Raw genomic sequence first — 138,701 nt, forward strand, 5'->3', positions numbered from 1 at the left:
ATATCAGAAGATGGAAAGTATCCAGTGAGATCAACCTTTAAAGCTTTCATTAAGTTTTGAGAAATAAGATGACAATAATAGCTAAACTATGTGTCTTCTTTCCGTCAGGATGTTTCTTTGCTAAAGAGATATGAAAGATTGATAAATAGATATGAAAGTTAATAGCATTCAATGTTGACATAGATGAAACTTTAATGGTTGGATACAGTAGCTTAGGGCAGGTTTGTTTCAACTGGTTTCACACTATCTGATATGATGCTACTTCAATCCCCTGAGTGCTCCTTGGCATTTTTTCCTCTTACATTGAATAGTTAGCATGCAGAGTGTAGCATAGGGAGCAGTCCTATCAGCACTTCACAACCAGAATTGATCTAAAATAAATAGGAGTTCAATGCATCGATCAACTTGCATACATTTGAACAGTTGCCAGAGTTGGGAATTAGCAACTTCATTATCTCTCCTTTTGTATTCTTAATAGGGAGTTAACTGGATGTATGTCAAAAGCATAACTCTAGGATGTAGACGGTTTGCATCATGATGAGCGCAGTGAATATAATTTCAAAAAATGGTGAGGGAGAAAGATTGCCATTTGATTCAATTAAATACTTTAGAGTAGATCATGAAGCATTCACCTCTAATATAATATTTAACTGGATTAATATAAAACAAGTTGATGCAGGCTGTCTTGATCTTAAAATGGATAACTTGTGCAGCACTAATTTTTCTGTCTCCAAATTTTGAAAGAAGCTGTATGCATTTCCAGATTGGATTTGGTGTTTTATTCTTCAAGGGCGCAGGAATTGCAAATGCAAACCTAACATAGCTAGATAGCTGCCTTTTGGGGTTTGAGGGCAGATGGGCGGTGGGGTTTTTGGAGGAGAAAAGCAGGGCCAAGGCCTGTTGAACTGAGTGGTTTACAGCTGTTCACACATACTTGTCTCTAACCGGAGTGCTACAGTTTCAGCAAACTGTTTTGCCTGTAGGCAAATCTTCACAGTTCACATTTTCTCAGCATGCCTGGGGGTTTAACTCGAGGTGAAACTCGGGCTGTTTATATTTACATTTGAACTTTCACTTGTCAATATGAGTCTAGGGATCAGTATCAGGGTTCCACCTTCTTTACTCAGGATTTTGTCTATTTTAGTTATGTGTGAAATTGGCAGAGTGCAAATCAATGTGCTATGCTTAAAAGTGTTAAAGCAAACAACAGTCTGCTGATCACCAGCTACTGCTGCAGTTACTAGTTTTCTACTCCATAGCTAGACCTTAGCGCACCAAGTCCTTGTAGCACAGACACTTGAGAATTGCAGTTGGAGTCTTGAACTGTAATAGCAAATACCACTCACGCATTTATTGCCTGAGGTTTTGTGTATGTCTTCCAAGAATAAATATATAACCTGTAAGCTTATAAAGTCTGCTTCACCCACTATTTTGATGAAACAGAAACAGCAACAGAAGGAAGCCCTCAAGCATAGATCAGGTTATCTTATTCAGTAGCAGGCATGGAGCATGACAAACCAGAGTCAGCAGCGTGGCAGTGTCATAGGAGACACTGGGTAAAACTTCCACTGACATCTTTTATGTCCAGAGATTGGATCCGTGTTCCTGAGATCACAAGACTGTATCTTCCCTGAAACCTTATTAAACCGCTACACCAGGACGCTCCATATGCCAATGAGCCCTTTGAAATGCCTCTCTGTGGTTTTGCTATTTTAACTTCATAACACATATCGGAGAGGCCAAAGTTCCCCTTTTTAATTTTACCACCTCTTAATAGAAGCAAGATGCAGTAGACTGGATGGCAGTTCAGGGTAAGTGGAATTCAATGTAATAACTCAGTGTACTTGTTAATCGCTCGACACAAAGGCCTCAGCTCTTCCCTGGCTTTGCTTTTTTTTGAAGAGGGGTAATCTCTATTTCATCTCTACTACAAGCTGTGCTTTTGGCCTATTTATAACTGCAGCTGCCTGGAGAAAGCCTAAAGGAGATGTGATCAAACCAGACTGTACAGCAAAGCACATTACATAAACATGCAATTTGTACCAAAGAATAATTTGAAGTATGAGGGGAAAATGTCAAGCATGATGTCTGAAAACCAATTTGGCTTAAAATTCACCGCATTATGTATATGTGGCATTTGCCAGCATCCCATTTATCCTTGCAGGGAAGTCAGACATCAATCATACCTGCATGTCAACTACTGTCAACAATGCTAAACTTTTTCAGTGTATTTTCTCCTCTGGCACACATTAATTTAGAATATATTAATGTAAGAACTCATGCAGTGATTTTTCTTCATAGGCAGACAAAAATTATTTCTCCTCAGATGCATGCTATGAAACTAAAGAATATCTGTAAGTCACTACTGATACAAGTTTGCTTCCATTCAAATGTTGCTGCATATTAGGAATGACTTTTTCTTTCTATTTTTAGAACTATTTGAAAAGTTGAGCCTAGAATGGACCTCAAAAGACAAACTTACTTGCTTACGTGTACTGAAACAAATGTACCAAAAGCATCCCTGACAGGTGTATTTGAAATACTGGGGTTAAAAATCAGGTTTTCTAATGTCTAAACTAAGGATTTTTTCTCACCTCCCAAATATGTAATAACTCCTTTCTTCCCCAGTAGAGATCTATTACTATCAGTTTAGAGCAAATCTTATGTATTTGGGAATCTGTTGTCATGTGACTTGGCATTACAACTTTTTTCCAAGGTTAGTAAATGGATTTCTTCTGCCTTCCTGCTTGGATCAGGTTTTGGAGGCCTTATTCCTATCAGTACTCTCTAAGCTTCTTTTAATTAGTCTTTACTCATTAAATTGTTGTGCTCAATGCTAGATGCAACATTTTGGCTGAGGTTTGTTGGGTCTAAGTATTCAGTAGGTGGAGTCTTGTGCATAGTAGTATCTTGACCTGTTTTCATTATTTTCATGCATTTCATTTCTTCATGTACATTGCTTGATGATGCTATTAACTAATACTGTTATTAATCACCACCAGTTGTATCACATCTGCGCTCTGTGGTGAGGATGGGGCTCTATAATTAGGATCACTGCGGGGTGAGTACAGAGCATGAGGCAGGCTCTGCAGCCCCGACCAGACCTGCTGCATCAGGGACCTGCCATGCCATCCATCACCCCTTTCTGCTTGCAGGCCTGGTCTCCTCCTGAAGTCATCCAGGTAAGTGAAAACTGCTTATGCAGGTTTCATCCAAGCCTGATGTTAAACAGGGAATGGGGTTTGCATGTGAACACACCTTGCAGGGCAGACCCTGCCATTCTTGCTCTACCGAGGTTTAACATGTAGCACTTGCTTTAGTGTGAGAGAACAGGATAATACTCTATATAATGTATGAAACATACAGATGCATCTATGGTATGTATCTGTGATCTTAAGTGGACATTTAAGTGGATGTTAAGTAGATTTGGTACTTACTCATTTTTGACTTACAGAATCATAGAATGGTCTGGGTTGGAAAGGACCTTAAGATCATCTAGTTTCAACCCCCTGCTACGGGCAGGGATGCCTCACACTAGACCATGTCACCCAAGGCTCTGTCCAACCTGACCTTGAACACTGCCAGGGATGGAGCGTTACCACTTCTTTTGGCAACCTGGTCCAGTATCTTAACAGCCTCACAGTAAAGAACTTCCTCCTTATATCTAACCTAAACATCCCCTGGCTAAACCATGTTTAGTCAGGCTTGGAGCAGACTTTAAAAAAATGAAAATATAACAGTTTAAATTTCTTTAGCCACATAAGTACTGCCTATTGAGACTTCATGTGCTCTATTTAAGTACTTTTAAAAAATACATAATCTCTTGTAATAGCCCATACTGTAAATTCTGTATTCTGGAGGTGCTGCATCCTCTGGTATTTTGTCAAAGGTGTAGTATAAATGTTTGCAAAATCTTCTGTACCTATGGAAACTCTGAGGGGTAATCCTGCTCAAAAAAGAGCATCAGAACTTGGGCAGCTGTGTAAAAAAGAAACAAAGTTTTGCAACTTTTGTTCTTCTAAAGGCAGTATTTGATGTTTCTTTTATTTTTTTTGGCTGGACCTGAAGTCTCCTTCTTTTATTTAACAGTAGTCTATTACATTCCTCTGGAGCTAGCTCGCTTCCTGTGGCATTCCATCATCATGTCAATGTAGTGCTTCACAATATTTTTCACATTTTCTGCCTCATACATCAAACTATAGAATGCTATCCATAAGGTACAGCTGTCATTCTGTAAAATTTTTAGCAATGCTCTCATTTTTATCTGACATCTAGAAATACCTAAAGTAATAAAAAATCATTTCTACCTCATATTTGCTTTGGTGCTCATTCTGTCCCTGTCAGTGTCTATACGTTATAGCAGGCAAGATTTATACATCCCCTTGTTTAGCATTCTGTAAGGGCCATGCACAGAACCCAAGACTGTGAAATTATTCCTGGATTTGGGGTGGGGGGAATCAACTTGCAAAAACTTCCATTGAATGTATAATATATGCTCTTTTTGACCATAAATCAACACTTCATTGAACGGTTTCTGTTCTCCATATGCTTTTTTTCTGTGCAGATTCTCACATTATCCTGTTTCTACGGTTCTGAAGATCATTAACTTTTGCTGTATTTTTTACATAGAATGATTTTATTCAGGAGAGGACAAGATGCCTGAATCTGCCCTTTATTTACTATTCAGTTGAATTAAGTGTCACTGATCTGCAAATTCAATCCTCTAAGTACTTCAAATCATCATGGAGAGAATATAAAATAAATCTGTCATATTTAAAGTAATGATTTGCATTATAATCAAGATAAATTGTCATAATCTCATACGTCTGGAAAAAAAAAAAGCCTGAAATCAGAGTTCAAGAGCTCTGAACAGTTAACTCTGTTCAATGTTACTTTCATGCAGCTGATACCCTTCTCTGATCAGGAAAATGTCATGTTTCCAGGGTCATCTGTTTAATGCCTCACTACATTCTTCATGAGCTGCAGGTTAACTTCAAAGAATGAAAAGGATTTAAATCTCTGTTGGCCTGAGTCTGTAACTCATTTGTTAAAACATGTATGAAACATGAGTCGTATGATTGAAACAGAGTTATTCAGTTGTGGTGTCATTAATAGAATTCCGATAGTACTATATGGTAACTACAGCAGTTTCATAAACATGTTGACTTCTGCATATCATCGACTCGCAAATATTGGCACAGATTGCTAAAAAAAGCTTTGGAAAAGTTAATGCAAATATTGGTAGGTTAGCCCAGTGTCTTTTAGTCTGCAAAGGTATACAGATTTAAATTTATTGTTGTATAGAGGTACTCTGTCCAATATTAGCAATTCAAATAAAGAGCTGTGCTTTATACCATAGTACAAGAACTGTCAAGGTTTCTAAGTTAATTAGGCTAAACAGACAATTAATTACATCTTATTAAAATGTAAAGGACCTGTGACAAATTGCACTAATTGCATGTTCGCATATATCTGAAGAGGTCAGGCTACTTAAAAAAAGTGTGTTGTTAATGGAAGACAAATGTAGTTTTATATGCTCAATAGGAATATTATAAACTGCATTATTTATGACTCTGGTAGAACACTTAGAACACTTAATAATTTTAAGTTCTAAATCAAACTGTTCATTAAGGGATGGAGTCAGAACACAGCCCTGAAAGTAGTCTGTAAAAACCTGCTGCCAGTGTAATATTAATTTGAAGGTCTATTGGTTCCCCCATTCCACTCCCACCCCACTCCCTTCTCCTCCTTGGCAATACAAAGATACTGTTATTGTAAAGCATGTAAACCCTAAGGAAGTTTGAGCTCTTTGAAGTTTTCCTTTACTCTCCCAATCAGATAGCACAAAAACATCTTATAGTATTAATTTTTTCCAAAATTATGTTAAATCAACCTCTCTCAGGTCTAAACTATTGCCATTCTATGTAATAATTACCAGTAAAACGAGCAACGATATAGTGAATGATTGGACGAAGACTACAGAAGAAAGTTGAGGAAACCTCCTAAAGACTTAGTAGCTTTTGCTGTAAAATGTATGGTCAGTACTGGATATTTTAGTGGATATGTTATATTATTTTAAGTACTGATTATCTTCAGTTTAAATGAGTAAGTGTAAAGTTGCTGCATTTATGCATTGTAAATGGGCCAAGCTAAGACTAGCGCAAGAGAGAAGGTTTGCCATGATAGAACAAAAGGGAGATGCCATTTCAAATCACAGCTAACACAGAAGAGCACAGAATCACATTTACAAACCCTTTTGTCACAGGCTTGGAAGTGCCTTATTTCTTAGACTGCTCAGTTAGGATAAAAATCAGTGCTAAGAAATGTATCTGGAGTGGAAGTCATGGGCACTCTAGTAATGTTAAATCTAAAATGCTTGCACAGGGAGGTAACCAGACTTACTAAAACTGACATTCAAAATCACAAAAACTTCTTTAGACACTTCCATACCAGAGAACATGGAAGACAGTGTTAGAAATTTTGTGGTACTCTGGGAGCATTACAGATGACAATCTGCAAGAGTAACTTTAAATTCAGGTAGTGTGAAGAACTGGAATATCCATATGTTTCAGAATTTTGAGGGGGAAAGATGTTGTTTTGATTATATAGTCTTGAATTAAAAAAAGATTTTGGATTCAATGGATATTTCTTCCTAAATTCATTGGCTCTGGTATTGCTGGAATGAAATTCTTGTAATGTGTCTAACAGACAGGATCATTTGTCTGTGTTTTCCCTGGCTTTGCACCAGTGGTCATGTTTCTGCAATATACTTTTCTTCGTTAAGCACAGAGGTTAGGATCATCTTTTTGATTAGCTCAAATGGATAAGAGTAATGTCCTAATGTTATTTAAAAAATGAATCTATAGATATATTTCCTAATGGCTTGGTTGTATCAGAAGATAAATTATGGCTATTAATAGTGACTACAGTAATATAGAAGAATAAGAGTAGAAATTATTAAATACAAATGGATATATTTTGATTACTGCTGGAATAGTTGAAGTGCTTTGAACCATGTACCTACATAACTCTTAATCAATCAACACAGGGTACAAAATGCCTTACTTTAGCAGATATTTAAACATAAATCTGAGATTAACTATGTGATTTTATAGCCTCTGGGCTTAAAAAAGACTATTCAAAGTGAAGATTTTATTCTTCTAACCAGGGAGAGCAGGATGTCAGTGTGGTTTGACACTCCCCTTATTTTCTAAGCTTCATGACTGGTTTATCTAGTATTTTGCTATGCTTGTTTAAGTGTTCAGTGTGTGTACGATGCTATGTCACAGTTGTTCTCATAACAAGGGGTACATCAGAAAAAAATTGTTTTTCCACTGCTATTGCTTTTGTCCCTGAGGGCTGTGGTTTAATTGCCCTATGAACAACTTCACACTCAGCAATGTCTGACAAATCTTGCTGCTACAGCGTAGTGACACAGAACCAGATGCTCCAAGCTTCACTCTTGCCATCAACAGTATTTGAGCTGCGTGCCCTGATGTTAATGGTTTTTCACATGAATATCACCTTTGCTGGCCTATGGCACTTACTATTGGTACTGAGCTTACAGTTGCTTCTAGTTAATGAGCTATCATGCAGTATTGTTATTGTTAATTATTCTGATTTTAACCACATGTGAAATCCATACACACTCTGCTTTAATACAAATTTATGATAAATTTTGTTTTGCTATGAGACTATTTCTCCTTAATTAAACTATGCAGTAGCAAAGAGAAATTAGTTGTCTTAGAAACAGTTATGTGTGCATAGTCTTCATACACTATTGGTAGGAGCCCCTTTTATTATTTCACGTTTTCTCCAAAAATGGTCTGTAGCAGAAATCTAAACTGAAAATGTTGGCATACCCTGCACAGAAACTGTATAAAAGTGACACCTTGGTAGATTGAAACTGAAGTCGTTGATAGAATGAAATCTTCCTCTGAAATGATCAGGTTATACTCTCCAGTATGGATTGCTTATAGATAGCTGCCAAAATAAATCCACTTGGAGAGGAAGGAGGAAATTGTTCTTTGAATGACAGCCTCCGGCCACATTCCCCAGAGAAGTCAAGACCAATGATGATGAGTTTCAGGGTCTGACAAGGATAATAAATTGATCCAAAATAACGCAAACCTGGGGAACCCTTGGGTGTTCTGCACAACGCGTGTGTCTGGCAGGATTTCTGCATATACCTGTCACAACCAGGGAGGGAGACAAAGGGCTGCCTGGCCTCACCTGTGTGAAGGAGCATTATAATGTAGCTGGGGCTGCAGTGTGTTGTGCTTACCCTGGTCGCATGCTGCGACTGTGACCTGGGGGTTGAAAAGGAAAAATGTCTTAACAGAAGGTTAAGAAGGGAGAAGAGGATGAGCATACACTTCTTACAACACACTGGGCAAAATGCTGAGGGTGTGAAGGTAAGGCACAACAGGGAGGAGGCTGTTTTAAGCCAAAGGAGTAGAGTGTGTTAGTGATTTCTCCATTTAAACGCACAATGCATACATGAGTTATTGAATGAATTACTGACATACTTATCTGGGACAATCTGAGGGAAAACTTGCATCTGACTCTTTCCCTTATCCATTCTGCTGTTGCATTCCCAGGACATTCCAATAGATACTTGCCAATATAGTAAAGATTACTCTGCCACATAGTTTTGAGATCTATCCTTTTAACAAAGTGTGTCTTTAATACTATCTATTATATTTTTATCACTGCAAAAGTAAACCTGAGTGTGATGATAGTACACCAGTCTTAATTTCGTATTTAGTAGTAACTGATAAGGCAAATGAAAGCATTACATTGTATAGTGGAAGTACGTGGTACATGTATTTGTGTGTATATGTCTATACAGTATTTATACACAGTTTACTACAAAGGGGAGTAGAGTTATTCAGACAGATTTACACAATGCCAGTCTTTCCTTTCCAGATATACTCTCAAAAAACATTGCTTCTACACATGGACAGGCAGGGCTAGATCCTTAAGTTTGTTGCAAATCAGTTTGCAACCAGGTGGATCAATTTACTAATTCATAGGTAAATTATTTTTTATGTGGCATCTAACTGTTCTCTTCAGAGATCACTGTTTCCTCCTTCACAGTATTTGGCTTTACCACAGTATTGCAAATTTGTAACGAAATTCATAGACTTATGTAGGATTTCCTGTGATGGTCTCTAGAGTATCAATGATGTTCAACTAGACAGTGAAAAGACAAGTAGTCAGATATACATTTCTCTTATTACCTAAGTCTATACCCTGCAGAATGTATTCAGAAAGTCAAAGACTTATTCTGTGTTTAACTTTGTCTTTTCTTATTCACACAAATTCAAACTCTTCAGTTTCTATACAGCACAAAACACTTCCTAACTTCCTCTTCTATTATATTAAGCCTTAATCCAAAATCATAGATAAATTTGGAAATAACATTGGTTTGCTGTTTATACTTTTTGTCATGGGAGAGGTTAAAAGTTATGGTACCATTTCAAATAACTGGATGAACGCAATCCAACCAGTAATCTTTAGAATATTGTAACAATCTGCATGCATTGCTTAACTTGGAGAGAAGTAGTTTTTTCCTTATTTGTAGCAACTTTAAAGACACTTATTCTCTATGGCCTTAAACCAAATGTATAGTTCAATTTAGTGGCCTCATTTCTGCATCTGGAAAAATGGTCACTTGACTAATACACAGCACAGGTTGCACTGGGATGCTCTGTCTGGGTGCTGTGACCTAAGTACTGCGGTAGTTATTTGTCATTGTAAGGGATAAAATGTTTCTTTGTGCTGCACATATTAAAAATTTAACTACATGAGATTTTCAGTGTCAGGAGAAAGCCCAAGTGTCATTTGGTAAATAGTGTGAATTCAGATATGGAGCATTTGATTCATCCTTCAATTTATTTGTGTACAAGCCCTCTTATTTTCATCTTGGATTCTTTTCTCCCTTCCTAAGTAAAGGTTTTAATGATAGTCTGAAATTGTTTCCTTAAGCCTGGAAGATATTTGTAGCAGCAACATGCTGAAATTATAATCGAAATGTGGAGCTGTGATCATCCTTATCATCTGCATATGTCCCCACATGGTGAGCATTAATTTATTCTGGTTTGCTATCTTTGCATGTTAAAACTGATTCATAGTTTGTAAATATAATCAAAGACAACAGCTGCCCCCTTCTGTATCTGTAATAAAATGGAATCTTCCCAGCAATCTTTTTGTCTGGAAAAATTACTATTTTATTCCAAGACTAAATCTCTTCAGTGTCAGTTTGATGAGTGGAATAAAGCATTCGAGTCCAGCACCAAAATGCTTCTATTATAGAGGCATCACGAGGGGCGCCACAATTTAAAATTGCATTTTGATTTCCAATAAAAGCAGGACTAAAATCTCTTCATCTGATACTTTAATATTTGAATTTAATCTCTAAATTTGGCACAATAGCTCTTCAAGGGACAAGTGAAATTTCTATCTATTCTTCTAATAAAATATTTATAATGTTCTTCATTAGAAATATTTCAAAAGGATCTTCTTAGAAATGCTACTTTAGTTCTCATCTTTCTTGCCTTCCCATAGCTAAGTGAATGGCAATTCTCTCAAATTTCCAGCTGATGACATTCTGATAGCTTTTTGGGCATGGGCCTTTTCAGAAAAGTTGAGCCTCTAGTTCTTTGGTTTGGGATAGCATAACTGAGACTGGTGAAGATTAACCAATAAAACTTTTTCTGTCCATAATCATAGAATCATAGAATAGTTAAGGTTGGAAAGGACCTTAAGATCATCAAGTTCCAACCCCTGTGCCATGGGCAGGGATACCTCACACTAAACTGTCATCCAAGACTCCATCCAACCTGGCTTTGAACACTGCCAGTGATGGAGCATTCACAACTTCCTTGGGTAGCCCATTCCAGTGCCTCACCACTCTCACAGTAAATAATTTCTTCCTTATATCTAACCTAAATTTCCCTGTTTAAGTTTAAACCCATTACCCCTTGTCCTATCACTACAGTGCCTAATGAAGAGGCCCTCCCCAGCATCCTTGTAAGCCCCCTACAGATACTGGAAGGCTGCTATGAGGTTTCCATGCAGCCTTCTCTCCTCTAGGCTGAACAGCCCCAAGTTTCTCAGCCTGTCTTCATATGGGAGGTGCTCCACCCTCTTTTATCATCCTCATGTCCCTCTTCTGGACTTGCTCCATGTCGTTTTTATGCTGGGGACACCAGTACTGTACACAGTACTCCAAGTGAGGTCTCAAGCACAGTAATCTTAAGGCAAGAAGGTCACAGGGAATTTCATGTGTACCTATGTCCCAGCACAAAATTTCACAAATCTTACCTAGTAAAGGGGCTCTCCCTAGTAAGTATAAAGGGAATTAGCTGTAAAATGAAAGTGAAGGCTCCATATAGACTTAAGTATACAGGCTGAAGTTGGCAGATTGCATAAAGACCACAAAATTTGCTTTATCTGTGGTTTCTGGGTTTTTCTTAAGTCCTTTCCAATCTGTATGTTTTATTACATGCCTCTTCTTACTGCCCTGCATCTGATGTTATGTGACTAAAATATCTTATCTGTTGAAGCCAATAGTACGTAGAATTAGTGAACCCATATATTGCCTCTCATTTCATGGAATACCTCCCTTGTAGCTACTAATTTAAAATCATTATTGTATTTCTTTTAGTTTATTTTTATGTATTTGGAAATTAGTGTCAGTCAGCCCTGACTGCTTCTTATAATCTGAAGACAAAAAGCCTGATTTCTACAGGAACAAAACTGGTCTCTGAGCAAGAGAGCACACATCTATGTCTATTGATGTATATTGAACATTTTCAAAACAATGCAATGATACCGTAAGCTTTGCAAGATGGACAGATGCTATAAAACTGTCAGGCTTCTACAGAGACTGTGAAATTGTCTAGCTCTATCAAAATTATTTGTCAATGTCTCAGAAAACAGAATCTGCACTTTTAACTGAAGTGAGCAGTTTTTTATCTTGGAAATGTGTAGGAAAGTGTTTGGTGCAGAAAACTGACCACCTGTCTAGAACATACATTTTAGATGGCTTTTATGGTAGCTTTTCTCCAACCCTATTAACATGCCCTGCATTATTATCAGTAGGCTAATACCTGCTGGCCTTTTTTTTCCTGGCATGTACTACTATAACTTAGTGAAAGGAGGAGAAGTAATGTTACACCTCTGAGTTCAGCAAGATCCAAGATATGGGAAAGGCTTGCTCCTGCAAAATCCTCACTCTAGGAATGGGAGAAGATGGCTCCTGCTGAGTGAGAAGCTCAGTAATGCTTAGGAGTTTGGTACTGCTGCCTCTTAAATTAGAGTTGAGATGAGTGCCTTTCCCTACAGAAAGAGATATGCACAAACTTTGTTTCTGTCAGGTCTTTGCCCCCTGTGGGCTATGAAATCCTGTTGCAGGGTCCCTAGCACATTAAGTGGTGACCCACAAAAACCTGGATGGCTGTGTAATGAAAACTCCCCTTTGATTGCATGTGGTGCACTTAGTATTACTTTCACATGGCAGGTGATGATGGAGAATGAATGTGACAGGGCACAGGTGTACAGGGCTGGGAGACTGCAGTGGGAAAGGCAAAAAATGAGTTTTCTCTGTGGATGGTTTGTGCAAGGAAATCTGAAAAACAGTCTGTTGTCTGGCTCTGGAACTTCTGAAAGTCAAGCCAAGTTTGTCCCTTTCTTTTCCACTTACTTTTGTGGTAGCTTGCCAGACTTTGTAGAAAGGTGGATTGGATAATGGATAGGTGAATGAACGAAAGCAAAGGAGACTTGTTCATTAGGCTTTGAAATAATGTGGTTTATATTTTTAACTGCATGATTAAAAAGGTTTTTAGGATGCTTTCTACCACCAATTACTGAAAAACCAAAGAAGTGGTGGGATGTGTAGCTGGAGGGCTGAGAATTGTATTACTCTTTTAGCAGTCATTAAATAATGTATAAAACCACAGTAACACAATTTAAAACCCTTTAAAAGAAAAACAATCCTCTCTTACATGCTCTGAAGTACTGCCTTAGGTATTTAATGGTTCTGCAAAGCTGCTTAAGTCTTACCTGACAGAAGTTCTCTGATTAGCTTCTGGTGATAATTCTAATGTTGCCATCAGATCTAAATGACTGTGAATGCAGAACTCTGCCATTAGAGCAGGTGACGTACCTGTGTGTCTAGTAATTCAGAGTCTATGAACTCTTCAGCAGGCATTTCCAAGTAGGTGGTGCTTCCACAGGACTTGGTCTCAAGGTGTTAGGAAATGTGGCTTATCGACTGTTGTAACTAGGTCGTCCCTGTCTACTGGCTATAGAGCACAGTCAGAAGACATTCACGGAAACCATTTCCCAGAATTAGTTTTTTTATGGAGAAAGGGCTCTGGGTGACGCACAAATGAAGTAATTAAAAAGGAAGAATGAAGTGCTGTTTCAGACATTGGTTAACAAGTAACTTCAAGGGTCTTAGCTCTCAATCGATCAGCTGTATGTTTCTATTCAGCCTCTTGATGGCTGTAATATCATTTGTTGTTCTCCCATATTGCTAAAGTGACAGCTTTTGACTTCTGTCAAAACCTAATAAAAACATTCTCTCAATGCAGTCTAGACAGGCTGCCTTTTTTTCTTTCTTCCCTTTATATTGGAAAATTTTGAATAAATCTAATGTAATATTTGAATGACTTCACTGACACAGCAGTATATAAGAACATATGGTTGATTTTGGCTTTAACAGACTCTGTAGGTTTAGTGCTAGTGTCCACAGCTGCTAAAACATTACCTCTGCTTCCATTCACAAATCTACAAGTTCCTTAGCAAGAACCATGCTCTGATTTGGAAATTAGTTGGCAGTCATTAAAGGTTTCTCCTTCCTTTATGACTCAGAGGAATAGCGTGAAAGGTTTAGTACTGACAAGGCTCCAAAATAAACGAAAAATTAAAGGCTAAGGTTAATAGCACCATAGAAACACCCATCTCGCTGACCTAATGTTCACTCAGATAACCAAGCTGTTTGAATAAGAGTGATAGCTATAATTTGCTGATATGAAGTTAAAGGCCAAAGCTCAAGACTGAAATAAATGTAGATGTGCATTACATATTATAAAATCCTCAAAAGCCAATATATGCTGGTAGAAATTGTTCAGTAAAATGGCAAAACTGCTATATGTGATCCAAGGAAAATAACCTTGTAGCAGGGAGGTGTGGCAGACGTAAAGATGTGTAAAATGACTCCACACACAGAAATATGGCATGCTCTTGTATGTTCTTACACTGCCTTTTTGTGATTGGTGATGTGTAGCCTGTGAGTGTCAGTTGTATCTATGTATAAACACCAAAATCATTTTAAGCAGAAATATCCAAGTTATGTTCAACCACCCAGCTCATTTCTAGGTTAAGGTGACAGCGTATGCTCGCAGCCCAGCAAAACCAGTCCCTACTTTTCTACTGGCATCACTGGGATGTTTCTCTTAGAGCCCTCATCTTTCAGGGCTTCCTCTCTTCCTGCTGAGCAGCTGACCATGCCTGTGGGAAAGAGCTGGAGGAAACAGAACACATGCGTAACTGCTGCACACATCTGCAGTACAAATCAGATGCTGATTTACATGGAAAATGGGGAGGGTAAGCAAAGCTTGAATGTGATGTTTTTGCCTCAAGTCAAGTGGCACAGAACTTCTGAAGAGAGCAGGGATTAACTTCAGTGGCATCCCAAATTTTAGTGGTTGCAGAAAGGCACTTTCACATGTTTATGAAGATGCATGGAAAATGTCTGCCTGGCATTTGAGAGCCAGGGAGTGAGTTTCTGCTCTAAGCGTTAGCAGATGTGTTTTCTCTGAAGCTCTGTTAAGCTTTGCAATTGCATTTAGTGCTGTGGCTACCCGTACTAAGAGGAAAACAGAATTATACGTGTATCACCCAAAATGGACTTGAAAGAAGATCCTGAAACTGTGATTTATGTCTCTATACAAATAAGAAAAACTACTTCTTCACCCAAACATTTCCATTTTTTGCTAAGAAAGGTTGGACCAGATGATCCTTGAGGGCCCTTTCAACCTGTGATTCTGTGATTCATTTTACTTGGGGTCCATGTATGGACTAAGATGTGATACAGTGGTGTAATGGAAAGCAGGGCTATATGCCAATAACCATATTTTTTATGAAATATGTGTTTTTTTTTATAAAACCGTATGCCTTTCTAGAGCTTTGGTATACTTTCCTCCCTCCAGCTCCAGTGGCATCGCTCCATGTACCTTTTGGAAGTTTGCACAGAAAAATAAGAGTTGTGAATAATGCTCAAGAAGACTCGGGCTTTTATTCAGTAGCAATGTAGTTAATCTTTAGAAAATAACTTTGCTGAAATATGGGTCACCTATAGTTTTTACTGTTCTTTTAACTCTACCTGAAGAAAAATAATTTCATCTGACAAACCAATCTTTCTTTTTAATGGTAAGAAATATAGGGAGAAGGGGGATTACTGCTTCCGTAAATCATGGCTGATGATTACAAAGCTCTGTTTAAGGCCTAGGCCTTTAGAGGTACATTATCAGAAAACTGCAATGCTAAGCTCTCAGATGCTAGGTATTATCTTATGTCTAGCATTCTATAAATGCCATAAACTTTGATTTAAAAGGATGCAACCAGGTAATTGTTCAGAGTTTTTAAACTTTTAGTTTTACTTTTCAGATTTTTAATGCTTTGGAAATGTACTTTCTTCCCCTATTGATCTCATTCTTTCCCATTTGGCGACACTGATTTGTTTTCCTGTCTCTTAAATGTAACAGAATCCAGGCAAGACTGTTTTTATTTAGCAGCTTCAATTTAAATAGGACTTTAATATCTTCCTGCAGCAGCATCTTTGAATGGTATTAGCACAGTTCTGAGGATATTATTTGGTATGTGCTGATGAAGTTGAAAGAGGGCACTATATTATTTTTGTGCAAACTACTAATACATAAGTTCTTTTTACCTTGATCCTATTTTCAGTAAATATGTGATGGGAAGTTTTGGGATATCCTTGAAAATAAACAAATATTTAAAATTATTAAAATTAGGAAAATCAGGATTAATTCTGCAAACCCACACTAAGCTATAACTTCCACAGATAACTCTAGCATCCACTAAAATTTTAAGCATACAAGCAGTCCCCTTTATGTCACTTAAGTTTAGTACTTAGATCTGTGTTCAATTCCATTTTAAAGTTTTTAGGCCTCATTCAACTTAACTGCTCTTATTTCTAAATAAGAAAGTGATTCCTATTGCTATAACACAAGGCTTAAAAGAGAATGATACAGCTTGAAATTTGGGTCTTTGGTGACTTGGTAGGTGTGTGCAAGATACTGCAACAAAGAATGAACTTCTGATAGCTCAGATTTACCCGTCACATACAACCTGGAAGTCCTTAAGTGCACAGAAAGTTTGGTTTGGGTACTATGGTAGAGACTATGAGTATCACCCCCAATACCCAAGTGAAATCTAAATTTCTTTAACTCTGCAGCTGTGAGTGGATACAGGAAAATTTGTCCCCTCAAAATGAAATCCAGAATAGCATGAACCCTGTGCAAGGAATCACTCAAAGTGGTTCAAAATCCAGTTGCAGGTAGATGTTCCACTCTGGATGTACTTAAATATTTCTGACCATATATATGCCTTAAATTCTGTTTGTGTCTTTTAAGCTGGGGAAGATAAGTGCCCCCCACCTTTTTTTTTTTTTCTCAATAATCTAAGGAATCAGTTATTATTTTAAAAGCTATCTGCAAGGTGTTTTCTCATTAGGTAGTAGTTTAATTATTTTAGAACACTGACATAGGAGATCAGGACATGAATTCAGTTCCTTCCTCCCAAGATAGTTCCATAACACCAGGAAATAATACTGTTTGGTTAGTCTTTGATCACCCCTAGGAACATGTGGTCAGAAAGAGAGTACAAGAAAGGCTGTGACTATATAATCATTGCCCAGTGGCTAGGGTATTAAAATGATTATGGAGCTCAGTGGGGAAGAGGAGTGAATTCCCATTTCTCTGCTTTGTGAGAGAACAGTGTTGTTATTATACCTGCCTACAGTTCATAGAATGGCTTTTCATACCTACTTCCGTAAAATACAAGAAAGTCTTGAGAGTAATCCCAAAGTGCAGTTATGCCCTGAGAAAGTCTGCAAATCCTTGAGTAACTTAGGTAAAGGGTACTCACTAGGAGCACGTATTCTCAGATTTGTTGACATTAACATATTCCGCAGTTCTGGGCTCAGCAAGGATACATCTCTAGGCAGTTAGGAAAAGCTGAATTCAGACATACAGAAGATATACAGGATTGATTCTCCCACACTATGAGCTAGATGGGGATTGAATAAGAGAGTTCAGAATTACAAGTTTGGACTTTGATACTCAGACTCCATAGAGCTTTATTCTCTGTCCTGTTCTTCCCTCTCTCTCTTTTTCCCTTTTAGTTTTCTAGATCTGCTCTTCAATGCTGTGTTGAGAGGAAGGCTTTGGATCAAAAAATAAAAGAATAAGAAAATCCACTGAACTTCTGGACAGGCTGGGACCTGAATTACACCCTTAAAATTCATCTGTACACTAGAAGTTATGATGTTTGTTACATATTCACTTCCTTACCCCAAGAGTGCTCTTTTACATACATTCCTCGCTATTTTTTACCTGTACCACCACAGGGATTATAAAAGGTGGTGGTGCAGTAAGAATGAATGTGAAATGAAAAATGTCTGTGGAACCACAGCCTCACTGGGCAGCAAAAGCACCAAAATGACCCTTAGGTGGTAGATTCGAGTGCTTTCTGCTGGCATATCATCAAAAGAAGCAACCCGTCTTTTCCTCTCTTTCTTCCCAATCCCTTGTTTGTGCCAGTAGAGTCATCCTGTGGAGCAGTTTGGAGCTGAAGTGAATCCAGGAAGCTAATCAATCCCTTTTAGACCCAATTGGTTTTCTGATCCTGTTTGCTGTACCTCCATCACTTTTAATGGTACAAAGGCAGCATTTTGGTTGTAGGTGAGGGACCGGTAGCTCGGTGGAGTACAAATCTCTGTCTTTAAGGGAAATTCCTACCTTGTTCCTGCTTAAAGTACTCCTGAAACTGTTGCTTTGGATCAACACCTGCCCTGTGTACAACCCATAAGACTGTGTTGGGAAAACAGTCACTGATTTCAAGTGCAGAATTTCAGTGTTTGTCTTAGAATACTAAAACCAAGCGGTATCAGACTGGGATTTATGAGCAGGTAGCAAATGCACCACTGCTGCCTTACAAACCATTGTGGAGAACCTAGATCAGACTACTAGAGAAACTCTGTAGGAGAATTTCTCCACTATGTAGTCAATTAAAGTTATATTTCAGAGTCAGAGGTTTACAATGATTCAGCTTCCCTTGGAAGGTCTGTCAATCAAATAACAATATAGCTCCTACTCTAAAAAACTTTGAGTTCTTTTTCTCGTAGCTTGCAAAGAAATAAATGTGTAAGTCTATATAATATTATGTTATTACTCCTGCATGGCAGTGGTAAGGCTGGCAGGCAACCTAGTTTCTACAGTGCAAGCATGCCAACACCACACTGCAATGGAAAATCAATTCTCAGCCAGCTGTGCTTGGATTGGAAGGAATTCAAGCACAGTTAGCATTCTGAGCCTTAAATTGCTACCATGATGTCTTTGCTCAGAAATAAATTTCATGAAGGTATTAGAGCAGGACTTGTAAAAGCTGCATCTGAGAATAATATTTTTATTAAGGGTAATGTTAATGCCATTTCATTTGAAAATAATGAGACAGAGAGAAAGCAAGAGAGGGAGATAGATCTCACAAAAATTAGAAGTCTCAGTAAGATGCTCACTGGTGGTATGTATAAACAGAGGTGAGATTAAGGAAGAACAGGATGGTGCTTTCATAAAATTAAAACAATGTACATACAACAAAATCAAGAGCTAGGAGTGGTGATAGTACAGTTTATGCATAGTAATAACATTTCAGCCTTTCTGACTGCATGTGTTCTCTGGGCTGTCTCCACACTGGAAGCATCTTTAAAGTGCTTTTACAATTTGCTGTCAGGTTGGTTTGACAACATTTGGCTGCCGAACAATGGATTTTATGCCACTTAGTTTGCTATAAGGGCTGATGAAAATAACATGAACATTATGGTTGGGATTAACCCTCTCTTTTGTTTCTTAATACTGCAATTGATGTATCTGAATTTTCTGTATTTGGGAGTAATTCCTTTCTTTTTCCAGCCATGCTTGATTTAACAAGCGCTAGTACATCTCCTCTTTCTCACATTCTCATAAGCAGTTGGGGGGGGGGGGGGGGTCTTGGTCTGAAGATGCCTTTTAGGTGTGGTGGGTTTCCTGCACCTTCTTCCATGTGATTCAGGCCATCCTTTAAAAAAATGGACTTGTTTTCTTTTTCATAAGTGAATGTTTTACTTCTCATCAGCACTGGACTGAAATAATTCCATAAATAAAAAATTTATACTTCAGTTAAATGAATAAATATTATTAATTCATGATGGTGGCAGCTAACTGAAACACTAGTGGCAAAAAGGAACTACTTGTGGTTTAGTCTTACAAGAAAGACTGCCTTTAAGAACAGACTTTCGGACACTGAGAGAATATATATTCTGCCTCTAATTAGGGCATTGTCCTTTAGCCTGTCAATACCATACCTAAACCAAGTGTTTGATGATATCTGATTCTCATTGTTTGAAGAATCCTCTTCTGCTTCTCTCATATATATAATTTAGGCAAAGCACCCCAAATCAGACCTTTCTTGAGTTCTCCTCTAATGCTATTTACAGTGAAATATTTTAGTATTTATTCCAGTATAAACATATGTAGAAAAAGCCATTTTCCTGTATATAGTTCATGAATGAATGAAAGAAAAGCTTTTTTAACCTTGAACATCTTAAATGAAAATTTAGTAAGTTTTCGCAGTAATCAGTAAGCAGAACATCAATTGAAAAATAGCTGGTTTATAAATTAAATAAATGGCTTTAAATGTTTAGAAGAGACTTTTAACTTTAGCAGAGATACGTTCTCGCAGTGAGTCTCTGTGACTAATCCACTGGAATGATTTACCGTTAGGGAACTCAAGGTCTGCATTTCAAAGGAAATATTGGTAAGGATTATTATTCCCTTGTCCCCAGCAGTTCTCATAATCCCTTTACACTCAGAGTAGGATTTACAAAAACAAAATTAATGACAAAACTAGAATACTCTGGGGCCCTGTTTTTGCAGAGCTAAAAATGAAGCCTAGATGATTTGAATCTTATTTTGCGTTCATTATTAGGCACCTATATGTTTTTTCCCCTGCTAGGCAACATGGATAAGAAAAGAATCAAATGTAGGCCCCTAACAAGTGGCGGCAACAAAAATTACATCAAAAAGGCCATAGCAGCTAGCATACAAGACAAATCTTGAAGAAGAAGTTTAATTGTAGTATTGGGATTTAGGATGTTTTGGTCAGCACCTAAAGCTGCAACCTTTATTATAGGTTTATAAATGGATGTTTGAGGTGAGCAAAAACCAAAAAAATGGGATCCCTTCTTCAGCCTGCTGAAATCAATGATTAATCTCACATTTGGGTTGCTGTAGGCTCCCTGAGGACTCGCTTATGCTGCTGTAGCAGAGCAGCAAAATGAGTTGCTAGTGGAACAAGCATCTGATAGGACAAGGAGTAACGGCTTTAAAGTGAAAAAGGGTAGATTTAGATTAGATATTAAGAAGTTCTTCAGTGTGAATTTGGTGAGACACTGGCACAGGTTGTCCAGAGAAGCAATGGATGCCCCATCCCTAGAAATGTTCAAGTCCAGGTTGGATGGGGCTTTGAGCAGCCTGGTATATTGGAAGGTGTCCCTACCCGAGGCGCACGGGTTGGAACTAGATGATCTTTAAGATCCCTTCTAACTCAAACTGTTCTGTGATTCTATGACTCTAAATGAGACCAGAGGTCAGGGCTCATGTGTTTCAAGTTAGGCATGTCCTTAACCGCTTTCTTGAATGCTAATCCAGGTTTCATTAAGCAAGACAAAACCAGGTTAGTTAAATAAAGATACATGGAAAGATCAGTCAAACTTGGTGATAATCGGGTAGCTCAACAATGTGGGATTCTTTCATGCATCTTCAGAATGGCAGCTGTACAATGAAAATGTAAAATTCGTCATATAAATTTGTTTTCCTATTAAACATTTCAGAGAGATACATGGACAGGCTTTCACAGAATTTGTATACATGCAAGTTCCCTGCAAGAGCTGAAATGCAGATGAAATCTTTCGTAGGTGTTGCTTATTTGTATGGTATTTTCAAAAGATGCTTTGCTAATGGGTACATGAGTTTTCCATATCCTGTTTCTTAGTTCCAGCCTACCTTAAGGGAGTACTTAAGTTCATTCCTACATCTTCTGATGAGGACAATGACAATATGTTGTTTCATTTTCCTAAATGCAGACAAAGCCTGCTAGAGATTTTTCAAGAGGATACTCTAGAACAGTATAAGTTGTTTCCCTGTCTATGTCTACTGTTTCCATTACAATTTCTCACACAAATGAAATACACTAGACAGAGTGTGAGAAAGGTTTCTTGTGCTATTTCTGTCCTTTCCTGTGACTTTAGATCATTCCTTGTGACATTGCCTTTTGAATTCTGAATTATAATGGCTTGCCTGGATTCAGTCCAAGTCATTCTTCGATTTTGGTTTGTTTTTAGGGAAGTAGTCTTGGGGGCCTTTCAGATGGAATTAAGAGTTCACTTAAAGTTAAATCCCATGACAGAGCTGAATAAAATATTCAAACTAAACCATATGTTGTTTGGACCATCAGTAATTTATGTAGGAGGTACCTATGTCTGTGAATGTTGTGTACTCTAATGGAAAGGATGAAGGGATCTTTTCTTTTAGAAAGAAATTATAATTTTTTAACAGGTCATGTATTTTCTGCTCAGTCAAAACACCACTGAATCAAGTCCTTCTATTGGATTTTTTTTTTTTTTTTTTGTGTCTTAAAAAGTAATGTCAGTACAGTGTTGAAGCATTATAATCTGAACTGGATTTGGCTGAAGAGCACTGTCTTGTACCAAGCCAGGCAATGTAGGGATGTATTTCCACCTTCAAATCTCAACTTGTTGTGCTCACTTGGCCCCTAAGGGGAAGGTTCAAGGTCCCTAGCAATCCTAAAAGTCCTGAAGTGCTCACTTTGCATTTGCACAAGGACTAGAGCTGTCACAGGATGCTGTGAAAGGGGACTGGAGGGAGATGAAGGGTGGGACTATGGCATCCTCGATTTGGAGCACCAAAATTATCATGGTGTTGCAACCACAGACATGAAAAAAAAAATAAATCCTAAGGTCAGGAAGCCTTCCTGTGAAAATATTTCTGGTCCTTTAATGAAGCATTTCACAGGAAAAAGTGCTGCTTGGTGGTCAAAAAATCAAACTCAATTTTAAGACTAACAAGCAGTAGAAATGAGGGTGAAGCAGAGCAGTATTATGTGACTGTTTAAAGTTGTGGTACGCAGGTAGTTCTCATTGTCCCATTTCAAAATGATTTCTAAAATTTGATAAATAACAATAATGGACCCTAGAGTACCAGAAACACCTAGTCCACGCTGCTGGGATAACCAAACATGGCGCATTTTAAGCACTTAAGTAGATGTTCACATGCCACTATTTGTCAGTGGAATATATAGAGAGACATTTTTAAAGAGAAATTTTACAGCTGATAGGAAAAATGGTATTGTGAAAACCAGCTTGTGTAGTGGAAAACTCATAGTAAGAAGAAACTTTGATAAATGATCATCCTCCTCTGCCTCAGCAGATACAGCATCCACCTGTGGTAGGACAAGTGGGATGAAGTTTTCTTACAGCTTTGGCACCTTTTTGTGCATCTCGACTTCTTGTAATCTCTATATAATGATACTTCTGTCTGCTATTATCTCTCCTTGGGTAAATAACTTGGTTGAATTAATAACCTCAAGCTACCAATACATTATACTTGACTTAAAGACTTGGTATACTTTCTTGGTATGGTGATGTTTCTTGGTTCTTGGTATGGTGATGTTTCTTACAGAATACCTTGTTTCTGAAGTGTAAGGTGTACTTTCAATCTGGAAACTGTCTGGAAACTTCAGATCCCTCCACCTACGGCAGTGAAATGCATGCAGGACAAAACAAGAGTGACTTAGCAGAAAGAAGCCAGGTTGTCACAGTGCTTGAAGCCTCTGACGAGGCGTGCCAGGCTTCTTGAAAATCCTATTAGGTGCAGTTTATTTGGCCCATAGCTTGTCTGTGTCAGAGTTTTTCATATTTAAAATAAGTGTCACTATATATGTTCTCTGCTGGACAGGGCTCTATGGGGATATGTATGTTAAAAAAAGAGATTGTCAGTTCATGTGAAACTTGGACCATTTAACTATGAGAGAGGTTGATGCTTTACATAAGCTTTTGATGTGCAGCTGCCTCCACAGGGTAAAATGATTTTTGTGGATTATTCTCATTTTAGTAGGTTAGAATTTTGTCCATCAATGGACAATAAGAATAGGTTGTTTAAAGCAAACACATATTGTGTTTGGCAATTTACTAGGATTTATACTGCAAAGAAAAACAGATCTCTCACACAATTCACCATGAAATTAAATAGCAGCTTACCCTAGCAACAACCAGGAATCAGCCTTCTGCCAGAAACAGAAATGCTTCTCCCACACAGATGCAATATCTATCTTCTACCACACTCTACATGAATACAGGCACCTTGCAATGTGCCCTGTCAGTTAGTAGACTTGGGCTATTTCAGATTAGGAGGAAACTTGTTCCAGGCAGAATACAACCATGGAAAACAGCTTATTACCAGTTATCTCTGCTTTCACAGTTTCTCTCCATGTGGTTCAAAACTTTTTGATTATTCTGGCATAGGTTAAAAAGAAGGTTTACCTTCTTTAATGCTCTCAGATGTGGATGCAGTTATATATATATATAAAAATGTTAATCTTCATGGTTTATGCACTAAAGGAAGTAAAAATATACTCCTTCCTTCCCACCCAGTATGACAGCTTTCATTGAGCTAGAAAATAAAATCGAATCGTAATCTTTATTAATGATTCAAAGCAAAGGTGTGCATAAATGTTAGTTTCTCAGCTTTTGTTATACTCAAGTGCTTAGGAAACAACTGAGCAATAAAGATGTAACATATGTTAATAAATGGACTTTGGAAAGGAAAGATTAGCCAGCCTATTCTCTCAGTCCCAGGTTCTTCCCCTAAACCCTCAAACAGTAGGAAGGTTGGAGCCTGAACTGGAGCAGGAACCACGCTTTCAACCAGCTCACTAGCCCACTCCAGGTTTAAGATGCTTATATATTGCTGTGTGTGTGGAATCTGGACTTAAGAGTTTCAAGTAAGACTTAGTCAAAATACAGGCTTTCATTTTGTCATCATAGGAAAGACATATGTCATAGCCTCATTATTTATGCTAGGCTTCTGTCTGTCTTTTGGAGTATATGTCATCCCTCCACTAAACCCTGCTATTTTGCTAAATACATATAATGGGGATCTTGTGTAAAAGATGTTTATTACAGAGTTTTTTATCACTTTTGTGCAGTAGGAAATGGTCAGGCGAGGAAAGGCTAGAAAAGGCTAGAGCATCATTTTGATTCCTTAGTGACAGCTTATACAGAATTGCAATGGTCTGTTATTTTCCTTCATATGAAAAAACCCTATGGACCTATATAAACACATACAACAGGCCACTGTGGAGAAGTAAGCCAGACAATACTAATAGAAGGCAGAAAATGAGATCTTTATTTCATTTGGAAGGCCATTACAAGGCACTTGATTTATAAATTTCATCTTGAAAAAAACTCAAGAGCTAATATGACACTTCCTGGGAAGTGGAGGTATTAACTATATATTTTAAATGTTTATGAGGACAGAGACACAAGCTGAGAAGTGGGCCATTTAGGAAAAACTTAATAACAAAATCTGTTCAAGTTACTTTGAAACCTGTTGTAGGATCCCCATTCTGAATATGTTCAGTTGTTGGACTTGGTGATCCTAAATGTCTTTTCCAATCTAGTTGATTCTATGATTCTATGATTAATGATGCGCGAAAACCATTAGTCTGAACTTGACACAATGTCAGCAAGTAATCACATTGGAGGAAAAGTTAGACATGGTTTGGAAGTCTGAGCGCTGTACCACAAACAAAATAAAAGATGGATTGGTTACATGAAAGCCTATACAGTTGTAGTTCAGAGGCTTAGACCAAGAACATATGTGATGGCAGTGTGGCTGCTGTCAGGTTTAGTATAATTTCGGTCCCCTATGAGCTGGTATGAATATTCTGTAGCACTGGCAATTTGCAAGGTAATATATACATTGAAGGCAAGTGCTCTGGTTAAATACTTAAAATGCAGTCTCTTGGGCTTGTAAAGCATTCAGGGAGCTCAGGAGAGCTTCCCATCCATATGCATGTGTCATCACAATGCTAAAAGAGCCATTAGAGTTGCCTTAGAAAGGAGAATGGAACAGGCATGTGTGAAGTTCAGCTCAAAAGCACTTAAGAAAGACATTCGCATCACCTAAAAAGTCACCATATTCTTTGTTCATCCTTTTATTCTTTTCATCTCTGAACTCTTTCTTTCCATTGGTTCTTTGACAAAGCAGTCCCTCAGTCACTAATAGAACAATGTGCAACGTTACAAATCTCCTTAATGGAAAGGATGGTGAAAGAGTCTGGGGGGATGGTGAAATGGGGCGGATGGTGAAAGAGTCTGGGGCTCAAGTGATCTTCTCCTCACTCCTTCCATCTTCCACTGATGATGTGGGAAGGAATGGGAAGATTCAGTCCATAAACGATTGGCTTCGAGACTGGTGCTACAGGCAGGGCTTTGGATTCTCTGATAACAGCTGGTTTTATAGGGCACCAGTCTGGACAATGACAAGTGGGAAAGGTTTATCTCACAGAGGCAAAAGGATGCTGGGGCACAAATTAGCAGGGCTCGTTTGGAGAGCTTTAAACTAGATTCGAAGGTGGATGGGGTTGTAGCTGGGCTTGCCCCAGTGGGGCAGCACTCCAGAATTGATGAAGACTGGGAGGCCTCCTATAATCCTAGGGTGAAATCGGTGTGCTCAGCTCGCTCCCTGGAATGTCTGTACACCAATGCGCGCAGCATGGGAAATAAGCAGGAGGAGTTGGAAACCTGTGTTAAGTCAGGAGACTATGATCTGGTGGCAATTACAGAGACGTGGTGGGACAGCTCACATGACTGGAATATAGTCATGGAGGGCTATGTCCTTTTCAGGAAAGACAGGCCAGCCAGGCGGGGTGGTGGGGTTGCTCTTTATGTACGGGAGCAACTACAATGCACTGAGTTCTGTCCAGGGACAGATGACGAGTGAGTTGGGAGTCTGTGGGTGAGAATTAAGGGGCAGGCTGGCAGAGGCGATACCGTTGTGGGTGTCTGTTACAGGCCACCAGATCAGGGTGAGGAAGTTGATGAGGCCTTCTACAGGCAGCTGAGAGCGGCCTCACAGTCACAGGCCGTGGTCGTCGTGGGGGATTTTAACTTCCCTGACGTTTGCTGGAAGGACCACTCAGCAACCCAGCCACAGTCCAGGAGGTTCCTCCAGTGTATGGATGATAACTTCCTCATGCAAATGGTGGATGAGCCAACCAGGAGAGGAGTGCTGCTGGATCTCATCCTCACTAACAAGGAGGGTCTGGTCGAAGCAGTAAGGGTTGAGGGCTGCCTTGGTTACAGCGACCACGAGATGGTGGAGTTCAGGATCTTCTGTGGTAGCACTAGTAGAATAGCAAGTAGAATTGCAACCCTGGACTTTAGCAGGGCAAACTTTGGCCTTTTCAAGCAATTGCTAGGGGAAATCCCATGGACAAGGCTGTTTGAAGGTAAAGGGGCCCAAGATAGTTGGTTGGCATTCAAGGATTGCTTTTTCCGAGCTCAAGATCGGAGCATCCCGACAGGTAAGAAGTCAAGGAAGAGGGCCAGGAGACCTGCGTGGCTAAATAGGGAATTGCTGGGTATGCTCAAGTGGAAGAGGAGAGTTTACAGGTCATGGAAGGAGGGGCTGGCCACTTGGGAGGAATATAAGGCTGCTGCTAGAGGATGTAGGAAGGCAGCTAGGATGACTAAGGCCTCCTTAGAATTAAACCTGGCGAGAAGGGTCAAGGACAGCAAAAAGAGCTTTTTCAAATACATGGCAGACAAAAACTAACACCAGAGGCAATGTAGGCCCACTGATGAAGGGGATGGGTGCCCTGGTGACAGAATATACAGAGATGGCAGAGTTACTGAATGCCTTCTTTGTCTCTGTCTACTCTGCTGCAGGCAGTCCTGAAGAGCCCTGTACCCCTGAGACCTTAGATGAAGTCAGGTCAACGGAGCGGTTTGCCTTAGTCGATGAGGAATGGGTTAGAGATCAGTTGAGCAATCTGGACATCCATAAATCCATGGGTCCAGATGGGATGCACCCGCGGGTGCTGAGGGAACTGGCGGAAGTCATTGCTAGACCACTCTCCATCATCTTTACCAAGTCTTGGGAAATGGGAGAGGTGCCTGAGGACTGGAGGAAAGCAAATGTCACTCCAGTCTTCAAAAAGGGCAAGAAGGAGGACCCGGGTAACTATAGACCGGTCAGCCTCACCTCCATCCCTGGGAAAGTGATGGAACACCTTATCCTTGGTGCCATCTTAAGGCATATCAAGGATAAGAGGGTTATGAGGAGCAGTCAACATGGCTTCACCAAGGGGAAATCATGCTTGGCCAATCTCTTAGCCTTTTATGAGGAAATAACCCAGATGATGGCAGAGCGGTGGATGTGGTCTACCTTGACTTCAGCAAAGCATTTGACACAGTCTCCCACAGCATCCTCACAGCTAAATTGAGGAAGTGTGGACTGGATGATCAGGTAGTGAGGTGGACTGTGAACTGGCTGAAGGAGAGAAGCCAGAGAGTTGTAGTCTATGGGGCGGAGTCTAGTTGGAGGCCTGTAACTAGTGGAGTGCCTCAAGGGTCAGTACTGGGACCAGTATTATTTAATATATTCATCAATGATTTAGATGAGGGAATTGAGTGTACTATCAGCAAGTTTGCTGATGACACTAAGCTGGGAGGAGTGGCTGACACGCCAGAAGGCTGTGCTGCCATCCAGCGAGACCTGGACAGGCTGGAGAGTTGGGCAGGGAATAACTTGATGAAATATAACAAGGGAAAGTGTAGAGTCCTGCATTGGGGCAGGAACAACCCCAGGTTCCAGTATCGGTTGGGAAGGCCTGTTAGAGAGCAGTGTAGGGGAGAGGGACCTGGGGGTCCTAGTGGACGACAGGATGACCATGAGCCGACACTGTGCCCTTGTGGCCAAGAAGGCCAATGGCATCCTGGGGTGTATTAGAAGGGGGGTGGTTAGTAGGTCGAGAGAGGTCCTCCTTCCCCTCTACTCTGCCCTGGTGAGACCCCATCTGGAGTATTGTGTCCAGTTCTGGGCCCCTCAGTTCAAGAAGGACAGGGACCTGCTGGAGAGAGTCCAGCGCAGGGCAACTAAGATGATTAAGGGAGTGGAGCATCTCCCTTATGAGGAAAGACTGAGGGAGCTGGGTCTCTACAGTTTAGAGAAGACTGAGGGGTGACCTTATTAGTGTCTATAAATATATAAAGGGGGAGTGTCACGAGGATGGAGCCAGGCTCTACTCAGTGGCAAACAATGATAGGACAAGGGGTAATGGGTACAAACTGGAACACAAGAGGTTCCACTTAAACTTGAGAAGAAACTTCTTCTCAGTGAGGGTGACGGAACACTGGAACAGGCTGCCCAGGGAGGTTATGGAGTCTCCTTCCCTGGAGACATTCAAAATTCTCCTGGACACATTCCTGTGTAACATTATCTAGGTGTTCCTGCTCTGGCAGGGGGATTGGACCAGATGATCTTTTGAGGTCCCTTCCAATCTCTAGCATACTGTGTAAAAAAAAAAAAATAGTCCATGTTTTTTCATGGCATTAAACTACAAAATCACAATCAAAAGAAACAGTGAAGTTTTCAGTGGTTGTACTGGTTAACTGTGTATGTGCTTTAGCAAATCCTGCTGCGAAAAACCTCAGTGATTATTATAATTTATCATTGTAATTTATAAATTACAGCCTGCCCTTGATTCTCAGCTATAGTATGCTTAGCTAAGAGTTTCAGAATGGAACAAGAGAGAAGGCAGAAGATTTTGTAATCTGCATGAGCCAAAGCCACCTTAGACTGTTGCAGAATAGGGGTCAGCTTGAGCTAGAAAGATCAGTAGTCTCTGGCTCTTGAATGTACTTTCTGATAAATTTCTTCCGCTGGATTAAGCCTTTGTCAGAGGTGTAGACTGTCTGTAAGAGTCAGGAACATATAACTAGTGCCAATCTCTATTCTCATACACTAAGCTGAGCTTGAACCTAAAGGAAAATCTGTTCCAAATTTCTGGCGAGTAACAGCAGAAGGCCAGCACAGCGAATCAGTGAGACTCAGTCTCTCCTCTCCTCCACTCTTCTAATGTATATTCTAACTCTGCCTTTGACTGCAGTTCTGAAGAGGTTTCTTTTACTTTTTTTTTGGCTTACCTGAATAGGCATGAATGAACCTAGGCATGCAGCAAGCACTCAGAATAGACAAAGTTCCCTATCTCTTTAATAAAAGCTGACCAAAAGCCTAAACGACATTAGTTTCTGTTATGTGTAAACCTTCTTTTGCTTTATGAACCTACTACAAAGCCATGCAGAAAACAATAAACTTAATTTCAGGTTTAAACAGTGCTTAAGAACTTTCTTATTTTGACTATAGGAAGCTGAAAGCAAATTACTGTGAAAAATCTGTTAATATTACCCTGGAAAAGAATCTCATTAGTTTTCTAGGGGGGCAAAAGAAGTAAGATAAAATATGTGTACAACAGCTTCAGGTGAGTGAATTTACGGATCCTAGGAGTCAGCTGCCCCCCCCCCCCCCCCCCAGAGGGGAGGAGGAGTATATGCCTGGGCCCCACAAGGACATAGTGGATTGGTTTTCCAGATGTGAATTTGATCTGCAGAGAGGCTGCCCCTCTCTGCTGTTGACCCATGTTCAGAGCAGTTCCTTTTCCCACACACAACTTCCCTGAAGCTATGCAGTATATATACTGTAATTTTTGTCCCATTTCTCCATACTTTGAAATAATTTTTCCACTTCTGTCTGTAAACTAACATTTCTGAGAAGCCTGTATCTTCAGTAATGACCATGCTTCTGGCTTGAGTTTAGTTGCTTTCTTCTCTGTTACATATTTGGTAATATCACAGCATCTTGGGTGGCCATGTTAGGCAAAGATGCAGAGATATATTTCAGTCAATTAGCTGCTTTGAGGTTTATCGTGCAGTTTTAGAGGAGTCACAGAATGAGCTTTCCCAGTGAATTGCTGAGATGGAATACGACAGTGGTGGGAGGCTTCCCATTTTGTCTGAATTTTGCTTGGTACTGGGGTATTTGAGTGGAAACCAAGACTAAAACCCCTAACTAACTTGTGCCCTCAAGCTGCGCTTGGCATGGGGTCAAAACTGAACAGCCTCAGAAGTTTCTTCTGGTTTCTGTGGCTTCTCCTTCAAAAAAGAAATGAGCTCAGAATGACTGGTAAGCTCTGGGAAGCCTTTCAGCCAACATAGCCTGAATTTCAGTTTTGTAATTAAAGTATTATCATTGTCAGACTCCATAGGCTGTGGGAGAAAATTTTAATTTAGCTCCTGGCTCTCTATAGCACATCAGTATAATGTTCTTTCATGCTGTGAGGAGGATATGCTTCTGCCAGCCGCTTTAGGTAGCAAACATCATTTGTTAAAAATCATCCTACAAGGAGTTAAGTTCTGCGCGGAAAAAAAATAAAAGAGGAGGAAAATTTGGTAGCTAAAAGCAGAAAGTACCATCCCTTGAAAATACAGTGTTGAAACACCTCCCAGTAAGAATATATTTGAATCCTATTAACCACTGTTGGCACAAATACTAGGAAAGATGATGGGCATTTGCTGGACCTGTGATTTCATCTTACTGTTTCTACCAGAGGAACAGGTTTTCACAAGTACTGAATTCAGATTCTAAAGACATTTGTTCTTGCTTTATTACAAGATGACCCAAGTGTCAAAGGTAATCGGTTAGTCTCATTCTTCTGTACTAGAAAGTCAACTAGATTACCTCACCAAAAGAAGTTCTTTTTTCTCTGTCCATTTTTCTCCTCCTTTATTAAGTGACAACAAAATATCAGAAGTTTGTCTTTCCCAGATTTATTTATAGGATGTCACAGTTTAGAGTCTCACATCTTAATGTAGCAGAGAAATTATATGGCTGCTATAACCAAAATCAATTTTAAAGCCCAAGAAGGTAGAATGAAATAATATTGTAATGGAAATGTTGTTGATATGTAACTGGAGAGTATCTAATGCCACTCTATAATATACAGTTTTATAATTTCATTCAGTTTGCAATTAGGTTCATAAGATCATAAAATCAAGGAGATTTCTTACTTGCTAGTAAAACTGCAAACTCTTATGGCATCTGATAAGTTCTAAATTTATTCTTGACTAACTTGACTTGCAGGAGGACTTGCTTGTCAGCTTGTTAGGGAAGTGAATTCTTATTCTGCTGAGCACGGTGGCATTCCGATATGTTTGACTGTAGTAGCTTCATGATAGAGAAATACAATTAATTAAAAGTTAAACACACAAGAAAAGCCATATTTAAATTGGCTGTCTCCTAATGTTTAAAACGATAATTTGAGTAAGGGTCCTTCTCATATGCAAATATATAATTTATATTTATGATTTGCATCCGTCTCAGAAGGCAGTGATGTGAACACTGAACTGTACTGTCAGTGTATTACCTTGTTGGCAGCTATAAAGACCAACTGGGGAGAGATATCCATTTATGGGGATCATAAATTTATGACATCAGACCAGATGAATAAAGCTCAAACATGAATGCTCTTTGAGATCTCCTTAGGGGTCCTCTTTGCTCTCTTCACTTTGGGACACAGCACAATCCTTTAGCATGACCTGCAGATAATGGCTGTCTTTCCAAATTACCTTCTGGCAGACATATCTGAAGTAAGTCTTTGTCAATCTGCTGACCTTGGATCATCTGCTGTTTCTCTGTACAGGACAGGCACTTTTACATCCATCCACTGTCCAACCCAAAATGGTTTTAAATTTATTGTTATAGGTAGCTTTCTCTTCTCAGATGTGATATCAGGCTCTCTGGCCTTTTATCCAATGTTGAATATTTAGCATACACAGTAAGGATGGAACGTTTCAACTTTTTCTTGTTCCCATGGGAATTTGCCCACACACACTGTGCATGCAAAAACCACTTACCTCACCTAGTCTGTACCATTTCACAGTCATTACGCTTGCACCATTCCAAGCACAGTCTCTTTTATTCATATCTGTGTGCAGCAACTTTTGGGTTTATTTTCCTTTCTCTTACATGCCTCAGACATCCTCTGGGCCATTGAAACTTCCCTGAATCCTGATGAGGAATGCACCAGAAAGTCACCTGCCAGCTCAGTTTGGCCAGCGCTGTGGTGCCCACAAACCTCCATTGCATTGTTTTTTCCCATGCATAAACGACAGCTGTAATCCCATGTCACCCCTCCTCTCACACTGTAGCAAATTAGCTGCTGCTGGCAGTAGATCACACATTGGTTTTGACAGTAATTTACTCTTTGTACACCTTTGCTCTGAAGGTCATGCCATGCTAGTGTCTTATGTTGATCCAGCCCTACCTAATACATTCATTTTGCTTTCTTACACCTGTTATGTTACATTATTGTAATTCTTCTCTTCTGTTTCTTTAACCTTGCTGTGAATTATTTCTTTCTGAATTTTTGTTGCCTTGCGGCAGTTATAGTATGTACATTTTTTTTTTTTCCTTTGTTTCCTCTGCAAGTTGAGAGTTGTAAACTTTCATTTGGGCAGCAAAGGTTTTCATGAAAAAAATTCTCTGTACCTTGGCATTTGCTTCAAGGCTCCTGAGAAACCTTTTGCTTATGGCCTTGAAAATTAGGCAGCAACAACATTTTTGCTTCATATCTCTTTAAATGCTTGACCTTTTCAGGGATCTAAGAGTGAGACTTCCTAAAGGAGGGCTCTGACTTAAAGCCTGGATGGCTTTAGCTGCTACAGTTTAAGGTCTTACCTTTCACTTCTGGAGCAATTTAGGGCCCCTGCTGCCTGAGGAAGGAGATGCAGCTTCTCTGCTGCAGCAGTGTCTGGCTGAACCAATCTTCCTAGTTTCCATTCCAGAATAGCCCACCATATACTGAAACAGATGAAATATCAGTGGTGAGTGAGTACATCTTAAAACTTCTAGGGAGGTCTTTATGCATACATCTGTGCAGATATGCCAGAGGATAACTGTGTAATTACCATGATTTCAAAAGCATGCTGAACAGAAGCAGCCTCTATGAAGAAATAACAGAAGAAACAATAGTAGGATGTAGCTGTGCTTTTCAAAAGCTATAGGCAATACAGAAGCCAGAATTGAAAGATGAAATGCCTGTGAAACTTAGATATATCTTTCAGATATTTTGAAATGCTTTGGGAGGAGAATATGAGCTGATAGGTCATAGAGAGAAAAACGTTAGCTGACATGGCAGGTCTGATGAGCCTTGCTATTCAAAAAGAGGAAAAAAACTTGTGTCAGGAAAACAAAATCCCTCCTAAAAATGGTTTGAGGTTGTGTGAGGTTGAACATAAGAATGGACACACCAGAGCAGACCAAAGGTCTGCGTAGTTAGTGTTGCATCTCATGCAGGTGGCCAGTAGCAGATTTGTGGAGGGGGAGGAAGAATAACACCAAAGTGAACTTGTGGCAGTATTTCCCCTGAATACTCCCCAGTCCTTCAGAAATGTGCAGCTCAGAGATGTCTTGCTTCAGAAGAGGTGTTTCCATAACAGGCTCTACCACTTTTTGGGATAGTGGGATTGAATTAGCTCCCAGCGCAGTGCCAGATGGCACAATGCTGCTTCCCCTCATCTGTTTACAGCTTGTGGTGCTCAGGGCATGGCAAGAAAGTACTATCATTGTATTCTTTTTACCCTTTTCTGCCCATGTAAATGATGGATTTAATTTAGCCCTTAACACATTTCCTTTTGTGGTCTGCTAGAATTCCGTGGGGATCTTTCTGCTGCTAAGGGGCCTTCTTGTCTTTGGGGTTGGTTTGGGAAAATTCCAATATTTCAATAGACCTAATCCAATTTAGAAAAAAGCATGCATGCAACATTGTAATCAGACCTAATATTTGATTACAGTGCTTGGGACAAGCTCCTGGTCACTGAGGGCAGCATCCACTGGTTTACGGTATCTTGATACATTTCAATAAACATAAATCTGAAGATATCAGTGTGTAGTCTGCAAAATGATGCTGATCACAGTCTTCAAACAAATAAAACAAATCTTCTTATTAAGAATTATGGTCTGAAAGGTGGAATAAATGTCTCCGCAAGATGGCAAATGCCATACAAAAGAGCAAGGGGGACAGACTGAAAGTGTGATCTCACACATTGTGTCAGCCTCATGTTCTTCCAAGAGTTTTATATAAGTGTGTGGTGTTTCTGAGGGGGTTGCAGATCCCAGAGAGGTTTTCCAGGACGTTCTTGGTGGTAAACAGTTCAGGCTTCCCGCTTCTGATGTCAAGCAGAATAAATATTTAAGAAAGTGCCTTTGCCAGCGTGCAGCTTTATAATGCAAAAAAATTGTTATTGATAATGATATAAGAAACAACATGCAATGCTAATTCTTTTACTATTAATAATATAATTATAATTAATGTTGTAATAATGTTTTTATCATGCTATTATTAGCTTTATTGCAAAATAATGTTTTGCTGGCATGACACATCAGAGCATCTGACTTTCTGTAGCCAGCTGAATTATCTGCAACATAGCATGAGTTGCATGACAGCATATGAGTTTGGGGTGCCTGTGTATTTGGACTGTTTTTTAGTGAACTTAAGCAGTACACTAGGCCCCTGGAAAATAAATAAAAGCCAGAAAAGCCCATATTCAGTAGAGTAATTTCATCAGTGTACAGGTCTCTCCAGTTGTCATTTGGGAGTGATCTCCAGCTTGTCCTGGTAGGTCTGTCTTTCAAAGCATTGAAAGAGGAGAATGATCCTGTATCTTTTCCTTTCAGATCCAAAGCTGTTTGAGACCTTCAAGAAGAGAGGCTGCCATCTCTGAGAACATGTAGACTTGTGTGCTCAGGTCATGGGAAGTATCAAATCTGTATCATTTAACAGATGTTAGTGACAAACCAGAGTTAGTGCTGGTCTCTAGTTTACCTCTCACTCCAGGTGCACCAGAACTGTAAGCCCAAACTGCGAGTAACTCTGAAGTACCCCCTTTGAAAGTCATACTTAGAAAAAGTAACTCTTAGAGTTCAAGAACATGTTAACTTTTTGAGTGGAGAAAAGTGCATGCCAGCTACACAGAAAGTCCATGTTTTTATATCTAGGGCAGATGGAACTTCAAACAGCGAATGTTAGCGGGGACCAGGCAAGGTGTCTTGTGTTCTGCATTTGGAAATGAGATTTTCTGCAGAAATTGTGTTATTGTGATTATCTGTGTTGCTGTTACTTCAGTATGAGACAAGTAATGACACATTGCTTGAGGCTAAACTGAAATTAGAGATTGAAGTCAGGACAGAATCCAGCTGTTGGTTTAATAAGCATTGCACTGTGCTGCTAGCTCTATGCTTCACACAGAGGCTTGGTGTTTCTGGGACATGTTGTGGTTTGAAATGACAAAACCTTCAGTGTTTTTCAGCAATCTTATGCATAATGTGTTGCACTGAGCGAGTGCTTCACCGTGCTTGCTTGGGAGCTCCCAGGGGTTGCAGTAGGAAAGAGCTGTTGGCAGAATTCATCAGAAATCCCTCTCTTCTCTTCACCTGGTTTTAGGATTCCTACCTCATAGTGCTTGTTAATCTCTGAGTAAATAGCAAAGTTGACCACTTTTCCTATGCGTTCGGGAAGTGGATGTATAAATATACCTATTCCAAAGCACTTAACTTATGTTAGTTACTATTACATTCCTAATTTGTGAGATCAGCAGGAATTTTTCAGAGTGGATTTTCCTTTGAGAAATCTTACTGGCATAAAATTCTAAAGGAACTTATGTCTGCAGGGACTTAAGATCATCAGTATTGAAGTACTGCTAAGTATAACTTCCAAAGGTGTGCTTAAGACCACAGAGTTGAGAGATGTATTATCAACACCTTATTAAAACACCTGTCTTTCTGGAGCTCATCTACAAACAGCAGGTGCAGGTTAAAACTTCAGCTGGGCCACATAAAATGTTGCTATATTTCCTACCTCTGATGGCCAGACATAGCGTAAAGGAGACCAAAAGGCTTATTTGAGCTTGGCAGTTGAAGTTTGGTTTTCAAGAGGAGTCCGGTGAGCACTGCTGGGATTTAGCAATGACCAAAACCAAATATGCAACTTGGTTTGGCAAGTGGGCTACACACCACAAAGCTGATTGCTCTAGAGAAAGAGGAAAAATATTAAATGTTATGTACACATATACAAGAAGAATGCAATATATTAACTGTTTGCTCTTGGTCATATGGTCTTGCTTGCTTTCTTGAATGTGCCAGGACAGTTCAGGGTGGGTGAGACTGGGTCAGGTGTGTTTCACCTTTCCTATGAGCTAATGGAAACTGGACGTTTTATCCCCATTGCTCATTCTCTAACCCTTCCTACAGTGCATTAAATATTCTTCATGTTGCAACTTGAAACAGGAAATGTCATCTTTATGTGATTTAGGAAGTTAACTTGAGTTCATTGTTGCATTCATGTGGTTGCATGTCTCTAGAGGAGATCAGGTTTGTGTCTACTGGGCTCCCAGTGCTGGGAATGGGACTGTTTTCAAGATGCTACTTGCTTAAATCACTCTACACAGAACTCATAAAATATATCCTAAAGAGAAACTCTTGAAGCACATGTAACAGTGATCAAATGTGAGCATATTTTTTCTTTTCTTCATGTTCTTCAAATGTTTTGCATTCTTTAACGACTCTTGACATTAATGGTGACCAGAGATTTAATGTTCCTGTAACAAGCTAATTTTATGCAATTTTAGAGCCAAATATGAAAGAACCAGTAAATCTGAGTAGCCTGGGTTTCGGTTCTTCATTTTATACAGTTAGGTCTTCATCTTTGGAAAAATCCCTACTATTCTAGGCTGGTCTGGAAAAGAAAATCTCCCTGAAATTAAGGACCAGATTGGAAAACTGTGGATCTCAGTCAGTCTATGTTTCATATTTCTGGAGTACAGTAGACACTATGTGGGTTCAGAAGACCTGAGGGATAGTACGAAATTTAGTTAATTGTAAAGAGAAAAAACTCCCTTACCTATGTGCTAAAACCACATTGCTCTTCAGGAAGTTACATTAAAATAAGCTTAAATTTAAGCTTATGCATGAGTCTCACTAAGCATGTGCTGAAAAGCCTTTCTGGAGATGAAGGCTCTTCTGAACAGAAGCTTAATTAACTTGTTGCAATCCCACAATAAAAACTCTTGTAGAAACAGAAACCAGTTGCAATGATAATACCACACTCAATACATTTTAATCCTTTTATTTTCTATGATTTTAACTTGAACGCATACTCAGCCTTTAAAAAAATAATACAAATGGTCAAATTTAAATGTATAGCAGCTCTTTTATTGAAATTGTTTCATGAAACGTGTTCTAAATAACACAAAATAATTGCAGATGTGCTGTCAGACTTCAAAATTGAAATAATTTTCCCCAATGAATGACTAAAATAGCTGTGCAAGTACTTTTGCTTATACATTTTAAAAGCTGTAAGAGCAAAGCTGCAATCCCAAATGTCATACTAATTTTATGTCCTTTATAGTACACATGGGACACAAAAAAATATCTTGGCTATGTATTTCAATGAGCATTTAAATCCTAACTCTAGTTTGACTCTACAAATTAATAGCAGTGCTCCTATATAATTTATTTTACGTAGGTGTTACCTTTTCCCCTTTTTCCTTATGAGGAGTTTTTAATTGGCCCTCCTTTTGTGTGGACTTAAAGTCTTTATTTAAGTAAGCAGGTGATTATTAACCAAGTATGCGATTTACATGTGCAAACAGAAACAGCGTATCTATAGGTTTCGGTGGTGCTTTTTCTGGATTTGCATCAGTAAAACCTGGCCTTATTCCCATTAATATAAAAAGCTTTGATGAGGTAAGTTTATGGTGAAGTAAAGGCTGCAGTAGTATTTAAATGCAGCACCAGTTTAGAGCTTTACTGGCAGGATCTCCATGTACTTTGAGGAAAGAGTGTGGAAAACACATGCTCACCTCACTAAGTTTGGCTGACTGTGCTGCAAGACTTTTTGTGTTGGCTTCCGCCTTCAAATGGAGCAGTTCCTCTGTTTCCCTGTAGACCCCAATGATTATAATTCTCTTACTTTACTTTTACAACATTTCCTGCTTGTTGGCTAAACTGTGTCCCACATGTAGGATTGCAGAATTGCCGCTAATCATACAACCCTTTGGAAACACAGAAAGGATTGGACAGAGCCTTGGGTGACACGGTTTAGTGTGAGGTGTCTCTGCCCATGGCAGGGGGGTTGGAACTAGATGATCTTAAGGTCCTTTCTGACCCTAACTATTCTATGATTCTATGATGTTCTGCTGTGTCTGGAATTATCAGTGAATGGGTAGTGAGAGCTGTAGGGCATTTGTAGGAACTTCACTTTCTGCCAGTGTCTTTTTGGAGAAAGGGAAGTGTAGATTAAGGTGTTAGCATTGATGCCTATGACAGTAGACACTGCAGGGACTTCCCATGCTTTGTAGGGGCCTGCTGGGCTGAGATCTGTGCTCTTCCTGACTAGTGAGGGAGCTGTGTGCACAGACTGTCTGACGCTGCAGTGTAGAAACCATGTCAGGACTTAGATCTCAAGGTCACCATGACCACTCAGGCAAGTCGGACTTGAAACACAGCGTGATTAGTGACCAGTGAACTCAGCATGTTCAGGGACTTTCATGGGCACAGACACTCAGCTGTCTCTGGTTTTCAGATGGTCTTTGCTGTTGTTTTGCATCAGGCCAGCTACTATCCTCCTGGTTGAGTTTAATGGTCAGCCTGTGGTACGAACAATTTCTTCTAAGTACTTCTGTGTTCAGTCTCCTTCTTCTGGAAGCCAGAACTGCTCAGTAGTATGGCTGTGAAGTATTCTACTACTCTCCTACATTTCAGAGGAGTGGGGCCAGACAGTGGGGCAAAGCAGATAATTGAAACTTAAAAAAGTCTATTAGATGTAGGTACCATTTCCTTTCATGTTTTATCCTCTGGCTCTCAAAGGCTGCAGAAGTCAGGAAGTTCCTACAAGTTTCATAGGAAGCTAAAGGCTTTCCAAAGAAGTTGCTTGGGTTCACATTCTAATATTATGTTCTTGGTATATTTGTCTCCTAGGTGTTAAGGTATACCTGTGTCTGAAAAGGATTATCTCTGATTTACGGACACTTTACATTTGGAAGTGGTGCCTCTTCCGGGCAAGAACTGTGGTTAGGAGTGGGAATGTACAGCTGTAACTCATGTTTATCAGGAATTCTTAAATAGGAGGTGGCAACAGCCATGGTACTGAAACACTGTTACTTTGCAATTGCAGACTAGTCATTAACATTGGTGTTGTAGTGCTGGTACTCTGAGGAGAGGCACTATACGTTCCCTTTCAGTAGTTAGAAATTACCACCCTGATCTCCATGCTTGGCTTTCTTGACTAGCATAACAAAAATGTTCTGTGCTTCTATGTAATTGTAATATTTATTTGCTTCTTTCTCTTGTGCTTGTTTCTTCTCTTCGTCACTGGACAATTTTAAATGAGGTAGAAAAATTCTTCTGCAATGTTTATAGAGAGGCCGGTACAATGAAAGCTAATTCTGGGTTGTATGTCATACTACTGTCACAGCTACTTCTTTTTATTTTTATTGTTCCCTCCTCCTTGACCGTTGTAATCAGTGTACCTTTGCCTTCTGTTTTACATGGTTTGCTATTCATGTTGCTCTGGCTTGGATGCTCTAACAATACTTGTTGATCAAAGTTGTTACAAGGGGCTTATTTTTTTGAAGCATGCCAGAAGAGGTGCACTGAAAGGATTGTATTGTATTACCCTTTTGTTTAAAACCACTATCAGTTATCTCATTGACTTCAGTCTTATATGATGTGATTTAACCCTGGTGGGGAACTAAGCCCCAGATAGCTGCTTGCTCAACTCCCCACACAGTGGGTTGAGGAAAAGAATGGGAAAGGCAAAACGGAGGAAACCTGTGGATTGAGATAAAGACAGTTCAAAAGGTAAAGCAAAAGTTATGCATGCAAGTAAGCAAAAAAAGGAATTTATTCAGTACTTCCCAGTGGCAGGCAGGTGCTTTAGCCATTTCCAGGAAAGCAGGGCTCCTCGGGCTACTTGGGGCAACAGGTTACATAAATCCTAAGTTTCCCCCTTCTTCCTCCTCTCCCTTATAGCTTTTATTGCCAAGCAGCACATCAGAGGGTGTTGGATATCCCTGGAGTCAGCTGTCCTGGTTTTATCTTTTCACAACTTCTTCTGCACCCCCAGTCAAATGCTGGTGGGGCAGAGTGAGAAGCAGGAAAGGCCTTGATGCTCTGCAAGTACTGCTCAGTAATAGCAAAAACTTCACTGTTTTGGTCACAAATCCAACAGATAACACATAAAAGCTGCCATGAAGAAAATCAGTCCTATCCTAGCCCAAATCAGTACAGATTATTAGCCCCGGGCAACCGCCTACCCTGCTTGGCTATGAATGGTACCTTGCTCAGTGTTTGCAAATGATACTTGGAGTAAACTGCAGTTTGGAGAACTCTCATAAAAACTCCAGTGGTGTTGCAGCTTCCTACTTTGTGTGTCGTGTTACAAACTGACTATTTGGTTTTGATTGGTACACCTTTCCATCATTGTCAAGGATGTACTTACCCAGTAAAAGTTCTATAGTCTCTCTATGTAGAAGCATTGTTTTAGCAGCTGCCATGGAGATGCAGCCTTGTCTCCTCAAGCTCACAAGTGGTGTTTCAAGGATATAGTCTTGCCAAGAGAATGTATGAACAGACAGTACCAGGCAGATTCACTGTAATTATATGATCTGCAAATTTGCAAGGCCCACTACTTTTTTTCTTCACATCGCTCCTTTCCATTATTCAAACTGCTCATTCTTTGCTGAATGAGCTACATTTTAGCATATCTAAAAATAATTTGCAGAATTTATGTTTCAGGAGGATGAATACTTACTGCAAGGTAATCTTTCATGGAAGCACTTGCATATCTCAATATATGACTCAGAATAGGGTTCCAACAAACTCTCATAAACAAGATTTATTTTACCATTTAACTGTAATAAAGTTGTGCCTTGAATTGTACTGTCTGTAAGTCATACACAAAGGGATGTACATTAATCCTTAATATTAAAGCCCTGTTCTTATTTGATTAGTGTAAGAGACTTCTCACTTATTTTTCTTATTTTTAAAATGCTGCATTTATCCAATTTCAGAACAGATTGTTTTTTTTGCTGGTAAAGAGAGATGCGTTTTGTTTAATCCATTTTTTCTAAATATTGACACCTTCATCTAGTAACAAAATGAGAACTTCCAGTACCTGTGTTCCCTTAACCTGAATATTTTACACAACGGAACAGAGCATTCAAGGATATGTAAAGTGACTTTTGTTTGGCATTGTGTATGCACAGTGATAAAAATGACATTTTACTGTTTTGAAATGTTTGAATTTACACTGCACTGTGTGAACTTATTCATTAAAAGAAATGCTTCCAAAGAAGCAAAATATGAACTTACATTGTTTTACACCTACTTCATCTTTTGAATTTTAGTTTGCAGCAATTTTAGCAATTCTTCTTTGTGTAAACTTGATTTTGATCTTATCATGCCTTTGTGGCCTCCTTGGCATTACGCACTTCCCAAGCTTTAATCAAGAAATTTTCTTCAAGCTATACCACAATATTTGATCTCTGCTTTGAAACAGAAATCAACTGAGGCCTCTTAGAAGTTGGGCTAGCTATCAGGTGGAGCCTGGATCGTGGTCTATATATTGCAACTGCTGGATAAACGCTCTTGAACAGAGCTTCTCTAGAATCAAGGGTGAGACCAATTAAGTCAGCCAAATTCTGAGAAATTACTTGCTGGGGAAGAAGGAAAGTGGGGAATGAATTTAAGTAAATCTTAAAAAGCTATTCCATTCAAATGCAAAGAAACCTGGGAATTTTTCTGCTTTGAAGGATGAGCTTACTTACCTCTGCAGGAGATGCTTTACTAGAGTTGGTTATATATAGCAAATGACTTCTAAAATTTATATGAGTGAAACCCAAAGAAAGAATAATGAATCTTTTCCATGATGCTTAAATGATACCAGTACTGGATTATAGCTAGTACTTAACATGATTTACTTGGAGGGTGAATAATGGCTACATTTCACCACCTCTGTATGTAAGTGCTCAGCACGTGGTGTTCCTTGAAATCCTTTCATCTGTCCTACTTTGCACATAAAAGTTATGCATAAAGGATATATAAAGTCCTTCCTACTCTTTTTCCTCCAGTTCCCCAAGCTGAACAATGTTTTAGGGATCTTCAATATGTTCAATAAGCTTTTTTTTTTCTTTTTTTTCAGATACAAAATACAGATATTTAGTCCTACACAGCAGTACAGCTGTGTACAAGTTTGTTACTCGCCCATTGATAATACCTCCATACCTCCTTCATGCATAATCAGCTTATAAGCACATCTAAAGGTCAGTATTGTTTTCCTTCTGAACAAAGCTGCTTGCTACATGAGGAAAAAAATTTAGTTTTGCAAGACAAAAACTTTAAAGGCTTCACCACAGGCAGTATTTCCTCATCATAACTTGTACTGTTACTCTTTACTTTACAATGCAGTTGAAGCCTACATAAGGACTCTGAGATTGTTACCTTTATGTCACTGTCTTTGGTCCAGTTGTACAGCCATAAAGCCCAGATTGTAAAGGAGAAATGGCAAAAAGAGGCAGACAAGCTGCTTTTTAATTTAGAGCTAATATTTTTCAAACAATGTTTTGTGTCTCACTATTTTGCTCCAAATCATTGATATCTTGCGGAGAAAGTCTGCAACAAACTTGAGGGAGGAATTATTTTCACAAAGAATGTTCAGTGATTGACACAATGGGGATTGTGGAGGACTGAGAAACACTCTTTTTGTTTTGTTTTTTTTTTTTGTGTAGTGAGTCACAAATCCTCCCTTCCAGCTACAAGAGCTCTTCCCTTCAAGGTTTGTTTGTTAACTATTGCAACCATTACAGGTGGTTTTTTGCTTGTGTTTTGTAGGACTCCTGGTGTTACAGTCATGGCTGGTTCCTTCAATTTTTGTTGGGCAACTCCTGTCTCAATTTGCAGGTGTAAATTAATGAAAGGTGAGAGTAAGATCATTCCATGCTAAGAATTAGCTGAAATTTGCATCTTTCTCATTTAGCTCTTGCTTGGTGATGTAAACATATGCAAAGGATAACAAGTTACAGTGACCCTGCAGTGTGCAAATGAACAAAAGTAACCGAAATCTGAGATTGATTTTTAAGTTTGTCCTTTTGGAGTCTTCTCTCAGTTCATACTGTTCCCGTGCAAACACTTCTTTCTCTTTAGGCTTATTCTCACTTTTTCTATTGCTGAAACAAATGCTGAAGACCACTGTCCTCCAAACATAAATGGTAGCATCTTGTTTAATAGACAGTGTTACCTACCATTTGCTCATAAAGTCTTCATCCAGCTCCACTTTGCTGTCATTTAACACTTTTTATCACATAGGGAGTCTCTGGGTAGTGATTACTTTGAAGGATAGCCAAGGAAGGGTGGAGATACCTTTGGCATGAGGCCAAAGTCTCCCAGCTGATGAGAAAATCCTGCTGGAGTCCAGACCACCAGCAAAGCAATCGGAATTTGTTTTGCCTAGTCATGGAGAGGCCTGCCAAGAAAGGCAGCATATAAACTCTGCTCTAGGCCTATGAGCTTGACTTTAGAAACGCTATGTTCTGTTCAGTGTATGCATTTTAGATGAGACCTCAGTAAATCATCGAACCATAAAATGGTTTTTGGGGTTGGAAGGGACCTTAAAGCTCACCCAGTTCCAACCACTTGCCATGGGCAGAGACACCTTCCACTAGAGGAGATTGCTCCAAGACCCATCCATCCTGGCCTTGAACACTGTCAGGGATGGGGCAGCCACAGCTTCTCTGGATAACTTGTGCCAGTGCCTCACCACCCTCATAGTGAAGAATTTCTTCGTAATATTTAATCACAGGCAGTCCTTTGCAGTCTCCACATCTTTCAAAAGAGAGGTGCCTAAGTACCATGGTCACACTACCAGCGGGGGAGAAGATCTTGATTGTCAACTGATGAGTGTTATGTGTCCTTTTATTTAATTAAGCAATGAAAGTATTTATGGATTGACTTAGATGGGAATTCATGTGGATAAAAATGCAAGTCTATCATTTCCTTTGCAATAATACTTTGAGACAGTATTCTTTCTTCATAGATTTTCCTTTTACAAAGGTACTCCATGCTTCTTGAACTTGCATTCTTTTTGTGCTTTGACCGCTGTGAGATTTTAAATCTGTTTGTGACCCAGAGCAAGAAAATATTTTCATTCTGTTCAAGAAAGCCTGTTGACAATGAAGCATCAACAGAGTTGTTTATTCTTTCAAAGACAGATTTCTTCTTTACTTCAGTATCTATGCTCATCCAGTTTAAAATGTAAAGCTGCTTATCATGCAAGTCGTGGAATTCTTTAGGATTTTTTAAAAAAGGAAACATGTCAAATAACAGTGCAATACTTCCCAAGTGCTTATCTAGCAGACTAGAGAACCCTGATATTTCACTTGAATCAACTGTTTAAATGAGCAGTTTAATGACAGTCATTATTTGTGCAAGATTTGCTTATGTAGCAACTTGAGTATTTATACAAAGAATAGAAGCCTGATGAAACAGAGTTAAGAAATGCATGCAAGCAAAATTAGATGTGTGCCAAACCATCTTGTTTCACATTTTTTACATTAGAGGATTAACTCTTCTTCCATAAATGGAGAAGTTTGTATCATTTCATAGAGAAGAAGTTATAAAAGGTCCCTCTGAATTTTAATTAGGTTGATTATACTCTGAGAAAAATCAGAAGCCTTCTTCCTATTGAGTCCATTTGAATATTTTACAAGAATCTACTTTTATCTGGCATGGAGGTTTCCATTTGCAGGCAAAAAGAACCCCTTAAAATGATCCAGGAAATGTGTTTCTACTTGCTGAAGAGTACTTAATAGTGGGGCTTTTGCAGTCACAACTTTCCTTATTAACATGGGGCAGAATTCATCTTATCTACAATGTCTACAGTCTAAGTGCTCATATCTAATGGGCATAAATTATCTGATATGTTATACATGCATCTCACTTTAGGGTGAGATGCATAGCTCATTGTAGTGTCTACTTATCTCCACAGAGTATGATGTAACCTTAGGGAAAGTATCTCAGATGTAGGCTTCTGATTTCTGATCTGATAGATACTCCCATGTGAGTCCCATTAATGGGAAGATTAGTCTATTATTTTAATTAACATTTTTTAGCCTATGGAAAAAATTTTCAGTTATACTGCATGGTTTTTTTTGGTTTTAGGAATTTGGTCTTTGTTAGCTGCATCATTCTAGCTCTCATGTTTTTTGAAATCACTTTCACTTTGAGGGCAGAAGGAAAGATTAGGCACTGAGCAAATACTGTGTAAACTCTTGCCCTTCTGTATTATCCCGAAGAGTGGCTCTAAACTGTTCTATTTGTGGAGCCATTTACTTTCTTTTTTTGAAAGACATCAGTGGAGTCTTTCTGCTCTCATTAAGGGTGACAGTATGCATAAATAAGTTTTTCCACTCAACATAACTTGATCTCTGTCCAGTCTCTTGAGCGATGTATTCCTGTGTCTGTCCTTTTCATTTGACGGTGTGCAGTATATGTAAAAATAAATCACTGAATGTGCAGCAGGAAATGGTGCAAGATTTTCTCAGGAGAACTGGTCAATATGTGTGCATTTAGGAGAATATTTTCTAAAAAGTTTGTGTTTGAGTGTTCTTGAGTTCACTTTACGTATGTGTTCTGATAAGTGCATTTGTCCAGAAAAATGCTTGTGTAACTTCTGGATTGGTAATAAATAGCTGTAGAAATATATTCAGAAGTAATACCATGTGATCAGTACATAATTCTAGACTGTAGAATTTGAGTTGTCTGCAATCAAGTGCTTGGAAATGAATTTATAGTCTAATATTTTTCGGCAATGATTTTTAACACAAAATAAATTCAGTGACAAATGTGGTGTATTCATGGGCAACTGAAGAATTAAATTAAACAAATTGCTCTCCATAAACTGTTTCCCTATCCTAGCTGTAAACAACACAAATATTAAAATATTCTTTGCAGAATACAAATAGACATTTACATTAAAGTTCTCGGTCTAATCAGAAAGAGAATGCAGGCCAGCCGGTAAATTATCATTAATGACAATTATTTTTCTGTTTGTAGAAGTCCTGGCTTTTACATGCAGTGCTATTATAATGAAGAACAGTAAAGAATATTTAATTCCTGGGGAACATAATATAGACAGATGTGCATATTTGCATGCAGGAGTTTATTTTATTGTAACAAAATAGGTAATGTAGCTATATCTGCATCATGCAATGTAGCCACTCTACTGAGACTCATGCTATAGCTCATGTACCCCCTTGCAGATACAGCTCTGTTAGCTGAAAATGTTTCTGCCTTAGCTACTTTCCTTTTTTTCCCCCCTCTTGTCCTTCACCCTTTAGGGTTTGCTGGATGTGGTGCTTCACAACCATTTTCTATTGAAAAAAGAGGATAGAATAACCTGATAAATTAACCAGTGTGCATTACAGATCCAACTTTGATTGAAAGGACACTGTTGATAAGTGTCCTTTCAGTGTGACATGGAACAGGGACTGCTTTAGGGGGGTCATGGTTTTATCAGTCACATCCAGAAGGGGATGTACACTCAAGGCCTGGCAATCCTCCAGCCTGTGGGGTAATACATCTGAATCTGCATAGCACTACTTGAGATTATGACTCTTTTGGGGATGCAGTGCTGTGCTTGAATAGATGTGTTCTGTAGCCCTGTTTTAATACTCAGGAATATATCGAACTGTGCTGGGCAGCACAAATTCCTCACTCTGTGCTGAGGAATGGTGTGGGATACACACAGAGGTTGATTCATAAAAGAGAATCAGACAGAAGCAGTCAAAGCACAAAAATATGCAGTATGTCTTTATCCCACACACCTTTTTCTCTGTCGATCTCAGCAGGATGCAGAAACTTATTCCAGGCAGACAGAATTAGTATGTTTTGACTAGGAAAAGCATAGCTCTGCTATTGATGGAGAGTCATAGCAGCTTTCAGAGAGCTGCTCTGCTGTTGGAAATGATGGTATAAAGCAGTGAACAAATCCAGGTCTACACACTTGGAGGTTTTTTGGTGACTATTCACAATTTGTTTTTAAAGTAGTATTAATGTGACCTACCACTACTTGATTCATGTTTGGTTTGCAGAACAAATAACACGTTAATTTACAACAGTATGAATCTCTGCCACAAATATGCCTGTGATGTTCTCCAGAATCTTTTGTTACAAATTGCAATTTGGTTCAAAAGCAAATTAGGCAGTGAGCTTTCATGGAATCCTGTCCCTCTGGTTTGTAAGCCTGCAAAGAAAATAGATCAGTGGCATTCCAGTTTAGTTTCACAGCCAGATCAATTATGAAAATGTTGCCATGTCAGTGAAGCTGCTTTGACTTAAGGCCACATTCTTACCCTCCCACACTAGTAAGTCTGATACAGATGATGAACATGAATAAAGGATCTCTGGTTTCAGGGGACTGTTGTGCTCAAAGATTGTTCATCTTCAAATTCTGTCTTATCCATCAAAGTGTTTGAACCTCAGGTTATTTTGAAAGATTATTTTCTGTGTGAGAACTAGCATCGAAGTTTTTCTTTGAAGTATATTCATATTTTCAGAAAATAGCTTTCCTATAATGTAGTTCTAAAGAAATCCACATGCAAGGATTGAATTTTAGGCACGTTTTCACAGATTTCCATAACCATGAAGTGCAATTTGCCATAGCTTTGAGACTATGACAATATTTCCATCTAAGGAAAATCTTAATTTTTAAGGTATAAAGGCAGAATAAAAAGTTCTGGGTGAAAGAAAAAAGAATTTACCTAACCTGATTTGAGACATCAACTGTAATAGGTAATTACTCCCTTTTTGTTATTCTTCTTCCTCCAGTGTAACAAATAACATATTTCTGCAGTTCGTCTCTTTCTTAGAGAAAAGTGAAGTATGGCTTCTTCAGAGCTGGATTGCTCTGGTATTATTGGATAAGATCAGGTAATTGACATATAGGGAATCCACCATGTGACTTATGCTGTGATATTTTATAGCATTTACTGCTCAGGTTTGAACAACAGCCTAATAAATCACAGTTGCATCTGGACAGAACAAAGCCTTAAAAAGCAATTCACTGAAGTAAAACTTAATAAATACATGCTGTCTTAGGCTAAAGCTGATTTAAGTCTTTTTACTGAAATGATTACCTAGTTCAAGACAATTCTGCTAGTAAAAAACAAGAAGACTTTTTTTTTTTAATATGAAAAATGAAGAGCAGTGAACAAACCGGTATATTCTCAAAGTAATCTCTGTGTCTTCTGTCTGCCAAAAACCTGTTTAAAACCTCTGAAAATATGAAAGGACTGTTTCAGAATAGTCCCTGATTGTTTTAGTAGTGGCTATCCTCTTCAAACTCATGGTGAGCTAGAGTAATTGAGAAGCTGAATCCACAGGATTAGTGTGTCTGGAAAAGGAGCAAAAAAGGTAGAACACTGGAAGTTCATTAAAGTTAAAAGATAGTTTTGTTTTCTGGGTTCAGTTTGAGCTTAAAGGGAGCTTGTGAGCTTCAAAATCCTGTAGAGATTTGACAGCTCAGCATGCAGTAAGCTCAATTTGTTGTAAAAATTATTTCTTTTGGCAGTAACACTGATCTATGAATATTAATGATTTAACTTAGAATTCTGTAGATGGCATCCACAGGAGCTCTGTAGAGGCTCTTCTCTATGTCACCATCCATGAAATGTAATTCTGTTTCAAGGGAAGAAAAACACAACAAAGCCTCTTTTACTTGTCTATGAGTCTACTTGACTCACAGTTGGCTTACAGCTGTATAACGCTCCTCCTAACCTGTTGGGAGCTGAGATGTGTTTCCATGTAAGGCCTGTAGCTGGCATTTGCAATCAATAGGCTTGATATGTGCTGCCATTATACCTTCTTGAGTGGACACAAGAGAAAAACTGCTCACCACCAAACACCTGCTTTCTCTGTAATTGCACTGAAGGAACTTCTGCAGCTAATGTATGCAAGGGCTGTAGAATTAACATCTTCTTTAAACTTTTAATATTATGAGGAGCCAGGAATACAATTAAGGTTCTGCTTGTGCTCCAAATCATGTAGTAATCTTTGATCTTCCCAAGGAAAAGCAATAGGTGGAGTGAGCACAGAACAAGTCAGAGGTAGAGAGGTCCTCAAATAGACATCCTAATTTGGCAACTAATTGTAGGATTGTCCAGCATCCCATTGCTACCGGCAGTGGTAATGCAGAGCTCTGTATGCTTAGGATCCTGGACAGATCCTGGGAGCAGCTGCTATTTAAAAACAAATGAATGTTTTGGCTGAATAGTGTGGGGAGCAAGGACCGCTGGCAGCTCCATGAAGGCAGATGAGCTGGGTGCTGAGGGTGACAGGTGAGGAGCAATTACTACATCAATCAGGGGCCTGAAGTTGAGTCAGCACTATCAGGGCCATGATCAGAGATGATGACTCAGATCAGCCTCTGTTCAGTGATTGCTTAGCAAGTCCGTGGTGATAAGGTAGGTCCCAGGAAAAGCCAGAAAGTGAAGTCACTGGGCAAGGGTCAAGGATTAAAGAGGTGCAAGACCAGCCACTTACAATGGTAAAGGGCAAGACCTTCAGCTTAAATGCTGCTTCCAAGGAGAGGAGAGAGGAGCCTGCACTAAGACTCCTTCCAGCTCTTCCTTCTTACCAGGTCTTAGCAATGAACTGGCACTGAGTGTAGGAAGCTAAACTGCCACAGCCAGTAGGGCCCGGTGTCAGAATCATGGAATCATAGAATAGTTTGGGTTGCAAGGGACTTTTATAGGTCATCTAGTCCAAAGAGACCCTACAATGACCAGATGTCCAGTGGACATCTTCCACTGGATCAGGTTGTTCAGAGAGCTGTTTAGCCTGACCTGGAATATTTCCAAGGATGGGGCATCTATCATCTCTCTGGGCAACCTGTTCCAGTGTTTCACCACTCTCATTGTTAAAACCTTCCCTCTTGTATCTAGTCTGAACCTATCCTCTTTTAGTTAAAACCATTACCCCTTGTACTATTTCTGCATATCTCTCCCTATCTTTCCTATAAGCCCCCTTTAAGTATTGAAATGCCACAATAAGTTCTCCCCAGAGCCTTCCTTCTCCAGGCTGAATAACCCAAATTCTCTCAGCCTTTCCTCATAGCAGAGGTGTTCCATCCCTCTGATCATTTCTGTGGCTCTCCTCTGCACCTGCTCCAATAGGCTGATGCCTTTCCTATGCTGAGGACTCCAGAGCTGGATGCAGTATTCCAGGTGGGCTCTCGCCAGAGCAGAGCAGAGGGGAAGAATGTTATACCCTTTAAGCTGGACACTTAACAAATAGTATTCCAAGTTGTGCCAACTTATTGATGTAAAAGATGTAAAAGATGGTCTGTACTTCTTCTCACAATACAACAGCCTTTGATTTTGCATGTGTGTATACGTATAAACATGCACATATGGGATATATTGTAAAGTGTACTTGTTTGGACATATATTTATATTGTTTGTGCCCATATGTTAATATGTGTTACTAATTTTCAGGCTAAATATCAAACTGTATGTTTTCTGGTGTTTTTTTTTTTCTTTTTTTTTTGTTTTGTTTTATTTTGGTGCATCTAACAAATGTGAGGAAAGCTTCTCTACAAAAAATAACCAAAATGAGAGTAAGGTAGCATTACCTCGGTGCAAGATTGATAATGCAGGAAAAAGAAAAACCTGAAAAAAACCCTTATTAAAATCTAATAGCACGCTGCAGGTGGTCACAACAATATCTGTTGTAAATCGTAGCAGACTAATGATCTGATCCTGTTCCCTTATTTAGGCAGTTGTCATTCCAAACCCCTTATCTCTGAAATGTCTGACTATCTCTGTCTGATCTTAATCAATGTTCATCAGTGAGTCATATGCATTAGTCATGTAGGTATGCATAAGTGTGATCACCAACAAACAGATTGCATGAAACACAAGGATTAATGTATGGAAAGGCAGAACTTTGATGTTGGAACTATTCCTTGCCTTGGAAAAGGGACATTGTTCCTCCTAATGAGTTACCAACCTGTTAAAGGCTTAGGCAGTTCTGGGAATAGTCATTAACAATCTGTCTGGGCAGGGAGACAGTTTGGAGGAGGCCCAGGAAATATTAGCATATCCAAAGCAAGCAATAGTGCTCTGTTGCTTTAGTAAAGGAAGGCTCCAACCCTTCCTAACTGGGTTAGTGTGTGCTGGAGAGAAGGTGGGGACCCATCTGGTGTTTGCACCTGAGTAGTCTCAAAGGGGGATTTGGTCAATAAAAGATAAAAGGTCTAGCCCTGAACCTCTGTCTGTGAAGGGTTTATCACAAAGCTGAGAATTGTATGCCAGTTTATTAGAGCTAATTGATGTGCAAAGTGGAGGTGATTCTCCTACCTTCTCTGTAAACTCAGAGGATGGAAGAGGTTTTTTTTGCACGGGGGAGGGGCAGGGACCAAGGATAGATGGACAGACACCCACAAGATAACTACATTTAAATTGCAAGGCTATTTTAAGAACTGCTAACGCAGGAATCTGACAAGTAGAAGTGACTTGAGGTGAGATATGTAGGAGTGTGCCTGAACCTCAGGAATACGAAGAGTCTGGGGCAGCAATGCTAGAGGGAAAAAGCAATTTAAAGTAAGTAAAACTTTGACATTTATCTGGTCTCATAGTGGTTTTGCTCTGCCACTGCCAGTTACAAAATCAAGACCTAAGGAAGATATTTGAGCTGAGAACATCCTGTTATGAAATTTAATAAGTACTGCTAGTACTATTTCATCCAGAAATGCTTCCACTTACTGTGAAAGAATTACATTCTCTGGCCCCTCTCTCTCCCCCTCTTTTTCCAACATACTTCAGAGTCATCTGTCCACGTTTTTGTTCAGGAATCTTAATGTGTGAGCTACAGTTGGGAATTGCACCTTAATATGATTCTGATTTGTATTAACATAACTGAAAGTGTTTGGCACCCCTCGGCAGCTGACCATCATGAGAATGAAAGGAGGACAGTATGGGATTGTTCCAACACCTCTATTTTATTTACCTTTTTTCCATTTCCTGTTTTCTTAAGCAATATCTAAAACTCTCATAAAAGTCTGAAGCAAGTAACTGTTTGGATGCCAAGAAAAAAAATTTTATTCCTGTTTATCACAAGGATATAAAGCGTAGTGTTTTAATTGCAGGCAAGAGAGCATAGCTGGAAGCACCAGCCAGCATAGTACTGTCAGAACTATTTCTGCCTCTAAATGGTTGGCTTTGAGCAGAGCACCAAAGATGACAAAACTCAGGAATCATTTTAGGGAGCTGCTGATTCTGAAAGTAAGATACCAAACATCTGTTTCTGGCTCGTTAGCTTGTAAGTTACCTCTATGTGGGGAGAAAAATGTTTGCTTGCTGTATTTTTCCTTACAGCTTTACCACAAGGTTTTATTGAGATTCCTTTTTTTATGCTTGATACCTAGTTATACACAAAGCTGTCTTGCAAATCTGACGTTTTGTATCTGGATCTGCTGCCTTAATGGGAGTATGGTCCAGTATCTCAGTGATGCTTTCACCCATTCTTCACCCTGAAGTCAAAGAGGGCACTCCTTTAGTACTCCTTTCCCTTTTCCAATATTTAATGGCAGAGTTCTAGATCAATTTATTGCAGGACAAAGAACCATGACATATGTTATCCAAGTAACACATGCTACATCAGACAGATTGTCCCTAAGGGCTGTCTTGGTGAAGACACCCAGGCTCTGTTTGGTCTGTAAGCCCCAAGGGTGCACCCAGACTCCTAGAGTTATGTCTATGTTGCACACCAGATAGGAGCTTTGTGCCAGACCTGTTTCACAGACCTGTGCAGAGTTGTCTTAGGAGGCTTTTCTAACACTTCTGTGTCATGCCTGGCTGCTCAGTGAGGAGCCTGATCACCTTCCAAACTGCCTGATGCACAGCACCTGACCTATTGAGGTGCTGTCATCTTCACATCATTTTCACTGCCGCTTGCTGTAACAGAATAAGAGAAAACTGGAGATTCCAGTAAGCACAGATGGGAAGAAAGATTAAACCAGTTGTGAGGCCAGCTGCCTAAATTATCACTACCCAATGTTTGCTGGACATAATATGAACTGTGAAGGATATCACTCTCATGCTTCAGGGCGTTATCAATCATGAAGGGTCCAGATGCTGGAGCTAAATTACCTGGTAATGTTTTTAACTCCTGTGTCCTTTTGGAACAATAAAGGACCTTCTCCTTTCTGCATACCAAAGGTACAACTGAAGGGTGCTACCCTTACACTTACCCTTACACAGTTTTTTTCCCCCATCCTATTCAGCTAAGTCCCATTGCCCTTCTGTTTCTCTTCCAACTTCTCTCAGCATGTTTAACAGGTGAGCCTTCTCTTATTAGAGGGTATCCTGAATGTAGGATATGGAAGGAAGTTTTTCCTATTGAAATAACTAAAGAGGGAGAAAATTTAGAGTTTTCTGTCAGAGCTCAGACTCGGGTACTTCCTATTAGGTTTAATCTCCTAGAAATCCTTAGAACTAAACAAGATACTGAGTGTCTAACCACATATGCCCATGCCCTTAATCTCTAAATGTGGCCCACGGTTTTAGAGAAATCTCTCTTTGCTTATTGTCAAAGGAGTAAACGTTTTTTTTTTTCTTCTTCTGAACAGAAAATGTGATCAGAATAAAGAATATGGTGTTCCCAAAAAGCAGAACTTGCTTTTTCTTTTCTTCATGGGACAACTTTCCCTAGCCTCTGCTTGTTTGAATGCCTGTAACTCGCTTAAAGGAACAAGAAACACCAGCCCACCACTAACAAAATGAAGTCTTATGTAAGGGTAAGCTTTTTCAGCTTACTTCAAAGGATATCCACTGAATTTGTGGAGGTTGCTTATTTTCTGTGGGGGACGACATTGTCCTTTAATTAGGCTTTTCAAATGTAAATTTCAAGCAATGAAACATTTTAAGGATAAAAGCGTTTGTTTGTGGCATAATGCCTCAAAGTGTCAACAAATCTGAGTCTGTAATCTCCATATGTTTTGATTACTTCCTATCAGAAGAGGCTTCTTGCAAAGCAAAACTTTTTTTTGCTCCTTTTTTTTTTTTCTTTTTAACACTCTAGCTGCATCTACTCTAAACTTACACCTGGTGCCCATACTCTCTTGCAGCCGACATATGACTGTTTGAGTGGGAACAAAACCACTTTGACAGATGGGCATAAATTCAGGGATGCCAAACAACCAGTGCCTGCACTAACTTTGAATGCTAACAGGCCATTCATAGCCAGTAGTGGCAGAACAACAGCCTATTCACAGCTCCAGGTCATTAAGAGAGAAGGGGGAGAGCAGAACATGTAGTCAAATTAATAAACCTGAAGATGATGTCGTTGGTTTTAATGCTGTAAAATTAGATAATAAATTAGAATAAATTGCCTAACATTGGAATTTAGAGAACTGTGTTAGATAATGCATAGAAAGAAATCATACATCTTCAGTGTAAGCAGCTCTGTATATGGCCAGCTGCTGAGAAACTTTGAAAGAAATCCAAAAGAAATTCTTTGTCTAGCCTTTTACAAATAGCTTGTTTGGCTGCAGCAGTGAGGTTTTGTAAATTACTCAAATCATCTTCAAAAGTGATCTCCAGTGCTCAACCATTCCTAGTGGTCAGCTATTCATTCAGACATATTCTGGCAATTTTTTTTAGGAGAGGAGACAGGCTCTCTGGTCTTCCTCAGTTGCTTTCTAGAGCTGCCCGTGCAATCAACCAGGTATGCAGCAGCAGTGTTCTGCAGCTGCTGCGTTAGTTCCACATCACTTTTCAAAGAAAGATTTTTGAAATGAAAGAAATTACATAGAAGATAAGTTGCTAAGTAGAAAGAAACAGTTCAGCTGGCCCATGTTCATTTACTCATCACACGTTCTTCTGGGGATACAAGCTTGCAACCTGTGAATAAACTACCCTTGCTCCAGTGAACTATACACTACTGGGGCTTTTGTACACTGTACTCTGCAAGGATTTGTTTCCTTTTTTTTTTTTTTTTTGCTTACAAGGAAAGCCTAAGACCTTGAGGGATGACAGTGTCTATCTCTTAATTTTTAATAATTAATTTCTAGGCAGAGATATCAAAGCCCCTGTTGGTAAAGCTTTGGGTAAAAAAACTCGGGGGAAAAAATTTGGAAGGGAAAAGACTTTTCATTTAGGGCTTATTAATGTGGCCAGAATTGTACATGAGTCTTTGTGCTTGGTGTTTTCTCTTGGCTAGCTTCAGGCTTTCAAAAACATTTAGTGAAAAGGAAACACTAGGCTCGGGGGCTTAGATGGAATTTGGGACATCTGAGTAGCTCTCAGAGTGCATAGAATAAGCTGGCTTTTCTCTGGACTAAGGTTGTTGACTCTTTTGGGGCATGATTGTTTAGAATTTAATTTACAGTTTTGGCTACATGGTACAGATTTCATTTAACTGTCCCTTCAGGCATGTACAGAAATTTGTTTATGACTGAGATTTTTCCAGCCCAACTGTAGCTTTGTTACCAGGGCCTAAGGGGTGAATGACACTTCCCGGCCTTCTACAGCTCTAAACTTAGAATTTTTTAATGATGACCTCCTGTTGTGGCTCTTTCCTCCAAGTTTCCTGTTATATTTTTTCTATGCACATGTTTTTTCAATTTGGAAGAAGCATATACTTCTGATTAATGAAAGGAACAGAAAAAGAAATTCCCCTTCTGAAAGAGAAAGCATTTTCCTCAGATATTGTTCTCTCTTTAACATCCACATTAATCCACATGTGGTGGTTTTGGCCACACTGACTTAACATGTGGAAGCAACACTTGATTTAGAAGTTGCTATGGAAAAAGAATATAACTAAAATGTCTGTACTCTGTTTTAAAAGGTATTTATGATTAATTTCCAAGATAGCAGCATAGATCGTTAGAACCTTGTTTATAGGAATAAAGTGCCAGTTCTGGTCATAGTCATAACTGATTTAACAGGCTTGAGCGGATGGAGATTTTGTCTTGTTTGGAAACTGGAGAGATCAGATTCGTTGTTGTATTCTGCTAAAAGAGTGCAACTTTTTTCTAAAATATCTCTCTATATTACAGAATCACTGAGATCGGAGAAACATGTACATGTAGAAACATATGTAGAAACATATAATTACTATAAGAATAGATAAATATACCCTGCTGGGATTTTTTTTTCTGGTCCCTGATCTGATAAATATTTTTATGTATCTAAGTATATAATAGTTTCAGGAGAGTAACCAACCCAGCCTAGAGAGCTCGTGTAAGCACAGGTGAGCTATGGACCACACTAAATACGTCTTTTTTAGCAAAACAGCTTTTTGCAGTTCTGCTCCTTTCTGCCTGACCAGGGAAAGGCAGGAAATACAGGCCCATGAGCGCTATGGAGCAGCAGCAGCATGTGCTCCATTTCTGCCCTGTTGCTTGTGACAGGAGCAGGAGGCATGATGTGTTTGTAGCAGGTGCATGCAAATGTAGGACATCCTGCTCATTTCAGCTGCGTTAAAATCCAAAGTGGAGAATGTGAGAGGCTGCTTTCTGCTTGTAGCCCTGACAGACAAGCCCCGTACTGGATTTTCTGATGCATGTAACGCATATTCTGCCCATGGCCCATGGGAATTACAGATGGACTTTAAGGGATAGATTGAATCATGGAAGTCATATGACCTGATCAGCTGAGGACAACTGTTTCTCAATTTCTAGTCTTTAAGGTTTAAATCTACCCTTGGGGCAGGTGGTAGCCACATTAGAGACAGCTGTGTGTTGTGCCAAGACCCAGCACTGTAGCTAGCTTGCTTTTGAGGGGTTTTCTTATGTATGTACGTGCTCTTTAGAGGCTGTTTATTTTCAAAAATCAATATTTTGAAAGGCAGAGGAAATCCTGTTAAATATTGACGTTTTCTTTAAATGCCAGATGTTACGAACCTTCCATCTGCTGATCACTTTCTAGACAGATGCCTGAAATAAGATACTCCCCCTCTCCTACCTCTAAAGTATCCTCCTTACTTCTTTGCTCCTGCAGCCCTTCCTCCTGCTCTTCACACCAATCTTTGAATTTCTGTTCCCCTACATGCTTATAAAATGCTTAATTTTTACGCTTTCTTCCGTTTTACTAAAAGTCTTGCATTTTGTTTTCCTCTTTCCAATTTTTATCAGATACAAACTGCTATGTTTGGGGCATTAGCAGGGATAAACTACTCCTGCCAAATAACTAGCAACTAATAGATACAGAAGAACCTATGAAACTGGGCACCAGGCAGTGCTCTGATCTATCATTTTTAGTGGATCCATTACAATCTCTGAAGTGCAGGATATGAGCTGCAAACTGAATGCTTGCACAGTACCGACTGCAGCTTTTCAAGAACCTAAACAGCCTCAGAAATGTAATGGTATGGGTACTCATCTCCACACTCTGGTGCTCTTGGTGCTGATCTATCACAGGGAGTGAAGACTGGGTTTTTCCCTCTTACATGGTTAGGAACAAAAAGGAAAACACTGGGATCAGAACAGAGAGCCACACTGTGATTTGCAGTCACATCAGGGCTGGCCTAGGATGAGATCTTTTCAGAAAAGCTTCAGCCTCAACTTTGTCCATCTGCTCTATCACCTACTCCTGTAACGGGAGGTAGAAGCACCTGCGGGAAGAAGTAAAGAGCTATCATTATGATGCTTTAAAGCTCTTAAGTCTTAGTTTAGCCTGGCCTGGATAGAAGACTGTGGTCTGGCTTAGGTAATTTTGTTCTACCTCCAGTACCACGCCAAGGCAGACCTGGTTCAGAAGGCATTTAGATGTATTAATAGTGTCTGAGTGCAGAGACTCAACACAAAAAACCATCCCTTTTATGCAGAGCTGGTTAGACTACTCTGGGGGGATTTGGGGTCCCACCTTGTCTAGAGTGACTTGGGTATCAGGCCATTCATGGCCATTAGCTTAGAGCTTCTAAACCGCTTCTGTTGAAATGATTACTCTTTCACATGAATAATTAAATATTTGTTGGATTAAGGACAGGCCACTTTACATAGGTCTAATATTTATGATATATCTGAATGAGAAGAGTCATATGAAGAGTCTTTCTATCAAGAGAATATGCACTTTCTCTGTAGTACAGAACAAGACTTTTTGCACTTTAGAGCAGAGACAATCATTTCAGCCTTTCCTTTTTTTTTTTTAATATGTCCATCCAAATTTCCCAGGCATTATTTTAAATGGGTATTTTCCAACTCAGTTTCCTCTCTGAAATCTGATCATAACTATAGCTTCATAGGACTACAAGTTGTGATGTTGGCTAGGCAGCTGTACAGTTAAAATTAGGAACATGTTTAGCACTTTATTCCTGATTGTAGCTCTAGTTCACAGTTATGCAGACCTGTATTTAAAAGGCAATTAGAAGTTTTAAAGGATTTTAGGCATTTAGATACCTTTTCAGCTTGTGGCTTCAGATTGTTTGAAAACATTACTGTGCAGATAGATTGGGAGGTAGTATTTACAATGTTAAGATAGCATTAGGAAAGACCAAACAGCCTTGTATCAAGACACAAAGAATCTATAAGGTGAGTATCAAGTTCCCATTTTTATTGGCCATTATTGTTATTATGTGTTTAATGGCTGTGTCCTCCGTTTGGCCTATGTGAGAACATTCAACTTTTGGAACGTTCTCCAGGGAACATGGTCTGACTGGGTCCAGAGATGAAAATAATATGAGCTTTTAAATCAAGCGAGCCACATGGGTGGGTTACAACACAGCCCATGCTGACCCAATTTGGACAGGGTTAGAATTTGCTAGGTCAGACCAGGCTGCAGAGGCTCTCTAGAGTCGTAGTGAGTTGCTCAGGGTACCTAGGTACTGTCAACAGTAAACTTTGAATGAACTCAGACAACATCTGCATTGTAACCTTGCCTGGTAACTAGTTGTTGATGCCCAGAAACCTGAGGAAAATCGACACATAATATGGAAAATGGTTGGGATATTTGGTGAGGAAGTGGTGGTTGGAAAAAGATTATTCTGTTTTACAGCTGATAATGTTAGATCTGATACTGCTGTGCTGCAAAATGATGACCTTTCAGTCTTTGAAAATTCACCATGAAAGACTACGTATGTGCTTTTCAGCACGCTGCCTGGCCTGGTGCTGGGGATGCCCTCCAGCCTCTAACTTGGGTGCCAGACAGGGAGCTGCAGGGAATTTGCCCTGCTGAAACTTTATTTAAACCAGAAGGAACCAGCAAAACCTGCCAAAACATTGGTCAGGGATGTGCAATTTTTTTTGCGACCACATGCTTTAGGAATTATAGTGCACTTCAGCCACAGATGTGCTCTTGGAACCGAGTTTTAACATGTTCTAGTTTAATTCCAGTGATAGTGCTAGGATATTTTTAAGTGAGTTGGCTTTCCATGCTCTCTGGCTTCAAATAATTATGCCTTCTGCTGTTACTTTGCTCCTACCAAGCGAGTGACAGCAAAAAAGAATACATTTAACTCTGTAAAACACTGCTGTGAAAGGAAAAAAAGTATTGGTTGGTTATATTGAGTCTAGCTTTTTAAAAAAATGTATAAAAGTGTAGGGTTCATTTTTCTGGTTCATATATGCATGTTATACATTCATATTCATATATGGACATAGTTCATACGTTCTGCAGCAACCAGCGATATACCTAATGTTTATTTAAATGTCCATTAATTATGTTGCTTGATTTTTATTTACTACTGAGAATGCCCTGTAGTGGGCATAGTTCTGCTGAGTGCTGTGGGTATACTGAAGGATACGGTAAGGAGGGATGTAGTGTCCAACCCAGAATTCTGCAGAAGTAATCTCTTGCTGCTGGGACTGAGGGTGGAAGAATTAGTCCAAGTTACAGTTTAACATTGCCTGGGCTAGGATTCTCTTAGTAATCCTGACTGCTGCAAAGAAATACCCAGATCCAACCCTGGTGATCTGTCTGCTCCAAATAAATTTAACAACAAGGCTCTAGTGGCCTATATTCTGGGAAGCTTTAGCTTTGGCTCAATATTGACAGAATTAACTTAAGTAAGTGTGAAAGCAGTTCTGTCTGTTTTATCTAAACAGCTACTTCCATAGTGTGCTGCATTGGTTCAGATGAGGAAGTGGATTATTTTTCTAAATATCGTCAGGACTGACACAGCCTGAGAGGTTAACCAGAAAGCTGCTGGTAGATGTAGAGCAGAATCCAGGTCTCCTATCTGTCTTGTGTCTTGGCTCCAAAATCATCATCCTTTTAAGGAGAAATCCCAAGACCAGTCATGTTTTGTCATTTCTAAGCATTGAATTCACTGGTATTTTAATTTTTAAACTTTCATAAAACTGAAGAACCCTTTTCTAAACCTCTCTATATGCTCAGAGGCAAATTTCCTTTCTTTTTTAATTCTAACTAAGCTTTCCTTTAACTTGGGGGAGAGGGGGATATCACAAGAGAGGCTTTATGCTACTTTCCTGTTTTCCAACATGACAGATGCATTAGAAAGTGTAATGCACTCTAACAAACAAGGCAACTTTGCATATTGAATATAGCACATGAAATAATAAAAGAGGAACAGCTGCTGAGAGACAGAAAGGAAAAAAGAGAGATAAAAGTTAACTTGAGTTGTGTTTTATATGAAGAGCTTTGAATTCAGTCAGATTTAAAATTCAATGCCAAGTACATTTACAGGCATCTGGAAAATCAGGTCACATACTCTTTGTTAGTCTGCTACTACTGGTATATAAAACAGGGCACACAGAAATGTAAGCCTGTCACAGAACACCCTTTTCCTTTCATAAAACGTTGATTTAACAGTTACATTCATACAATGATTAATGTGACCAGTGACAACTGGCAACAGGTTAAAACCAGGAAGGGCTTATAATGGGATGCAAACTTCTCTGAAGTTTAAGGCTATGTGAATCTCCACGTTCATGGTGTAACATTTGTGCCAAACCTGTATTTGCTAAATGAATGCTAATGAAATCTTGTGCATCAGGACACTAACTTATCACTGATGGCAATAAGAAAGTACAAATAAATCACTGCAGAATAAGTAACTGTTAATAAAGAAATTCCTTCACAGGATATTGCTGTGCAATTGCCATTGATTTCAACTGTCAACATATAGCCAATAGATGGAATGTATAGAACAAGTTTCTTAGATTCCCAGGTGTTTGTCATATGTACTTAGTATTGAATGTTAGATTAGACTGACCTTGATCAGCAAAGTATTTGTACTTTGTCCATCCCTAAAAGCTTTGGGATTAAGTTCACAGTGGTTTTGATCTCTTACATTGCGTGAAGCTTGGAGAAGAAGGCAGACGGTGCTCAGGAAAAGTGGGTAAAGCTGCATACAGTGACCCTGATGCTGAATGAGCTTTAGTAGTTGCATCTGCTTACAAGGAAATGCCTGTCCCTGGTAGGTTGATGGATAGTGGTTTCATCAAGATGATGTTGGCAGTGTCCTAAGCACAAATATACGGGGAGTGGTCTTATGGCTGTGCTAGCTTGAAAAATAGAGAAATAGGAAGAAGATGAAAACAGCACGATATACTCTATGCCTTTTCACTGCATTTTAGCTATCCATCAACTACTGCTGTATCTTCCTAGTTGTAAGTCCTCACATGTATTTTAAGTTCTAAAATTGAATATAGGTCCCTGCACCCTTCCCCGGAGGAAGGTTGAGACAAGTTGTTTTGCCTTTGATTTTAAATAACGTTAATTTCAGTGTGCGAGAGATAGCAAAGCAATGAAAGATAAGGCATGACCTGTCAAAGTGTGCACTGAATTTTCAGAAATGCATGTAGTCCTCAGCAGGGTCCTCAGTAATTCTTCGAAGAGGCCCAGCAGGTCTGGCTGCTTGCCTTTTTGTGTTGGACCCCGTATTGCAAATATCAGAGTACAGACTGCTCAAGTGCCTGGAGCCTGATGACAGCAGTTGGACTGAGCCAACACTGGGCACTACACATCACACAGCATTTTGTGATTTCTTCAGAAACTAAAATGTTAGCCCTGTTGGCTGTGAGGAAAAGCAAAAATACATCTATGCTGCCTGCCTGAGTCTCCATGCAGCCTGAAACAGTAGTTCTGAGAAAACACAAAGGCTGACCAAATGTTAAGGGACAGCGGTAGGATAGTTACAATAATCCCTATTTTTCAGTTGACTGAGAGGGAATGTGAGCAAGTGGGACTTATCCTGAGGATGACTGCTTGGGCATTCTTGTAGGACTACTGAGCAAAGTTAATGTAAGCAGCCTTCACTGCCAGGTGACACAAGTAACTGGTATTTGCACTGATGTGCATAAGGAGGACAATGATATTTTCTTATCAAGTTGTGGTATGAGAGCAGTAGCTTTCTGTAGGGAGGTAGCAGTAACCAAATGGGGACTGATACAGTGACAAACTGTTATACTTGTGCCTAATGGTCATCACATTGATCTTTAATGTATTCACCTGTTGCTTGAGTTGTAGCATTAGCCCTTTTAGCGGGGGTACTTGTACTCTCCGTCTGCTCTGAAGAGCAAGGCAGAAGAGTAGGGCAGTTTCATTTTACCTGCAGACTCTCCTGCAGAGAAAAAATGCTCACCTGGCTATGTAAACTTTCCTCTCATCACCTCTGCCTCGTTCAAGTGGCTTCTAGAATGTTGTGTGGAAATGAGAATGTGCCTTTGTCTCTTTTCTGATCAAGGATGGCAGATCTTTCTTGGATGAGTGCTCAAAGCATTTAATGCTATCGTGGAAATCTAGCTTGATACCATTTTAGCAGCATCAGAGTCTGAAATCCTTTATTCATTTGTATTGTGTGGTGTTTCAGTCTCCCTGCCTTCTTTTTCTTTTTTTTTTCCTTATCTGTAATAAGATTTTACATTCCCTGGGGGGAAAAAAAAAAAGGTTAGGAGGTGTTACTTGGGGTGGCTCTCTAGGCTGTACTGAGTACATGCCAATTTGTATCACCTGATGAGACAGACCACTGTTTTAAAATAAACATATTTTCTTTCAGAGAGAGAGAATGGATTAAAAGGGAAAGAAACAGAAATCCCATCTAAGCCTCCAGTATCTTAAGTGTTGAATTTCTCATCACATTTTCCTTGTGAAGATGAAAAGCCTTAAAAGAATATCAGACTTTGTAATCAGACGATGATGCATGAAAGGATGTGTCTGGATAATGTGACAGATGATCCTAACCTTCATTAATGTGCTTTAATTGGATTAAGCTCTGTGAAAGGCCTTTTTTTCTTTTTCAACACCTTCAGGGCTCTTGGCTGCACAATGTGAATGTACGCAACATCCTGCAAAAGGGCACTCATCCAGCTTCATAGACATATGCTGTACATCCTGACACTAAGTTAACATAAACAGAGTTTATCTTCAATGACAGGGCCCCTAGGGTGCCGGAGAGTAGTGGCCATCAAGTGATAATTGGGCAGTTACATGATTTGTTGCAGCATTCGGAGCACTAAATCCCTTTAAAACCCAACGGTTTGCTGCACCGGGGCTGGACACTGTCAGTGCAGATATCAACTCTTCAAAGTACTTTTAATAAAAGCACAGATTATAGGTGATTGATAAAGGGACAGCCTCAATGCTGCTGCTAACACTGAGAATGCTGTTCCCCACCTCTCACAGTTTTCAATAGGACTACCTGGGGAGTAAGGTATTACTGAGCATAAGCCAAAGTGGCAGCCACGCTCATGAAATGATGGACAGAAGCAGCAGGAACATATGTTTTGCCTTGCTGGACTAGAAACTATTCTGCATCGTTTTAGACTATTTTTGTGAATAGAGTTTACTCCCACAACTGTTTTTCTGACCTCTGGCTCCAGACTTACTAATTTTGCCTGCTTTTAAATATTCAATGCTGATGAATTCCTGACAAGCATCCACTGTAGTGGATTTGGATACTGCATTGGGTGGTTAGTGGGGAGGAGAAAGATTAGAGAGAAATAACTAAAACTAGGCTTAAAAATAGGGTGGGGTGGGAGATATGAGATGTGTGCTGAAACAAAAAGGGAGGAGAGAAGCTATCAAAAAATATGTATTTCACGTAATATAAAACACAACATCTCATGTTAGTGTGGTTTGCTGGTCATAGAGTCTTTCTCTTAAATGGCACTTACCCCCCAGAAAGCACTAGATTACATGGTTAAGTGTAAGTCAATGCATTTGATGCTGGCTGTAGCAGTTGTATATTCATTCAAGCTGGAGGTGCCATTGTATATGTGTATATTTGAACATCTGGTATTTTAAACCTCAAAAAAACAGGGACATCTGGATTTGAGTACTCTTACATTGTATTCTCTTTGTGTTTTTGAAGGATCTTTTACCATACTGAAGGATCTTTGTTTAACATACTGTATTTACAGTAATTTTGGAACTACAACTTCATGGGAAGCTACCAACTGTGTCACAGCTAGAATACTTTGTGTAAAGAATGTTCCCACAATATGTCTTTGGGGATATGCCTGGGGGAAAGCCAACAATTCTGAAATATTTTGTATTGATTCATGACTCTCCAAATTTTATTTTAGTCTTCTAGATCACAGAATGTGGCACACTCAAGATTTATTTCTTTTCCATATTTTAACAGTTGTTTGTCAAAGGTCTTTGTCCTATTTTTAAGATGACTTTTGCAGCTTCCTTTTTTGCTTTTTATTTATTCACAATTCCAGAATACTTGATTTTTACTTTGGGAATATTTTGATTGTTGTTCTTTCCCTTAGTATTAACACATTGTTTCTGTAACTTCAAATGGATTACAAATTTGTGCTACTTTTGAAAGCTAGATTTGGGTTTTACTTGCTGCTTGAAGTCATTAGTGTCAATGGTAGTAAAGCCAAGCTAGGAACAGGCCTGTCCATCTTCCTTCACATTCTTTATTACGATTAAGTCTTCTGTGTTGTTCCTTGATGTTTTGCAGCCTGTACAAGTTTGTCTTTTTACTGAAGGAGACAGAAATAGTGGCTAAATGTAACCATCTGTGGGGCCTGAAGAACTTCCTAATGCATGGAATTATGTCATAGCCCAGTATCATACCTCAGCCCCACTGAACATGGTGCCAGGCAGAAAGCCTGATACCCATTCAGGAGAAAGTACATACAGAGAAATTACAGGCTCACAAATAAACCAAACTTAAATATTTTATGTTTACTATCAAATCCCCTTCAAAAAATCATGGCCGCTTTACTGTGAAAAGGCTGTGTTCTGTTGCCACAGACACTTTCTAAACTAATATCTTTGTATAACCTTAATAATTCTGTGTAGTCTGTGTGTTACAGCTTTAGAACTGGAAATTTTAACAATATCTAGTTGTTAAAAAACAATAATGAAATAGTAAGCTGTCAACTCTGAGGTCCAGATGCTTGTTAGATTAACTATATAAAATGCTTAAAATTATTTAGGGGGACATTATTTATGTTGAGAATGTTCTGGACACCCACATCTAATACCTAGATTTGTACTATGAGTAATTGCACAGGTATACACCCCTTCAAAAATAGAAAAAAGCCTTTCATGAAGTTCTTTTGTGCCATCACGAAGCCATACAGAGCAAAAATCCCAAGGTTTTTCTCTTCTTTTCTAGGTCACCTTCAGCTAACTTCATGCTGCTTTACTCAGTGACCTCTGAAATGGAACAGTCATCCAATGACAGCCTGCTTCAGGCTAAAACTCCTTTCCTCTGCAAACTGCAACGTTTTCCATTAATAAATTCTCTAAGGTCACACGTTAGTAACAAAAATATATGTATGTTTGTAGCAACCAGCAGTGCTGCAGAAGTGCTTTAGAGGAGCATATGCCATTAAGACATTGGTGTGATGGCAGCACTCGTACACAGAACTACAGCCTGCCAGAAATAGCATGAGGTGATGACTTGTTTGTGAATATTGGCTTAGAAATAATATTTCTTGTGTGAATCCAGTTTAGATGAGTGCTCTTCTCTGGGAGCATGGCCCAACATTGCTCTGAGCACCCGCATTCAGTATGTCAGTGGCTCAAGTGATGTTGTTCCAAAGCAGCCCATGCTCAGGCTGCCTACAAATCCCCCCTTCTTTCACAGCAGATACTGCAAGGTCATGGGTGACCTGTAACCCATCTTTCATTTTTCTTACCTTTCCTTAATTCATCTCTACACGTGCAAAATTTTTGCCTTGCCACTTAGGTTTGTGTCCACCTGGTGTGGAAAATGAGGTGATGTGCAAACTGATGTAGAGACCAAAGAAAAAAACCCTGAAGTAGCATTTGTAACAGTGGCTGATCAGTTCACTTGTAGGTTTATATAATGTCATGGCTCTTGTGGCATGGGCATTTAAGTTCATAACTTAGCTGGATCTTTAATTTTAATAGCTTAAGCTTCTTTGTTGTTAGAGACTTCTCCCAGCAGTCTCCAACACCTGAAAAGGAAGAACAGTGGAGGCACGAAGGCATGCCTATTATCTCTGGTCATAGCCCAGTTCATGTCTGAAACAGTATAAATATTTAATATGGTGCTGCACACAGTTGTTTTGGTGCTTTCTGATCTTACTTGTTTTCATAGTGATCACTTCGTTGGACTGTAGAGATTTGCTGGGTCAAAATTAGATCAAGGATTTCTGAAGTGTATTCCATTACATGCTGCAAAAATGCATGTGCTGTAAATACAGTTGGGAAGTGTCTTCTCCTCTATTTTTCTTTAACTGGGCAGCTTAAATTCTTCACCTGATTAAAACAACCTGGAGCAAATTCAAAGAGTGGCAATATATCTGAAGACACCCCAGAAAAAAGACCCTTTCAGAAATCATTGTGTTTGTCCACCAAGAACCTTTAAGAGGGTTTAAGAGGAAGATTCCTGTTGCTAGTTCTTTGACATGCCTCTTTGGAAAGGAAAGGCAGGGAATGCAGGTGATGCTTGTAAGCTTCAAGGCTCCCCATCTCTCTTGAGAGACAGATAACAAATCATGCGAACTCACTGAATCATTCTGGCCTCTCTGCTCCCTAGTTTGGAGTCAAACATATGGTGACCGGCTGCGGGCAACATCCTTCAAGCTGGCAAGACAGGAATGCTTGCTGTCAGCTCATCTGCCCCCTTCCTTCTGCCGCTTCCAAGGAGCGCCTATGCTATTGCTCTCATGCTGATACTTGAGTAGGCCCAGACTTTTTTTATAGCTCCAACCAGGAAAGCCATCGGGCACTCTAAAAAGCTATGAACCTGAGCCAAATGCAGACAAATTAAGGAGTGAGAGCAGAAGAGCTACATCTGCCAGGTCAAGCTGGGTGCAAAATGGCTTTGGACCTGCTGAAATGGAAGAGGAATTTCACTATGTTGAACTTCTCATGAGAAAACAGCCTGCTCTTCCGCATCCTCCTCCTGGGGACTGTGTGAGTCAGCCCAAGTGGTATGTAGTTTACAGTACGGCTCTGGAGGAAAAAAAATAACAACATGCCTGAGAATCCCAAGGAGATAAAGATGCTTATTATAGAGCCCTTGTACTGCTAAGCTGTATTTTCTCCCCAGGGCAAAATGTTAACAAGTCTCAGCGGTCAGCATGAATAGCAATTTAAAAGCATTATTCTCTTTTCTGGAGGAAGATTTTGAAAAACTGATTTCATCCAAAATCCATTTCCTTTCAAGTATTTTTTTGCTACATTATTGATATAGTTTCCTTTTTAGAGTTATCATTTACACAGAAATATAATCCTTCCCTTTCCTCTTAATTAGTCTGTGGCAGCTCAGTGTCTCTTTTGAATGCTAGGTATGATCTGTGGAAAGAGAAGGGTGTGTAGATTTGTTTTCTTTCTTTTTTTTTTTTAATAAGGACATTCAGAATGTGTACTTCAACTTCTCTATGCAGGCGTACATGTATGCACAGTTCACATCATTGCAGGATTTAGTCTGCTTGCTTTCTAGTATGTCACTGACTGAGCTTATCTTACCTTAAAGCTGTACTGGTGTAGGCTCATTTAAATACAGATATTGCTCCCACAAAGGTCAAGAGAGATCACTTGATAGTTACTGTTAAATGAATAGTCATCAACTGGCCAAATATCATGCATTTGATTCACTAAATGTTGAGGCAATGATGAGGTATGGAGTAGCCCTGTAACAAGCCTGTTAACCACTCAAGCTGGGTGCACTCAAGTTAGCTGCACTTTTTCTCTCAGGGCTCCTGTTCCTCAAAGCTGAAGAGACCTGAGAATCAGTGAATCAAAGCCACAAAATGAGATGGACTTTGTCTCCTTGTTTGTGTGACCTGTTTTGTTTTCTACATGTCATCCATTTCTGCTAACATAAAGCTGGAAGTCACATGCAAAGTGGAATGCTATTTTTTGCTGTTCCCCTAGGACAGTAATAATAGTTCTATGGAATAAATAGCAAGGGTTTTTATTCTTTCTGTTGTGGGAGTAGGCGTATGCTGTGTGATCAATAGTGAGCATCCATAGGAGATCTTCCAGAGACTTACTTTTTCAGCCCCCAAGTATTTTTTGTTTCCCCTCTAATGCCATTCCACCTACTGGTAGGATTATATAAAGCACATGGCAGTGTTAAAATCTAATTAATTTTCCAAAGCTAATCTCTGTTTCCCTGAACAATCCAAGAGAAACAAAACAGAGGATCATTAGGGCTGGGACTGCAAAGCCAATGTAGAGTTTGAATTTGGCTCTAGAGATGTAAAGGACCATAATGTCAAAAGCCTCACTGGATGATGCATATGACTGCCAGAGGTGAATAAGCCCAAGTCCTTTCTGGTAAAAGAAGAAGGAAAAACTTCCATTCCAGGTATTTCTTCTAAGCATATGTAATGCAATATATATTCTTCTGGTCAAAATTATAACCTTCACATAATTAATGTCTGGCTGGAGACCAGTAACAGGTGGCGTCCCTCAGGGATCGGTGCTGGGACCGGTCTTGTTTAACATCTTCATCGCTGACAGGGACAGTGGGATTGAGTGCGCCCTCAGCAAGTCTGACGATGACACCAAGCTGTGTGGTTCGGTTGATACCCTGGAGGGAAGGAATGCCATCCAGAGGGACCTTGACACACTTGTGAGGTGGGCTGATGCCAACCTCATGAAGTTGAACCATGCCAAGTGCAAGGTCCTACACCTGGGTAGGAGCAATCCCAGGCACAGCTACAGGTTGGGCAGGGAAGAGATTCAGAGCAGCCCTGTGGAGAAGGACTTGGGGGTGTTGGTTGATGGGAAAATGAACATGGGCCAGCAGTGTGCGCTTGCAGCCCAGAAAGCCAACTGTATCCTGGGCCGCATCAAAAGGAGCGTGACCAGCAGGTCGAAGGAGGTGATCCTGCCCCTCTACTCAGCTCTTGTGAGACCTCACCTGGAGTGTTGTGTGCAGTTCTGGTGTCCTCAACATAAAAAGGACATGCAACTGTTGGAACAAGTCCAGAGAAGGGCCAAAAGGATGATCAGGGGACTGGAGCACCTCCCATATGAAGACAGGCTGAGGAAGTTGAGGCTGTTCAGCCTGGAGAAGAGAAGGCTGCGTGGAGACCTCATAGCAGCCTTCCAGTATCTGAAGGGGGCCTATAGGGATGCTGGGGAGGGACTCTTCATTAGGGACTGCAGTGACAGGACAAGGGGTAACGGGTTAAAATTTAAACAGGGGGAGTTTAGATTGGATATAAGAAGGAAGTTCTTTCCTGTTAGGGTGGTGAGGCACTGGAATAGGTTGCCCAGGGAGGTTGCGAATGCTCCATCCCTGGCAGTGTTCAAGACCAGGTTGGACAAGGCCTTGGATGATATGATTTAGTGTAAGGTGTCCCTGCCCACGGCAGGGGGGTTGGAACTAGATGACCTTAAGGTCCTTTCCAACCCTAACTATTCTATGATTCTATGATTCTAATGTAAGTACAGTCATATGAGGCTCTTTCTAAGAAATAAAACAACCTCAGTTGAAAGCATACTTCTTCAACATGCTATTTCTGGACCTGACCATAGTTTTACATGTAGAAGCTTGGAAGTTTTCCTGATTCCTGATAGAATCATGGAGTCCGCTCACGTGGACTAGAATACAAGATGGCTGAGGATACCTTAACTTCAGACTTAATTTTATCATTGATCCTTTGTTCACAAATGAACATGGCTATACTAGATTCTTCTCTTTACAGAAATCGTGTTATTTTTCTTGGAAAATACTAGAATTCTGTTAGTAGATTTGAAACTATCTTCCAAACCACTGCTATTAAATTAGTCTCAAAGCTATTTTATCTAAAGGTATATAAAGTAACCATTTTGTGAATTTAAGATTGCTAATAAGGACTGTTTAGCATGTTCCTTCTTCATTATAACCTCAGGGGTTTGATCCAGCTTAAATTGCCCAGAATCTCTACAGAAAAACAGGTTTGTTTTTTCAAATGAGTCTGAACTTCTGTCCAGATGTCTTGGGTAGGAAATCTTCTGCAGATTGTTCTGATTTTTGTTCTAGCATGTAGTGCAGCCTAAAAATTTTGAAGGCCAAATTACTTTCTTTCATTAGTGCTGGTAGACATGTGCAGCCACCTTCAGGCTAGTTCACTGTCTCTAGTAGTGACAAGACAGGACAGTAAAGACCATAGTAGTATCAGGACTGGTTTTATTTGTGACTTGAGAGGATGGCATCAAAGAAGTTCAATGAAGCATACATCCCTCAAGTTAGACATAAACAAAGGTTTGGTTTTGTATGTATATTATTCAGTAGGGGCAAGAATCTTTTAATGTAATATATATAACTCTACAGAGCTTCTAAGGTAAGTCACTGTGGGCTACTTTAAGAATTGATCTCAGTCTGTGAATGCTATATATGACCCAAGAACTTAGGAATAGGTTGCAGTAAAGTATAGTCTGTAACTTGTTTCTCACTTTCTCCTTTACCAGTAATAGGATTTTGCTCTAAGTTGGCTGTGCTGTCCTGCCTGATAGTCACAGCTCACCTCTTTCTCCTCCTCTTTCTTTTCATCACCATCACAAGGGAAAACAGACCCCTTTACACTGTTATCTCCCCTTTTTGACACAACTTGCTGTAAGCCCAAGACAGGGACAGAAGAAGCAGTCTGAATTAATTTACTTACCTTTACTCAGTCACAACAGACAGCTGATGCAGTCTGTCTCCAAATGAGCATTTCTCCTGTGGTACAGCAACTTGTATAGGCAAAACTCTGTCAAGTTACTCTTGAGATGAATTTTGAAAAGAATGTGCAATACTAGGCAGTTCTGGAAAGAAATGGTATCCAGACAGGATTTTCCTCTGCAGACAATAAAGTAAACTCTGTCTCTGCCCCTTATGTATGTAATTGATTCAAGGTGGCCTGTCTTGGGTAAATGCTCAAGTCGGGAAGGGGGGGGGGGGGGGGGGAAATTGGGGGAAGGGAAGGAGGGAAGAGGAATTAAAAATCGTTGTTAGAGTGTATGGAATTTACATGATGAAAACGAAAATCTGAATGTAAGCTTGAAAATATGGCTTTCACAGCCAGAATGAGAAACTTTTCGAAGAACAACATGGAAAATTATTGAGGCTTTCAAGTACATGTTTCAGCATCTTCCTTGTGCCTGTCATCTTGCTGTGCTAGCTTTGTGCAATGTAACGTTCTTACGGAAAAAAAGAGCCTAACAGCTGGTCCCAATTATCCTAACTACAGTGTGACTACATGCATAAATGTGTCCCATTTCCATTTAGTTCCATTGCTTAATGAACAAGTTCTTAAAAAAAAAAAAAAAAAAGAAAAGAAAGAAAGAAAAAGAACCGTGATGTTTGTACTCTGCTCTGCCATTTGTTTCTGTTTACTCACATCACTGGAGCTCAGTTCACATGATCTCTCTGGTCAGAGGCCAGCATGTTTGATCAGAGAAGAGAGCTTTGCAGAATTAAACAGGCACAGTAGAAAAGACTATGTTTAATACAGAATAACATAGAAAGTTCCTCCTGGAACCAAGTGACATTTCTTTTAGTAATGCTACAAATAAGGAAAACTGTACTATTAAGAATGCCTTTTTTTTTTTAATTTCAGATAAGGGTAACTGAAAATGACCCAACATTTTGGGCCCAAGTGACCTTTATCAAAGTCAAAGACTCCTGGCTACAGCGAGTTATTAAGGCTAAACCTGTTATGTTCTGTACTGTCCTTGATAAAGGTCACGTGAGACTAAATGTCAGACCTTTTCCATCTCTTCACCTCAAGTAAAAACACAATTTTATGTACTAAAGCTGTCTTGATTCATTTAGTATTTTAAGGAATTATTTGGGTCCAGTGTGCCCAGAGGAGTTTTGTGTTGGTTTGTAACAAATGAGAAGCTGAGTCTGGAACAGGGAGCACCCTGGAGCACCCGCTTCATGCATTAAAGTCAGGCTGTTTGTCCGCCCCTGTTCAGGACTCACCTTGCCCTTTTAGCAGTCAGGTGAGAACAAAAAGAAAGCTCCAGGAGAAAGTCAGACACTCAGAAACTACAGGAAGTAGTATGTTGTTAACATATAGCCTGTGCTTTTTCAGCTTGTGCTCTCTAAATAGTTTTAACCAGAGGCTGGTTTCCTCTCGCATGTGATGCTCACAATGGCCCTGCACAGAGACCATTCCTCTCACCAGACACGCCCTTCTCTGCCTAGTTGCCCTCACTGGTTTCATAAGAGCTTAACTACAGTCTGCCTGGCAACTGAGCTGGAACAGACTGTGCTCAGTTCTCTAGCCACTGCTTGTCTATAGCTGGGTTGGAGATTTAGGGGAAGAGCATGCCTTGGTGTGAGGATGGAAGGCACGGACCCAGAGGTAGAGTGCAAGCTGGATCATTTATTGCAAAGGTTGCACAATATTTATATGCTTCCGAGCAATTAGCTAAGCACATCTGTGTTTGCCTTGTGGTTACATCAGGTAAAAGGTCTAGAAATCCTCTTTCCAGTTCTGATGTCCTTGTTTCCTTGTTCCTTGCCAGTTCCAACATCTTCCAAGAACCAGTCAGGAACGGGTCACTCTTAATTGCCTGCTGTAGCTCCTCCTTCCCATGGTCTCTGACAGTTTTGATACATTCCAACCCCCACGCCTTGGGGTTAGTGAACACATTTGTGTGGCCTCTTCTTTGAGCCAATGTTCAAAACATTTTTCTAAAGAATTCCTTATTTTTTATCTAAGTACAAATAATTTATTTAGCATTCTAAGTGGTTCTGGCCAGGTCACAGCCTCAGAAATTGCCAAGATCTGGGTGTTCTCTATGGAGAACCGCAGAGATGCAACCTTGTCAGTGTGGGTACTATAGCAGTCAAAAACTTCCAGCTTTGTAACTTGGAAAAGCCTAGAAAATCTTTCAGTGTAGCTCTCTGATGGACAGGTGCTGCGCTATAGCAGGGCCTTGAGAACCACGTGAGGTTTTAGAAGGTAACAGGAATTTATGGTAGAACTGGCCACCTCCAGGGTAGTAGATGAGATGCTATGGTTTCCTGCACCAGGTAAGACTTTCAGCTTCAGCTGAATAACAGGGCAGGAAAACTGCAACTGTGGAAAGAGCAGGAAAGGGTAAATTCTTGTCTGGTTCTACATTATAAACTTCCTGCAACATTTTGCAGTCAGTATGGAGAAGAGAGGGAAAGCTTCACTTTGCTCTGTCCAGGCAAGTTCCCGGGTAACAGTTGTGTTCATGCAGAAGGAAGATTAATTTTTCCTGATGGCCTCCCCTGTCAGCTCATCTTTTTCTCCCTTTCCCTTTTTTCTCACTGATTCCCTGACTAACTCTGTCCTTAGCTCAGGCTTGACTGGGGATATACTTAATCTGGATTTGCAAGATGTTAGGATATCTGTTTTGTGTATTTCATTTCATCTGAGCCTGAACTTGGGCTCACTTGCTACCTGATTTAGGAATGTATCTGGCAGTTCTCATATTCTGATGTGCAAAGTGTGTCCTCTATTAAAATCTATAACATAATTATGAAATATCCATGAATAAAATCTCTAGGTGGGTGTAAACTGTTCCTGAAAGGAATGTAATCTAAGAAAACTAGAATGAATTTTGAATATTGTTAGTAACTTGCCTGGAGAAATTATTTGGGTTTTTTTAATCATGTTTCATATAGTTTCTCTTATTTTTTTTGCAACATGTTTATTTCTGTTATTCTTGAGTTCTGCCTAACGTAAAAAAAAAAAAAAAAGAATTAGTACCTACATGATAATTCAGTATAAAATACTTAATGTTGAAGCCAGAACTATCGAAATTGGTTGCTACTAATCTAATTCAGTTCCAATTTAATCAATGCTAATGGCTGGTTTTGCTTCAGTTAGGTTAGCACTGGATTCATTCAAGCTGCATTTAAAAATGCTGTCCTGAAAGCATATTGTATAGATTTATTATAGAGAATAAATAGAAATCTTTTTTGCTTCAAAAAAGTAAGGGAGGGTCACAGAGCAAGCTGTTCACTCAAATCCACCCCTTCTGTTGCCAAATAAGTCAAGCATTTAGAATAGGCTAATAGTACACTCATGGTTTTACACTTTATTTACACTTTATTTGCATTCACCCACCTTTGAAATGATGGCATATAGAATTCTATAAATTCACAATATCTGATAAATCTCATGACTGTAGAATACAATGAAAGAAAAAAGGTTACAAGAGCCTGTAATACCCATATTCTGGTATTTTGAGACAAGACAAGATAAAAACTACATCTGCAAGTAAATGGACTCGTATTTAAACAATATTTATGCTTTTGGAGGAGCTACTGACCACATCCAGTTTGGTTATATCAGCTAAGAGAAGAGGTCTGGATGCTTATGTACTATCTGAGCAGATTACACTAGACAGACTGTGGGAGGCTTTCTCATTAGAAAAAAATAACATACTCTACAAGCTTCCTTTTCCCTCTTGCAACAGGATGTGACTTCCTCCGTTTACTCTCCATTTATGACAGCCTGTCTGTGGAAAAAAGTGATCCTGGTAACTTGTCACTCACTGGGGTAGAAATCTTGTTGGGAATTGGGCTGAGATTGTCTAACCCTCAGGCAGAGGCTAGCTGAACCACTGAATAAATATGTTAGTCTTTGTGAATATAAGAGGGGATTTTTGTTACATAAACCAGGTCCATGGCAGCATTTTCTGTGATATCAAAGGAAGCTACTATATGACAAGTAACTTGCTTACAAAAAAGAAAGAAAAAAAGAAAAGTTTATACAAAAGACCTTTGTGTATCTTCCAGGGCAGCTTTCCATCAGGATGCTTCTACTACAGAAAATTCTGTAATAACACAAGACAGTGAACATTGTTTCTTCTTTAACTATGTGGTTGCAAATGTTTTTAAGGCAATTTACAAGTGCCAATCATTTTACCATTTGCAAGCACTAGTTCTGACTGGCTGCCCAAAGTTCCCAGGAATATCTCAAATTCAAGTATTTAATAATCTCTTGAGTTGTCTGTTCCATATTTCAAAACACTAAAGCAGCAGCACTTCCAGAATTATAAATAACACAATCAGATATCACTGTACACTTCCTACTTTAGAAATAGATCACTAAAGTAAAGAATATATTTTCAATTTACTGCTTTCAGATACGGTATCAAAGATAGCTTTTCAGTGACATCAAGAAGTATATTCACAGAGAAGTTATATTTAATAATAATAAGAAAGATGATTAATTTTTTCAGGCATATGGTCTGCATTTTAAGGCAAAGTAACAAACTTATTTGCACTTCTGGCTTTTAAGGATTTTTTTTTTTTTCGGAAGATCTTCATGGTGACCAGCTTTATTCCTACCAGAGACAATAAGTGGTTTGTTACAGATTCCAGTCAGTGTAACCAAGTAGGGCTGAATGCTTTTGGAAATTCCACCTATCCTCCAGTATAACCCAGAGAGTAACTTAAATGATGTATTCATTTTGTATCTCCTACTTTTGCTAGGAGCTACTTTAGTAACTGTTGTTTCACACCTATGCTATTTTGAGTATTTTCATTTTGAAATATTGGCAATAGCTTCTGTCCTGGGTTTAGCAATAGCAGTCAATTTTTCTCCTTCTTGGTAGCTGGTGCAGCGTTGTGTTTTGACTTTCAGCCTGGGGAACAGTGCTGATAACACCAATGTTTTCAGTTGTTCCTAAGTAATGTTTGCCCTGACCGAGGAATTTGTGAGTCTCATGCTCTGCCAGGGAGGAGGGGAAGCCGTGAAGAAGCAGAGGCGGGGCGCCTGACCCAAACTAGCCAAAAAGGTATTCCATACCACAGCACGTCATGCCCAGCGGTGTAACTGGGAGTTGCTCGGAAGGACATGGGGTCTTCTGGGTCGGATTCGTTTTTCGAGTGAATGAGCTGTCTGGCTGGGTTTAAACCATGACAGCTTCAAAACTCTATCTCTTACTGTCTCTGTTCCATTCAAAAAATGAGACATTTTCTCCTAATTCACTTGAGTATTTCATGAACCACCATTTCCCACCCTTCACTGCTTCCTGTTTCAAGAATGTGATCTATTTGCTGAGTTCATTTTGGATACAACTATTCCCATTTTCCAGAAACATTTTCATCTTGAGCTTCAATTCTTCAAGTAAATAAAATAAAAGGTCAAAATACATCAAATGTTAAACTTGGGACAGGACAGACTATGTTCTTACTGACTTAAAGTATAAAAGAATTGTTCATTAGCATCTGAAAACTTCAGTCACAAATTCATTTCTGAAGTTAATGCCTTATTCAGCAAGCCTTTAAAATTGTCTGACTGGTGCTTTTATGCTACAATCCAAAGTGCACTCAGCTCCCCGGAGAGGCTCCCCTGTCCATCAGTGGGGTTTGGATGAGGACCAAAGAACAATGTGTGGTCAGGTAGGAGGCTCTGCCAGAGTGGAACAAGGCTATAGTCTCCAGAACAGGATGAATTGACCAGTCAGGTCTATAAAGATTTCTTTAATAATATTACTTCTGGCTGAGTCTCAGTCACCTCTTCTTTCTTCCTTTTTCATAATACTCATTTTGGCAGGGCTCAGAAAATTCTTGGCTTTCACAATGGTTCTTAAAGTGTTGCATCTAAGAAAGTTTTGAAACAATGGGCTGCCCCAGAAAGGATAAAATCCTCCATTTTTCTTCAGACTTGTATTCAAACTCTGAAACAATTTAACAGGATGGAGGGCAGAAATTAAATAGCAGTGGTAATAACAGGAAAAAGTATCTCCAGGTAATAATGTGATCCTATTCTAAAGAATGCTTGATATGATGTCTGCTTTAAAGAGTATTCATTTCAATGCAATTCAATTTATTTTGCTTCATCTACGAAAATATTTAGAAAGGAATATTGATTGAGAAGGTTAAAGTTTAAGTTTTTGTAATTTCAAACAACTTCTGCTGACATACATACAGGTATATAACATTGTATCAAAAAGGTTTTTTTTTAACGCAGTTTAATATATAGGAACACTGATAGTTTAGAGCAAAGAAGATTGGTGTAAGTATACATCCTCTTAGATTTTTATAGTTCTATAATGTATAGAAAACCTGCAGTCATGTAGTCTGGTGGGGTATGGGAGATAAATTCAGACTAGTGGATTTTCTTTTTTTTTTTTTTCCAATGAAGACTGTTGAAAAAAGAAAAAAAGAAGTCTTCTTGAAATGTTGACAGTATAGTTTGTCAAGTAGCAGCACACAGACGGACTCCACAATCGGCTGCGATTCAGTGTTTTTAAGTATGTGCTTAACTACATGCACATCAACAGCTTTTGTTAGACTTATCAGTGTCACTTGCATAGTAATACTTAAGAGTGCACTAAGGGTTTCACTGTTGCAAGGTCAAAACTTTTGTTCACATTTAATGCTTTTTGGAAGTCCTTCTCTGTTTTTAAACCTCACAGAATCTTTAGACGTCAAAGATGAAGGCTATTATGAGGTTCTCATTAATGACTAATCAAATGCCTGTTCCTGAAAGTTCTAATACTGTTGTTACTAAGCACAGCATTAATAGTTCTGTTGGTAATTTCAGCTGGTATATGAGCTGGAAAAATATACTAAAAAAAAATAGTAATCTGACATGAATAAAGAAAATTTATTATTAACTAGCTATTTTTAATATTGGGCTGTGGGACAGATATTGATTTTTAGAAAAATGTACCTGTTATTTAAATGCATGTTCTGTGTATGACTAGACCTTGACATACTAATAGGCTTTTAAAATGCATTATTCTACAATACATTACAAATGAAGTGGCCAATTTTAAATAGTCCCTAAAGTGTCAATCATTTTAACATATGCAAGAAAGTAATTAAAAATGCAAGGTAATAGATGGCTCAGATTTAATGTGTTTGCATCAGATTTAAATTATCCAGAATGCCAAGAACCACAGAATTGTATCCTAGAGGTTTCAAAGCAACTTACTAATTTCTCTGAGCTACAGATAGGTAGGAATATATATCTCTTAAGTTTACAGGCAATGCAGAAAGTTTTGTTAGGTTTCTTAGAAACTGGAACTCTTTATCAACATGTGGAGGAGTAAGGAGCTCCATAAAAATTATTTTCCTTGGGCACTCTAATAAAACTGAGTAAGATCTTATTCTCTTTTATGGTGTACCTAGTGCCATCCAGTTGTTGCTCCACAGCTTAACAATAACTGCATTCAAGGGTGTCAAAAAGTAACTCTGATATTCAGAATCAAAGTCTTTGTGGTTTATTTGGATAATTCCCCAAATGAAAAGAGGAAGTAAGAATGTATTGTTTCCCTTTGTAGCCTTACATTAGTATTAATAAGTACTAAATCGGAGAAAAATGAGGAAGCAGTATGTATTTGTAAGTAGAAGTGTGTAGTGTAATGGTATGGATGAAAAAGGTACATTAGACATTTATTTTCAGATGTAATTCCCACTTTCTGTAATTACAAGCTAATTTGTCCTAAGGCCTTTTTCATACTTCCATGAAACTCCATGGAAGCAGGAGGATTGCCTTCCCCTGCTGATAAAGGAACACAGCTTCAGTATCACACTGTTCAGTTTCAAGGAAACATTTCTTATTCCTAACCTTATTTGTATTAGTGGCCAGTAAATATCAGGTTTTGGTTTTGTGCTAACAGCATAGTGAATTTCCTGAGGACAAATGGCTGTTGCTGAGCCTAGTACCTATGGATAAGCAAGATAAAATCTTTTCTTTTGTATTTACAGATAGATTCACTACCCAAACTATCCTAGAGTCCTAACCTTCATTAGATGGTAAGACACCTTACTGAAAAAATGTTTCTGTTTCAATATGAGTTCATAACATTTGTCATAAGAAACATAGAGCATTGCAGTCAGAGATGCTGCAGTGTTTTATACAGGACATAAAAACTTTCCTATTTTTGTTGAAATGTAGTTCTGCTTTGAGAAAGCTATTTAGCTCCTTTTATAGCTTCCCTGCATTGGTGGTTTGTTGATAGATATCTATATCTTTTGTTATATCTAGCTGAAAAATACACAGTATAAACCAGGCACTATTGCTAGTCCCTAACTGCATGACCTTGTGCTTTTTACTGTAGCATTCATCTGTTTTCTATAATTTCACATCTCAAAATACCCCTTTGCCTTGCATAATACTCCTAGAATTTACTGTGCATCTCATGTTTGCATTGGTAGGAAATTTATCACCATATTTCTACATTTTCTGTCAGGATGACTAATGAAAATAATGCAGAATATTGTTCACAAGACTGATCCTTGCAGAGCCATATCAGAAACATGCCTCTAACCCCAGCTTTTAATACAACCTTTATTACATCCACGTCACATAGTTCTTTACTCATCTTATAATCCTTCTAAGTACTTTACATATTTCCTAAACTTCCTATATGCCATAGTGCTTAATTCGGCATGGACATCCAATGCTATTTCCTTTTTCTAGAAAATAAGCTTAATAAATATTTATTCTGGTTAGTCAGTCTGTAAATTAAAAGAAATCAGAAAATTACCCGACACACACATTTGTTCGTTATCAGAACATTAGCACATACCCCTAGTTTTGTAGTTGCATAAAAAAATAATTTTGTGATGAATCTACCAAGATACGTCAATTGAGGTCTTCTGGCCAGAATGCTAGGACAACTATTCCTGAAAAATATGCAGGATGATTTAATGGTTTCCAGAATTATGTGCTCCCAGTTGATTATAGATTTAAGAATAACAAGAAACACATATGGCATAGGTTAGAATACCTACATAGTTTAAAGTCAATGAATTATAGATATCTTGCCTCTCTGATGGCAGTTCCTTGTCAACAAGAAGTAACTTACACTGAAGTCCTCAAATTGACCAGTCAGTGGTCCAAAACATATTTAGAAATGATTTTCAGACAATAAAGTATGTATTTGCAACATTTCTCCTACTGAATGAATTGGAAAGTAGGACCTGTGACACTTGTTTTGGAAATAACTTGGTCCTGCTTCTAATGACAAAACTCCAGTTATCTTCAACTGGGAGCAAGACTGGATTATATAGTATTTGTAGTAGTAAATTTCTTTATGGTTTTCACATTTTCCTCAGTTATAAATGTAAACCTTCCTCTGTTATAAATACAAATGTTTGTTTTGCCAAGTCCAAGCCTAAAAGAAAGTCTCCTATTTCTTGAATGAATTCTTCACTTTATGAGCTGGTTCTCCTGCTTCAGACTCTGGGTATCATTTGGTGGGTTTGTTTTTCTGTACAGATCGAAAAAAAAAAAGCACTGAGAATGGTTAGTTACTACCCCCATGAAGACAGCAAAATCCAAAGTATACCCTTTCTTTCTGTGAAAAGTTTCTGGAATGCAGAGAATTTGGCATTGTAGGAGGTCACGCTGGAAGTTACCATCATATCCTTCAGGGCAGCTCAAATTATTCCCTCTCTTCACCATTTTTTCTCTGGTCTACTAACACTTCCTTAAAATCTGTATGAAAAACTGTACCTGATCTGAAAGTGTTTATCTGGGCACTGAGAAAATCACTGCAGAGAGAGGGAAGGGAAAGAAGGGTCAAAATATGGGTGGTTTTTAAAGGTTCTTACATTTTATTCTCAGAGCTTCATCAGAAATTATAGCTTAACATCAAATAGGATACAGATATTGTGAGATATTGTACATATCTGAGTTTTGTTCTTCAGGAAAGGTTCTGGAATTGGAATCAAATGTATAACAGTCTTCACAGATAATCATATATGCTGGTAACGAAAGCAACTGATATGCTACTGGATTGCTACATGTTGCTCACTGTACATCTTTTTGAAGACATTTGGTGGAAAAAAAGATGGAGACAACTGCCAGAGAGGTTGTGAAGTCTCTTGCTTGTAGAGTTATTTGAAAGCTGGAGGTCCTGCTGACCTGTTCTAGTTGACCCTGCTTGCACAGAAGCGTTGGCCTAGAGGACCTGAGGAGGACCCATCCAATTTAAGCGATTCTATGACACAATATTGGTAACCAACAAATGTGACCCTTTCTTGCGAGAAGATGAAGGCTGGACTTAAAATGCTATAGATAGGCTAACCTCATGGCCTCTTTATCCAGACAATATCTAGGCCTTCATACCAATGGATGTCAACTTCCAAAATCCAAATCTAAACCGGAGCTCAGTATATTTTTACAATCTCTATTGTTTTGTTGGTATTTTAAAAATACTGTAATTTCTGCTATTCTACAAGGTCAGACAATATATACTATTTCATGAGCCATCAAGGTTGGTGTGGACTTACTTAAAAAAGACCAGATTTGGGTGGTATGTGCCAGCAGACCCAACTGCTGTTCTCTGTTTTTCATTTAGTTGAAGATATGCTCAGTCATTAAACTGAAAGCCTTGAAAGTTAACTTGTCTCTTCTGCAAATGAAAGGTAGAAAAGAAGACATGGTGATTTGAGACCTACCTGAAGATGTGCCTAGTTAACATCATAGCTTTGGGGCTCTGGGAACTGGACCAGCGGGTAGGAAAGAATTTGTTTGGTTTGCAGGGTTAGTGAGTGATGGCTGATGAAAAACTGAGGTGGCATCTAAAATTCATTAGTCATTTTTGGGAAAACAAACCAAACAAAAAACAGAACAAAACCTTCTTGGCTTGGTTTTGTTTGTTGGGTTTCTTTTTGCTTTCATTGTTTTTGTTTCAATACTTTGCTGAGAGAGCTTTGAAAGAATTACACCTTTGTGAGAGAATTATACCTTTAGAGCACACTTCAGTATTTCTTTTTCTGCTCCGCCCATATCTCCTTTTGCTCCAGCTACCTATTTTCTCCATGGTATTAGATATCTTTTGGCATAGTCAAGTGCTGTGTCTTGCATATTAGCTGTCTCAACCTTATTCAGAGAGAGTGGAATTTTAATCTGAAAGGAACACAGGGTTTGAAGCCAAGTCCTATGGAATCAGTGACATAAGGGATTTTGAATCCCAGCAAGTTTTTCTTAAATAAAACTTCCACTGATTTCAACAACAGTTTTCCTTTCATACGTGCTGAGAAATGACTTATACAATTCAAATCTGGTAAATTAACTGCAGCCATATACTATTATCTGACATTATAAAAAGCACTCATATATAGCATATTCTTTTACACAGGTTTATTGAATGTTTGAGTCAATAAAATAATTTTTTATTACAATTATTTTAATTTATTTTATTATTTTTTATTTTTATTAAAAGAATGTTTGATTCGTAAAAGAAGCAGTGAAGAGTACTGGAATTTTTTGATAAACAATTTCAGTTCCTGGAGTGAATCCTCTAAATCAGCTTCCAAAGAGAGACAGAAATATGTTGAAGTGAGGAGTGCATTAGGTAAGGCTTAAACTGATACACAATTTCAGTTCCAGTTGCCCTGAAGACTCTAACGGTTAGGGTAACTTGGAGAGCTCATGTGAATGCTTATGTTATATATCTATTCTACATGATGCAGGAGCCTACTGTATGGTTCAAGAAAAAAAATTCACAGCTTTTAGTAAAGTGTCAATGGGACTAGCAGGACTGTGTGAAAATTAATGCATATAAGGTGTATTTCTCTCTGTCCAACAGTTAAGTGTTTACCTGGGACTCTGCCAGTACTGATACAACGCCTTATTACTGCACATGGTTTAAGCATTGTACATTTACAGCAGGTTGCTTTAATTTTCTGACATTTTTTAATTAAAGGTAGGAGATCCATGAGAAAGTAATGATCGTAGAGATTGAACAGTGAAAACTCAGTTATTTTTCCTATAGCAGAGCAGTAGCACATCTCTGTAAATAACTTCAGTGGAAACACAAGTGGAAACCAGGGCACTTCTCAAATAGCATGCCTCAGTTTAGCTTTTTTCCCCACTTTCCCTTTGCCTGGCCTGTACTTTGACAGGTAACTAACTTTGACAAGAACACTCCTGTGGTGTGGAACTACAGGTCTGAGATTTTGAGAATGATTATACTTCACCATCTAAGTGTTCAAGTCATTAAGAGAGGAAAAGTGACTTTTGTTATCATTTCAGTTTTCCTTGCATTAATTCCTATGGGTTTCCAATAACATTGGCAAAGCTTACACCATGCTGTGCTGAGAACAGGCAGTCTCCATGAGCTAATCTCTCACCACCCACATGCTGCTCAGGAACTGCTCAACACTTGCCAGTTCAAAGCACCTTCAGACTTCATTTCCACACTTTCTGAGTGTGGCTTGCTTTATGAGTGCCTAAGTGTGCTTTGACAGTAAGGCAGAATTTGCACTAATTGTCCTCTAGAGTGGTTTGAGGCTGTGGCATGAGAGGGTGAAAGCTGTAAGACAGACAGAAAACCTAGAAATAGCATTGGCTCTTGAGAAAAAACAAAGCATAAAAGAACAAAACCACAAGTAGGGGCTTAAAGTACATAGCAAGGCCCTACTGTCTGTATCTATAACTGAGAAGTTGCAGAGTTTTATTTCAACTTCCAGAGAAAAAATGTACAACTGATCATAAGCTGAAAAGGTTTACAGAGGGGTGCAAATTAATTCTGAGGAAGTGAACTCCAGAATGAGGGAGGGGAGTGAAATTAGTTTACTGAGTTAATTAACAAGCTGAGAACAACAGGTATGTCAGCATGGTAAGATGTCTTTCTTGCTCCTGGCACTCTGGCTCCTGCTTTCTATTTTTGATATGCACCTTGCTCTTTGAGTTATCAATTTATAGGAAATCTTGCCCGGCTGTGATACTCATAGGAAAAAGTGTCTTTTAATTTGTTCTAAGGTCAATACATTTCCTTAAACAGGATTGGGCAGACATCTGACATTCGTAAAAATAGTGGTCTTTGAAACTGGACCACTGTGATCTGGCAAACCTACATGTTAGGAGAGGTGGTTCGATTATAAATTCTCTGTGTAATTAATGACAAAAACAAATAACAGGACATTCTTCACTCAACAGACTTTACAGTCTGGGCCCATCCTTATCCCTGGAGTAGAAATAATCTACTGTTTGTAGTTCTTCTGAGACTTCTTCACAGGAAATTTTTACATCAGGTTTCTTTGTAGAAACCCTGTTAATAGACCTAACCAGGAATGCATTTCCCTTTGCAATGTGAAAAGGCCTTTCAGGCTCTGAAGAACTCTTTCTATTGTAAGTCTGTATATGCTTTTCTTCAGTGAGGAATTCACATTTCAAACATATTTCTGAGAGGAACTAGGGGCTGTCTTATCCTAAGAGGTCAATGGACAGAAGTATCTATCTAGACCAAATTGCTTCTAAAGCTTACTTGATGACAGAAAAGGAATGCCGTACTATTGAAAGGCTTTGAATGTCTTCACAACTGCCTCTTCAGTAACCAGTCAGAATTGATGACTCTTTCAGACATCTCACTTCCTGGGAAAATGTCAGTATCTGAAATAAAATTATAGTGCTTAGCCCTCAGCCCTATTCTTTCAGAAGCAGAATACTATATTTCCATTTCCTTAGCATGGAAGAATTTGACATTTGCTATATGGGTCTGATGACCCTTGCTTACTTGTATATGAATGTCTGTGGAGTGCACAAGCTCAAGAATAGCCCAGCATAGAAGAGGATTAAAGAATGAAATTGTCAGATTAGATTTAGGTCTTCCTCAGTGCAATAATTCCCAGATATATGTGTCTTATTTGAGAATGATAATCAGGGAAAAGCAAGAAACAAAGGAAAGAAGCTTCAGAAGGGAACTTCTTTTACAGAGATATGACTAATTTGATTCATGGATTAGGTCTGTAAGCACAAGCACTTCACCATGGTTGGACACCTGATCTAATAGACTTTCCCTACTTACCTTTCTCATTCCAGGCATTTTTTTCTTATTTATTTTTGAAATGGGGGAGCTTTTTTTTTGTGATGTTCTTGTTAGAGACTTTTATAAATTTCTTCTGTGCTCTCAAAGGCCTTGACTTTCTTGAAATGAAAAGTTTTTCCATTTGATATTACACTTTTCTTTCTCTTCTTCTTATGGCTTATGCCTCTCTCAATTTTTGCCCTTTCCTTTTCGTCTTGCCTTCAGCTGCACTTCTGATTTCCTACTTTCTTTTGCTTCTCTGCTCTTAATTGCTGCTTTTAGAAAGCTGAAGTGAAAAAGGGGCTTAAATATTCTTTGCACAGAAATAACAGACATTAACTGCAATATCTCTGAACACCTACCAAAAGCTAGGGAAAGAAGTCTTTCTTTATTTTCTTCTTTACTTTAAACTGTGCTTTCAACAGTCTGGGTGTGCATCACTGTGTTCTTAGGTAAAATGTCTTGACGTGAAGTCAGTAAGTGCTGTCTGTAATGCAACAAAACAATACAAATTAGTAAATCTCAATGGATACAGTTGGAAAAAATGACAATTATGTGATAATTATAGTCAGTTTATGAAACTTCATAATTCTAAAGTTTTCGCTACGTATCTTATATTTTTAAGTAGTTAATGTAGCAATAGCAGCAGGAAGCTAAGTAGGATCAATATCATTACCTGAAAGGTTGTCTTCTTTTTTTTTTAGAAAATAAGTGAATTTACATTAGATCAGAGAGATGGAACTTACACTGATCCTGTAGGATACTTAGTGTCTTCTGATGCTGAATGATCAGATTCCTGAGGCAGGCATTCATGGTCTTGCAGGAGTGACCACTAGAATTCTTCTTTAGGCTAGTTCAGCTTATGCTGGACTATCACAATAAGTAACAGGCTTAGCCTGAGGGGAAAGTAAGAGGAATGAGCTTATTTAGATAAGTTTTGCTATTTCACACCAACTTTACCCCTTTCATGCTTTCCTTCCTAACTACTCTTTTGCATGCTCTCTGCACATATGGTAACACATTCAGGCTGGGAGGAAATGTTCATGCATGTTGGGAAGACCGTGTGTTCATGTGCATACTTTCTGCCTTTTCCAGAGCACATTTTCTCTAGCTAATAATTGCATTTCATTTGAATCAATGATGCAAAACTCCCAGCATTCCTGACATTGGATGAAGCAGTTTCATGAGAAGCCCAGGGTAATGGCAAAATTCTTTGGGAGAATAATGAAAACCTTACAGAATTATAAAAGCCCCCGTCATCTCTACCCTGACTATTTACTCTTGTTATGCTGTCTGTCCAGAAAGGATAAAAACACCTATTCAAAGAGAATTTTTACCCCAAATCTTCCTGTCATGATCTTGATTCAGCAGTGCATTAATTCAGTGGGAATTCTAGCAGGATTTCACCTGGGACAGATTAAAAACTGAAAGTGTGATCAGATCCTTCTATGTTAGAATTTCTCTGTTGTGTTTTAGTGAATGTGTGTATTTCAGACTACTTGAGAAGTACAAGACATGGGCATCATAGCTTTGAAAGCCCTGGGTATGGCATTCATTTGTAAAGACACAAAGCATAATGGGAATTATTGGAGGAAAAAAACCCACATCTTTATCTGCTGATGAAGTTTTAACTTCCAAATTAAGCACAAAGTAGTATGACTGAATTGTGCATCCTAACTAGGGAGTGTGGGACAGTAGAATCCAGAAGTCTGTTATTTATTTCTTTTTTTTGAAATCTGGTCAGTGGCAGATGATGTGAGCCTCTAAAAATGGATGGATAAAGTTGAATATGAGCAGAGACAAGCTTGGCATAGAGGAAGGCACAAGGACATCAGGAAGTTCAGACAAAATTGGATAATCTTTTAAAAAGCATCAGGATTTTGTAGCCTTATTCAAATCAAACTCTCTGTTCATCTACCTTTACCCTTAATATTTTACCCCTTGACTTGGCAGTTATCCCTACATATAGCTTCTATGCTGGTACACATCAGTATTTAATCTTTTACTTCAAACAATGCAGGAATTATTTTACATCCTTTCCATGTGTTCCTTATTAGTATCTTGAAAGGAGAGGGACCGACCTCCCAGCATTTCCTGCTCAGAAAGCCTTCAGTTCTAAATGTCTAGAGAATATTGGAAAATATTTGTTTATAAATGCATTTTTAGAACTTAGCTGCATATTCAGAGCCAGACTGGATGTGACGGATGTTTACAGTTGTCCATATAACCAGATCTGGAATGTGAGTTGTTCATTGCAGGAAGAAATGTCTTGGAGATCTAAAGAAAAAGAGAACTCCAAGTTTGATAAAGTTTTGTTTAGTCAAAGAGCTAAACAAATTCCTGGAGGCTTCTCTTGCTTTCAGCTACTTGACGCCTTTTAATCACTTACACATGGCTCATGTGGGACTGTTATGAGATCCAAGAGCAAAACTTCCCCAGACTTCCAAGCCACTTTATGCTAATGCCTTACTACAGCCCAGTTAATCCAAACAATAAGTAATACATCAGATACTTCAAGCCATTCTGCTACCATTTTGCAGAATGTAACTCCACCCTTCAGAACCAATGGTTTAGGTCTCAGCTGGGAGTACAGAAATAGGTGAGATCTGTGTGATCTTATTGCTCTGATAAGAATTTGCTCTTAGAATAACTTAATTATTGCTCTTAATAACTTAATAACTTAGTTATTGCTCTTAGAATAACTTAATTCTAAATTTGCTTGATACTTTTGCCTTATTTTGAACCACATAGCTTCTGTGCTTTAAAATCCACCATCTAATGTTAATTGTGGGATCCTGTATTTGGCCTCTTCTAGCCATACACAAGTAGAATAAAAAGATTTTTTAGATAACACTCTTGGGCTCTTATATAATTTATTTGTTATTGTAAATGCAAAGTCATTTGTAGATGGGCTTGCTGGGAAATAGAATTTTTTTTTTCAGAGAAGTGAAGTTTTTCCTTTTCTTTCATGCAAAACACACCAGCGGGGCTATGTTGTCAGAGTTTTTCTCTCTATAAAGAGATATCTGAATCAGGTTTGAACAGGAAAAAAAAGGCATCAAACAACAGACTTTCAACTATTCTAATCAGCATGATTTTTAATACTTCAGCATCATAATTACAAAAATACCCCAGCTATGTAATGAGGGAAAATGTCAATATATATTGCTTGTGTATTCAACTATTAAAAGGATTATTCTGTGTCTTCTCCCAGGGAATGGCTCTTTCTCATTCAATAAAACTCAATCTGGCCAATAAGCATGTCCATATTTTTGTGAGGAATTGCTTAGACTTACCATTCCTACTTTTTTTTTTTTGATTATAAAATGCATTGCCACTTTTCGGCTCAGTTTTCTACTGTATTTCAGTGATTGCATCCTAAGACTTATTTCTTCCCATCTGTCTAAAGAATTGCTGTGCTTTTTTGTCAGCTAAATTACAAAACTGCACAGTATGTAATTTTATATTTTTCCCACTTAGAGATTATAATGATCTGAAACTTCTTCAGCTGTAGCTTTTTTTCTGTCTTATGTGGACACTCCAATACTCAGCAGACAGTTGTTATCGGGGATTCCAGCATGACTTATTTCATCCAGCCTGGCAAAAACACGGCTAAATATCAAAGGGATATTAACATTTCAGTTTGCCAAGAGTGGCAGATCCGACTCAAAGCTGGCCCAGAAGACTGCAAATAATGCCTATTAAAGAAAGGTGACAGATTATTTCATGCTGTGTTTCATGTGCAGTCTAAAAGCATGCTGTGAGACCTGGCTACAGCTCCAAAGAGGAAAATACATCTTGTGGCAATATTCAGCTAACAAAAAGCAAGAGAGGAATGCATACAAATCTCAGTGCATTCCTTTAGTCCATATTCATAGGCTGGGATGATATTTATTAAGGATTTTTGCCTTTCTTTTGGCTCACAAGTTGCTTGCAATCACATCATAGGGCTGGGCAATGTCTTCATTCACTCATGCTGAATAACTTCTGTGAATGATTTGCAGTTTCTTGCTTGTTCACAAGCATTTCATCAGTCACAAGTATTTGATATGCAAGTTGTTCCCTTTAGAAGCACAGGTCACAGAGTTTGCACCCTCGCTGGATCAGAATGAAGGTTTGGATGCAAATTTTTCTGATGATGAATTTAATACTTTTTTCCATTTGAAGATAGTTGCATTTCCCAACAAAACATGGTTCTGTCAATGTTTTTCTGATCAGTTCTAGTGTTGAATCTCTGAAAAAACAATTAGCTAAAGGAAAATGTAAACCATATGTCTGTACCTGTCTCTATAAAATGACGTGCATATACAAATATCCAGGAAGTACTGTGGATCATAGGGGCCCTATTTACACTAAATTAAACATGCTTTGGATCTCACAGTTCTTGGAAGGCACTTCACTGGTCTAATACACTAGTCCAGACTATTAATGGAAAATATTGTTTTTCCAGTGTGCATGCCAAAACCCACACTTAGTGGAGCTGTGGAGAGGAAACTCAAGAGTGGGTGATGCATGCTATTTCCTGTCTTGAGTCTGCCTGTCTGCTGTTGCATCTCCAATAAATCTCTGCAGCAAAACTCACTGTGCTGTAATAAACTCCGTACATTAGTCTTACAGGGGGATGGGGTAACTTAAGAATGATCTCTGCAGTTCAAAAAGGACTAAATGAATCTTCTTAGTAATGGGAATCAGATTCCTTGCTCTGAGTGGGAGGCACTTTTTTTCTTCAGTGCTTCCTGTGACTGATGCAATTTGTAACCTCCCCCTTTAAGTCCAATGCCAACTTCTTGTCCCATTTTAGCTTTTCAAACTCAAAATGAGTGCACTCACTTGAGAAATGTGAACATGGTTGTGCATCATTAGCCAGGGTTCAAGGTGTCTTGGCTGCCAGAGTTGGTGTAATTTTCAGTATCATTCAACACACATTCACCGATGAGTAAATTTGCATAATAATTTCTAATGATTTGCTTTGATCAAATCCCATCAGCCTGTGGGCAAGACACTGGAAAATACAACTAGAGCAGACGAGATGCAGGTGAGAATGTGGTGGGTATTTACATGTGTATGTTGAAAAGGTGTTTGCTATGTGATCACTATAAGGGAAAGTCAGGGTCTCTGGAAAGGCAGATTGACACTGAGTAAAGCTGCTGCTAAACCTTCCTCATGCTTCCTCTTTACTGTTGTTTCTGTTGCTGTCAATGTTGGCATTTCGTAGCTTGGTTCTTGCAGGAAGCAACGTACACGAGAACAAGAACTGGTCCCCTTGCAGGCTGCTCACCACAGTGGCCTCGTGCTATCAAGACAAGAAGTTGCAAACCTTCTCTCTGTGACATAGTCAAGTTCCAGCCAGTTCCACTGCAGTTACCAGCAAAAAGCTTGCCCATGACATCAGCTAATAGGTACTCAAGGTATCTCAGCCTAGGAGAGAGAAGATGACAGCAGCATGATTCAGGGATCATAGCTAACAGTGATCTCCTGGGAAATGCAGCCACTGAAATTTTAAAGTGTTAAGAAAGAACAAGTCAGATTTCTAAATATGCTTGTATTTATCAAGGTGTATTTAGAAGGGACACATTTGTCATTTATTTTAATAGTAGTCCTGGGGTGTTTTTCTTTTTTTGAAAGCAATTTTTTATTGAAGTAAAGTTGTTGTAATAGCTAATCCTTTCAAAAGCATGTTTTATGAGCATTTTTTTTAGGTTACAAATAGCCAATAATGAAAACATTTGAAAGAAAAAAAAACACATTTTTCTTGCAATGTTTTCCCATTATTGAAGATAGATCATTTTCAAATGACTATGAACAAAAAAAACAAACAAAAAAATTAAATAAACTATACAGACAGCTTTGCTTGGGAAGAGGATCAGATATCCATAGGGCAAGCAAGACCCCTGGATGCAATAGCTTTTAATGTGCATGAAAATCTGGTCTGGGGAAAACTATTTAACTTTATTAATCTCCAAGAACTGTTTTGATGATGTCCTTTTAAGCAGCTTGTTCCATATAAATTGAGGGATTTTTTTACTAACTCAGCAATATCTGGGAATGAACTGATGAATACTTTCTCACATCTGCCTACGCTCACTGATGACATTTTCCTAATGTCAAACAACACCTTTTTGCAGTGCTTTTTAGCTTCGCCTTTATTGTTCTGAGCTTAAACTGAGTTCAAACAGCTACCAAAACATTTCCAGCCGGGAGGGAGGAAGGTGTAATAGCTAAGCTTATGATGGGCTGCATATGCCATTCCCTTTTGAGTTGCAGGAGGAAGAACCTACAATATTTGTTTCAGGTTATGGTTATTAAAAGACAAGTTCTCATAGAACTCTTCAGTGTGGAGAAGAAAATTCAGGCAGGGCACAGAATACAGCAGCTTTGTAATTCATTGCATGTATAAGGTCCCTAAGAAAAAGGTTGCAGTCAGTGGATAAATGGATATTCCTTACCTCCACAAAATAGTAACAATTATTGTGTCTTTGGAGACATGATTATAGTTATGGTAGGGGAATAGTTCCATCCTTCTGTGACTGGTAAATAACATTTCTTCTTTTTTCTTTGTAAGAGAGATTGGATTATTTCTTTTGTCAAGATATATCCTCATTGATATAGGAATTGCTTAGGGGAACAGTTTTCACAAGCTCTTTTCCATGTATCTGAAAAGATGAAGAATGATGCTCTGCAGGAATATAAATCCCTGAGATGTAGACAGGAGTTTTATCTTTGTCTATTTATTACATAGCATTTCATGAAATGGCACAAGTTTAACAGGGAGACAACTTTTGGTTTGCAGAAACATTTAGGTTTATGCTTTACCATCAGCCATCAAGAACTCGGCTTCCTGCAGATCCCAGATGAGGTGCACACCTGGCAGTTGCAGAAACAATCTGCTAACTGACATTGAGCCACTTTGCAGTTTGCTATATTTAGACACTGGCCAGTTTTGGGGATCCTGAAATACCTAAATTCTGCACATGGATTCACACCTAGCAAATACCCAGATATTTCAGGGGTATAGATTTTTCTGCTCTCCATCAGTGTGGCAGGATAAGGGCAGTGGTGGTGCATTCTTTCCAGGTCTCTCTTCCAGTGTTCCCCACATGACTGGTGAAAGCAGCACGTGTGATATTTCCCCCCTTCCCTTCTTCTCCCTGCACCTTGCCCCAGGGTTGTGATGCAGGAGAAAATTATTTTCAATGAAACTAAGTAAAATCAGATGTGGGAGTCACTCAACCACCTATGTGCTGTCCTTACCAGAGTTATTTCTCAGTCTGTAACTGCACTTAATCCATGTGATTTGAGTGTATGTGTCTGTGAGATGTGGACTTGAACAACAGGCGAGGTAATGAGCTAAATAAACTTTGTGGAGTAAACTGGTATGTGCTCATGAGCCAAATGTAACGAGAGTTAGGTGTGCATTTCCTTAGGGGGATAGATCTCCAGTTCTCAGGAGTGGTATTCAGCTTGCCTGAAAAGTGTGAATGCATTTCTGGATCCCGTTGTAAGAGGCTGCTGGAGAATGAGGGTTACCATAGCAATACAGAAAAATTTTAAACAGCTAATACTTCCTCCATAGCTGAATAGTGGGCTGAATAGCAGAATCTGAAATCATCATCTTCGGCACAACTAAGTTCATTGTAGATATATTTATTAAATGTTTTCTTACATCACACTGGATACTCTACCAGACCTCAAAGTGCTGTGCCAGTGTAATGTGTAATCTGGACCAGCAGCACTCAAAGGTAGGCATGTTTAAGTGGAGTGATGACAGCTGAGTACCACAACATAAGATGATTCAAACCCTGCTGAAGGACCAAGTGTGACAGCAAGACAACTATCAAGTGATGTTGTGTCCACTTGGAAGAGATAAGATTGTTGATTTTGACAGTCCCTTCTTCAGTCAGACTCTGCTAAACTGCATATTATAGAAGGCTAAAAAAGAAACTTGTAAGGAAACTTACTTCTTTCTCTAAAACACATACTGCATGAATCACCTTTTATTTTTTGTCTTGAACCATCCTGTACTAGTTTTCTGCCACTGACAATAGCCAGTATTGGGTGCTTTCAGAAGCTATACACACAGAGCAGGGAGGTGGTTCACCTGTGCAGGAGTTAACTCATCACACAAATTGCATATTTGATATGTTTATGAGCTGATATGTATTTGGTGTGTGTGTGTTTTGTGTTTGGGGTTTTTGTATTATCTATGTATGTATTTTTATTATCTAGCTGCTTAAAATCATGAGACTGTCTCACAGTTCACTTTTAGGTTGACTGCCTTGAACAGTTTTGTATTATCACGAAACTTTATCTTGTCCTTGCTGATTTTTTTTTTTTTTTGTGGTTTAGGACATTATTGAACGCTGTGGGTGTCAGAACAGATCCCTGTAGGATTTGTGACAGAAAAAGTGTTTCATCAGTTGTGAAAACTGAATATTTAACCTGTTTCCTATCTTCAAACAGTGATTAATTCGCAAGCAGGTGCTCTCTTTTTTCCCTTTCACATGGTGCAAATGAAAGCTTTAGATCTTATCTAAGGATCTCCACTCAGTACTAAACCCAACATTAATTCTTAGGGAACTTGGAGATTTTCTATACTTTTTTTTTCCAGCTTGGGGAAATACTTAGTTGCTGAGGATAGTAGTTTCCCTCTATAATTGAGAATCACAAGTAGTTGATGTCCAGGTTTCTCCTATGAACATGTCCAAAACACTCCAAATATGTAGGTCCAGCTTTTCTGAACTTTTAGCCTTGATGCCATGTTCACCTGCAGAGACATTATTCCAGGCATAGCAGAGTTAGTAGGCTCAACAATCTCACAACAAATACATTATTCTGAAGTAAGTTTGTTATGAACTCACACTGTCTTCAGTGCTGACAGAGGCTATCTCATTTTTGCTGAATACTGTGCAAAGTAATGAATCCAGCTATGGACTTGCAAAGTTACATTATACAGTCACCCAAGGGGGTTCTCCTTGTCCTTGCTGTGCATACAGAATTGTGCAGTCTAGCAAGTAACTTGTATGTGGCTGCATATTTTATTTTTTCTCTGAATACTGTGCTGTCAAAACGTATCTGTGCCATCACTTGGAGGGGCCTATGTGTCAAGCTATAACTAAATCCCTTTGAATAAGAATATGCTGCCTTAATTGAGACCTTTTTTTGAGTTTTCATCTTTTTCTTTTTTAATTATCTCGATTGCTTTTGGTAGCACATGATGTCTTACAGGCACTGCCCACAGCTTTACGTGCAGACAGGCTCATGGCTGGCTGGAAGCTTTCATAATCAGTGGCATCTGTGTTCATTCATAAGCTGACATGCTCACATAGCCAGGCCTAATGGTTGGTGACTTTCAGGAGAAATCCGGTTGTTTTTATAAACCACACAGTTCTGCAGCATCCCCCATAAGCTGCGGTATGGTTTTCCTTGTCAATAATCGCAGTAGCTCTGCACCTTATTCTTTTGGGTGTCATCTCTGTTTAATGTCACTGTCTTTTAAAACATTTCTAGTTTTTTAATTGTGCTTTCCCTTTGAGATAGTTTCATGACTGACACATTACAGAAGTTGCATTTTTACTGTATGAGCATCTTTGACTTGATGGTCCCCTGAATAGTGATAACACAGAGACTGAGGAGGAAACAAGCTGTCAGCAGATGTGGAATTTTACAATACGAGTAGATTCAATTCCCTGTTCTTGTTATATCTCTGAGATTGTCACAAGTGAGATACAAAATTACTACGATGAGACTTCCATAGATAAAAAAAGGTGGGTAAGAAGGAAATACACGTGTCCCCACTTCTGGTTTGAACCAAAACTCTGAAGGCAATTAGTTCTTGTACCTCATCTTTAGCATTCTACTGCCCTGTCAGCTATATTTTCTCAAATGAATAAATAGTGCTTCTACCCTATCTAAATTTTAGAGAATTTTAGTGTAATTGGTGACATTGCCTCAGAGGATATGGCAGCCAAAGTACTTTGACTTTCAATAAGATAAAAATCCTTAGGGATACATACTCACTACAGTATTAACAGGCTCATTTTTTTTTTTTCTCTGTCTTGCTTTCCACGTTCCCACTCATACACCAAGGTACATGTCAGCAACAAATAATAATGTCAGGTCTGACTAGCTTGCCTTGATTCCACTCCTGTTTGTGCTTTCTCCCACAGCAATGCTGAGGCATGTTGAAATAGCAAGTATTAATAATCCCCTAGTCACTTCCTGCAAATCCTCACTTCCCTGCTGCAGCCCCAGAAGGATAGCTTAGGGACTAACCAGAGAGCAGCTGAGCTTTACAACATGCAGGAGATGTCCTCAGAAATTTAGTGGCATACCCTCAGGAGTGCAACAGCAGAGCACAGAAGCACGAGGATGGCTTTAGAAAGTGTCTGTGAACATCTGCTGCTAAGCTAACCCAGATGCTTTGGCCCCAGTGTCAATTATCCAAGTTTATGCTATACTCCAGGCATGTCACAGATCCCTTTTGAAAAGCAGGCTTCAGTTGCTAAGTGATGTCAGAGTATTAGTAACTTTATGATCTCAGCCTTCTAGCTTTTGCCCAAATCCGGAAGAATTGCTATAGATGGATGAAAGTTGAAACAGTATTTTAGGCAGAGAAATCTACAAAATCATATTGCTTCTACTGTATAAATCTTAAAATTGTTATAAGAAAAGTAGGGACACTTTTCTTATGTAATATCTTACAAATTTCCTGTTTCTGAAAGGTTGTGTAGAAAATACAGCAGCCTGCAGATGTATCCCATTAGGAAGTTTAACTGGAAATTACATATAGTTTTATAAAACTCTATTTGTTGTGACCCCCAGAATCAGGGCAGGTAACAGAATTGTTGCTTCTTTACCTATGAATCTTCCTGTGAGAACTCAAAAAGGAGAGATCCCCACTAATAACACATTTGGCACAGTTCTGAGGAAATGGATACTAGAAAAGCCTCGCTAAATAATTAAAATATTATTTCCTCCCCCCCCCCCCCGAGCCCTACCAGCATGGACAAAAACAGAGAGAAAAGACTGCACAATGAAATAGATGTGAAATTCAAGGGTCCTTTAGAAGGCACTTGCAAGAAATAAAAGGACACATTTATATTTTATAATGTGGTCCCCAATCACCAAAGAAAAAGCATAAAATTATGCAATTCCTTATAGACATTCTTTATGATAGCACTACTTTAATAATTGAAAGAGAAGTCCTTTTTAAAAAGAATTCTATGTATGACTCCCTCCTGCCTTCTGAATGCATTACCCTGACTGACTGGGAGAACTCCGTGTGAAGCAGCATGATGGTATAGTACCGGCTATGTTTTTTAACTTCAGTTTCCTCTCTTTTCTCTTATAACTCTGGATTTCACAAGCTGATCTGACTGACTGCCTCTGAAAGTCACAGTCCCAGTAACATGGCATTTTCCAGAAGTGCACAGACAGGTAAAAGGGAAACCGAGTGAAAGATCCTAGGATTACTTTACACAACTGCTCTCCTTTAATACTTATGTTAATTCACATGGAAAACTGGGCACATTAAACACACAGGTTCTGCACGAGACATTATGCACTTGGATCCGAATACAAATAATAGCAACTGTGCATCTGATGTGCCATTTTTGAAGCGTATACTTTCTACAGAGAGGGACTGGTTAAGGGTAGGGATTTTTTTTACTTTGTTATTTAATCTAGTGAGCACTGACAGATAAATTTGGCAGTGAAAATATTTTCTGTGGTTGCCCTGTGAGACATCTTGGGTGATTGTTTTTCCTGCACAAACAGAAAATCTGTGTCCAGATAAAGCCTCACAAAATATAGGTTAGTAGGAATACACAAAGAATGTGAGTGAATAACCAGTGTTTTTTGATCATGTCTTAATTAAGGAATCATGACTACACCAGAAAACAATACTTAGAATAATGTGGCAAATGTTATAATACATACAATGGAACTAATTTTCTTAGTGAAAATAAACAAATCTTGTTAAGAATATAAACACCTTTCAGTCTTTGAACTCCCATGCTGGTAATGTTATTTCTCAGATGATATTTTAACACTACGGTATTGCAGTGGAGCAAAACAGTAACTTTGGGATAGATACTCCCTTTTGTTATTAGGTGGGGGGGAAAGTAAACTTCCTTAATTTGAAGAGGTGAAGGAGTTATCTCCACAGCACATATTCCTTCTTAAAATTGTCTCTGAGTAACTGGGAAGGCACAAAGTATCCTTGTATGTCTTCTGCTAGGCTTTCTAAGTTCCTGAAGAAGAAGCCTTGGGAACTGATGTGGAATGTGAAGTACGGAACTTCATGCAGTTTTCCCATTATTTATATAATGCTAAACCCAGGATCACTGAAATAGACTAAACAGATTGGCACTCAGACCACTTGCTATTTGTTAGTAGATTGGCACTCAGCCACAAATGGAAAACTGATGAAGAAAAGCAGAATCATGTCTCCTTCTCAATGCTACCTGGAAAAAGCAGATGTTATCTGTTTTCCCTTTTCTTTCTTTTTGATGGTTCATTTTTCCATATAAGGAATATGACACTACATTTGAATTCCTTGTCAATCCCAGCTTAAGTTCTTGGGATTTATTTTTCATGTATTGGAAAACCTGTGTCTGGCTTTATTTGTTTATTTATGTATTATTTAGATTTCTAAAATAGCCTTCTGTCTTCCCACCATTATGCAAGCAGAGATTTTTCTAAAGATTTTTCCCTAGGTAACCTTTTTTTAAACTCAGTCTCTCCTCTTTTCATCCCTTCTGAAAATTAAACATGATGCAGTGAGAAGGTATTCGGTACGAGGCAGTTTGATAACATTACCATCCAAGGTACTAGCTATTTTTAAGATCTATTGCTTCATATTTCACTGCTTCTATCACTTTGCTCAAGCTTGAACTCCACAAGTCAGTCCTGATTATATCTTCAAATCACGCATTGGAAATGTGATCTATCCAATAAATGAAAAAACAAGTGAAGGGGAAGCCACAGGAAAAATCACAGAACAAATCCTCTTTGCTGTGTGTTTGATTAAGGCTTTTCTTGGGTCATGTGGAAAACTAGGCACCTAAACTCATATTATGGAGTGATGGGATTTGAGTGTGAATCTCCAGCGTCCTTGTACGAATTGAACAGAAATGGAAAAATGAACATCCTCTGTTGCCTGAAGAAAATGGGATGCATCATAGTACATTCGGCTCCAACCCTGTCACAGGATCACTACAACTTTCCAAGAGTGTTGGCAAGCCTCACAGCTCTGTCCTTATTGCCTCCCATTTAAATAACAGCTTTCCTGTTCTGAAAACCCTGTCTTGCACAGGAATATTTTGAAAAAGAAAATAAAGCAACTACTGAAGACTTTATTTTCTACACAGTTTTGTTTAGTTTGAATTTAGGAGTATCAGTGTCGATGTCATATGCAATAGTGTATTTTCCTTTGCTTATGTTGATAGGATGTGATTTTGTAATTTGCTTTTCTTTAGTAAGAATCAATGTTTTTCAATACTATTTTTAGAATGTAGCTCTTTCTAAAAGACTCAAGACAGACAAGATGTTATCTGTGGAGCTCGCAGTGGAAGTTACACTGTAAGTCAATGCTGTAGCTTTCAGGCTTTGGTTTTGCACACAAAATGGTCTCAGAGGGTTTAGGGTTAGTAAGGAGAGGGGAGTAAGGGAAGACAAGGGTGGCAGCATGTCTCCCTGAAGAAAGTGTTAAGGGGCAAGCCAGTTATGCATGTTTGGCATACCGAAGGTTTATAGCATGGGACAGTAACTCTCCACTATGAATCACTGTGATGTTAAGGAAAACACATGTTCTGTTCCTGAATTCAAGGAAGAAAAGCCTACAATTCTTTTTCTTCCCTAAACATCTTTCCAGATACATAGTCCCTGGCTATATAATAACTTGAAATGGACCTCAACAAACTTATGTTTTTAAACATTTAAAACTTTTGGTATTTGAATTTAGAAATTAGTAATCAAAACACAAATAATTCTTAGATAGAGGTTACAAAGAGATGGTTAAAGAAGGAAGTTAAAAAAAAAAAAAAAAAAAGAGGTTAAAAAATGAAAATGCAAAACCTCAGAAGAAGATGTTTGAACTCCAACATGCAGAAGTGAGAGCGGTCATTGCCGCTGCTAAGGTGGGTGAAGCTTCCAGGGCCAGGCTCCTTGAGAACCACCTTTATGGAGACATTAGGAGAGGAGGAGATGCTGTTCTGGAGGCTCATTATCACAAAGCCAGCCCAGATATGAGGCTGGTTTACTTATTTTAGCAATCCTGCTTCTATCAAGTACACATTTTTTATTGTGATTATACTTTCAGGACGGAAAATTAAAATGATGAGCCCACATACCTACAACATCAGAAAGACTCTGGAAGCCAACACAGAGGAAACAGTACCACATATTCAGCTCTTTTTGAGACTCCCCATACTCCCTATCTCTAAGATGAGATTTTTTTTCCCCCTCTTGAGTATGACTTTTTCAAATATCTAACCTCTACTAATTCTTTAGTCCTCTGGTATGAAGCAAATGCACAGGATCATACACAGCACTTTTAAATTACAGACACCTTGACTTAGGACACAGGAATTCAGCACAGCCCTAAAGGGTTAATATAATGCCATCTTGCCAGGCTACACCACTTCAGCTTTAGCTTCCCAAATCATCCTCAGTATAGTATATATTTTCTGCTTCAGCTTTAGCTTCCCAAATCATCCTCAGTATAGTATTTTGTGATAATATAAGCCTGAAGCCACAAAGGCTTGCTATAAGGCCAGTTCCTCTTCAGTGAGAAAGGTTCCCAAGTAATTTGACTTCTTCCACGCCAAAGTGTCATTGAGGTAAATTGGGTTCCTATTCTCTTGCATTCACAGAGGTATGACGAGTCTTTTTTTTTTTTTTAAGAGATCAGGCATTCAGAGGTAAATGCTCTCCTTCTGGTTCTGTGAAGAGCTTTCACATTTCAGCGGTCATACCATTGTAATGAGTGAAACCAACAGACCATCTGGTCCTCTATTTGATCTCTGGTAATGGCCGGTACCAGATGCTTCAGAGGACAGAGCAGCAGAACCTACAGCCGAATAACCAGCCGACAAGAGAAAGTTTTTTTCAGCTTCTGTCAATTAGTGGCTCACTCATGCTTTATAAAGTGAGCATGTTTTATTTCTTATACTTTTTGTTATCCAATAATCTTAAGCTGTAACTCTTCAATACAATTTTAGTTTTGTATTCTGGAAATACTGATGCTGGAAATTTCTTATCCTCCTCCACATTTTCAGAAATTTATTTCACTTTTAAAATTGACTATAGATGATCAAAGGATTTTACATTTTATGATGTAAAGGCAATTTTCAACACAGCATAGCCATGCCAGATAAGTTAGTGAAATATAGTTATTTGTTCCAGTGGCCATCCTGTTCTTCAGCTCTGACTTGTTACACCCTAGTTCAGTGTGATTTTAGATTTGTACTGATTAGAGTAGAAACTGGAACAAATACTACAACTGGGTGTACAAGAGCACCGTGACATAATAATAATTAATCCTAATTTGTAATTCAGGTTTACTAAATCCAGTTTGTACCTCAGAGCCCAAAAGTTTTGTTGATCTTATCTGTGTCTAACTGCACGCTCCTACAGGCTTTGCCACAAAAGTGCTATCTTCATTAGTGTCTCTTGGAGGTATTGCTGTACAAACTGTTTAATAATAGTTTCTAGTGTGCAGGTTTTTGCATTAATAAATAGCAACAAGCACAAAGTGGGTTTATTTCAGGCTCTTACTTCCAACTAATAAGATACAATGCACTGTTGTTGGCCAAGTAGCGGGAAGTTCTCAGTCAGTAATGGTTTGTATATTTAACTGGTTATTTTTAGTTTTTAAGTGTATCACTTATCCTTCGTTTTCTATTTCATGCCAGAATAGTGAACCTTTGTGTCTCATAAGATGAAATTTGATTCACTGGTTGTCTCAGACCTGAAAGATTGAGCTAGAACCTTAAACCAGAGTCTCTGGTTTAAGGCTCCCATTACACGTGTGGGATGGAGAGTCAAGGGCTGCGCAACTTCACGTTTCCAACCAGGCTCTGTGTGAATGAGGTTCATAAACAATGGTGCATTGGTTTTGGCTGGCATAGGGCTTTTTTTCTTCATAGCAGCTCTTCCGGTATTATGGTTTGGATTTGCAATGAAAGCTGTTTTGATGACGCAGTGATGTTTTAGCTGTTGTGCACTAGTACTTCCAGAGCATCAAGGCCTTTACTACTTCTCACTCTGCCCCATCAGCGAGTAGGCTGTGGGGGCACAAGTTGTTGGGAGGGAACACAGGTGGGACAGCTGACCCCAACTGACCCAAGGGAAATCCCACACCATATGATGTCGTGCTCAGCAAGAAAAGCTTGGGGAAAAGGAAGGAAGGGGGGATGTTTGAAGTTTTGGAGTCTGTCTTCCCAGGTAACTGTTCTTTATAATGAAAATAACTAAACACTTGCCTACTAATGGGAAGTCCTGAATGAATTTTTCTTTTTTTTTTTTATTTGCTTTCTCTGCTGAACTGCCTTTATTTAAACCCATGAGTTTCTTCCCTTTTGCCCTTCTCATTCCTTTCCCTCACCCCACCACAGGGGATTAAGTGAGCACCTGTGTGGAATTTAGCTCCCTACCAGGATCAGCCCTCAATAAATGCTTTAAAACTAGAGTATCCTTCCCAAAGAGCTATTGACTTCCTTGGCTCACTTTTTAAAGATTACTTAGGGTCCTAGCTTTCAGAGGTCTTTTAGAGTCTGCTGATTTCTCAGATGTTTTGGCCTGCTTTTTCCTACCTTTTCTATGATTTAAGACTTTCTTTTCTCATTTTGCTTTTCAAAAAATAGATCTAACAGTGACTAGGACAGGGTCCTTTTTTTTAAAGAAGGTTATCTGGGAAAGAAAGGTTCACAAATCAGATCTGCCATCTAGCCAGAAGAGGAATGCAAAGAATTAATTAATATATGGAAAGAGCATGCAGCAGAACATGATTTCATTTAGAGTGCACAGAACCAGCACATTTATGACAGAATTGCTTTGCAGCTACCTCAGGGAACACAATATAAAAAATAATCTTACGTGCAGAATGAGAAACAGTGGCAAAGGCTGCACGTTATTGAAAGTTAACTGCAAAGTGCTGAAGAGTAATTTTGTCAAGTGTGTAGGAAAGCTAACAAAGTTGAATAGCTGTGAAATTTCACATCTGCTTCATGGCAGAGACATGATTGATTTGGCTTCATGCAGAACTGCACTTGTCAATAGATCAAAAATTCATTTACAGTCTAAAAAGTCATCAGCATTTTGGACAGGCTTAATATGTAATATGCTATATATTGGTACAGGTGCAAATTCAGCAGGTTTGAGAGGCTTACAAGTGTAGATTCAGATTGGTTCTTAGATAAACATGCAAATGCTATCTCTGGTAGCTGGATTATAAGGTGGTATCCAGGTACAGTTGTTTCAGACTCTGCATAATATGGACATATCAGTGTACCTGCCATTTGGCGAAACTCTTCCAGATTAAACAGAAATACCAATGGAATTAGTTATTTTCTTCTTTTCTAAAGCTTATCCTTGTTTTCAGCTCAGTTTGGTGAAAATGTATCAACAACTTTTACAAATCACTGCAAGGGAGGAAGAAATGAGTAAAAATCTCTTTCCAGTGTGAATATTTACTGTGGCATGAAAAGACAGTTGATTATCACCATGATTAACTACAAGAAATCCTAACACAGCAAAAAAAAAACAATGACAAATTGGCACAGGGAAGGGAACTGAATGAAAGGAATAGGTTTTCAATATAAGCATAATCTAAAGCATGGCCTCAAGTCACCAGATGGCTCAAGGGATTAGCAATGCTATATAGTCTTTCACCTTCCTCCTCTGTCCCCTCCCCTTCAAGCAACAGGTTCAGATGTTCAAGTAAGGAACATAAGCATCCAGCCAGCCACAGCTTAAATGGTCTTTATCTACAACAGGCAGCATGGTGAAAGTCGTCGCTATCTAGTAGCATTATCTCTGTGAGAAGAATTATATGCTGGGGCTGTGTGAATATTTCTTTGTTGATGAAAAGAAAAACATTCATCTGGTTTAAATTGAAATCTTCCCTTTGAAAAGTTTCAGTTTATTTTTAAGTCCTTTCAAGAGACATCATGATGTTTATGTTCGTTCCATAGATGTAAACCATAAATCTGTGAACATGCAGGGGGGATCTGATTTTTCATTTCAGTATAGAGAGTGTTTCTGAAGTTTGCTTCTGGTCATATTCTTAGGGGAACACATTCAAATACCATCAAAGTATGATCATGACTGCTAATAAGTGAAAATCCTTTAGGAAATTTTAGTAGACTACATACTACTTAAAACAAATTTTTAAGTCACCATATGAGGAAATGTGGGGTAAAATGTTTCAAGGAGTTATCTTTTCCTCTATATTTGTAGTGCTTGCTTTGTAGATAGATAAAGGGCTTTAATCCTTGTCATGAGGGCTATAAACTATGTTTCAACATCATGAAAATCAGTAACCAAAACCATTGATTGTATTGATCTACATTCAAATAAACACTACTGAATACAGTAAAAAAACAAACAAACCAAAACAAACTAAAGTGGGAGGGGTCACTGAAGCCTATGTATAACTGTAATCCAGAATACTGTATCATTTATTCTTGTGTGGTAATTCATTTATTCAAAAAATATGTGTCTTAACTTGAATTTTCAATTGGTCATACTCTGCTAACTTTCAGCTATAGACCTAAATTACTCTCTTTTCTTCAGTAGAAGTAACATTTTATCCTCTATGGAAGATAAATACAGAAGAGGGGAAAAAAAAATAGTTAAGTTTAATGACCTGATTTTATGCTGCAGCTTTGATAAAACTCTACTTTTCTCCTTTTGCTCAGTTACTTGCCTTCTGTAGCCTTTTTTTTTTCTTTCAGGCAGCTGCAGTACCGTGCATGATTTATACTTCAGATGCTAAAATATTTATTTTCTTGTATGTTCAGGCATTTTCCTAATATTATATCAGTTTATTTTGTAAATCTCTACCCTTCAAGGTAATATGTTGGCCCCACTGATGTCACTAGCAAAGCTTTTTCAAACTTGAACAGGGAGGAGGGTACCCTCAAGGATATCATTGTGGTAAAACTGTAATGCTTCTAGGTTATATTCAGATTAGGTTCATATTGCCTATGATTCCACTCTGTATGCTTTTTGATCAAGTACATGCTCTTCTCCTGGAATGATGCACCTCAGATAATAGTATATATTCATCAGCTGTGCTGTGATGTTTGGGTACAATTGTACATGTGAAGGATAAAGTTTGGGATGTAGATCTATATTGACTGTATTAAGTCACAAAGTATTAGGATTCAGTTTACAGCTTAGTGCTGTTCATCACCCTCTTTCTTTACTTCCCATGATGTAGGTGGTGTGGTTGCAGATTTGGAGCAGAAAAACATTAGTGTGATATGGGCATAGTCTGGCAAATCTCTGCAACCCTGGGGCCCTTTGACAGTCTCTCCTTACTTAACTGTAGTGCATTCTCTACAGTGAAGGAGCTACTCTTTTCTTGTACCCTATAGGAACACGAAGAACAAGAAATGGGATTTCTCTCTCCTTTGTCCATTTATATTTAGGCAATTCCATTTATATTTGTATTCAACAAAAATAGAGAAGAGAATGCTCAACTTAAAAAAAAGTCCCTGGTTCTGCCAGGACCTTTCAATAAATTATTGTTTTGTGCATAAAGAAATCATTAGGTTATATATCTTAATGGAAGAGACGTTCAAAACAGTGTTTTGATGGCTCAGTGACAGCCATCACTGAGCAAGTTCAGTGTTGAATAGGCAAAGTTTTGCTCAGATCCTCTCACTTGCAAGATCTTTCCTTAATCAAGATAATGATTGAATCTAGAAGAATAATATCAGGAGAATAAATAACATAGTGTAAGCTAGTCTTGCATGCAGTTTGGAACCTGGAAGCAGGAGATATGCCAACTGAACTAGATGTTCATCAAGGTCTGCCCAGCAGCACTACCCCATCACCAACCACTACACAAGTTCACAGTAATTCACCTAAGAGTTCATATCTCAGTAATCTTCTCCTGAGACTCTCTTTCAGGTTTTCATATTCTATCTATCTCATTTTCTGTCATTTAATACCTCGTAAGTATCAGACCATCTTGTTTTTCTTTACTAACTTCTCCCTGTAATCTCCTTTGAAACTTGCAAGATTTTCTCTGTATTATACATACAATGTATTGTGATACCACCACGTCAGCTACAACACGAATTTCAGGACACTTGCAGACTTAGCAGTTTTACGGTACAATTACTGTGATGGCTTTGGCAGACATATGAGCCTGCATATCTTATTCAGGCAAAACTTCTGTAAGTTCATTGAATGCAGTTAATCAATGGAGACAAATCATGCTGACGTTGAATTCACAAAGTCTGCCTTTTGTTCATATACATTTCTGTGTAAAACTGGTACACTGAGAGTTGCCAACCGTAGGCCTGAGGGGCTTTGAGCATCTCTTGCTTTCCCAGGTTAACATGGGCTTCCTCTGATTCTCTGAAGGACATGCACCATTTTACTATCAGCTGAAATTTCAATTCAAATTAGAACACGGAGACAGCTTGTTGGTCTTCAGCTATTTTAAAATTCCTTAAATATGTTGGTTTCTGTGAAGTTATCTGCTGTGCAAAGCAATGTTCAGTCTGAAATTTGTAGAATGGGTATCTAAACAGATTGAAATTTATTGGAGTCACAGTATTTCTACATGAACTATTTAGTGAAGCGCAGAATGTAAAGGTGTGGATTCTAAACATGGTTTCATGTACGGCAAAAATGGTTTTGGGTAAAATTTATCTTCTAGATCTTCTCTGAGCACTGTCAGTGTTGTTTCAAAAAAGTTTGAGCCATAAAATTATTTTTACAGGAAAACTCCTTAAAAACCTATGCAGCTGAAAGACTAAATGCAAAATTCAGCCCACACGTTCAGTGTGAATATCCTGTGTGCTAGACTTATTTTGAAACTGGGTAGTTTTGGACAATTTTACAGTTGTTCTCAGATTACAATAAAATCCAAACCAGACTACGGAAACGTGCAAACATTATTGTTAGCCTGTCTTTCAGATCTGGTCTCATAAAATAAATTTGGAGCTGCAGATTTCCAGCAGAAAAGCGTTCAGACATCTCACCATTCAGGGCCATGCGAGATGAAATGGAGGTGGGAGGACCACCCTTTTCAGAGGTGGGTGCAGGCCATGTAAACAGATGTGGCTGGGCTCAATGGGGGAGCCTGAATGGTTGCATTGTTCCTTCCCTTCTCGGCCCCCCTCCTGCCCTCCCAGCAGGGACCAAGCGCAAGTCGCACTCACAGATGAGAGCTTAAATTCTGCGTGTTACAACTGAAGAAACCCTGAGTGCACCGGGTTTTTATTAAGTCTATCAAATATCTTGAACACTAGTTTACCTCCCCAGAGCCGGTTCAGAGGCATTCCAGAGCAGCTTTCAGAACAGCTTCTTTCCCCGTGTACGGCAGAATTAATTTTAAAGACAACATCAAAATAATTTCCATTTGAATTTTTACATTTCTCAATTAATTGTAGCTTATTTTTGAAACTAACTCATTTTCAGTGAGTGACTCACGATGAACCTATAAATAGTATCTTTAACATATACACACATATATATTACTGTTCAATAGCTACATTAAGCGCATTCCAAGAAGGTAGACTTGGGAGATACTATAAACATATTTTCTAAAAGGATACATGTATATATACAAGTATATATACAAGGATGTATGCCATGCCTTCATTAAAATCTTCAAAACAGATTGTAGGGACATGATTCAACAGTGCTGGTAGAAGTTCATCCTGAAACATCCGCACCACTGCTGAATGACTGAATTACCATATATTACATATATAAATAATGTATTTATTTCATAGGGGACTCTTATTGTTGAATACTTGTAAAGGTCACAGATACCAGCATTTGGAAGCTTTAAATAACCTTTAAATAACCCCAGGGGCACAGAGATTTGTGATTCCTGAGGTCTTTCTGGGGAACAGACAGCAATAGCAGTGCAGTTCTAACGGTTTAACTAGTGCTTCATTTTACAGAAAGCAACAACATTTTCCCCATTTAAGTTCAGTAACAAAGTTATTCATAAAATGCACACTGTTGTATTCTGCTGCACAAGAGTGTGGGTTTTTCCTCTCCCCTAGTCATGACAAAAGTTTGTAATAAATGTACAGTTTATTAACTTTGTGTATAAAGGTCCTGAATGTATTTTGTAGACATTTCTGGCCTGAAGCATGCCAAACATTGCCAAGACACAGAAAGAGGAAGCGAAACAGAAGGGAGAGGAGGGCAAAGGAATGCATGCTTTGTAAGTGCCAGTTTGCACTTCTTTCATATTCAAAAATTAAGAGTAGTTCTGTGACAGTTCAACATGCACATGTGATAAGAGGTCTAGTTAATTTTCCAGCCTCTAAGTCCTTTGTTTGTATCAACATCAGAAACTTGAGAAAGTTGAGAAAGCAAAATAAACCCAACAGTGTACTTTAAACAGTATTCAGGGTTGTCCTGCAAGCATTCAGTTAGCAGTTCTGCTGCAAATCTGCTGCCATAGGCAATATACAGGAGTGTGCAAAATCCCCCTTTTTTGGAGGATAGGGCTTGGTTATTTATTCTTAGGCACACTATCAAAGTTTTTATTTTATTTTTTTTTTCTTTTGGTAGTATGGTTCTATCTCAGAAACAGTGATAGGGTGTAAATAAGGTGGCCTGATTTAATTTCTTGTTCTGCCACACACTCTGACTTTGTGTCTCATGTCATTAATAGATCTAATAGGATTTTGGCATGAAACCAAAGTGGGGGGGAGGAAGGGATGAGCTGCAGAGAGAGCTGCTGCCTTTCTCAACTCGAAAGCGATGTCAGGCCTATCAGCCTCCTCTTTAGTCCTCCCTGACAGAGCTGGAGGCATTTCTCTGTACATGAATGTGTCTCATGCATTCATGAGGCTTTTTGACACCACAGCCTCTTTGTTATGAGCTAGATCACGGCTCTGCCCTTCTCTCAGCTGCCATATGGTGCAGTGGAAAGAGGCTTTCAAAGAGAGAGTGAGACTTAGGAACTGAGGCAGAGAGAAGAAAGAAATCGAACTGCGGCAGATGAAATTGATTTATTTTCAGAGCAAAAGGGGCAAGTGACTACGACTGGTGGAGAGAGGGGGGGGATGCCTTGGAATATAAAACCGTCTGCAGAGCAGGCGAGCAGGCTGTTCAGATGACAGCCGTGCTGTGCTTGTTCTCCAGATGCAGTGCTTGAAAAGAAGCATACACATTTTTGTTATCTTAGTAATGCTATCTGAGAAAGACTTATAGCCCCAATGCCTCTGCACTGGACCTCAGCAACTTCATTTCAGGTTGTGATTTTACTTTTCTTTTGAGAAAAAATACCTCTGCCCTACCATGTGTGCATAACTGTCAAGTATTAGTATGGCAATGTTAGAAGTCTCCAAAAAGTATCTGTCTCTACCATGACATTTGGAGAAGGATTGTTTGAAGGAAAACATCAGATGATAAATTCTTCTCTCTCTTCAGTGAGAGCAAATCCACTAAAACCAATTGAGTTTGTTTAAACTTGCAGGTCATAGCTTTGTTTTACCAAGGTGACCTATTCTATTAAAAAAGAATATTAAACACAAGTCAGATTTACTTCTTGTTATTTTTCCTGCCTTATACTTCATTCGGCTTCAAAAGGAAGCCTGTTCCACATCTGCCTGCACTCACTTTGACTTTCAGATTGGTGACAAAATATTTCAACCTGAAAAAAACAAAAAGAACATGATGTGTCTTAATTCAGAGAGTTTCTTATGGAGATTATTTATGTTTTGTGGCAAACTGGGCTTTAATCTTGGTGTCAATATGTATCAGAAAAAAATGTGTAAGGTCAAACTCCTTAAAAGTTAGGGAAAAGTCTGATAAAACTGATTGAAATAGTAATTCCCTGAAAAATTATTATATCTACATAAATATTTTCCTACCTCTGTGGGACTGTACTAAAGTATGCAGAATGCATAGGAACAGAATCAAACGTTGCTTAGAAATTTTGAAAATTTTCTTTTAAATTCATCTGGTGGTGTTTTGCATACCCTGAACTGCTTCAAAAGACTTATGGGAATTGTAGTTAAAGTGGCATGTGGGAGGACTGAGGAGGTCTCATATAGAGACCATTTCCACAGTAAGAGAGGATACGTGGACAGAAGAGGCAGTGAAAAAGATACGGTACATGTTTGAAATATCATGATTGGCATGGTAGCTAGCGAATCATTATTTACTGTGTCTCAATGAAATGACTGAAAGACACCCAATGCCAATTTAAAATAGAAGCTTTGAAATGAATCAAGGAAATCCTTTCTTCCTACTATGCATAATTAAATTGAAGCTCTCATTGCTGCAGAAATTTCTGAAGGCCAGAAGTGTTGATGGCTTTAAACAGATTGAGATATTCATTTGAAGAAGCATAAGGCTGATATTACAATGCTTTGGGTGCAGTCTGCAGATCAGGAAGTCTTAGAAATGGCACATTTTTGAAAGCTGGGACAATATGTCAGAGGCATCAATTAATTTCTGATTTTCTTGTATCTTCTTATCTCTTTTACTGACCACTATAAAACCACAAATGTACACTAAATAAAAATTTTATCTGCCCAGTATAATTATTCTTTTGTTTTTATAAAATATTTGTCATTTCTAGTAAGCTGGGCTCTCTCCTTACTCCATTTATCCTATCAGGTACCATTTTTATATTTACTTCCGTAGTTCACTTTTGGGGTTTAATTGGAGGCAACATATTGAAGCAACATATTGAAGCATTTGGGAGATAATATCAGCCAAGGAAAGCTAGCTTAAGGGAGAATACTCCAGTCCACTTCCCATGGGACAGTATGGGAAGCTTCAGTGGCTACTGAAAGTTGAACTGACTCAAAACTAAACACTCCTTTTCTGAAAAATCAGCTGCTTGGCTTGGATTTGACCCAAAATGATTTTTATAACAGACAAATTAGTTTTGAATCAACAAATCACATGCTTTGTTACAGAAATAACTTTTATGTAGAGCTTGTATTTTCCATTTCCCAAAATGTGCTGGTTAGGTTAGTTTATTGATCACTGCAAAAGGCTTTCTCTAGGAGCACAACACAGTAACCAGGGTTACTAATCATCTAAAGATGATTTACACCCCTGACTTCTGAAACAGCATTCCATATGTTTGGCTTGTTTCAACCTGGAGGTGGATCTTCCCTGTAAAGGTTTAGGACCATATGGTAGAACTGACAAAGGAGGAAAATGGTCAAAGGAAGAATAGGAGGCAGAGCCCTTGGAAAACTCAAGCAGCAGAGAGAGCACTAGAGCAAAGCTGGATGATTGTGAGGGCCTCTGCTGTCAATCCTCTCTTTATCAAGAGCTGCTTTCCTCACAGATACATTTCTGTGCCCTCAGATAATGCTGATGCTCTGAGTGCTGATGTGACCACCCTGTGGTTTCCGCTTCTCAAGGAAGAGAATCAAGTGCCTTTCACACATACATAGCACATGTTGTATATGGTCTAATTGTAATGTTGTTTCCTGTTTGAGGGATGAACAAAAAAAAAATGGGACTTGCTCAAGTGCTGGTGGTTGGTGTTGGTAGGGCCTCACCATGCTAGCAGTGCCTAATGAAGCACAGTCCCAGCTGTCCCCCTTCTCATCCATCCCTCTGTCTTTGAGCATCCTCAGCCTGCAGCAGCACAAGAAAGGAAGGTCACTTCCTTTCCCACGCTGACAGATCACATAGGTCCACCGGAACCCTGTAGTACTTGGGTAGTGAAAAAGGATTGTCCTTTCACCCCATTCACTGATCAGCGAAGAGGGAGAAATGCCAGCCTGAATTCCTTTGGCTTGGATTCAGCAATGCCTTTGAGTAAGAGTCAGCGAGGCTTGTTTTAAGTTAATGACTGTGCTACACTCAGTCCTCATGGAGAACATGTGCAAGGGATCATGTTCCCCTTTTATGCATATGTCAGCCCTTAAGAAAAGTAGAATGAGATGAATAAAACCACTTCATCAAGATTATTTCTGAGAATTTTCCACTGAGTCATCCAACTTTCATATCTTTTGGAATTTAAATGTTCTACATAGTCATGTTTTGCCTTCTGCAAATAAATATATATGCAAATGAATGAAGTAAAAGAAAATAATGTTTTTGTGAGATGGTGCTGGTCACAAAAGAGCTATTGTGTTACTTTTTTGCTGTTGCATTTTTCCTCTTTATTTGTCCACGTGAAGAATAATTCGTAATGTCAAGTGAAAAGACACTGCAATTACTAATCACCTTAAAAAATGCTGCTGCTTTTTTGAAAACAGAAAAGCAGCATTTGGGCTAAATTCTGACCCTGCATTATGAGCCAGGGTTAGTCACAAACATACTTATTCAGTATTCCTCTTCTTTAGCTATTTTTACAGTAAGAAGAGAAAGACAAGTTTGCACAAAAGAACAGATAGGTAAGTAATATTTTTTTTTTACTTATCTTTTATTTATTATTATTGTTTTTGCTATTCTTATTTACAGCTAAGAAAGGAAGAAATGCTCTGTTCGGCCAGACCAGTGGCCCATCCATCTCAGGACTATTTCTTTGAAGTGCCACAGGGAAAGACACTTGAGCTGTGCCGTTCCGGCAGCCCAGCCACCCTTTACACCTTGACATCCACAGCTGTGGACCTAGCTGTTTTAGGACTAGGCAGGAATATACCCCTTTTTAATCCATTTAATGACAATTTGTTTTAAAATACAACATCTATAGCTATAAACTTAATCCTCTCAAGAATGCAAGTATGATAAAACAATACTAAAATTCAGTGTTCATAAGTTTAATTAAAGAGAGTAGTACTTAGCACCTTTCTGTATTCAAAGTAAACTGTTTATGTAGTATCACATGGTCAAGAACTTTTACTTACAAGTTAAATGTTCTTAACAAGGTCAAGCAAATTATTTAACAATTTGAATTTTGTAAGTATTTAGTCTTAGTATAGATCAGAAGCATGAAGCCAAATTACAGTTCCTTTCAGCAAATGTCTTTGTTTCTGATAATTACTCTCCTAATATTCTCTTTGGGCTACCTGGTAAAGCTTCCTTATTCTTAAAGGCATAGAAGGAGCTAGATACGCAGTGCTTCAAAGGTAGGTAAAACATCCTAACACAAAAAAAAATCCCCAGATTTCAGTGGGCTCCACAGTATTTCCAGTATGGCTTGCTTCTGAATCCCTGTTACAAAGCTATTTTGTATTGTGTGTGGGTAGTTTTGCCCAGTTGTTCAAAATGGATGCTAAAGCAACAAAGAGCTTGCTTCAGGTACCACAGCTACAGAGGGTCCCCGAGGCCATGGGATCTGAACTAATATTTATCACTGCATAAGAATATGACATCCATCTTGATTTTCACTTAATACGCAGTTTTGGAAAATCATTTGAAAGGACGTTAGACAAGGATCGCTCTACTTGGACATCTTGGTTCATGATTCTGGGTAGCACAGAGCACAGAAGTGTCAAAATGCATTGGTTTTAAGTTGCCGTTATTCATATATGGTTTTGACAATGAAGGCATTATTATACCAGAGTTATTCAAGTATCATAATTAGGTGCCTCATCACTTTATAAAAATTATGTCATCAATAATTGTAATGACAGTAAGATCTCATACAGGATATCTGTAGAAAGGTATTCGTATTTGATGTTTAAACATAATCTAACAGCCTGTGATAATTATTGTTATGCTTTTTTTCAGAGGAAATAAGAAATTGTACCTTGACTATTCTGCAGCCTCCAGGTAGGTCCTTGCTATAGTTTGACAACTGGAACTGTTCTTGGGTCTTGCCTAGCACAGGAGGATTTTTGGAGAAAGATTTCTCATTCATGATACTCACAGGAAACTGCTACTTAGAAAGGACTAGGCAACAGCTAGTTTATCAGAGAAACCTTTTGAAAGCTGTGACTAATGGCACTGAAAACTTACATTTAGAAACATATATGAGCAAGTTGCAAGTTGGTTTTATATTGCATGGAAGATTTTATGGAGCCCTTAATGTAGCACCTATTACTGCATGTTCCTTTCTTCGTTTTAGCAGCATTAAATCAGCAAGACTGCAACAAATAGCTCAGATACTAACTACATTAATACACTAAATTACTGGAGAGCAATATGCCAGAACTTGACACTAGATAATCATCTAATTTTCAGGGAAACATCTTTTTCATTACGTACCCAAATTTCAAATAGCAAGATTTGTAGTCAACTTACAGGTACAGCAAAAAATGCTTGATTTAGTACTGTTCAGAAATTATTACTTCTAAAGGCTGAGTAGAAATCTGCTTTCCAATTAAACCCAATTGTTTTAATTTTAAATATAATTAATCTGTGTTAGTAATGAAATAGATCAATATAATACAAGCTGAGTTCTTAAAAGAATCTTAGAGATTCTCTCAGCCCATGTGAAAAATAAAACATTCTTATGTAAAAGTTGTTATTCCTGAGTTAGAGCATTACCAGAACTGAAACAGAAGAAATCACTAAAAATCATGGTTCTCAAAAATGGTTTAACTTGGTTTAACATTTGGGGAATAAGTGATTCTTTAGCAGAATTTTTTTTTTTTTTGAAGATGTTATACAGAACTGACTTTGAGATGGGACAGTTCTACACAATCACTTTAAATCAAACATACTTTATGCCATAGAAAGAGGAACGATGTAGGGCCTGCAGATTTTCTGCACACAGAAGTCCTCAAATCAAAGCCTTAATTGCTGCTTTTTGTGGAGATTAGTTTCAATTATTCAAGTGCAAAAAGCTTGATATCTCATTTGATACCGTTTTTCATTTTGTTCTTGTGTTTATGTGTTATTTTGCATCACCCTAAAATTGCAAACCGTATCTTCTACTACTATGTTCTTTATGTATTCTGTATTCTTTAGCGGTTTAAATTCTAGGAGCTAGAAACAGAACCATAAAAGAAGCATATGGATGCCAAGAATTTCTGTTTTGACTTGTAATATAAAAATCTTTTCAAGCAATTAAATAGCAGTGAACCCACAACATATGGATTGTGAAATACAAGTCATACATGTACATATATGTACATATTCTATTTCTACAGTGGGCAACTTTAGAAAGTGTATGTGCTAATGATGTTTTAGAAGTTTTATCTGCCATTAAAATGTCAACCAAGTCACAATGGTCAAGATTTTCACAGGTTGTTGTTAGGTTACCAAGTCCCGACCAGAAATCAGTAGTTTTTAGAAACTCTGAAGTCTTACTGATTTCAGCATGGTACAAACGTTCATAGATATTTACATTTCCAGAGATATCAGTACTGTAGGAAGATATGTGTGCTTTGTGCCCAATCAAGGAAGCTGGGAGCTGTGTTTCCCAGCCAGTCTTTTTCACTGAAAACTCTTGGGTTCTCAGCCCTTTTACTGAAAAGCAGCCTCTTACTTAATTTTACTTAAAGTTACAAAATTTTGCTATGTACAAACTTCCATAACTATTACAGTGTTGCAGTTTTTTTTTTAAAAAAAAAAAGAAAAGAACTTTGTTCCTTACAAAGTGCTTTTACCCACAGGATTCTTCAAGGAAACTGGTACTAGGTTTGTCCATGGCATTGCACATGTTGGGATATATGTGTGTGTTGAGAAGGCAAAAAGAAGTCTACTTTTCATGCTTAATGCCCAGTGAATGTTAGTGTATTATACAGTTATTTTGTGTCCAGTTTCATTAGTCATTCCTCTCCCTGCATCATATCATTAATTTCTCATAAGCTAGAAGTGTACTTCCATCAGCAGCCTAAGGTTTGCTGCTAAGGTTTTTTAACTTTCTGCCAGATGGTTTCTGCTCAATTCTAAAACAAAACCAACCAAACCCAACCCTACATACCGATTTAACCTTAAACACAAGTCTTCTCATTTTATCCCCAAGTTAAGCACAGGTCAGTGGCATACATTTCTGCAGTCTTGACAAGATGCAGTAGGTGATTCCTTAAACAAACACAAACCTAAGTAGAGGCAATATTTGCACAGATAGCTATCAAGTCAAACAAAATAAGCCCCCATTTCATTACTGAGCACAGTGCAATAAGCACTCTGAACAGAAAAACATTTCTTCTGGTATTTCAGCCCTAGAACATACTGAAGGATCCCCATGGCCAAATAAAGTAAGTTGAGAAACCATGCGTAATGAAAAGCAGGATATTATCCTGTTTGTCACTTTTATGGGGTCACATGCTTTCTAATGTTAAAGCTGGATCATATAGCACTTCAAGTGACACAATAAGTAAGTAAACACTGAAACACCCCCCTTCCTGTCCCTGCTCCTTCCTCCCTGGCCCTCAGAGGAACAGGGGAAAGAGCAAAAGAAAGGGAAAAAAGACAACTTACATTTGCTAGGATTTAGCTTCTGGCAAGAGACATTATAAGGAATTCATTTCCTGGCACATAATTTACATGTCCAGTCCTCCCTCCCACTCCTTTTTTTTTCTCCCACCCTTCCCCCCTATTCCCCCTCCAAGCTGTCTTCTCACTCCACAGCATTTGCCGCAGTTTCCTGCCGTATGTTTGTCTTCTATTTTCATATCCATGGGAAAGGAATCTGCTGTAGCACAAGGCTGCTATCCTGCCTGTGCCTGAGCTGCTGCCACTGCCACCTTTAGCTTAGGCCACAGGTATTTGGACTTCATTAAGCGATGGTGAAGCATGGAGCAGATGACAGTCATTAAATTTTACCAGAATCAGCTGTAGAAATCTCTTCTTCTCTTTGAGGTTTTTGCTTTCTGCTAGAAAGCTGCAGACAAAATAAAATAATTTTCAATTTTAAATATTTAATCTAAATCCTGTTTTAGGGTTTTATTTTGGGGAAAAGACAGTCATGTCCCTCTTGCTCATTAAAGGGCTCTCTGTTGTGTATCTTTGATGCTGCTTTGGGCAGCTCTTCTACTTTGATCCTCTTAGAAATAGGCTCATTACAACATCCACCTCGCAGAGTAACACTTCAAAGAGCTTTGTGAAGGACAAAGGAAGGAATTTAGAAACAGAGCCAAGTGGCTCTCAAGTATCTTGACTAAATTAACTTTGTATTAAGAGTTACTGGCCCAATTGCAATTTTGAGAGGAGGAAACAAAGAAGTAAATCTGTGTGCTTCTTTCATGTGTTTTATATCAAATTAATAAACACATTTGAAATTTTCTAGGACTCACTGCCATAACTTCTGCTAAAATAAGCAGCTACACAGTTGTCACATCAAACTTGCTCTGGAGTTGTTATAAAGGTGGATTGACATTACTACTTGATTTATATTATTCAGAATGATAAAGCCAACATTAATCAACCAGCAAGATTAACAGAGGCAATAGGCAGTTCTCAAAATCATTATCCGCAGAAATAACAGTAGCTACGTACATTTCCAACACTCTTAAATCTATTATAACTGGAATGATTAGTATTATTGGTCTTCTCCCATTTAATGTCATTACTTCTGATGTGTTTGACTTAGAATTTCAGTTAGGAAGTCATTACCATTACAATATATTATTTGTACTATGTACTTTAAGCACAAATCTCAGTGCTGTACAAATACAAGCTACTTAAGTGGCCTTGCCCCAGCGAAACTGCGATGACCATCAGAAAGTTCAGCTGATGCCCTGAGTGTCATAGTCATGCTGCCTAATAAGCATGTGTAAAGCAGTCTGGCCCTTGTACATGACTGTGAGCTTAGACTCTTGGCTCATATTGCCATAATCCCTGCAATGAGAAGGGCTCTTTCCTTTTGAAATATCAGATGACCCTAGTTTAAGTGGTAGTGATTCTTGACATAAACCCTTTGCATGTGTTGTAAGCCAGATGCAGATGTCGTTCATTGCCCTAACCACTGGAACAGCCTTTGAAAATTTAAATTCACTTGAAAGTTCTGATTTTATTATTTGTTCTATCTATTCTACCTTTTGAACACCTTCACCAGAAGCTTTTCTGAACATCATTTGCCTGAGGTCCCAGTAACATATTCTAATCCTGGCTTAGTTAGGCTTGAGCCATTCTTAGTTTAGAAAATTCTATAACTTGCAGGTGTCTTACAGTACCCGGTATTACAACGCAAGTTGTGCATTCTACCATGAAAGTATAGTAAGCATGGAACAAACAGAGAAAAACCACCAGGAAGCCTGCACCTCTTAAGTGCTATGATGGAAGGTTCAGATGGCTGCCATTCATCAGGTCTAAGCCACATTCATTATGTGTTTTATTGCCCTGTAAGAACTGTCATAGTCCCAGGCCACACGTACTTCTTCTCTGTCTTCTTAGCAGTCCTTGAAATGTACTTATGTGTCTCCTTGAACCATAATTTTCCCTCTTGCAGAGAGTTATCAGTGAGTTTAATCAATGAACTAGGAAAAAAAGAGCTGTATAAACTTTTGCTAATACATAAAATTTCATTCAAAATAAAGAAAATCAGAGCTTATATGAATTTGGTCTACCCACATGTATTTCTTTGTTAAATATGAAGTCAATGCTAACATAATTTCAGTTTTTTCTTCATCTGGGTTCATTAGGACTCACAGGATTTCCAGTCTGGTAAAGGAAAACAGAGAATAAAATTGTGACTTTCATTGATCCCAAAAGTGACTAAATTTAAGGTAGAGCATTTGGGGACCAAAAATGAAGCTATTCAGTGACTTATTCATTCCACTTATTGAGGAATCTACTTCCCAGCCACACCATCCCCTTATCAACCTACCCAGCTGAAAGATATGGTGATAAATGAACTGATTCAATTTTGTGAACAATATATTATTGGAGATTCAGAATCACTACTATTTTGATGTTACTATGTCCTGTAGAGACAGCATTCTGCCCAGCAGCAACTCTCACTCTCTGATTCTCATCTTTGAAGTTATCATTTAAAACTTAAATCTAAGATTCTGAAGAAAATATTGACAGACTGTACATTTCATCCACAACCTGTATTGCAAATTGCACCTAACTTCATAAGCACTTATTTTACATTTTCTGCTAGTCTTTCTGTTCATTATTTGTTGTTTTTTTTTCCTTTATAAGGTTTCTTGCAAATAATTATGTGAGGTAGCCATCTATGTAGCTGCATCACATTCCTTATATCCTTCTTGTGGTAGTTAATCACATGCCGATTGCTCTACTGGTATGTCTGTTCTTATAGGTACATTATAGGATATATGTAATCAGCCTGCTCTTTATATTTTGTCTGTAAACCCGAATATACTTTGCAAGTATTGTCTTAATTCTGTTAAATTCTGCTCAGCCCTAATTATCCTGAGGAATGTAGCTTTTCTTTCTTTTCCACCCAGTGTAATAGGTAGGAGGGCCCACTTACATTACTTCAAAATACACAACTCTTTTGGAACTGTTTAGAATTCTCTGAGCCCCTTGAAGCAGGCATAAGTTTCAGGTTCATGATATCTCACCCTAAAGTTCTTCTTGTCCATTTCACGACTCCAGTAATGAAATAAAAAGTTCTTTTCAAGATTGTCTGATTTGAAAACTGGGACAAAATCTGATGATTAACACATCATTAGCTTAGTAAGAGATGAGTAGAAATCCTACCCATTTCATTAATAAGAAAGCTACAATTAAAATAGCTATGAGTCAGTCTCCACTGAAAGACTTGACCTTACTCTAGGGTGGAGTTGGAGGGTTGCCACGGTTTTGGAGAGTTTTGTGCTGTCCTGGACACGATACCTCAACATGATAATTTAATATTCTTTTGTATTTTTCTCTTTAATGCAAACCATGTTAAAATTAGCCTTGTTTCTGATCAATCAGCCTTCTGTTCAGAAGGCTGCTTAACCTTTGTACTTCAGCCACAACACTGGAGAATCTGCCTGGCACAGGCAGGACCCACACTACAAGTTATCAGGGAGAGAGTGCAAGCACCTGTGTTGTAACGTAGATAAAGTCTGTATATAAGTTCCTGAATGCTGAGTGAATAAGAAAACTTGATTTGATCACATCAGCCTTGCTTTGAACATCTATTTCTGCCTTGTCTGGAAGACAAGACATCTGTATAAAGAGATGAATCTTCTTGATTTCCAATAGCAGAAATGTCTACCTGGGATGAAGTCTACCCTTCAGGAGAATGGTCTTGAGGTAGGGCAGCAGGTCTCTGTTTCTGCTGCACCTGATTTCTGGAGGAATTTCCCAAAACAAAGGACAGGCTATAATGCAATTTTCTAAAACTTTCCAACATTCATTCTGGTACTGGCCAGAAAGATTATGGGCACTGACAGGAAGTCTCAATAGCAGTATTTTCTCCACCAGTATGTCACTGACAGGGCCAAGCAGTGTCAAATAGAGCTCTTTCATAAATGCAGCTATTCCTCACTATTTCATTCACATTTCTATCGGCATGGGGATGCTGTCAACATTGTGGTTTTGATATAGCAGGGCACTAGCACAATGGTCGTTATGACCTTCTTTTGTGTAGGGAGTTATTCCTTTCCCTGACTGTGCTAAGCAAAGCTAGATAGCTCAAGATACTGTGAAAAATTCTTCCAGTCTTGAACTGACCTTTGTCATTTCTGTCTCTAAGTCTATGGTGTATCTTGTCACAAAAACACTCAGAAGTGTCTGAACAGAACACTTGCTGACTGACAACTTGCCTTTAGGAAACAAACTTTTGTAACTAAACTCCAGGAAAAAGCTCTTTTAGGGCAGTTGGAGATTTACTGCCCTGATGGGCTGCATACTGTCTTGAGGGTGATTCTTTCAAAGTTGTCTCTTCCTCTGAATTTCTCACTATTTTTAACACAGTGCAGTGATCTTTAGGCAGTGAAATATTGGTTTCATTCGAATCTTATTTCTTCTTCGTTCTTCCCCCCAAAGTAGACCCTAATCTATATTTCATCTTCCTTTTAATATCTGTTTCAGGCATAGCCTCATGTAGAAATTGACTGAATTTTACAAAGTTGCATATCCAAAGGAGCATCCATACCCAGCATATGAGGAAACCCAACTTTTACTGATCGCTTTGGTTGGCTGATAATGTTCAAAAGCTCTCTGCCATGTTCAAGCAAATAAGATTTTACTTGGGAATATTAGGTTTCATATTTCACTATTTATTCTGTTCTCCTACTTCTCTATTTATTTCACTGTCAACTGAAGAACACGAATCATGCCATGCTTTGAAACCTTACCTGAAAGCTGAGATTGTAGTTTGATTCCATCCTATTTTGAGCAATAACAGATTCAAAAGCAGCCAGTAGTGGCTTATATTGCAATATTATCAAATCCCTTTACTTGCTGGGAATCTTGATCTTATATGAGGTTTTGAAAAAAGTATGTTATTTGCAGCTGCTGTCCTTTCGACAACATTTCTTCCCCTTCAGACCCCCTCATAAAGACGGGTAGATTCTTCAGATGTAGCTGCTTTAATTGTGAAGTACCCTTACCAGCATTATGAGCGCATCTAATTCATCGTGCAATGTCCTGGAATGCCATACTTCTACAACACAGAAATATATCTCTATTTTTAACACAGTTTATCACTTCCATATAAGGAGAAATCAAATCCTGACACATTTCTCAAAATTGTGACATATCTCTGGGAAACTGTTGCCTAACTACACTTTTCAGTTCATAGAAAGTTTCTCTCTCAAAATCTTAAGTTTATTTACTTCTGCAATTTTCAAAAGCTCATAGTGATAGGAATATATTCATGAATTCAGACTGCCTTCTCATGGGAATGTGGTTTATCTGTTCAGTTTCTGAGGAAAAAACACACTTGTTTTTCTCAGGGAGGCTAAGAAATCAGAGGCAACTGTAAAAGACAAATAATGGAAAGGGCCGACAATGTGAGACTGGAGGGAAAGGAATGTACTAAGGTTTTTTTTTTGTGCCTTTAGTGACAGTCCTCATTTTACCCCAAAACTACTGCTCATGTTTCTGTTGGGACCTATGTTCCTTTGTTCCTTTATGGCAGAAATAAAACCCAACAATCTGAGTTCTTTTCCAAGAAAAAGACTAAAAGGTTTTTTTTTTTGTTTCATAAAATGCCATTCTAAAGGCCTCTAAATAAATAGGTATTATAAGCAAGCTAATATCATAAAACACTATACAGGTGCTTGTGTTTACTGCAGACTTCTGTAATAGTAGCTGATCTATTTGTTTCCCATCCATATCTTTTATAGGTTTCCATACTAGGCAGACCTTTTTAGCTTGTCTTAATTGCAGAGAATTATTAGGAAAAAGTTCTATTTTAAATACAACTTGTAATTAAAAAAAAGAAACCCAAACATTTTAACATTTATTAGTTTAAGAAGCAGCATATTGAAGTATTTATTTTTACTGACAATAAAAATTAATCCTTTGGCAGGATGACAGATTCTATTTGTAAATGTGTTCTGAAACTTCTGTATGGATTTTTCTTAAGTATTTACTGAAATTATCAATCATAGTTCCTAATCTATGGATCATTTGAACATCTAAGACAAATGAACCTAGACAGATCCATAAAAATGGAATTTCAAAATGATGTCTGCTACATGGACTTATCGAGATTATATACAGAAAGCAAATGCATTGTGCTTAGCTTGTTATTTTCTCAGTGCAAGAATACAGGTAAGTATCTCATGGTGATGTAAATCGTGTATAAATTTAGAAACATCTAGTAATTGGAAATTAATTTTTGTCTATGAATTCGTGATATTTTGGGGTTCATGTAGCTTGGTACAGTCAGTAAGTTGTTAACCTGCTAAGGTATGTGAAACGGGATAGCTCACATCCTCTGGGGTTACTGTGCTATTTGCATGGTTGTTGAGAAATGGATGAGATAGTTGAGCTTGATGAGATGGTACCCTCTGTGCCTGGTCCTGCTGCCATCTGTAAGACCTCTGGGTTCCTCCGACTGCTGTGGGGTCAACAGAACAATCACTGTGCCAGGCACTAGACAAAAAGTCAGACAGCTTCTTTCTGCAAGATGAAAAATGAGATGGCAGAGTTCAGCAATTAAGGCAGTGGTCAGAGAGATTAATGTGACCAAACTGAGACACTAAACTGACCAGACATAATTCACAAACTAGTATTACTCCAGATAACATGACAAAGTGCTCTGGCCCAGGGAGATCTATTTTTGATGTACTGGCATCTGAACAAGAAAACTGGAATTAATAGTCACATCATTTGTTTCCCACTCCCACCCCTCTTAAATTATTGGACAGGGCTCATGGGAGAGCAAGAAGCTTAATGCCAAGACTGATGAAAACTGACCCATTTCAGTTTGCATGTGACTGGTAAGAACTGTGTCAAAAAGCCTCATGTTTCCACTGATGAATGATCTACAGTTGATCTCTCAAAGACAGCAGGTGGGAAACCGAGTGAACCTTTTATAATACAGTGGAACAGAGAGGGACTTTTTCAAGCCAAGTAAATAAAGAGATGAAAGCATAGTAAAGAGCACCTTTATAAATGCAGGTAACAAAGGGCTACAAACTCAGCTACCAAAATGAAGCTTTCTTTTTCTGTCCTTTTGGAACACCAGCATAGTTATCAGCTATACAGAATATGGCACCTCACTAAACACAAAGCAGATTTGCTCCTGGTCTACACACTGACTGCAAGTAACTGGTAGAATGAGGCATAAGACATTTTAATCAATTTAATGAAAGTGTGTGAGGTAAATTCTTTATACTGGGTTTGAGGTATTGATGTGCTCCTTTTTCCAACACTGTGTGGAAATTAAATTTATCTCATCAGTGTTAAAGTTGTAAGCAATGTGTACACAGCTTTCTTCTAGCAGCTCCAGTCTCAAAACTACGTAATAGCTACTGCTTGAAGGCTTGGCAAAAGCTGATGTGCTCTGCCTCCAGAATTTCTGCACTGAAACTGTTATTGAGTGAACAGGTACATCTTTTTCTATCTGCATAAATGATACAGAGTAATTGGGGTTTACCAGCTTTGCTAAATTGGTTCATCATTTAAATCAATGAAAGATGTTAGAAGTGGCCCTAGGTTTCAGTACCAAAGGTTTTGTATAGTGCTTGCTCACGGCCCTGGGTATTGGCCTAGGTATGGAAGGCCACTATACTTGTAAGTGACCACTGTGAATTAAACTCAAGTGAAAAAAACTCAGAAATGCTGTCCAGAATTTGCTAAGTCTCTTTTGCACAAGGATGATATTTCTCTGAAGTGGTCCCATGTTACTACTATACTGTTTGCTGCCAGACAGTAAATGGTTTGTTGTCTTCTTCTTTTTTTTTTCTTTTTATTTCCCCCCCTCCTAAAAAACAAAATTTTAATGGGACTTTCTGCCTGGAATTTCTTGTCCTTTAGACAAAATGGTGTCTTCTTTCTCTCCTTAGCAGGTACAGCTGCGAATATTGTTCACTAACTGAACATATGTATTTTCCATGCAAGATGACAGGTACGTATCGGAATCAGTTGTGAAATAATTTGCAGACAACTTAGCTGCAGACAACTAAGTCGAAATGATATTTTCTTTCCTACTGTTCTGCCCACCTTCTGTTGCTGCATTTGTGAGATGCAATGTAATGCTGTTTCTCATCAGTTCAAACATGGGATCAGGCCTGCACTAACCATGGCCATGTATCTCCCAGGCAGGTCATAGACAGGCTGAACTCAGGCTATTTTAGAGCCCAGTCAGACAGCACTCACATGAGCCTGCAAAACTCTGTGTAGGATTTAACCTTCATTATGTCAAAGGGGCATTTGAATATTCATTTCTTTTCAGAAATAATGGTTCTGAAAGTTCCCAGCGTTGGCTATACAGTAACATTTTGCTCCCACTAGTCTCACCTATAAAGATGAAGGTCAGGATTGAGTGGATGAGTTGATTGTAACACAGTGTAGTGTCTACTGGCCTATTTTTACCCTTAGAACCAGCTAGAACCCTCTATTCACATTTTATATTCATTTATGCCTATTTGCTAAGTAATTCTTTTCTTCTTCATCCTTCTATACCCTGACACCTTAATCTTGCTGACATCTTACAATAGTTAATGAGGAACAGCTCCCTGTCATTTCGTTGCTTGCTTTTCCTCTCTTAATACTAAGGCATCAAATGATAGTTTACTTTGCAAGACTTGAAAATGTTGTGTGGTACTTCTCTTTTGAAGAATACATATATATTAACAGAGCTCAAACCAAGAACAATAATGACAGCCTTATAAGCATGATTACTAGCTGAGACACAAGTACAGACACTCTTGAATATATCACCCAGGTATTATTTTCAGCTCTAGACCTGAAAGCAATTTCCATATTTTATAGACAAAAACATGACACCTATCTCTAGGAGAAGTAAAACCTATCTAATATCTTTGGAAACACAAAACAACTTCTAAGTAAAAGTGGTTTTGCTCTATGACTGAAATAAAGAATGTCTCATTAAAAGAAATCCTAACTCTACATGGATTAAGGGAACTTCTTTTTATTTGAAGAGGGAAGACTCTTGGCTTATGCTAGTGTGCCATAGAATCATAGAATAGTTAGGGTTAGAAAGGACCGTATACAAGAAAGATTGCCTGCTTCTTCGAGATTGGAATCAAGCCCAATGACATCTATTCTTCAAAGGTAATATCCAGGTTGTGAACTCAATAGACTTTCTATGCATACTGCTTTTTAAGTCCTGTGGAAGCTTTGACTGCAGTGTGCCAGTGGATGCTGGAGAGGGTCTCTTCATCAGGGATTGTAGCAATAGGACAAGGGAGAATGGATTTAAAATTAAACAGGAGCAGCTCAGGTTAGATATAAGGAAGAAGTTCTTTACTGTGAGGGTGGTGAGGCACTGGAACAGATTGCCTGAAGAAGTGGTAAATGTCCCATCCGTGGCAGTGTTCAAGACCAGGTTGGACAGAGCCTTGGGTGATATGGTTTAGTGTGAGGCACCCCTGCCCATGGCAGGGGGGTTGGAACTAGATGATCTTAAGGTCCTTTCCAACCCTAACTGTTCTATGATTCTGTGATTCTGAGTCTACATCTTTGTACTACCAGCACCTATGGCAAACAGTAAATCTGTCCCGACTCGGGGCCTGCACCAGTAAGACACCTTCTTGATCTGATCTCACAACCTGCTAAAAGTAAGCCTGACCAGTCAAAATTGCCTTAGGCAGTTGCTTCTCAGGTTCAGATGGAAAGTGCAATAATCTATTTCATTCTTTTTCAGAAATTGATGGGAAGGACTCTCCTGGTGATGAGTTGACACTTTTTTTCTGAATCTAATATATTTATTTCACTGACTTTTTCCTCTTTCTTATAGTATTGACAACTTTTCTTGATTCACTGTTCTCACTTGTTTTGTCACAAGATGTTTAGGCTACCCAGAAATAAGCACCTTTTATACCATCATGTAAAGTTTTATCACTTAGTAAAATCAGGTCTGATGAAAATGTAGTAGTTCCTTCTAATTTTAGCATGTTAGCTTTTCTAATCTAATTATTCTGTGCAGTGTTTTATTTAACTGGAAGTCAGGGACAAAGGGTAGATGTGGTGAGTTAAGATGGAAAGAGACAATATTTAGAAAAAGATACTGAATAGCAACAGGCATGAAACTTATCATGACGTCTGGTTGTTTCACCTGGGGCTTCTGTGGTGATTTTCTGTTTGCAGCTGTCCTAGTTCAAAGCAATAATATATTTTATGTTCCTCTATCTTATTTCTCCTTGAGTTTTTCTCACTGTTCTTGAAAAAACAGTTAAAAAAGATCTTTGATAAAATGAACCTCTACATGAACTGTTGCTCCAAAACCAGTTCCTGAATATCCTGGGCTAACATAACTTTGTGGTCCTTTAGAAGATAAAGTGTTCCTAATTGAATACATTTCTTTTTTTTTTTTGGTTTGTCTGCGTGTTTGTTTTTTCCAGGTTATTTGGCTTATATGTCAAAAAGGGTCCTGAAACAACGAGAATCTACTCAAGACATAGAAGCTCTACCAGGCCACTGATGGTCAATAGTCCTTCAAAAGCTGAATTTCATTGCAGAAATTTGGAGCCTACCTCAAAGCTGGATAGTGTATCAAAGTGACTGTCACGTGAGTCGGTGCAAAGCTCATCACTGGTAAAACTTCTCTACATTTATGTTTTCTCATTCAGATTCAGGTGCCTTTCATGGATCCAGAGTATATATAAAAAAAGTTTTTGTAAGGATTAAGCGCTGACTGAATTGTTGGCATGCTGGTATGGCTAATTTTGAAATAAATTTGCATTGTGTCCTGGGTTCAGCAGTAGCAGTCATGTTTTTTTCCTTTGTGTTAACTGGTGCAGTGCTGTGTTTTGACTTCTAGTTTTGAGAACAGCGTTGGTGAAGCCGATGTTGTCGGTTGTTGCTAAGTGATGTTTACCCTGACCAAGGACTCTGTGAGGCTCATGCTCTGCCAGGGAGGAGGGGAAGCTGTGAGGAAGCAGAGACGGGGCGCCTGACCCGGGCTAGCCGGGGAGGTATTCCATACCACAGCACGTCATGCCCGGGGTGGGGGGTAACTGGGAGTTACCCGGAAGGACAGGAGCTTCCGGGTGGAACTCGTTTTCTTGGCCGGTGGTATCGTATTCTCTTCCCTTGTTATTTTCCCTTATCATTGTTTTAGCTGATAGTAGCGGTGGTGATTTGTTGCTGGACTGTTCTTGTCTCAACCCGTAGGAGTTGCACTCTCCCGATCCTCCTCCCCGTTCCTCCGGGAGCGGGGAAGGGGAGAGCCCCGGTGCAGGGAGGGGGGGGAGACGAACACGGACCTTGATTGTTGTCAGCTCGGCACCACTCACTGGGAGTGAGTGAACAAGTTACCTGACTGGGTTTAAACCACGACAGTTCTTTTTGGCGCCCAACGTGGGGCCCGAGGGGTTGAGATAAGAACAGATCTGACTGGATTGATAGTCACTCGTCACAATGCTGATTTATTGGCTCTCAAGGTTTTTCCTCTTGATCTCACAGTTTCAGTATACCATATCTTACGTCCATCCGGTATTGGCTGTATTAGTGTTTTTCAAGTGTGGGGCTTGGGCTAAGGTTTTTATCCCATTGTACTTTATGGTAATGACTTGTAATACAATAGAATCATTGATCATGAAACTGATCTGGCTTATGTTCCCAGTGTGGTCACCACCTTTATACTTTGGGAGGTATATGATGGAGGTGCTTAGCAATTACACATCTTTTTTCTCCTTCTCAGGTGCTCAACCTGTGAAGGAGACATCCTTTTACCCTCCTAGTCGTCCCCCCAGACCATTTACATTTGAGAGTTTTGAATTTTTTAAATGGCCTTTTAATGCTGTTGAGACTTGTTTGCTGATGGTGATGGGAATCACCATGCTAACACGCATACAGAGTGTGTTTTGCCCACTACTGATTTCAAGAGTTAAGCAGATTCAGGTTTGGGTCTTGTCTGGGGTCAAACGACGATGTAGGAGGACCGAGAGATTTTCCCAGAGGCTGGACAGCCATGAGTGGCAGGGTGTGTGGGATAGTATGGGCAAGTATCTAGGTCAGTGGGCCCCTCCAGTATTTTGGAATTTCACTACCGAACAACTGCAAAATCCAGAAGAATTAGTAAAACACTTAAATGAGGTGTGTGGTCATTCTGGCCATACCAGAGATGGACAAATCACGGCAACGTGCTGGGGCTTGGCCTATGCTTACAGGGCCTTGTTCAACACTATCCAGCACCTTCAAAAGGAAAAGAATGTCGGCGGATTTGAGGGCAAAGTGACAGTCGCTACTCAAACTTTGGCTGCAATGAACTGCGCAGCTACCCCAGTGGCAAGTACAGCAGCTGCTCAAACTTCAACTGCAACAGACAGCGCGGTTACCCCAGCTCCAAGCACGGTAGCTACACCACCCCCAGCAACAACTACAGTCGCTACTCAAACCACAGTGATAATCACTGCAGCCAAACCAGAGGACCAATTCGTACCAATATCAGTTGCCCCTGTACGCAAGAGAACAAGCAAAAAGGAGGCAAAAAGGGTGAAGCGAGATGAAGAACCAATGAATTCACCACCCGGTCCAGAATCTGATCAGGAGTCATCCTCACATGACGAAGAAGAAGAAGAAGTAACTTCTCGACCTCGGACCTCAACCGAGCTGCGGAATATGCGAAAAGATTTTACCCGTCAACCAGGGGAGCACATCATCACCTGGTTACTCCGATGCTGGGACAATGGGGCCGATGGTCACGAACTAGAAGGTACAGAAGCCAAGCAGCTGGGATCACTTGCTAGAGAAGGGGGAATTGACAAAGCAATTGCAAGAGAGAAAAAGTCCCTCAGCCTTTGGAGGAGGCTCTTGGCAGCTGTGAAAGAAAGGTTTCCGTACAAGGACGATGTTACGAGTCGTTCGGCCAAGTGGACTACTATAGACAAAGGCATCCAGTCTCTGAGGGAATCGGCCATCGTAGAGATGATCTATCACATCAAGCCGAATAACGGGGATACACCTATAGATCCAGATGAAGTTGAATGTACACGACCCATGTGGCGAAAACTTACACGGAATGCACCGTCATCATATGCCCATTCATTGGCAACAGTGACCTGGAATGACATAGTACCACTAACAGTGGATGAAATGGTTCATAAACTCCGAGAGTTCGAAGACAATCTCACTCCTTCCATCATCTCAGCTGTGAAAAAACTGTCCCAGGACCTCGACAAATTGAGGGACGATGTATCTGATTTATCCAGCTCCTCACGTGTACCAACACGCGTCTCAGCTATTAACAAAAGACGTCCTATTGTTCAAGAGAGGAGATACAGAAGGTATACGCCACGGGGTACCCTATGGTTTTACCTGCTGGATCACGGAGAAGACATGACAAAGTGGGATGGAAAACCTACTTCAGCTTTGGAGGAACGGGTGAGTGAACTGAAGAGGGGAGCAAGGGCCAAGACTGATCGTCCCATGAGAGCTACGGCTTCAGTCTCTGGTGAGCAGTTTCCCAGATGGAGTGGAAGAGCTGATTTTACTCCAGCTCCTGTGATAACGAAGAATAATCCCTTTCAACACGACTTAAGTGTCCAATGCTGTGACAACCATTAGAGGGGCCCTGCCTCCAGCCAGGTGGAGGTAGGGGACAATCGGATTTACTGGACTGTGTGGATCAGATGGCCTGGCACATCAGTCCCACAGAAGTATAAGGCTCTAGTAGATACCGGTGCACAGTGTACCCTGATGCCATCAAGCTGTCAAGGGGTGGAACCCATCTATATTTCTGGAGTAACAGGAGGATCCCAAGAGTTGACTGTGCTGGAGGCTGAAATCAGCCTGACTGGGAGGGAGTGGCAAAAGCACCCTATTGTGACTGGTCCAGAGGCTCCATGCATCCTCGGCATAGACTACCTCAAGAGAGGGTACTTCAAAGACCCAAAAGGGTACCGGTGGGCTTTTGGTATTGCTGCTTTGGAGACTGAGGAAATTGAGCAGCTGTCCACCTTGCCTGGTCTCTCAGAAGATCCCTCTGCTGTGGGGTTGCTGAAAGTTGAAGAACAACAAGTGCCAATTGCGACCACAACAGTGCACCGGCGGCAATATCGCACCAACCGAGACTCCCTGATTCCCATCCATCAGCTGATCCGTAGACTGGAGAGTCAGGGGGTGATCAGCAGGACCCGCTCACCCTTCAATAGCCCCATATGGCCAGTGCGAAAGTCTAATGGAGAATGGAGACTAACAGTAGACTATCGTGGCCTGAATGAAGTCACACCACCATTGAGTGCTGCCGTACCGGACATGCTAGAACTTCAGTATGAACTAGAGTCAAAGGCAGCCAAGTGGTATGCCACGATTGATATTGCCAATGCATTTTTCTCCATTCCTTTGGCAGCAGAGTGCAGGCCACAGTTTGCTTTTACTTGGAGGGGTGTCCAGTTCACTTGGAACCGACTGCCCCAGGGGTGGAAACACAGCCCTACCATTTGCCATGGACTGATCCAGACTGCACTGGAACAGGGGCAAGCTCCAGAACACCTGCAATACATTGATGACATTATTGTGTGGGGCGATACAGCGGAAGAAGTCTTTGAGAAAGGGAGGAAAATAATCCAAATCCTGCTGAAAGCCGGTTTTGCCATAAAACGGAGTAAGGTCAAGGGACCTGCACAGGAGATTCAATTTTGGGGAATAAAATGGCAAGATGGACGTAGACAGATCCCCACAGATGTGATCAACAAGATAACAGCAATGTCTCCACCAACTAATAAGAAAGAAACGCAAGCTTTCTTGGGTGCAGTGGGGTTCTGGAGAATGCACATCCCAAATTACAGTTCTATTGTAAGCCCTCTCTATCATGTGACCCGGAAGAAGAATGATTTTAAATGGGGCCCTGAGCAGCAACAAGCCTTTGAGCAAATTAAACGCGAGATAGTTCATGCAGTAGCCCTTGGACCAGTCCGAACCGGACCAGATGTAAAAAATGTGCTGTACACTGCAGCTGGGGAGAACGGTCCTACCTGGAGCCTCTGGCAGAAAGCTCCAGGGGAGACTCGAGGTCGACCCCTCGGCTTTTGGAGTCGGGGATACAAAGGATCTGAGGCCAGCTATACCCCAACTGAGAAAGAGATACTGGCAGCCTATGAAGGGGTTCGAGCTGCTTCGGAAGTGATTGGCACTGAAGCACAGCTCCTCCTGGCACCCCGGCTGCCCGTGCTGGGCTGGATGTTCAAAGGCAGGGTCTCCTCTACACATCATGCAACTGATGCTACATGGAGTAAATGGGCTGCACTAATTACACAACGAACTCGAATAGGAAATCCCAGTCGTCCAGGCATTCTAGAAGTCATCATGGACTGGCCAGAGGGCAAAGATTTCGGAATGTCACCAGAGGAGGAGGTGGTGTGTGCTGAAGAGGCCCCACCATATAATAAACTGTCAGAAAGTGAAAAGCAGTATGCCTTGTTTACTGATGGCTCTTGCCGTATTGTGGGAAAGCATCGGAGATGGAAGGCAGCTGTATGGAGTCCTGGACGACAAGTTGCAGAAACTGCTGAAGGAGAGGGTGAATCGAGTCAGTTTGCCGAGGTGAAAGCCATCCAGCTGGCCCTGGACATTGCTGAACGAGAAAAGTGGCCAGTACTTTATCTCTATACTGACTCATGGATGGTGGCAAATGCCCTGTGGGGGTGGTTGAAGCAATGGAAGCAGAGCAACTGGCAACGCAGAGGTAAACCCATCTGGGCTGCTGCACTGTGGAAAGATATTGCTGCCCGGGTGCAGAACCTGGTGGTGAAGGTACGTCATGTAGATGCCCATGTACCCAAGAGTCGGGCCACTGAGGAACACCAGAACAACCAACAAGTGGATAAAGCGGCTAAGATTGAAGTGGCTCAGATGGACTTAGATTGGCAACATAAAGGTGAATTATTTTTGGCCCGGTGGGCCCATGACACTTCAGGCCATCAGGGCAGAGATGCAACATATAGATGGGCCCGTGACCGAGGGGTGGACTTAACAATGGACACTATTGCCCAGGTTATTCATGAGTGTGAAACATGTGCTGCAATTAAACAAGCCAAGCGGTTAAAGCCTCTTTGGTATGGAGGACGATGGTTGAAGTATAAATATAGGGAGGCCTGGCAGATTGACTATATCACACTGCCACCAACCCGCCAAGGCAAGCGCCATGTGCTTACCATGGTGGAAGCAACCACCGGGTGGCTGGAAACATACGCTGTGCCCCATGCCACTGCCCGGAACACCATCCTGGGCCTTGAGAAACAGATTTTGTGGCGACACGGCACCCCAGAGAGAATTGAGTCAGACAATGGGACTCATTTCCGGAATAACCTTATAGATATTTGGGCCAAAGAGCATGGCATTGAGTGGGTATATCACATCCCCTACCATGCACCAGCCTCTGGGAAAATCGAACGGTACAATGGGCTGTTAAAAACTACACTGAGAGCGATGGGTGGGGGAACTTTCAAGCATTGGGATACACATTTACCAAAGGCCACCTGGTTGGTCAACACCAGAGGATCTGCCAACAGGGCTGGCCCAGCCCAGTCAGAACTTTTACATATTGTAGAGGGGGACAAAGTTCCCGTGGTGCATATGAAGAATTTGCTGGGGAAGACAGTCTGGGTTATTCCTGCTTCAGGTAAAGGCAAACCCACTCGTGGGATTGCTTTTGCTCAGGGACCTGGATATACTTGGTGGGTAATGCGGGAAGATGGGGAAGTCCGATGTATACCTCAAGGGGATTTGATATTAGGGGAAAACAGCCAGTGAACTCAATTGTATGCTGTTGCCTGCTGTGTAATGCTTTTATAGCCCATCAACTAGATGTCTCCAGGTCACCAGCGACTGGCCCTGACTTCCCTCCAGCCATCATCCCAACAGAGAATGAACTTGGAACATCATGGACCGAATGGACTCGGCAGCATTATAGGGATTGGTGCATGCACTAAGAAAATGATTTTTTTCCTCTTGGTCTGTATGTATATGGATGTATATATGTGGGAGAGCGATGGTGTATTGAAAATGTGGGATCTGAGCACGACATGAATGGTATGGAATAAGGGGTGGATAATGTCCTGGGTTCAGCAGTAGCAGTCATGTTTTTTCCTTTGTGTTAACTGGTGCAGTGCTGTGTTTTGACTTCTAGTTTTGAGAACAGCGTTGGTGAAGCCGATGTTGTCGGTTGTTGCTAAGTGATGTTTACCCTGACCAAGGACTCTGTGAGGCTCATGCTCTGCCAGGGAGGAGGGGAAGCTGTGAGGAAGCAGAGACGGGGCGCCTGACCCGGGCTAGCCGGGGAGGTATTCCATACCACAGCACGTCATGCCCGGGGTGGGGGGGTAACTGGGAGTTACCCGGAAGGACAGGAGCTTCCGGGTGGAACTCGTTTTCTTGGCCGGTGGTATCGTATTCTCTTCCCTTGTTATTTTCCCTTATCATTGTTTTAGCTGATAGTAGTGGTGGTGATTTGTTGCTGGACTGTTCTTGTCTCAACCCGTAGGAGTTGCACTCTCTCGATCCTCCTCCCCGTTCCTCCGGGAGCGGGGAAGGGGAGAGCCCCGGTGCAGGGAGGGGGGGGAGACGAACACGGACCTTGATTGTTGTCAGCTCGGCACCACTCACTGGGAGTGAGTGAACAAGTTACCTGACTGGGTTTAAACCACGACACATTGAATACTTCATTCATCTGCCAAGAAATTATCTCAAACCTGGCCTTGAACACAATGATTTGTGAGTTTCAAATCTAAGGAGAAATCATACTGTAGATTAGGACTAATTCAATGCCTCCTTAAATTCTTTTTTGCTTTTACCTGCAGGCTAACTCAATTCTTCTTCCTTCTGTCCAGAATGCATTCCAGTGAAGGAAAAATTTGTTTCCTGAAACCGGGCTCCCCTCAGCAGATTCTAATAGCTTGAAATTATGTGGACGTATCTCTTTTCTTATTGATATTTCTCCTTTAATCTTACTGAGTAAATAGATCTGCAGTGTTTATTTAGGATTTTTATTTTTTTGTAAATATAAATTCTAAATTACTACCCCTGTTTGGCTACTTAACATTATTCAGGCTGTCAAAGATTAAGCAAGGAAAAAAAAACGGTTTTGTATTCCTTTCTCCTCAATCCTGGCTTATAATTTACTTGAATTTATAAAGCCTTGCAAACTTCAGATACTTTTAGTGATGTCTGCTTTAGTATTTTCTTAAAACCTTTTAACATTTCACCTTTACATTCTTCAGACTGTGACCTTTAGCTTTCTCTGAAAGGAAGAATTAATTCTGCCTCTCCAACTATATCAAATTTCTCTGTCACCAGCATCCTACTTTTGTTCCATAATGGTCCTAGTAATGTCTTTTTTGATAGTTTGCTTATTTACATACAGAATTTCTGAGTGTAGATGATTGGAGCTGGGAACACCTCCACATATACATTCAGGTCTAACAGTATGAGGTACCCTTAGTAACCTATCAAGCATGTGAGAGCTTTTGCACACTTCTATTATTCATATAAAAGCAACATGCCTCTACTGCATAGTATACATCATCATTTGGGTATTCATTACTAAGCATGTGAGTGATGCTGATCATCCATTCTTCCAATGTCACTTGACTAATGTCTTGAAGTTTTTTCAGCTACATTTTTCCTATTAGCTGGGACTTTCACCTTGATTTTCCTTTTCAACTCTAAGAAAAGAGTAGTGCCAATATTGAACTAAAGCTGAACATAATTCAGTGTTTGAATCTCTTCCTTATTCCTTGCATTCAAATCTGTTTGGCCAGGATTTAGAGTCTGGTAATGTTTAAACGTTAAAAATGGAGACATTACAAGTGTCCTCTTTAATGTAGCAGTTAATGAAACATGACTGTTTTTCTTCTACAATTCACTTCTTTATTGCTAGATTCATCTTACAGTACTTTCCTTTATATATTATATCCTGATTAAAAAATCCCCAGCGCATAAGCTTTTCTAGGTTTTCTTGCTCCCTTGTTCATTCTTTATGTCCCAATTTTCCAGAAAGAAAATAACTGACCAGCTGACCACACAAATACAAATGAAAAAAACCCGAACTTATATGAATATAGTGTTAAAGAAAATATTCTGTGTAATAGATAAGTTCCTTGTAACTTCTCCCTTATGCCACTTATCCCTTTTTCTTGTCTCCAGAATAATCCTTTACTCCTACTTTTGCATATTCCTGAAACAAAAGCCTCAAAAGTTGTGGTAATATGGAAACGTGTCAGCTCTAACAGTACATCTGCTTGGGATACAGCAGTCTTTCTCCCTCTTCAGAGGAGTATAATCTAGTTTTTATTAATAATGCAAATTATCTTCAGAAAAAGATGTTAAGAAGGACTGAACTTTCTTCTCTGTTTTGAATTCATTTTGTTAAAAAAGGTGAATTGTAGGATTCTCTCTATCATCCATATAATCAAATTCTCACTTTCTCTACATTATCACAGTATCATCTACAGTTGGATTTGCCTCCCCAGTCTTATATAAATTGTGTGTTTCCTAATCATGCAGTATTCCTGTGGCCTGGACTGATTAATTTGTAGTTTTCGCTGTAATACTAAGGTTTTCTTGCACAAATTCTTTAAGAATCTTAGGGTTTTACAGTTACTCCTGTTTGAACACATGCAATTCTGAGTGTATTCTCTTTGGATGCTGTCTTTTCTATTTTCCAGCTCCACATTTGCATTAACCATCCTAACTTTGTCTTTACATCTAAACAGTTTGCCCCATACAGCATTCCAGCGGGAGGAATGGAGTTCTGACTTACTACATCACAGTAGGCCAAAAACATCTGCTTTTTTTCCTCCACTCACCAAATTATTCAGAAATTAATCTGATTCTGTTTACAGTATGTAAACTTACCAAAAACATGATTTAGGAGTCTAATTCATGCTCTCCTAAATGGCAAAGCTGTCAGGCATAGATTTTTTAAAAGGTATTAAGTGTCTAAATATTTATCAGGACTGGTATTTCATTTGTGTCTAGGTGCCTAACTCATTGATTTCAGTGTACTTTCCAAGTTTCCTGCAGCGAACTTTCAGATTATTGGACATTCAGGCATCTTTCAAAAACCTTGCCTTTGAAAGCTGGAATTTCACAGTTTGCTAAGGCATTTCTGAAATATCTGCAAATTCTCTTTGGTTTAGTGAGAAATCACTGCACAGTAAAATTATTTTGTTTACCTCTGCCAAGGAACCTACTTAGTTTCCATTTCTTTTAAGAAACATTTTAAAAAATAGTTTGTTATTGATTCTATACAACTTAATATCAGGTTTTACCTAAAAAATTTCCTCTTTAAGGTGTCTTCATGTGATCATGCCTCTGGTCTGGATAATGAGTACTGTATTTGAAGATTTTTTTAAAAAATAAGTCTAACACATATTGTTATACAGATCTTATAAAGAATGTACTGTCTGATGAAGTATTATCAGGAAATTAACCACCAAAGCAATAAATTACAGCAGGCATAACAGTGAAAGTCTCAGAATAAAAATTAAAAAAATTGTACATTAACATAAACAAGCCTCCCAAAATGGTTGAATTGCCACAGTTTTGTTCTCTTTTCCTTCTCAGAGAGGCTAATTGTTCTTCAGTTTAGGCAGAAAAAGTACTATTGAATGTGAGTGCCCATCCAGGGAAATGAGGTTAGCAATAGCCAAATGAATATTATGTACTGATAAATCAATACAAAAATGAGTTACAGAAGTTCTTCCACAAGTATAATCCATCTTACTTTTAAACTTGTCTTTGAGTTTATGCACTGCTGTTGATTATGTCTTCCACGGGAAGAGAGGAGAGTGGCCATGTTCTCCCTACTCCTTTCTGTAGAATCATAGAATAATAGAATAGTTAGGGTTGGAAAGGACCTTAAGACCATCTAGGTCCAACCCCCCTGCCATGGGCAGGGACACCTCACACTAAACCATATCACCCAAGACCTCGTCCAACCTGGTCTTGAACACTGCCAGGGATGGAGCATTCACAACCTCCCTGGGCAACCTATTCCAGTGCCTCACCACCCAAACAGGAAAGAATTTCCTTCTTATATCCAATCTAAACTCCCCCATTTAAGTTTTAACCCATTACCCATTGTCCCATCACTACAGTCCCTAATGAAGAGTCCCTCCCCAGCATCCCTATAGGCCCCCTTCAGATACCGGAAGGCTGCTATGAGGTCTCCACGCAGCCTTCTCTTCTCCAGGCTGAACAGCCCCAATTTTCTCAGCCTGTCTTCATATGGGAGGTGCTCCAGTCCCCTGATCATCCTCGTGGCCCTCCTCTGGACTTGTTCCAACAGTTCCATGTCCTTTTTATGTTGAGGACACCAGAACTGCACACAACACTCCAGGTAAGGTCTCACGAGAGCAGAGTAGAGGGGCAGGATCACCTCCTTTGACCTGCTGGTCACAATCCTTTTGATGCAGCCCAGGATACAGTTGGCTTTCTGGGCTGCAAGCGCACACTGAAGCCAGCTCATGTTCATTTGCTCATCGACCAGCACCCCCAAGTCCTTCTCTGCAGGCTGCTTTGAATCTCTTCTCTGCCCAACCTGTAGCTGTGCCTGGGATTGCTCCAACCCAGGTGTAGGACCTTGCACTTGGCATGGTTCAACTTCATGAGGTTGGCATCAGCCCACCTCACAAGTGTGTCAAGGTCCCTCTGGATGGCTCATTTACCCACATATTGACTTATGTCTACAAAGTGCTGATTTACGCAGATGCTCCTTTTCTGGCATTGGCATGTAAAGAACAGATTACAATAAACCAGGATTTTAAAAGTTAGCTTTTATTACCTGGGAACTGCATTTGTTCTGGTTTTCTTCAGAAATTCCTTTTTGTGAAAGTTTTTGAGAACTGTGGTTTATTTTAGTTTGGCAAGCAACTGAGATAGAAACAAAGTCTTTCAAATGCTTTGAGAAATGGGGCAGAACAGAAGCAGATATTCTTCCTGTGGGCAAAATTTACTGGATGACCTTGGTCTTCAGACAAGTTTGCATTTAAGGTTTTGTTGAGAGAAACAGGTTCCAGTAAATGTCATAATTTAGCCAAAACAGCTTATTTTGCTAAAATTATGATCAGTAGAAAACATCCTGGCCAGCTCCAACAGGAACAGAAATTACACCGTGTTGTTTGCCTGGTTTGCAGTCTGCTGATTTCACTTTGCTTTTATGTTTAAGCATCCACACAAGAAATGTGCTGCTGCTTCAAGCTCAAATCATCAGGAATGCAAAGGAAGAAACTGCAGCTTCTCATCAGGTCCTTTCTTCCCCTGTCCTGCCAGGTGGCTGGCTCTGTTCTGCTGCTTCCAGGGGTTTTTCTGTCTCTCTTTCCTGTACTGCTAGCTGCTAATTGATCCCCCTTGCAGTATTTTTCTCAGCTGCTGCTCCTCCTCTCTGTTCACTGATCTCAAATATTGATCCTGGGACCCCTTTTTGCTGGTCACCTGCAGCTTCCAGCTGTGATCATGGCAGCACTGTTCATTTCACAATGCACCTTCTGGAGATGCCCCACAGCTTGGTAAAGGCTCTCCTCTTCCC

General features: G+C 39.2%; 1 long non-coding RNA gene across 2 annotated transcripts; it reads left to right on the forward strand.

The window, feature by feature from the left end:
• Positions 1 to 4,052: 4,052 nt before the first annotated feature.
• Positions 4,053 to 115,437, forward strand: LOC133262875 (uncharacterized). Of its 2 annotated transcripts, XR_009741411.1 has the most exons (5): positions 4,053 to 4,150; positions 54,169 to 54,336; positions 112,144 to 112,194; positions 113,474 to 113,515; positions 115,303 to 115,437. It is a non-coding gene; the product is annotated as an uncharacterized LOC133262875 (long non-coding RNA). The 2 variants fall into 2 exon arrangements; XR_009741410.1 differs by lacking the exons at positions 112,144 to 112,194; positions 113,474 to 113,515; positions 115,303 to 115,437 and adding an exon at positions 72,472 to 72,620.
• The last annotated feature ends 23,264 nt before the right edge of the window (positions 115,438 to 138,701 follow it).

The sequence above is a fragment of the Pezoporus flaviventris genome, unplaced genomic scaffold, assembly GCF_033815535.1.
Source record: "Pezoporus flaviventris isolate CSIRO_AGI_PZ_B2104156 unplaced genomic scaffold, CSIRO_AGI_Pfla_v1 ptg000002l, whole genome shotgun sequence".
NCBI lineage: Eukaryota > Metazoa > Chordata > Aves > Psittaciformes > Psittacidae > Pezoporus > Pezoporus flaviventris.